General features: G+C 37.5%; 6 protein-coding genes, 1 non-coding gene and 1 pseudogene across 8 annotated transcripts; 4 read left to right on the forward strand and 4 right to left on the reverse strand.

The window, feature by feature from the left end:
• The first annotated feature begins 838 nt into the window (after positions 1-838).
• Positions 839-7,160, forward strand: si:cabz01074944.1 (SLAM family member 5). The gene is made up of 8 exons (XM_048185382.1): positions 839-857; positions 1,706-1,818; positions 2,801-3,115; positions 3,919-4,173; positions 6,132-6,251; positions 6,341-6,405; positions 6,609-6,683; positions 6,972-7,160. Exons 2-8 carry the CDS (start codon positions 1,755-1,757, stop codon positions 7,056-7,058), a joined length of 981 nt encoding a protein of 326 aa, XP_048041339.1. The 5' UTR covers positions 839-857; positions 1,706-1,754; the 3' UTR covers positions 7,059-7,160.
• Positions 7,161-24,954: 17,794 nt separating this feature from the next.
• Positions 24,955-30,678, reverse strand: si:cabz01074946.1. Of its 2 annotated transcripts, none has more exons than XM_048185385.1 (6): positions 30,409-30,678; positions 29,863-30,177; positions 29,290-29,562; positions 25,666-25,794; positions 25,526-25,573; positions 24,955-25,431 (listed from the first exon to the last, which is right to left on the reverse strand). In XM_048185385.1, exons 1-6 carry the CDS (start codon positions 30,455-30,457, stop codon positions 25,400-25,402), a joined length of 846 nt encoding a protein of 281 aa, XP_048041342.1. In that variant the 5' UTR covers positions 30,458-30,678; the 3' UTR covers positions 24,955-25,399. The 2 variants fall into 2 exon arrangements, with proteins under 2 accessions (XP_048041342.1, XP_048041341.1); XM_048185384.1 differs by having other exon boundaries at positions 25,526-25,577; positions 30,409-30,675.
• A 3,129-nt stretch (positions 30,679-33,807) lies between these two features.
• vangl2 (VANGL planar cell polarity protein 2) lies at positions 33,808-51,896 on the reverse strand. The gene is given in 9 exon segments (XM_048185383.1): positions 33,808-35,289; positions 37,587-37,830; positions 38,021-38,156; positions 40,380-40,516; positions 41,192-41,334; positions 41,336-41,800; positions 42,431-42,554; positions 46,047-46,301; positions 51,558-51,896. Coding segments are annotated over 8 exon segments (1,581 nt in total). The 5' UTR covers positions 46,118-46,301; positions 51,558-51,896; the 3' UTR covers positions 33,808-35,028.
• A 4,687-nt stretch (positions 51,897-56,583) lies between these two features.
• arhgef11 (Rho guanine nucleotide exchange factor (GEF) 11) lies at positions 56,584-92,704 on the reverse strand. The gene is given in 45 exon segments (XM_048185386.1): positions 56,584-57,998; positions 58,151-58,286; positions 59,754-59,957; positions 59,959-60,074; positions 61,424-61,498; positions 63,661-63,891; positions 64,467-64,637; positions 66,619-66,653; positions 66,745-66,822; positions 67,117-67,198; positions 67,343-67,525; positions 68,519-68,594; positions 68,693-68,848; positions 68,850-68,872; positions 69,002-69,119; positions 69,241-69,366; positions 69,460-69,536; positions 71,016-71,156; positions 73,636-73,672; positions 73,674-73,785; positions 73,875-73,922; positions 74,683-74,886; positions 76,390-76,513; positions 76,684-76,713; positions 76,905-76,998; positions 77,494-77,623; positions 77,747-77,770; positions 80,190-80,312; positions 80,554-80,650; positions 80,768-80,810; positions 80,896-80,994; positions 81,080-81,184; positions 82,261-82,329; positions 82,404-82,493; positions 82,592-82,629; positions 82,720-82,768; positions 84,354-84,461; positions 84,547-84,618; positions 84,814-85,007; positions 85,085-85,142; positions 85,242-85,291; positions 87,138-87,242; positions 87,346-87,437; positions 87,934-87,948; positions 91,247-92,704. Coding segments are annotated over 45 exon segments (4,332 nt in total). The 5' UTR covers positions 91,282-92,704; the 3' UTR covers positions 56,584-57,939.
• A 400-nt stretch (positions 92,705-93,104) lies between these two features.
• trnae-cuc lies at positions 93,105-93,176 on the reverse strand. Its single transcript has one exon. It is a non-coding gene; the product is annotated as a tRNA-Glu (tRNA).
• Positions 93,177-101,365: 8,189 nt separating this feature from the next.
• On the forward strand, positions 101,366-107,098 carry myadma (myeloid associated differentiation marker a). The gene is made up of 2 exons (XM_048185387.1): positions 101,366-101,523; positions 105,304-107,098. Exon 2 carries the CDS (start codon positions 105,377-105,379, stop codon positions 106,259-106,261), a length of 885 nt encoding a protein of 294 aa, XP_048041344.1. The 5' UTR covers positions 101,366-101,523; positions 105,304-105,376; the 3' UTR covers positions 106,262-107,098.
• A 2,466-nt stretch (positions 107,099-109,564) lies between these two features.
• LOC125265272 lies at positions 109,565-119,082 on the forward strand (annotated as a pseudogene).
• A 141-nt stretch (positions 119,083-119,223) lies between these two features.
• On the forward strand, positions 119,224-139,741 carry LOC125265271 (GTPase IMAP family member 7-like). The gene is made up of 2 exons (XM_048185388.1): positions 119,224-120,911; positions 137,560-139,741. Exons 1-2 carry the CDS (start codon positions 120,905-120,907, stop codon positions 138,756-138,758), a joined length of 1,206 nt encoding a protein of 401 aa, XP_048041345.1. The 5' UTR covers positions 119,224-120,904; the 3' UTR covers positions 138,759-139,741.
• Positions 139,742-144,179: the final 4,438 nt, after the last annotated feature.

Genomic DNA, 144,179 nt, shown 5'->3' on the forward strand with positions numbered 1-144,179 from the left:
GGGTTTTTATTTCTCATCTCCATAATTATATATCTAGTAGTAGAGCTAAGGACTAGAAATCATTTTTTCTTTTGCTGAAACTTCGTTATCGTGGAGAGCGCGGTTCATGGTTGCATAGCAACGACAGATGCTACGGAAAGGAGAAAGCGGCGCGGCCGCTTATGTGACGCGATATGTGAACGGCCCCTTAGAATTGAGAGTTTTTCTAGACAACTAGATAATAATAATAATAATAATTTAGCGGCCCGATTATGTTTTATTTTTGAGGTCAGTTGCGGGCCGGGGTGGAGGGGGTGCCAGGGCCATTAGTTTCAGACCCCTGCAGTAAAGCAATGAATTAATCGTTGCTGTTTCTCATTATTTGGCCTTGCATTGCAGTTTTTTGTTTGTTTTTTTAAATGTGATACACATCACGTAAGTTGATGTGTTGGGAAATTTGGCTATTATCATGTAACATTTTGATTATATTCTGCTGAAATTAACGAAATTACTTGAAAAAAAGATGCGTTCATTTGTATGAACGAGATTCAAAGTAAACAGTCAATAATCCGAACTTCCCATCACGGGCGTGGCTTCTGACGTTCTGTGGGCGGAGTTGGATGTCCACCTCATGCTGCAGCGAGTCCTAGGCCTACTTTGTACTTCTGTTAACTGCTGAATGATGTTGTACATTATCAAATCACAAGATGGCGCAGTGGCCACATCAGGTGCACGCTTCTTTCTTGAAGTAGGCCTATTGGTAGTTTAATTCTTTATGAACTAAAGCCTGAATGGACAGTTAGAATGAACTGCTCAGTGTGTTGTAATGTCTTCAATGTCTTGTAATTTTCAGGTTTTTGTGCTGAAACCTGTTTCCAGTAAGTAGCCTAAGTAAGTTTTCCTGACAGAGCCCAACTCTTCTGCTGTGACCATGATCTGAGTAATACTTTCCATTAGAACTAAAACCTCTGTCGATGTGAGTTTCACTTCCTCTGTTTAGCTGCTCTGTAATGTCCTGCACTACCTAAAATTATTTATTCTGATGTGTAAACAACAACGTTTGCGTCTTTGCTCATATGGATTGAACAAATGTACATTTTGTATGCCTTCTCGTTTGGGAAAGACGTGAGATGCTGCGAAATGACAAGACGATTATCTCTGGCATGTATCAATGGTGTGGTTAAGGTTACTTTGTGGTTCACCAGCTTGATGTATCTCGTCATGTGCAAACTAATATTCTTTCACTGACATAAGCAAGCTTTCTGTATACGCAAACAGATATACAGGGACGCTAAGCACTTAGAGAGTAGAGAGTCTCTTTTTTAAGTTGACTTCCTTATTCCGACTGGAATTTCACTTCACTTTCGCTCCCTGATGAGGTGCCAGTACTTTTGTTCACTTACGTTACAGTAACACGCATCTAAACTCTCCATCTCCATATCCATGTCCTGCAACAGTGCTGGATAATGAAACTGTTGTGCTCTTGCACTAAACATGGTGGGAGGTGCAAACCGAATTAGAGACCAGAAAGCCCCTTAACCTCAAGCGCATCTTTCAGGAGGCGTCTCTCAAAGGTCTGTTTGTGTGTTGGTTATTTGTGTTAGACACTTGTTAGTGTTAGACACTTGTTAGTGTCAGAAAGGCCACAGAAGAGTGGGCAAATGTACACAAACTGAGATACTCGAAGCAGTCGGTGAAAGGAAGTCGTCTTCTCTCTTCTGTTTAGCGATATCTGCGGTCTCAGATGCCTCAGTCTGTCGTCTAAACGTCCGGACATGAACATCTTTCAAAAGTCTTGGTGCTCCATTTTAGGAGTTCTACTGGTTTTCTTTCTTCAGGGTGAGTACCTTTAAAAACATCTTAGTTAAAGGTTGTAAGACCTTATTTGTATTTGGTATGTATCGGGAATTAATATAGGCTACATCTGAAAAACTGCTCTTGGTTCCATATATACAGGCACATCTTGGTTACATATATGTAGATGTATATTTATGAGTTTGTATACGTTCGTTCGTGTGTGTGTGTGACATAGTAACTTGAAGTAAATTACATTAAATGTTTATTAAATATGTAACTAAATATGTTTAATGCAGTGCATGTTTAAAATGGTTATATTTAAATTGAAATGTATTTTTACCTTTATTTTTGAGGCAAAAGATCATGCATGTTATGTTTAAGTCTTATCCATGTTTCATCTGTGAGAAAAGAGAAAAGTTCAGCTCAGGAAACCTCAAGCCTTATCTTTAGATAATGTGGCCAAATGTATCAGACCGTTATTCTGTTGCAACCAGTATTAATGATTTAAAAAAGTATGTTATTTCAGGGTTTTAATTTCACTTGTCATTCAGTGCTATGGAAGAAAAATAGTATTTCAAATGTGCAACATTTATTAAACAATAGGCTGCTGTTGTGGTGATGTGGTGCAGTGTAAATAAATAAAATAAAAGAGCAAGAGTGCAGTGTGGTGGGCAGAGAAGGAGGTGTGAAACACTTCCTTTGCAGAGCACGGATGGTCACGGGGTTGATGAGCTGAAAATACAGACACAGATCAGGAGTCATTGTGCAAATATGCATTGTAAACCATTATAGGGCATGCACTAGTCTGAAATTCAGATATCTGGTGGAAATAAAGTTATTCTTTAGCCTGACTGTGCTGTGGTGCCGTTCTCAAGAAGATAAGAGTGAATTAGTGAGAAGTGTGAGATGGTCTGTGCTGACAGAAAACTCTCAACTCAAATGCTGTGAAGTTCTTTTGGATGGTTTAAACATGACATGATTTTATAATAATTATGTAACCAAAGTTGTTTGTTGTGTATTCTAGGGTCATGTACTGATCCAGTACATCCACCTCAACAGGTGCACAAAGCTGTCGGAGACTCGCTGGATTTAATTGCTAATTTCTCAAAAGAAGATCTTGAAGTAAAGTGGAAATATAATGAGAATGACTTTGCTGAGTATGAAACAAATAAGATCAAAAAGCTGAAATCTCAATTTCATGAAAGGTTAAAGATGAATGAGGACAATATTGGTATAACAGTGAAAGACCTGGAACTTCAGGATTCTGGAACCTTCTCTATTGTTGCAAAAACAAGCTCTGTTCAATATCCAACAGAATTAATTCAGCTACATGTGCATGGTGAGTATAATTACTTTATATGTATCCAGTCAATGCTGTTAGGTTGTAAACATTCAAGAACTTAAGTTAAATAAGTACATAGCCATTCACCTTAATAAGTTAGTTAACCCAAAAATGACAAATCTGTCATTAATTACTCACCCTCATGTCGTTCCAAACCCTTAATACTTTCGTTCATCTTCTGAACACAAATGTAGATCTTTTTGATGAAGTCTGAGAGCTTTCTGTCCCTCCACAGACAGCCACGCAACTGACTTTGTTCGTAAAGTGTTTATAAAGAGATTGTAAAACTAATCCATATGAATTTGAGTGGTTAGTCCAAATTTTCTGAAGAGACATGATCACTTTATATGATGAACAGATTGAATTTAGGCTTTTATTCACATATAAATATTCATCAAATATCCATCAACTCACACATCAGTAGTCTTATGGTTAAGGGTGAGTAATTAATGACAGAATTTTCATTTTTGGGTGAACTAACCCTGTTAAATTGAAGTTAAATTGTTCCTTTATGAAGGAAACAGTATACCCTTAAAAATAATGATTCCAAAAGTGAATTTTCACAGTGATGTCATAGAAGAATCTTCCAGTGAACAGTTCTTAAAAGAAACTTTTTTTATTATTAGTGTAAAGAACATTTTAATAATTTGAAGATTTTTTTTCTATATATATATATATAAAATGTACAATGTAAAGTTCAATGGATGTAAAAAATTCATCGATGAACCAATGACGCCAAAAAAGAACCTTTGTTTTCAAAATGTAAATATAATTAACTTATGCATATTATTCTCCTACAGATCTAATCAGAGATGTACAGATTGAGCTCAGTGATTCCTGGCTGCTGTCAGGAAACATCTGCATGTTTCATCTTCGGTGTCAGGCATCCGGCGATCCGAATCCCTCCTACAGCTGGAGCGGCGATCCGGTCAACATTGGACCGAACCTGAATATCAGCCTCCCTCCAGCAGAGAGTGCTACACTCAACTGCACCGCCAACAACACCGTCAGCATCAAGCATACTACTGAGACTGTAGTGTGCAAAGAGCTATCTGGTACAGGACTGTTAAAATATTGAATAGCTTAAATTCTCAGTATAGTCGTAGTAACACTTCACAGTAAGGTTCCATTTGTTAACATTAGTTAACTACATTAGTAAACATGAAATAATAAATAAATAACTTTGAAAGCATTTATTAATCTTCCCAGCAGGCACTATGACGTGAACTCCAGCGTCGGACAGACATCAAATTTTGTTTGAAAATGAAAATCATGGTTGACGTCTAAATGCAGCATTTATTGATGTCAAGCTCCACTGTTGGGCAGATGTCAAATTTTGGTTGAAAATTCATATTGATTTAATGTAAAAACCTAACGTAGTCTTTACATCAAACTCCAGTGTTGGGCATTTTTGATTGAAGTAAATGCCACACTGTAAAAAAGACTATAAACTTGACTTTTGAACATTAGTTTTTCTCTGGCTGCTGTAACTGTTTGTTATGGTAAGAACAGCAAGAGAAAATGTGATCAGATGATGTTGGCTACTTGTTGATGTTTATGATATAATCATGTAGTGGTCTGTTTTCGTAACAGAGACATCAAGAATACTGAATCTCAGTAACTGTGACATGCTTCATGTTGCAATGCATTCTGGGTGTATCATACATAAACCATCTATTGCTCCCAGAACATGTTGCAGCATGAAGCATGTCACTGTTGAGATTCATACACTGATTCTTTTTCTCTAAATGACTCAGGAGTTAAACATGTTTAGTGTACAATGTCTTTTTTAAAAATTCTTCAGATCATCTGATTAAAACACTGCTGGATCTTATGCTGTTGAATCACAGACTTACAATCAATAGTGTGAAATGAATAACATCTTTAAATTAGACTCTGAAAGATATCAGTGAATCAGACCACTATATGATGATTATATATTTATCAAGTATCATTTGATCATATTTTCTCTTAATTTTGCCATAACAAACAAACAAACAGTTACAGCAGCCAGAGAAAAACTAACATTAAAAAGTCAAGGGTCAAGAGCCTGACTAAAGCAAACACTGATTGCCATAATGGTGATACCAAAACTATTATTTTCAATAAAACAACATCTTTTCTGAGTTATTGATTCTCAGTTACGTTTTGTGCATTTATGACAGAAATAAAGTCAAACTGGTTAGTAATAAGTGAAGCTGGTAATGCTGTTTGTGGAGATGTTTAATCCTCTGCTGAGATCTTGAGAGATTTAATCGTCTTTTATCTATAGTTGATTTCATTTCAGGCTGTGGCCGGAAGACTGTTGTAGTTCTTGTGTTTCTGCTCATCTCTTTTTCACACCCTAAACTTGTTACTTAAGTTGATGGTCTTTGTTATTTCAGTTTTTTTTGTTTTTGTTTTTTTTAACTACAGTGTGGTGTTTATTCCAACCAAGATTTTTACATCTGTCTGACATTGAAGCTTGACGTTAAACAAACATTGGGTTTAGATATCAACCTGATTTTCATTTTCAACCAAAATTTAACGTCAGACCGACATTGGAGTCCAAAGTCTTCCTGACATTACATTAATGTACTGTGCCTGTATTATTAAAATCAAAAGTTGTATCAGTTAACATTAATGGACTTACAATGAAGAGTTGTGTTTTTAACTAATGTTAACAAATATTAATGAACACTGTAACAAAAATGTATTTCTTGTTGACTGTTAGTTGACGGTAAATAATGGAACCGTAGTGTAAAGTGTTCCAATTATATGATTAAAATTTTAAACTTAAAAATAAATAAATAAATCAATCAAATAAAGACCACCAGGAAACATTCAACATTGAATCTGATATTTTAAAAGCATCAAAGCCAAAAGGAAAAATAGAAAGTGTTTACAGTGAGAACACTGCAGAAAATGCTGTCACAGATTATTTGCAGATTTTTTAAATAATTATCTGATGATCTCATCATGGATGTTTTGGAATAACTGTTATATCTTAATTTTGGTGGTATTGATTTTACAGTTTCAGGTAATGCCGGTTTTCCTCAGATGTATTTACTGATTGCAGTAGGCGTCAGTATCGTCGTTATTGTCATATTCAGTGGAACCGTTGCCGCGTGCTGCAGGTGGAGGAAGCAAACAGGTGTGTTGAACAATTGTGAAAATGCACACACAGAACAAGTTTTATAGCATTTTATTCATGGTCTCACAGATGTTTTCACACACTTTCAGGACAAGGAGAAAGTGAAGGGGGTATTACAGTCTATGAAGACGTGAACACTGATGGCATTGCAAAGGTGAGCATCTCATTTCTGCCCTTATGAATTAGATATCCGCCTTTTCAGGTTCCTGTGGATGTGCACGATGATTTTAAATGACTTTTTTAGGACACTACATGCTAGGCACATCTATTTTACATGCACACAAACCATAGAAATGGCATAGAAATGAGGATATACTTTCAGCAGCTAATAAGATTTAATCTAGGCCTATATTACAGAAACGACCTGGAAGTGTTGTAAACGGGATGTCCATTTATGAAACGGTGGACGACATGAAAGTCACACAAAACTTGGTGAGTGCTTGCATGCATCATGAATGCATCTAATATTGTTGTCATCTTTTTTGCTCATAAAATGGGTTCATAATATTTACTGGCAAAATAAAAAAAAATTGCTTTACAACATAATAGATTCATGTTGTTTTTTGAATTAGCTTAGAGCATCATGCAAAAACCAACAGTAGACAAAACAAATATGGTAATCACGAAGAGCTTCGCTGCATGTTTAGAGAAGTTGACTGCACTGTTGCAAAGCATTTCTTTGGAATCTGTTGTAATGTCACTCTCTTACTCCCTCTGCAGCCTCAAACCCTGTATGACAAAATCAACTATCAGCGTCACCCTGCGGTCAGCGCCAACACTTCCTCCCCTTACCAGGAAGTCCTGTGAGTGAGACAGACAGACAGACAGTTCATGTATTGTTTCGTCATCTCTGGATTTGGTTAACCATTCTCCCATATGTGTCTCACATTAAACGTACTGTGTTAAATATTTCATGTTGAAACACTTTTTGTATGAAGGATACTTGTCTCTGTAAAAAGCATAGTTCACAATGCACCCCCTGACAGCAACAGATCCGGCCCACATGTGTAATCCACATGTACCAGATGTGGACCGGATCTGGCCACACTATGTTGCTGTCTGGGCCACAATATTACATTATACATTGTACACACTACTATTCAAAAGTTTGGGGTCAGTATGATTTTTTTTTTTAATGTTTTTGAAAGAAGTCTCTCATGCTCAACAATACAGCAAAAACTGTAATTGTGAAATATTAAAATTTAAAATTTTTCTATTGTAATGATATATGTTAAAGTAATTTATTCTGTGATCAAAGCATCATTACTCCAGTCTTCAGTTTCCAACCACCTTTTTTTATGCACATAAACTACAATGGAAACACATTTACCAAATAAATCCCTTGATGCGCAACAAAAAACTCAGGTGACTTTGCCTAAACAGATGATGTGATTGGATAACTGGAATAACCAGCAGACCATTTGCATCACAGCATCTCAAATGCTGGTTTAGTTATTCTGAAACATCTGAGCCAAAATCTGTCATTAGAAATGATTTGGTTTAATTCCCTCCCGATTACATTCCAGCTGCATGACAGCATTAATTGCATTGCGTCTGCCACTCTGAGACGCAAGTCATTTATGATGGAGGAAAAAACAGCCATAATTTCTTCCCCGATTGCAGAAACTTTCATTACAGATATATTTTGACAGTTTCCCAGGAAGTGACACTTTTTGTTCGCTTGAACACCTGTGATGGAAACGCTGATTTATTCGAAAATGCTTTATGTGGTATTTCAATTTTGGAAACATAGAGCTAGTGTCGCATGACATGATCCTTCAAAAATCATTCGAAATAAATGCATTAATGCTGATTTGCTGCTCAAGAAACATGTCTGATTATTATCAATGTTGAAAACAATTGCGCTTCTTCCTATTTTTGTGAAAACTGCTACATTTTATTTTTCAGGATTCTTAAATGAACAAAAAGTTCAAAAGAACAGCTTTTATTTGAATTAGTACTCTTTTACAATATAAATGCCTTTTTACCCATTTAATATGTCCTTACTGAATAATACTATTCCTTTCAAAAAATATTTTTGATCCCAAACTTTTGAATGGTATGTGTTAGGGGTGTAATGGTACACAAACATGACGGTTCAGTACGTACCTCGGTATTGAAAGTCGCATTTTGGTACAGGTTCCATACAGCAAAGGGGAGACAACTAAACATAAAATTTCTTATTTTTTTTTCTTTTTTTACACAGTGGTTTATTGAACAAATTATGTCTCTCTCTTTAAATATATTCAGTTATAATTAACATTTCTTAAGGATAGAAGAAAAATCTCAGCTAATGCTCTAAAGTATATAAAGGGAGCACTTTCTTGCATCTTACTATACTATTAAAGGTTACAATTAACAACAGAGCCCAAACTATATTAAATTAATTTGCCATTTATTTTGAGATATAATAATAACTCAAATAAAAAAAAAATAAAAAAAAACATGTAAATTGCACACAAGGCAGGTTTTGTATTAACTTGTAAATATTGTAATTGTAAAATTATAACTCCAAAATATTTCTGAAATAAATAATTAAATTAAATTAAATTAAATTAAATAATTAAGACATTACTAACAGTTAAAGTAAATATAATGCATAAGCTAATATTGTGCATATATTTAGTGTAAGGCGTAAAGACCACAAGTGTGTAAAGAACTTTTGATTACCCGATGGGACACCGTTTACAGAGCTTTTTTATTTCCAATACTTTGCATTTTAAAATAAACTTCTAAATGTCTGTTCAGTAGTTGCTATGTAACTAACAGATGACACAATTTTAAAATTGTGGTGCTTCTAATTAAGTGATAAAGCAGTTGCAAATGTTGTACAAAATACATATACCCTACTCATATTTGCACCAATAAAATGTGCAACACTTTGTTTTACTACCAAATTATATGTAATATCTAATTAATTTAACTTACAGTGGAATTTCATTCACTTTTCTTTCATATAATAAAGTTGCAAGCTCACCATAAGCAAAGACTTTCTGCCTTTTCTAAATATGATAAATACTCTAATTTGGTTAGTTTTCAGCTATTGATAGGCATTACAATCATATGTAAAGCAATAATATTAAGATCAAAGACAAAACGGATTGAAATCATCAAACCTCACAGATGTGTGAATGATTTTTTTGACGTGACTCAGTAGTGCTTTATTTTTGAAGTTTTTTTTCCTTAAAATAACAGATCATATCTTCACACTCGACAGTTGTCATTTCTACAATTCTAGTATTGTTTGTTTCTGCATGTGTTGATGGTATTTCATGGCATTTGAAATATTGTAATTGATCCAGTTAGCTGCTCAGCAGGATCCTTTCTGTGTCCTTGGTTTAGGAGAAAGATTTAAATGTCATCATCTGGTTCAAGTATCAATCAGCTGCCTGCTCTCTTAAGATGCAAAGCAAAGAGTCAGGTTGAAGATACAATGTAGAATCATTGTAGAATTAACTGTCAGATATTTACAGAATGGTCACTTAATTGCTTAAAATGCAGTCTTAAAAATAAGGTTCCAAAAGGTTTTCATAGCGATGCCTTGGAAGAAGCAGTTTTGCTTCCTCAAATAACCTTCCATTGAACGGTTCTTAAAGGTGCTGTATGTAATTCTTACTAAGACATAAAAAAAATCCAATAATATCTTTGCAAATATTTAGGAAACATGCTAAGTTAACATACTTGTTTCTCCGAAAATCGGTGTTACGGACAGTTATTCTACTTTGAAATGTGTGTTCCGTGTCGGAATGTCTGTTTTTGTTTTGGTCGGTGTGATTCCACCCAGTTTACCCAATAGTATTTCGACACACGGGGTTGCCATTTGGCAGAAAACAATGCATAATGCATCCATGGAAATCAGCAAATAAATTGGGTCAGAGATCACAGATTCTACCCAACCTAAAAAGCCTTGGCATCCATCTAAATAGCTCTTAAAATGCAGATACATTAGCTGAACAACTTGCAGTGTAAGGTTCATCACTTTCCATTGTCAATTGCAGTTGTTCCTGTTGTGTGTCCTCAATCTGGTAACCCATGCTAGTGTCGAGTCCGTGGAGGCGGGGGACAGGGAAAATAACTCTTTTGAATTGGAATTCAGCACCCATTTCAACTGCTAGTACCTTTTTAAAAGAACCATTTTTTAAACATCAAAAAAATCTAAAGAACAGATTTCCACTGTAAAGCAGATTTTGAGGAATGGAAAGGGTTCCATCAATGCTAATAGAGTACAAAAGTCGGTTCCGGAAGTAAAAACTCATTACACCATTGAAAGACAGCCTTACTGTGGGCTACAAGGTTGTTAATCGATAGTATTTGCCTCTGTTGAAGGCGCTATAGGCTGCATTATTTCAGTGTATTTTTAAAATAATCATAATTACCCATGATGCTGCACAGAAAATTCCACCAATCAGACTCGAAACAAGTAAAATGCGGCAGAAGAGCTTAAGGCTGAATCCCTAATGGCACACTTCTTTGCACTTTCGGCCTTGTGGACTTAATGGCTGCCGTGTGCGCAAGTCCAGAGACCGTAGGGTGTCCCATTCATCATTTTAGGTTTCAGAAGGGTGCTTGCGTCATGAAAGTGCGGACTCAGAGGAAGACCATGAGGGTTTAGTGTGCCATTTGGGATTCAGCCTAACTCTGCCTGCTCCCCTGAAGCACCAGTTTTATAATTCTCCATTTTTCATTTGATTATGGTGTTTGCATTGCTTCATGGGATTGTAGTTCTTTCCCTCACTAAAGCCATTAAGATCATAGTCTTGTACCTTTTGTGTTTGTATCCAAAATAATATTGTTGTGATTCATTTCGCAAGTAGGTTTGGTTCATGGGTTAGAAAGTTTTAACCTTCCAGAACCAATACCACTGAAACAGTGGACATGCATTAATGCACTCTATAAAGAAACTTTATTTTTAATTGTGTAGGAGTATGTAGCCTTTGCTATCGGTCAGCAAAGAGTCACTTCCTCTCCATATATTAACGTCACTGTCAGACATTTACAGGTTAGTCACTTAATTGCTCAAAATAACATTGCTTTTTCCTTTGGCACCATTACTTCTCTTTCACAACTCGTTTCCTGCCTCCTACCTTGACTGTGCTCTATCACTCATATTCCACCTGATCACTTCTCTCATCTTTGACACCGTCACTCTAATGCTCATCTTCGCTAGATTTAGGGACTTTTCAGAAACAAACCTTATTTAGTTTCTGAGACAAGTGTGAGGTCTTGTTTTCCCGTCTCGATTATGAACCAGGATTTTAGCACAAAGCAGCAGCTTGGAAGCAATTGTTAGCTAAAAGTTGTCCAAATGGACTGCATTTCAGTCACTTTCATATTTGTTCCATTGTCTGGCAACAAAAATGTACTTGGAACTTGTTTTACTATAGCCAGTTATGTATGAGTTGCTGTTTGTGTATAAGTTGTGTATTTATTTATCTGTTATGCTCTTTCTGTAAAGCGACATTGAGGCACAATGTAAATAAATAAAATAAGTCAAGTCAAGTCACCTTTATTTATATAGCGCTTTTTAAAATGTAGATTGTGTCAAAGCAGCTTTACATTGATAACTGGTACATAATTTCGGCTGCACAGCAGCTCTTAAAGACTAGTGTCAATGCAGGCAGATCAAAGCACTGTTGATTATCAAATGTCAAGTCAAATGTCAAGTGTCCCCAACTAAGCAAGCCAAAGGCAACAGTGGCAAGGAACCCAAACTCCAACAGGTGACATCAGGTGGCAAACAGGTAGCAAATAGGTGTTAAAATGGAGAAAAAAACCTTGGGAGAAACCAGGCTTAGTCGGGGGGGCAGTTCTCCTCTGGCGAACAGTGCTTTGTTACGATTCAGGTTGCTATCATAAGTCTGATAGGATCGCAACATTCAAAGTATTTATTTCAATTCCATCCAGTTGAGGATCGTATTCATCATGCCAGTATGGACGGTTGTTGAGGAACTGTGCCACTGGTTGTCGTGTTGATGAGGCCTTCACGATGAATGATCTAGTTGACTCAATCTCTCCCGATACTTCAGGGCTGCGTTGTGGTCATGTCAAGGTGCAGGTCCTTGGTCTCACCTGGATATGGCCCGGATCTGGTTGACTACAGTAAACCTCGGGATAAACAGAAAGACTAATATTATCGTAGATGCCATTCTTCTTCTGATGTAACGAGTACATCTGGTGTTATAGGAAGTGTTCCCGGTTCTGGCTGACCTAATTTATGCAGCCTAATAATCCTTTAACGGGTTTGAAAATATAAATTGATAATTTGTTATGTGTATGCCAGGTTAAAGAGATGCGTTTTTAGTCTAGATTTAAACTGAAAGAGTGTGTCTGCTTCCCGAACAATGCTAGGAAGATTGTTCCAGAGTTTAGGTGCCAAATAGGAGAAGGATCTAGCGCCTGCGGTTGATTTTGATATTCTAGGTATTATCAGCTGGCCTGAATTCTGAGATCGCAATAGACATGAAGGACTATAATGCTTTAAGAGCTCGCTCAGGTACTGGGGAGCTAAACCATTTAGTGTTTTGTAAGTAATTAGCAAGATTTTAAAATCTATACGATGTTTAACAGGAAGCCAATGCAGTGTTGACAGAACTGGGCTAATATGGTCATACTTCCTAGTTCTAGTAAGAACTCTAGCTGCTGCATTTTGTACGAGCTGTAGTTTATTTATCAGGCGAGCAGAATAACCACCCAGTAAAGCGTTACAGTAATCTAGCCTTGAGGTCATGAACGCATGAACTTACTATTCTGCATTTTTCATTGAGAGCATATGCCGTACTTTAGATATATTTTTAAGATGGAAGAATGTGGTTTTACAGATGCTAGTAACATGGCCTTCAAATGAAAGATTGGTATCAAAGAGCACCCCCAGGTTCCTAACTGACGACAGAGCAGCCATCAAGTGTTAGACAGTATTCTAGGTTATTACGTGAGGAAGTTTATGGTCCAAAAATTAGAATCTCTGTTTTTTGAATTTAGTAGTAGGAAATTACTGGTCATCCAATTTTTATATATCAGCTATGCATTCCATTAATTTTGTGAATTGGTAAGTTTTGTCAGGGCGCGAAGAAATATAGAGCTGAGTATCATCAGCGTAACAATGAAAACTAACGCCATGCTTCCTAATGATATCTCCCAAGGGTAGCATGTACAGAGTGAAAATCAACAGTCCTAGTACTGAGCCTTGCGGTACTCCATATTGAACTTGTGATCGATATGACATCTCTTTGTTTACTACTACAAACTGATAACGGTCAGATAAGTATGATTTGAATCATGACAATGCAGTTCCACTAATGCCAACATAATTTTCGAGTCTATTTAAAAGAATATTGTGATCGATAGTGTCAAATGCAGCACTAAGATCCAGTAACACTAATAGAGAGATACAACCACGATCTGATGATAAGAGCAAATCATTAGTAACTCTAATGAGAGCAGTCTCAGTACTATGGTACGGTCTAAATCCTGACTGGAAATCCTCACAGATACTATTTCTTTCTAAAAAGGAACATAGTTATGATGATACTGCCTTTTCTAGTATTTTTGACAGAAAAGTGAGATTTGAGATCGGCCTGTAATTGACTAATTCTTTAGGATCAAGTTGTGGTTTTTTAATAAGAGGTTTAATAATAGCCAGCTTAAAAGTTTTTGGTACGTATCCTAGTGATAAAGATGAATTAACGATATTAAGAAGAGGATGTATGACCTCTGGCATCTCTTTCAATAGCTTAGTCGGTATAGGGTCTAACATACATGTTGTTGATTTTGATGATTTAACAAGTTTAGACAATTCTTCCTCTCCTAAAGCAGTAAATGAATTGAATTTTTCCTCAGGGACACTACAGTGCACTGTCTGACGCGATACTGTAGTAGACGGTTGCATGATTATAATTTTTTCTTTAATATTAATATTATCAATCTTGCAAGTAAAGAAGTTCATAAAGTCATTACTGCTGTGCTCTTTGGAAACATCAGAAGTTGAAGCTTTATTTCTTGTTAATTTAGCCACTGTATCAAATAAATACCTAGGGTTGTGTTTATTTTCTTCTAAAAGTTTTGAAAAATAGGCAGATCTAGCAGTTTTTAAGGCCTTTTTGTACTCAATCATTCTCTCTATCCACGAAATGCGAAATACTTCTAGTTTTGTTTTCTTCCAGCTGCGCTCCATTTTTCTGGCTGCTACCTTTAGGGCCCGAGTGTGCTCATTGTACCATGGCGTTGGATTAATTTCCTTAATCTTTTTTAAACGCAAAGGAGCAACTGAGTCTAATGTGCTGGAAAAGACAGAGGCAATAGTTTCTGTTGCAACATCGAGGTCTTCTAAGCTGTCTGGTATGCTAAAGAGATGAAACTGAAAAGTATAAAGTGATCTTTAGTGGTAGAAGTGATGGTTCTACCATATTTATGGCAGGGAGGCAGTTTAGCCACCTTGACTAAATATAGTATACAAAAGACTAGATAATGATCTGAGATGTTGTCACTCTGCTGCAGAATTTCAGCAGCATCAATATCGATTCCATGTGACAATATTAGATCTAAAGTATGATTACGACAATGGGTAGGTCCTGACACGTGTTGTCTAACAGCAATAGAGTTTAGAATGTCTGCAAATGCCAATCCTAATGAGTCTATTTTATTATCTATATGGATATTAAAATCACCAAAAACAAGGACTTTATCTGCAGCTAGTACTAACTCTGATAGAAAATCAGCAAATTCTTTGATAAAGTCTGTATGGTGTCCTGGTGGCCTGTATACGGTAGCCAGCACAAATGTCAACTTACATAATGTTACGTAAAGTACCATCACTTTGAAGGAATTATATTTGAAAGACTTTTGACTAATACTGTAAATATTACTATAAATTACAGCAACACCTCCCCCTTTTCCTTTCTGTTGAGGATTGTGTAATCATAACCTTGAGGGCTAGACTCATTTAAAGTAACATAATCGTCCAGTTTTAGCCAAGTTTCTGTCAAACACAGCACATCTAGATTATTGTCTGCGATAATATCATTTACAATAAGTGATTTTGAAGAAAGGGATCTAATATTTAACAACCCAAGATTTATCATTTGTTTATCATTATTATCTCTATTTTTTATTTGTTTAACATCAATTAAATTTTTACCATTAAATGGGTTTGGAAGTTTTTTGTTTTTACTAATTCGGGGTACAGACACAGTCTCTATGTGATAATATCTAGTTTTAAGAGTTTCTGTGTGTTGGGAATTATCTGACTTCTGTAACGTGAGGCAGCTAGCAGACGGTCGGTTTAGCCAGTCTGTCTGCTTCCTGACTTTGGCCCCAGTTTGTCATGTTTCAGTTCTAAGACTATGAGCCATATTACTAGAGAGAAGAGCAGCACCATCCCGGGAGGGATGAATACCATCTCTTTTCAACAGGTCAGGTCTGGCCCAAAAACATTTCCAATTGTCTATGAAACCTATATTATTCTGTGGACACCACTTAGACAGCCAGCCATTGAGTAATGATAATCTGCTAACTATCTCATCACTCCGACGAACAGGAAGGGGACCAGAGCAAATTACTTCTCACTTAGTTCACAAACCTCTTTAATGTTAATTTTAGTGATCTCCAACTGGCGAACTCGAACATCATTAGTGCCGACGTGAATAATAATTTTAGAGTATTTACGATTAGCATTAGCCAGCACTTTTAAATTTGCTTTGATGTCAGGTGCTCTGGCTCCAGGCAAACATGTGACTATGGTGGCTGGTGTCTCTATTTTCACGTTCCGTGTAATAACATCGCCAATAACTAGGGCACTTTCAACAGGATTCTCAGTGGGTGCGTCACTGAGTGGGGATAAAATAATGCTGAAATAACGTCACTGGGAAGTTTGTTGAAATATAAATGTTTCAGTGGAATGTCCTTTTTTAGGAGCCATATTTCTGAAGAATTTACTCATATGCAGATCTGCTGAGATAATGATGTCTCCATTTCTGGCCAAAGTTGACCACTTCCCATTTAGGAGACAGACAGCCCTCACAATGACCTAAAATAGACGTGTCAGTACTGAGAATACTGTGACACTGTGCACATTTACTCACTCTTACGGTTCTAGGGCTTAGTGGGGTTTTATAGAGTGTTTGGCTGTTTACTTTTTCAGAGGTGCTGGTTTCTGAAGTATTTTTTGTCTGATATGTCTGATCTGCTGTAAATAATTTTAAGCCATGAACCAAGCCAACCAGCTACGAGGTGAATAACATTACAAACTTTGTTTTGAAGCAAAAACGTATTTGAAAATCAGACAAAAACACAAAGGTACAAGACTGTGAACTTAACAGCTTTAGTGAGGGAAAGAACTACAATCCCACGAAGCACTGCAAACAGCATAATCAAATTAAAATCGATGGAGGAATTTCTCATTTCTCATTTAAAAATGTTGCTTCTGTAAATAAAGACAATATTTCATGTTTATTGTAAAATATGCATATATATTCAAATATATTAAAGTATTTTGATGGAGTATAGGGAAACCGACTCAGTTACATCATTTGTGATGCTTCATTGGAGTGGGTGGAGATAAAATTATGCTCTTTTGATGCTTTTTGCTTGTTTCGACTCTGATTGGTGGAATTTTCAGTACAGCATCATGGATAATGTCACCAGGAATTCTGCTGTTAAACATGATTATTTAAAAAAAATAAGCTGAAATAATGCAGGCTGGCGGCTTCAACAGAAGCAAATTCTATCGATCAACAACCTCGCAGCTCACAGTAAGTCTCTGTCTTTAAAGGAGAAAGTATGGAGAAAATGAGTTTTTACTTCAGGAACCTGACTGTTACAGTCTATATAGAAACCTGGGATTTTTACTCTATTTTTAAAGAACCTTTTATGCCAAAAGGGTTCTATATAAGGAGATGTCTTAAATGATTGCATAATACTTTCATATTGTTCATAATTGTTTCTAGTGATGTTTAATTCATAAAATTCCAAAATAAAAATGATTAAAACTAAATTAATTTAAACTGATGGGCCATTTACATAATACAGTTTTCAACTAAAAACTAGTGCTGTCAATCGAATAATCTTTTTTTTCTGTGATTAATCGTGATGTTTTTATACATTTTAATATAGTTTATAATATAATAATTTCAGTTAATCTCCAAATTAATGTAGAAACAACATAAAGACAGTATATTTTATGAATGAAGGCCTATTTTATGAATGAAGGTATCACTGATACTAATACAGCTACTGATGGATGAAATTTGTTTTCCCCCAATTTTAAGCATGAATTATAGCCATTCAGCATTACAGTGTAATTGAAAGCTATCAATTATTTAACATTTATTAGGCTTCAAAAATATAACATTTAATTTAAGTGAACTTAAAGTAATCCTCACATAAACCCATAATAAATGTCATATTTACCTGTGCATTTCCTACCTGTCTAACAGATAGGAAATATACAGAAATTGAATAAAGTTATCAAACAGTCTGCACTGCATAAGTTTTAGCCTAAATTATATATATATTAATCCTTATTTAAACTACAAAAGTTTTTTAGTCAAAAGCAGTGAGCAATTTTCTCTGGAACCTTGTTACCCTGTTCTTTGATTATCTTCAATGACAGACAGCATTGGCTGCTGCACGTGACGCGGATCTCATGCTGCATTCACACAGGGCGTCAGCGTTAACACTTGACCGACGTCTTGTGTCTTGTGTTGACGTGACCGTTATAGTGATAACAGCCAATCATATTACTTTCTGGTGTTGCATGAACGCAGTTGGCTAGCGACTGCTCTAGAGTGTTTGCATAAGGCAATCTGATTGGCTGACGCCTGCGTTGGTGCTTGAAAAGTTGAGAAATCTTCAACTTCTGCCGCGAGTGAAGCGACGCGACAGAACCCACAATTCAGTTCGGCAACGTATGACGTTACCCATTCAAAGTAAACAAGAAGCATTAACGCCGACGCCTCGTGTGAATGCAGTGTCACATGCGTCCCACTTTCTCACAGCTCTTTACTTTTGTTTAAGGCTTGATTTAACTTATTCAAGGCTGCTCTTATCGGGATACTTGACAATGTCGAGTATCCCAATAAGAGCAGCCTTGAATGAGTTAAACTGGCATTACTGTGTGTGTTAGTGTTTGTGCAAGTTCGAATTAAACTCGATTCTGGCGCGCGTCTTTCTGTACGTTGTGTTGGAAGACATTCACATACAGCGCGTTCTCTTTTGCCACGCTTGAATGGTTTAAAAGCATTTGCAAGAATAAGAGTATGTAATTGTGTAATATTTTTAACGTATTAAACTGGAAAAAAAATAATTGCATGTGTAACAGGTATAGAAATGACTGTTAAATATATATGTATTGAGTATAATTCACATAAAATTGTTCATTTATACGTCTTATGTGGTTACCTGATCAAAATGAGTGATTTTCCTTTAAGTGTTGTGTGATCACAAGATGACTTAACTTCCTGTTCTGTCTCCTCCTCTTCCCTTTTGTAATGTGATCTAATGGGAGAGGTATGTTTCTTTTGATTTCCTGATAATTTTATTTAATCCTTATCTTAATTATTGCTTTTATATCTATATTTTCACTCAAACTTGTGTATAATATTATTTTACTTATTTGTGTGATTATTTTTGTCATGTTACATTTTTTGAGTTAAATTTTTGTCTTATATGTGGAAGTGAACACATGGTGATGAATGTACAACACATTTGTTTTATAGAGCACAATAAGGGTCATTTAATCTAAGAGGCTGCTTATTTGTTCTGTGTCGATCAGGGGAGAGATTAAATGATCCAGCAAAACTGCTGCCTGCTGTCCCGTATCTGTGTGTCAAACTTCACAATGCAGAAAAGTACTTTAATAACTGGTGTTGCTGGCCGCGCATCGTGCTGGGCATCGTGAGCCACCAGTTACACATACGTTAACATTGACATCACTACTAAAAACGTAAAACTTTTTATGTGTTTTGACTGTTCATTTACAGGTCAATGGCATTTTGGGGTCCTAAAATTGGGGGCACATGTATTGTAGTGATACTGATGTATCCCTGTAAATTACAAAAACATGAATTTGTGAAAAAAATAATGTGTTCAGTCTATAGGTGGCACGTAGTGTTTCTTTACAAAGTAACATCATCAACTACTGGCCTGGCAGCAGAATACAGCATTTTAGTCGGGGGTTTTTTGTTTGTTTGTTTTTTTTGTCAATCCATGTGTGAATGGGAATCGTTTTGACAGCAATCTGTACTTGAAAAATGCAAAGTAAACACTTTTATGTTTTTATTACATTGTTGTTGCGTAAACGTACCCTAAATCCATAAAATTATCCCATAATGGGAACCCCTAAAATATTCTATGAAGCACCTGTGTAACTTGGGTAGTAGTAATTATGATGCATCATATGACAAAATGATTTATGACCCAACAAGTGTCACCATTGATCTTCTGTTTTTGAACTGTTTGTGTTTGTTTATGACGCCATATGTTTTTTTGATCGGGAAGTGAATGGCCTGGAACGTTTTTCCAGGCCAACTTTTGTCTCTAGCTGGATCACGCCCACAGGTCCTTGAGTTTCTGAGCAGAAGAGATGTCAGGGATTTGTTTTCAGAATGCACAGCACAATCCATAATGTCTGTGAATGAAACAATGCAAATGAGTTTAATAAATAAGAAGCGCCGATGATAAAGTAGATAAAATAGTGATTATTTGAAATAAGATTATTTGAACTCTTCTCAGAAACTCAAGGACCTGTGGCCATGAACCAGCTAGAGACAAAAGTTGGCCTGGAAAAACATTCCAGACCACTTCCTGATCAAAAAAACATATAGCGTCATATACACAAACAGTCCAGGGGTCTCATTTATAAAACTGTGCGTAGGATCCCTACTAAAAGTGTATGTATGCGCAAAAGCTAGATTCTGCGTACGCACAAAAAAAAATCAGATTTATAAAACCATGCGTACGCCAGAACCTGCGCACAAATCCCTTTATAAATCCCAGTCAGCGGAAGATTGTGCGTACGTGCATCTCCACCCTGTCTCCTCCCCGAAATCACCATATATGGAGCTTACGACGCCTAGTTTTACTATGCATAACCTCATCTGCATATCATTTCCATACACGTTCCCATCCACGTGACATTCACGGTTAACACCGTCAAAGGTACAAGACATTGGAAAATATTAGATATGGACTATAAATGCAATTTGTGCCACACATTATATTGATAAAGATCATCCAATATCCTCTTTATGTTTTAGAATAAATATAGGCATCAAAATATCCATAAAAACAAAATTGTATAAAATACTTCAGATAAAGGTTTTAGAATAGAGTTGATTCATTCATTTCCACTGGCCAGATAGTATTTTAATAGTTTTAAACAATTCAAATCAAATTTATGCAGTTTTGCCGATAAGGTGAACATATATTTTAGGAAGTTTATAGGCTATTTTTAGTGGAAACAGATCGGACTACTTATTTATTGCAGTGTAAATACAATTGTCTGAAACGGCGCGTCACTGACAAAGTATTTTAAAAAGAAAACATGCAAATTTTACCGTTTTCCTCAAATTATATCCTTCAAATAGTAATTGTTTGAAGATCCTTCACACGACATCAACACCTCCTGCAGCTGTGGTTGTACAGTAAGATATTATTGGACCTATTCAAACTGGACAACGGACCGTTCGACCACCGAATCCAGCAGTGTCTTCCATAATATCTAAGTTAAGTGTGCATCACTGATCGTCATTCTCGAAAAAATATTTTGTCATAACATCTGCAGTTTAGTTTAAAGAGGAATTATCGTGCTTCCAGCGCTCCTCGCTGTCATTAAAACAGCGTGTCACTGGAAAAGTGATCGAAAGTAGCACATCTACTATCTCAATTCATATCACTTTTGTCTCCAGAATGTGCGTACGCACAGCTCAAACTTTGCTTAAAGGTGCGCATTCACATTCGTTTTTATAGATCACAACCTTTGCGTGGGAACTGGCGTACGCACGTTTCCATCCCCGTTTTGTGCGTACGCACGCTTTATAAATGAGACCCCTGAAACGGAATTTAAAGGTGACACCTGTTGGGTCATAAATCTGGTGCATCATAATTACTGCTGTGGGTGTTTCAGAAAGACAGAGTAGGAACAAACTGCATCAAAAAAATGTATTAACAAACATAACGAGTAAATCCAGGTTAAGGGAGATGCAGGCAAAAACAGAATAAATCCAGACATTGGTCAAGGCGGAACTGAAAACAACAAGAGACCAAAGGAAACACTGGGGTATAAATACACAGGAAAAGAAGGGACTAACAAGGAACAGGCAGTGCCGCATTAAGCCTTCGTAGGGCCCTGGGCTAATGAACGATAAGTTTCAGAAACCCACTTTAAAAATGACGGTCAAATGCAATAGATCATCATTAAGACATGGTAATGGACCCTTTCTTTGTCCATTTATTCTGCTTCTTAATGATTTTAGTAGTAACATTTAACATAGATAGGCTTTAGCAAGTTTAGCAACAACATTATTTCAATTATACTTCATTTTTATGCAGGGACATGCACAGACATTTTGGGTGGCAGGGACTCAAGTGGAAAAAAGGGCACTTCTCATAATTATTTAGTTAAAAAAAATAAATAAACCCTTAAATATATTAAGACAACTCTGACTTCCTTTCCAATTTATTTTAATTCCCTTACACTCACACAATTGTTTTATACTCCACTGATTTCTACAAAATAATCAGTTCACAGACCATGTTCTTTAGTATTCACTAGGTTTATCACAAGAGCAGGCAACAGCAACTATTTTCAAGTAGCTATTCAGAGCTACTTCACTGCACCAAGGAGAGGGAAATGGTTTCACTAATAATTTGTTTATTTTGCACAAATCAATAAATCGTTTTAATTCTTTTGGTGTTATTGGAATACTTCTTTCATGTAGGGGACAATTTTAAGATTTTGGTTAATTTTTGCTGCCATGTCTTTTACTCTAATGGAAAGAAAACTTAACCCTAACTCTACACATTTAGATGGTGTTTGTTTTAAGCCTACTACAATCCGTCTGTTTGCATCTCTAGATTTCTTCTAAATTAACCAAAACAAGCTAATCTGTATATTTAAACACATCAAGAGTTCTTTCCCCTGAAATGTTATAAATACATTATATATATATATATATATATATATATATATATATATATATATATATATATATATATATATATATATATATATATATATATAACAAATGCCTGCAGAGGGCGCCAAAAGCCTGCTGATTTTTGTAGTTACACAGCACAGCACGATCAAATCCACGATCAAAGTCAACAACCATAATTAAAAAAAATATATTATAGTTAAATAATAATATTCGGCCACCTTTTTTTTGATAGAAATGCCACTGTAATTTCTTTAACAAGAATTACATCAAACATGCAAAGACAGAGTGAGGGTTTAAACTTTTATATGTATTATCATGTGTAAGCGTAGATTTAAGAATAGCATTATGTAATGCTGTATTATGATTTTTAGATAGTTTTAATAAATCGTGCATTCTTTTCTTTAGAAAACTGTCTAATAAAGCGGATCATGGATGCGTCTCCATGGAAAGCTCCTCTTCTGGTATTGACAGATATCTTTACCATGGTTCAAAACGCAATGCAAAGCACATTAAAATAATTAAAATTATAATATGATATAAATTGCATTGGTGTCAAATCGGGCAGATACGTTGATGGTGCTCAAACTATTAACGCGGCGTTAAACATATAAATAATCTCACCCTTAAATAACCAAAAATTTCACATGTTTGTGAACATATAGGCTACCTGAAAGAAATGCACAGGATGGATCAATCTAGGGCTTTTTTTCTTTTTCGCTTCTCATCGCCAGACAAAAGTTGTATTTTCCCTGGAATGGTTGTCACAATTTTTCAGCCAGCAACAAACATGAGGTGGGGCGGGGCGCCCGCGCGTTCGGGAATGAATGGCGTGTCGCGGAGGGAGGGCTGCTGAACTCGACAAAGCCGACTTGATATATAGTATTTTTTATTATTATTCAGCAAATATATTTGTTTAACAGGGAAGCTGTGCGTAAACAGGAATACATATTCATTTATTTAAAAAAAAAAAAAAAAAAAAAAAAAAAAAAAAGGGGGCACATTCTCTCAAGGAGGAAAAAGGGCAGTTGCTCAAGCCCCCTTTTATGTCTAAACACTCTAAACACTATCTAGTGCACTTTTGCACTTTTTTTTTCAAGCACTCAATTCACTTTCGCATGGGCTGTTGTACAGTACACACACGGTCCGTGACATCACAAAAATTGGGCTGCACGCAGACGGGGAGTGCGGACGTCTAAGAACCCTCCTGATGACGAAAATTACACTATGCGAACGCCTGGTGTTAAGCCCGTAATAGCGGGACACTAATCCACCTAGCCCCATATGCACGTGCATACCCAGACGCTACGCCACTGTCCTGGTTGTATGCGTGTCCGCTGCGCCTGTGACTCTTGATTCGGTGTGTGACGACGATGCATTTTAAAACGCAAAAGAGGATTGTCTCGGGGGGCCCCAGGTGTTCGGGGCCCTGGGCTGCAGCCCATGTTGCCCATATAACGCGGCCCTGGGAACAGGTGTGGTTAAAGGTGCCCTAGAACTTTTTTTAAAAAGATGTAATATAAGTCTAAGGTGTCCCCTGAATGTGTCTGTGAAGTTTCAGCTCAAAATACCCCATAGTTTTTTTTAATTCATTTTTTTAACTGCCTATTTTGGGGCATAATTAGAAATGAGCCGATTCAGGGTGTGTGGCCCTTTAAATCTGGTGCTCCACGCCCCAAGAGCTTGCGCTTGCCTTAAACAACATAAAAAAAGTTCAAACAGCTAATATAACCCTCAAAATGGATCTTTACAAAGTGTTCGTCATGCAGCATGTCTAATCGCGTAAGTACAGTGTTTATTTTGATGTTTACATTGATTCTGAATGAGTTTGATAGTGCTCCGTGGCTAACGGCTAATGCTACACTGTTGGAGAGATTTATAAAGAATGAAGTTGTGTTTATGCATTATACAGACTGCAAGTGTTTAAAAATGAAAATAACAACGGCTCTTTTCTCCGTGAATACAGTAAGAAACGATGGTAACTTTAACCACATTTAATAGTACATTAGAAACATGCTAACGAAACATTTTAGAAAGAAAGTTATTATTGCTCCATCTGCCATTTTTTGCTATTGTCCTTGCTTGCTTACCTAGTCTGTTGATTCAGCTCTGCACAGATCCAGACATTCTGCCCTTGTCTAATGCCTTTCATAATGTTGGGAACATGGGCTGGCATATGCAAATATTGGGGGCGTACACCCCGACTGTTACATAACAGTCGGTGTTATGTTGAGATTCGCCTGTTCTTCTGAGGTCTTTTAAACAAATGAGATTTATATAAGAAGGCGGAAACAGTGGAGTTTGAGACTCACTGTATGTCTTTTCCATGTACTGAACTCTTGTTATTTAACTAGGTAAATTCAATTTTTGAATCTAGGGCACCTTTAATGATCACTTTGGAAACTAACTAGGGAAACTATGGTGAAAAAAAAGTAAAACAGGAACTAAATAAAGGAAGTTTCACTGCTAAAATTCATCAGAACAGTCCTTGTTTCCAACTTACATAGAAAAACAACAACAACACACATTTTTGAACAAAGAAGCTTGACAATTTATTAAATAAAAAAGTTTTTTATTTTGTTTATTTCAAGTAAAGACAGAAAGGCAATAGTACCAGAAGCATCACGTCCATTTAAACTGAATGAGCACAAGCCTTCAGATATTTGTGTCAAATGGATTTTGAAGATATCCATTTTATCTTTGATAGTTTCATAATTACCGTGGGTGAAAAGGTTGTCTAAAGTACAGAAATCAGCGTTCACAGCAGTGCATTTCACTCACAGAATCCAATGAGGTCAAACCAACAGTCACGACTTCCGTACATCATTTGCTGAAACTGGAGCATCTGCTTCATGATGCTCTCTATAACTATTTTCTTGTGGAACACAATGTCAAATCTGCTCCTTTCTATGAATTAGCATGCTGGTCACTGTTTAGTTGAATCTTATGCAAAAGAAGTTTGTTTGTCCGTCTTCGTGTCCTGTCCCGTTTGGTCATGGCTCATTTTGCCTTCATCACCACAGGATTCAGGACTGTCACAGGTACCAGGAGAAAAATAAAAACCTTGGATAAGTATTGCTATAAACCACTGAGTCCATTACATGTGTGATCTCTGTGGTATATTACCATAGACTCCGGATGAAACTGAGGAAGGCAGTGAAGGCATCTTTAATGCTATCTAGGAAAGATAAATTATAGTTCATAAAGACAATATTAGTCATGCAAATGTTGTATTGTAAAGCTGATTATAAGATGTGTTTTGTTACCTCTATGTTTATATGCACATGCTAAAGCAAAAACCCCAGCTATAACCAAAACCACAGCCCATGTCACAGACGAAGCACATGAACTGCACGAACTGCAAATGGTGCAGACTTCACACCCCTGCTTCTCCTCTAGAAAGAAAAGAACAAAAGAATACTTCATTTACATTTATGTAGACTCTCTATTCACTGAACCTGCCCTGTGGAAACATCAGTGCTATGAAGTTAAAGGCTGTAAAACTGCTTCTGTCAGGAGCAATAATGTCTCTTTGTTTGCTGTAAAAAAAAAAAAAAACCTTTTCATATGATTCTTCAGTGCATTTAACTGTATTTACTACTTCACTGCACATATGTAATAGTCAGCATGAAATCAAAATAGAATTTTTTTAATGTAATATCGCAATATTTATTCTAATCGATTTATCCATGCACATCATTTTTTTTTATTCATGTGCCTTGTAATCTTTAATCAAAATAACTTCCCCTCCCTCTTGCAGCGACTTCTTTGAAGTGTTAACTGACGCCCTATATATATATATATATATATATATATATATATATATATATATATATATATATATATATATATATATATATATATATATTATATATATATTATATTATATACGCCCTACATTTGATCTTGTTCCAGAGGCCATTTCACTTAGATATGTGTCACAATAGGGAAGAAAAGACTGCAACTTGTGCTTAATGCTGGCTTTAAATGTTGTAATGTGATGCTCAACCTTTTAACTTTGACTTTTATCAATACATGGGTGAATATCAAGTAAAGATGGAAGAGGCTAAAATTCTGTGTGAATAATGTATGACAAAAAAGCATATCACTACATAGAAAATTAAAAATGTAAAGCCTAGCAACTGCTTTGAAATTGAATGTGTTTTAAAGTCAAACAGATGTCACCTCATTACATTCATTATTTTCACTGTTTACATCTGTACACCTTAAGTCCAAACTACACTTCAGTTTTGACAGGAACGCTTAGTGCATACAGCCGGAACTCACAGCCTTTCAAAGCACTCAACACACATGCACTAGAAACCTTTACCCGTGTCAAGTTTTTTTCACATACTGCTCTCCAGAAGTTATGACTATTAAAATTTCTTTGTACTTTTAAACGAAAGTTGTGTGTGCCTCTTAAAGGCGGTATGAAACAGCAGTTGTGATAGTTTTTCCCCCTGTTGTGATGTATATCTGTCTAAAACGAATTCTCAAACAAGAGAAAATGTAGGGAGGGGCTTGATTTTTGTCCACGGGGAACTGATTGGATAGTTTGCTATTGGCGGATCGCATGTGATTGACAGGTTGTCCCGCCCTCATATTAGTAAACTTTATGAGAGAAGACGAGATGTTGCTGCAAAACGGAAGGAAAGTTATTTTGAACAACATTATGGAGGAACATAAATAAAATCTGCAATATTCCATATAAAACAAGAATCAATTTTTATTTCATGGTGACTTTAACCTCTCACACAAGCACTTGTCAACATGGTGTCTGTTGTTTTTTTGTTTTGTTTTTTTCAGTCTCAAGTATTACTGATGACATTGCGTCTCTTCTGTTTCCTTTTTTTTTTTTATAATGAAACAAAGGCATGGGTCAGTGTTGCCATGTTGTGGACCAAAAAAAAAAATTGTCAAGATGTATATGTGAGCTGAGCATACAGTATGTGTACTGTGCTGATGATGACATTTACATCATGCACTTTAGATGCAGCCTTACGTTAGCATATGCATTAAAAACGAATGGTACGTTTACAAGACAATGATGTACTAAAAATGGAACCCCCCTGTATTACGCATGACAGACAAGTAGTTGGCGATATCACTTTGTAAAGAAAGACTACACGCCTGAGCACACCACACATCTGCTACGGAAGTCTCGCACGTTCACAGAAAACACGTTGAAAAATAAGACCTAATAAGTACCTAATATGCTTGTGCATGATGTCACGGTTTTCATTTGCATTTTTGCAGTTTACAGAGATGACAACGGTAGCATTTTCAAAACCTTGCACTTTGAAACGCGATTTCAAAAGTTTGCATTTTCAGGCCACCAAAACACCATTGTCATGTAAATGAATGGCCAAAACCCATAAAAAGTTTTCCATTTTTAGTTGAAAGCGGTGTCGTGTAAACAGCCTCTATACTTTGGCTTCAGAAAAATGTGTTTAATGCTGGTGATGATATGTGTCGCACACTCTTTACGTGCAAAAATCACAGCTGCGCACATAGCCTACTATGCTAATAATATTTACCTCATGCACATTGTAAGCGTACCCTAGCATACACGTAAAAACCAAAGTATACTTTGGTTAATAAAATTTTGAAACTTTCTTGCAACCTATCATGCCTTCTGTGATGGTATCTACAAATCAGTGTGTAAGTCAATTTGGCACATGTGCTTGCGTTTTGAAGGCCTGATGCTAAGTATACATAATGGCACACTTCTATGCACTTTCGGCCTTGTGGACTTAAAGGATTAGTCCACTTTTAAATAAACTTTTCCTGATAATTTACTCACCCCCCATGTCATCCAAGATTTTCATGTCTTTCTTTCGTCAGTCGAAAAGAAATTAAGGTTTTTGATGAAAACATTCCAGGATTTTTCTCCAGATTTTTTTTCTCAGGATTTAGTGGACTTCAATGGCCTCCAAATGGTTGAAGGTCAAAATGACAGTTTCAGTGCAGCTTCAAAGGGCATTAAACGATACCAGACAAGGAATAAGGGTCTTATCTAGCAAAACGATCTGTTATTTTCGAAAAAAATACAACTGTATATGCTTTATAAACACAAAATGTCACCTGGAACGTACTTCCGCTTTCAGCATTCTTCAAAATGCTTACGCTGTATGTCCTACGCCTTCCCTATTCTACTTACGGAAAAAAACGAAACTTGCGCCGCGTTCGTTCTGTAAGTAGAATAGGGAAGGCGTAGGACATACAGCGTAAGCTTTTTGAAGAATGCTGAAAGCGGAAGTACGTTCCAGGCGATATTTTGTGTTTATAAAGCATATACAGTTGTATTTTTTCGAAAATGACAGATCGTTTCGCCAGATAAGACCCTTATTCCTCGTCTGGTATCATTTAAAGCCCTTTGAAGCTGCACTGAAACTGTAATTTTGACCTTCAACCGTCTGGAGGCCATTGAAGTCCACTATAAGGAGAATAATCCTGGAATGTTTTCATCAAAAACCTTCATTTCTTTTCGACTGATGAAAGAAAGACATGAACATCTTGGATGACACGGAGGTGAGTAAAATATCAGGAAAAGTTTATTAAAAGTGGACTAATCCTTTAATGGCGGCCGTGTGCGCCTGTCCGTTAAGTCCACGAGACCGTAGAGTGTCCCATTCATCATTTTAGGTTTCAGAAGGGTGCTTGCGAACACCCCCTTTGCAGCCATTATGCGCCCTCGATGCGCACTTCAGCTGAGCCCGCAAGCTACGCAGAGGACTTTACCCGGCAGGCAAAGCGGCATTACGTCACGAAAGTGCAGACTCAGAGGAAGACCGTGAGGGTTTAGATTGCTATTTGGGATTCGGCCATAGTATGCAGCATCTTAAAGAAATTAAAACCTCACAGTGTTTCGTTCTGGTAATAAGACCCACCTGAACATCCCACTGTCATTTGTTCGGTCTCTGTCTGTTGACCACTGGAGGCAGTGCAGTTGAGTGTAACATTTCCGTTGCCACTGAATGACATGAAAAGAACCAACGAAGAGTCGACAGCATTTCCAGAAATATACGATCCACTGAACTCGCCATCAGGTGTGCAGGACAGATTCACATTTTGGCCAAATGCAGTGCAATTAAGGGCCACATGGCATTGGCCGTCTTTGTGGGAATCTAACATTTTCTGGATTGCTGGTTTCTTGAGTTTTTCTGGAGTTGGGACAAACATCATATCAGTTATTCAATCTGGCTGAAAGTCATTACACTCTTAAAAAGTTCTTCATTAGTATATATGGTTCCATGAAGAACATTTACCATCCATGGAACCTTTCCAATGCAAAAAAGGTTCTTTATAGTGGACAAAGGCTCTTTAGATTTTTAAAATGCACTACGAATAAATAAAGGTTCTTTGCAGAAGAAATGGTTCTTCTATCTCATCACTTTTTGGAACCTTTATTTTTAAGAGTGGGTTTACTACACTGAAGACTGTTCAAAATATCTTATCCTTACCTTGGACTATGAGATGAACTTTAACGTTTCGCCTAGTATCATCTGAGTTGACCAGGGCCACAGTGTATATCATGCTGTCGTCCATATTCACATGTTTGATTGTTAAATCTCCCGTTGTGGAGTTGAGGTCAAGTCGACCCTGATGTCTCCAAAACTTGAATATAGTCACTATGCCATCCTTCAGACTTGCAATGTATGTTGTGTTCTGATAAATGGACCATTGAACTTTACTGAGGTTCCAAGATCTGTCTGCTCCAGATTTTAGGACTACTGATTGGCCAAGGAAAGCTGTAATACGTACCTCACTACAGCACACTGCAAAAACAAACACAGATCAGTCAATTTGTGTGAACGCACATTTTTGTTGCTTAGCAGAAAAGGGAAACACCTTATTTCCAGTGAAGCAGAATTCAGACTCGCTTTATTTCTCAATCAATTTCTTTACAATAAATCTTCAACAATCTTGTCCAAAGGACCAAACTATATATCATAAACACAACAAACTCTACACGATACAACAATGAGAGTAAAATCCAGTAAACTTACCTTGATGAATACACATGATACAGAATAGCACAATTATACATCGACTCATTGCTACTTGGCTTGTCGACGTAAATCAACAGGTCCTTGACATCGAAGCTGTTGGCCTTCACGCCGCCCCTGAGAGTGGGAGAGTCCTCCAACAATGCATCACTTGAAGGAAATGGGGAAGTGAAGTGAGAAACACGTGTTTCCTAACTGCGTATCTTGTGATAACTGACGGAAAGTACAAAAAAGGAGTATTACGATGAAGCCAGTGTTTTGGAGGACATTCTTAGGGAAGAAAGCAGAGATCTTCTCTTCATGTGTAATGGCCATCACAGTATTTTGAAATCAGTCATGACTCTAGCATGTGAATTAGCATAAAAAAAGCAGGCCTAAAAAAATCCCCGAACCGAGACACTTCCTCTTCAACACCCACATTATTCACAACTTAAATGTTTTTGATGCACATTGGCAACTGAAACTTTGAACTTGACCTTTATCCATCGCAAACAACATCTTCATCTATTTTTAAAACAGCAGTTTAAAGGAATTGGCAGAATTTACTCACCCTCATGTCGTTCCAAACCTGTGGAGCAAAAAAGATGTTTGACAGAACATGTTTGCCATACATTGTTTGTAAATGATATCTAATGTGCTTATTAAAAACAAACAAAAACAACTCATATTTGTATGTTCATGCTACATGATGCCAGATTTGAGGCCAGTAAAGAAATCCAATGATATTTTTAAGGTCTTTGTCATCCAATGAGGCTCTGATTTGAGGCTCCATATTTGAATGCAGGCAAACAATAACTGTGGCAAAATGTAAGATTTTCAGTGAATAATGGCTTGTTCGAACACGGATATTTCTAAAAACATCAAACACTATTATATGACCTTTGTATTGGAATATAGAACATGAGTCATAGTTTTTAGCACCAACCCAACCCAACCACAACAGATTAGGAACAACACGAGGGCAAGTTAATGGCATTTTTAGTTGTTACTTTAAAGCAGACGGTTCTTAGACATTTTAAGAAAAGGTAACTTAAAATGATTTAAAATAAGACCAAACAAGCTGTACAACAGTGTTACAAATATATTTCTTATTTTTATTCAACCTAAACTTTTTTTTTTCTTCATCCATGATTCCTAAAATCTAAAAAAATATAAACCTGAATATATGAAGAAGCCTCATTTTAAAAGTGAGTTTTCTAGACCTGGAAAACTCACATCAATTAATATGATCTTAAAACGACGCATTTTGAAAATGAATTTTACAAGATATGCAAAGCTCTAAGAGTACGTTTACACAACTGCAATGTACAAAAAATGGAAACGTTTTTCCTTTCAATTTTTCACATACAGATGACTTTATTTAATATTCTGCTGCCTGGCCGGTAGTTGGCAATGTCACTTTGTACAAAAAACAAAACAAAACAAAACAAAAAACACTACCTAGATTGAACATGTAATACGTATGTGCATGATGTCGCCATTTTCACAGATTCGTGTTTTTGTTGTTTACACAGAGACGATAATGGTATTATTTTTTTTAAAAAAAGCTTTCATATTGAAATGCTTTCAGGCCACCAAAATGCCGTTGTCGTGTAAATCAACGGCCAAAACACAAAAAAAGTTAAAAGTTTTCTGTTTTAGTTGAAAATGGTGTCGTGTAAACGGCCCCTAAAATAACTTTTTCCCCGCCATTGATGGAAATTTCTTGCTTTTCGTGTTTTCACTGATATTATAGGTGACGTTATTACACATCTTCTGAAAGAGTACTGAATCTCCTGATCAAAACACAAGTGAAAAATAAGCAGAAACAAGCGATATCATATGTAAGCAGATGCAAATGTAAAAGAACGCGATCGTCAACATTAAACGCATATAAATCAAAACTGAATGAAATGTCGATCCAGGATGAATTATATCTTTCATTTGATATATTGCATGTTCAGATATTCATATAACAATATTCTGGGGGCCATGAAAATTTGTGAAAATGTTAAAAAATGTTGTCGGTGGCTGACAACTTTAAAAAAAACTGCCAGATAAGAAAAAATCCTTACCAAGTAAATAAACCACTGAAGTAAATTCATGGATTAGCTCCTAAATCTTCTGGAATCAAAGTTGTTTTGAATAATTGTTACTTTTTTAATAAAGAGAGAAAGTAGATATTAGGGATGTCACAGAGGGGAGAACTGTACACAAGTATGCTATATTTATCTGTAAACATCGAAATCACTTAAATTTGCCATCAGGTGTACTCTCTGTGTATAGCCTATAATTTGCAGGCATCAGGAAACAAAAACAAAAAAAAAACTCATATTTGTATGTTCATGCTACATGATGCCAGATTTGAGGCCAGTAAAGAAATCCAATGATATTTTTAAGGTCTTTGTCATCCAATGAGGCTCTGATTTGAGGCTCCATATTTGTATGTATTTTGTATCAATAACTGGAAAAATGTAAGATTTTCAGTGAATAATGGCTTGTTCGAATACGGATGTTTCTCAAAATATCAAACACAGCACCAACCCAACCACAACAGATTAGGAACAACACAAGGGCGAGTTAATGGCATTTTTAGTTGTTACTTTAAAGCAGACGGTTCTTAGACATTTTAAGAAAAGGTAACTTAAAATTATTTAAAATAAGACCAAACAAGCTGTACAACAGTATTAAAAATATATTTCTTATTTCAATTCAACCTAAACTTTTTTTTTCTTCCTTTTTTTTTTTCTCTTCCAATTATTATGATCTTAAAACGACATGCATTTTGAAAATGAATTTTCAAATGAAAATGAACGTATAATTTGCAGGCATCAGGAAACTGCTATTAATATGCAGGCCATTGAAATTGCTTTTGAATACACACTTTTTTTTCATTTTCACTTTCATATTCACTATAATGCGTATAAGAGAGCAGAGGTGTTGACCACACATTATGTGATGCTCAGAATCTGTTGTGAACCAAATCCTCCGCCATAGTCCAGTCAGTCATCTCTCCTTACTCTCATCGTGACATGTAATAAGTGAAATCTGACTCCTGCTGCAGCTCGTGCTGTATGGAGTAGAGCAGACGCTTTCAATTTATAGCTGTAGTGTCCATTTTCCAACTGAACTAAATGGTTTTTATTCTTATAAAAAAGCAAAAAGACAGTAGGGGCAGTTCCACGGTGGGCAAGTATAATCAATGTATGGCCAAACACCGCGTAACACTAGCAAGCCTAGGAGATATGGACTAAATTAAGCTTTGAAAGCAAAATTAGGGCTCGAGAACTTTCGAAAACCACTGCTGAAAATACACTTTAAATACAGATTCTGTAATCAGACATTAAGCTTCATATATAATCAAAACATGAGCCAAACTCCTTAAAGTAGAGTCGAGTTGATCTTTTATTTAAAAAAAAAAAAAAAAAAAAAAAAAAGCTGCAACATTTTTAGTTCTAAAATTATCAATTGCCAAAAAGGTTTTCACACAATAACCAAAAATCTACAAATCTCTTTACAACAAACCATTTTTTTTTTTAAAGGGAAAATGTTAAAAGATTAGCTTAACTTTCATACAAAATGATAAAAAGTAAAAAACCAAAGTACAAAACTGCATCGCCTATATCCATGCATCAGGCCTAATAATGAAACGGTCAGTTCTGAAAATCAGCCACCTACATCGAAGTCAAATTCCTCTTTCACTGATGTCCACACGTGTATAAAAAGAGAACGAGTTATGTACATGATGTGAAAGAGGGGGAAAAAACTACAAATGACCCAAAGCTGGCAAGAGCAGGGAGGTCGATTGGGTCACGGGTTGGACGAGATCATTTGTTTCCTCAAACCACTAGAAATCCAAGGCCGGTTCAGATACGGCCAGCTCTGTGTGTCTGCATAGCTCTGTAGTCACAGCACGAACCAGGCACAGTTATGACATTTGGCACACATTCATGTTTTTGCATTTCATGTAAAGGTCACATTTGATTGACAGACGTACATACCAAACAACAAAACCATGACTGTGTTTCGAAGAAAACCACGCTGTATGGACAATGAGTTTGCTGGTGTACAGAACAATGTAAACGAATGATATAAAAGGCCCCTCGATTATTTAGGATAAAGAATAAAGTACTGCAAACGTGACGCATACGACATTTTAAAAACATTCACAACAGATACAGAGCTCAAGGCCGAGTAGAGTTACAAACATGCTTCTCATGTGCTTTTGATCCACAATCATAAAATATTAAAGCACTTGATTGCTCTGCGTTGATCAGCTACAATCTTATAGTGTTTCTATCACTTCTCATGGGTTTTGAAGCATAAACGTGGGTGTAGAGTTGATAAGGGCAGCCATATTATGGTACCTGGAATTGCTGGAGAATGGTCTGGATTGTGCATCTCGCAGAGACCGTTTTGTGGAACTGTATTTGATCATGACACACATCATTATTCACAGCTGAAATGCGTAAGAGTTAGTCAGCCTAGAGTCATCCTGACAGTCTCTAGATCCAAGTAGTTCATGTAGTGTTTAAAAAAAAGACATACAAACAGTCGTGTAAAAGTGATATCTAAAAGAAAAACGAGTGGTTCTGTCCCTCTGTCCTGTTGTACTGCCCTTGTCTCAGTCTCACTTTCCTCTTACACAGAGGTTTCTGACTGAAGTCGCATCACAAACTTGTGGCTCTTGGGGTCGATAAACTCCTCTCCTAGGTTGAGGAAGGGGAGGGGCGTCACTGTGACGACCAGGGCAAAATCGAGGCGGCGCAGGGAGAACACCAGTCCCTGACGCAGTGCTGACGTCACAGGTTCCTCGCTCACCAGAGTCCACTGCCGCCCCCTGCCGTTCTCACGCTGGTACTGCATGGTGGGTCCCGGGGTCAGGTACCGCTCCAGAAAAGCCTGATGGACAGACAGAGAGATTAAAGATCAGTGGAACAAGAATATCACCAATCAAAATGCACGTTTATTCGCATGCTATACTTCATCTAAATGTACTTTAAACAGCATTTAGTAAATTCTTTATAGTGGAATACTTTTAAAATTGTTTTTAAAAATTAATTTCCCACACCACATTTAAAATAAACTAGTGATGGAAAAAGCTGAATAAAAAAAAAAAAAAAAATGGTGAAAACACTGACCATATTATACATATATTGTACATTCATATGTTAAAAACAGGACAGCGAATCCATTGACTACCCATAGACACAAGTATATTTAAAAAAAAAAAAAAAAAAAATTATATATATATATATATATATATATATATATATGACTACAAGAAATTAATTTAATTAGGAAAAGGACTATTTGTCTACGCAAGTACAATAGTTTGTGCACTATGCAGAAATAAGGCAAAACACTTTTATTAAAATAATAAATAGCTGATTCCTGTTGGTCGGAGCTATATAAATACCGGCTTGATAAATTATTTGGTGACTGAAAAATATGTCAATTACTGAGCCCCTCCACCACGCCCATTCATTCATTATAAAGATGTGTGTGTCGAGGTTAATTCAAGAATATTATTACCCTGTTGCCAAAAATATTTCAAATATCAAAAATCCTGTCATAGGTCTACATCTGCTGTGTATTGACATTACACTGATGAAGTTTGAAGCAAATCAGGTAAAAATAAGAGGGTGATCCAAAGCACAAAAAGTGATTTACTCACTCACAATAGTCCTCAAGTCTATCGTGAAGTTTCTAGGTGTATATGTTTCCTTTTTCTCGCCATAAATTCTTGCCTCACCACGGCCAAACCGTTCGAGATGCTGGCAATTTTTCATCAAGTTCTTTCAGACAAACAGGAGGAGTATATCAAATCAGAGATATATCTGAAAAATATCCTTAGTCCTCCAAGGTTTATAATGGTTGTGAATGGGAACCCAAATTTAAAAAAAAAAAAAAAAAAAAAAAAAAATGAATCCATACAACTCCAGGGGCTGTTTGGCCTCGAGGCCTTTTGAAGGGAAGGGATGCGTTTTTGTAAGCAAAATATCCATATTTAAAACTTTATAAATTGCGACCGTACACATACTGCACAAGTCGACTTGCGCCAAATGAGTAATCCTCTGACGCGATGTATGACGCAGGATGTAAGAGTATCATAAGCTTAGACGTCTCTTGCAGTCCAAACAAATGAGCTTGAGTTTGTTGCCCAGCACTCTCTTCTCTTATATCGAAATCCTCTGACATTTCCCTTTAAAATTTCTCATTTTAGACTTCTAATTCATAACCGGTGTTTTGTTTTGCTCTGTCCTCTGCGTTCGTCATTGCGTGGGGTCAAAGGTTGCTCTTCCGGCCAAATCAATGAGTGCAGTATGCATACGGTCTTTCGCTGGAAGCTCATTATTTGAATTTATAAAGTTTTAAATATGAATATTTTTCTCACAAAAATGCATCCCTTCGCTTCAAAAGGCCTTTATTAACCCCCTGGAGCCATATGGATTCATTGTTTTTATGGATGGATGCATTTTTTTTTTTATTTGGGTTCCCATTCACAACCATTATAAACCTTGGAGGACTAAGGATATTTTTAAAATATATCTCTGATTGTGTTTGTCTGAAAGAAGATAGTCATATACACCTAGGATGGCTTGAGGGTGCGTAAATCATGGGATAATTTTCATTTTTGGGTGAACTGTCCCTTTAAATTCAATCAAGATGATTAGTTTAAAAAAAATTAATTTGATTAAAAACATTTTTATTTTAATATTTTATATTTTCTTTAAATTTATTTTCAAAATTTTAAAATCATTTTACAGTGTTTTTGATAAAAACCCTTAAAACTGAATCTGTTGAAAATACTTTTTGACAAGGTTAATCAAATAAATCCATTTCCTACGCAATGCTGAACAATATATTAAAATTTAAAATAGTATTTTCTTTTTTTTTTTTTTCAGTATTATACTGCATACATAATTATCAGCTATTTCTCATTTTAATCCAATTTTGTGCAAAAATGTAGTTTAAATTAAAACTAAAATGAGTCAAGAAAAACATAGAGAAAATCATATTAATGTTACTTTCCGTTTCATTCTGCTTATATGTTGCAAATACTTGGGAAATGTAATAAGTTGTCTGGGTATTGCATGCATCCTCACTGCACATCATGCAGAAACAGTGAGTTATAGTGCAGTTGCAGTAAGGAAGTATCCAAGTAGCAGAAAGGTGTATTTGCTATGTTTAATCACCTTGGGCGTCATGTTGTGAGTGATGCAGAACTGCAGGTGAGCGATGATGCTCTCCATGCTGTGGTAGGGCTGCTGGCGCGTCGTACGCAGGTACTTTTGCATGGCTCGTGCCATTGGGGCGAAGATGGCCTGGGCCGCCTCTCGAGGGTCCATCACCTCACGGGGGTGCTTGGGCGACGTTGCGGCCTCATCGTCCTGAAGTCTTTTGATATGAGTGAACGCTTCCTCTACTGCCACCACCAGTCTGGGAGGAGAAAACGCAACTATGAGCAAATGTTCTCCACAGACAAAAGATTCAATTTAAGAGTCAGGAACCTCAGAATAGCATGCCGTTACATGAAGGAACGTATTTTTCTTTGTTATGTGAGATTCACTCAGATATTTGTGACTTTATCAAGAACTACGTCTTTTGAAGTGTTTTCCAGGACTCTGACCTGGCCTTGCGCTTTCGGATCCTTCGGTCCATCTCTGCCTCCTCATAGTAGTATTCGTTATGAGAGTTGTCTCTTCTGCGGGCGGCGGCAGCAATCATCGCACGAGACTGACCGGTCGAGTTATTGGTGCTGTTCTCTGGGTAGGAAAAACGAGTCAGAATCAATGGAAATACAAACGCAAATTAAATTTAGCACTTGATTGTTTCATCGACTTAGGGTGCGTTCACACTTGTAGTTCGGTTCGTTTGGTTCATTTGGTCCGGACCAAAGAAGAAAAAAAAAAACATTTAGTCCTGGTCCGATTAGCGTTCAGACTGGCATTTTTATCACCGAACCAAAAGATACCGAACCTTAAGGCATAGGGATACATTCACAACGTGATTGGTCGGATTTTATGACGTATTGCCTATTTTGAGACGGAACTTACTGAACATCCAAAACAATGCTGTGTGCTGAGGTAAATGCGCTCGTTGTGTGTGCGTAGCGGTGCGTAGCCTGCATGTGATGGTATTTTGGCCAGCTGGGAACTCGTGAAGAGCTTATAAAATGTGTAAGTAGTCAAAACAGCGGCGGGAATCCATCCTTCACACACACAAACAATCTGCTGCGTGAAGACATGCGTCTGATGCCTGTGATGGGCAAACTCGCGACTATGTCAAGAAAAACTGACATGCGTGAGGATTCTGTCCTTTTTAGGGTCTCGTCTTCCTGTTTTTGGTCCGTTTACATGTTTTTGGTCCATGTTGCGTTCATTTATCATTCGAACCAATGTTCCCTCTAATTTTTTTTCTCGCTGAGCAAAACTTTTCTCTGTTGAGCGCACATTTTGGCCACCTGAGCAAAAACATACTTTATATCAGACCTGTACAATGAACGTAAACACACACAAAACAATGGTTTTATCATGCAACTGTAACATTTAACTTTAATGTGCCGTTTCTATTTTATTTGACCCTTGATGTAACTTAGTGATTTATTAAATAATATGTTTGAAAACAAGCAGTTCAGTCACTAAATTAAGCACATTTTAGGTTACTTGAGATTTTTTCACATTGCTGTATTAACTGTACCAGTCTTTACCAAGAAATTCTATTAAAAAATAATTTCTGTCCTCCTGCAGGACAGTTCAATTCTTTATAATAATATAATATGAGCAGTTACAATGATGGTTTGGGACAACCATAATGTGTTTTTGTACAGTCAATTATTAGCAACAGACGGTGTTAAACCATCAAAATTACATGTTTATTGCTTATGAATTTCCCAGATTTTATATACAGGAGGTTAAGATTTTTCGTGACAAGGAGCCCTAAACAATCCCCTTGTGAGATCAATTTTTTATTAGGCTTACATTATAATATAATAAATATAATATAATATTTAAGTATTTAAACTGATATACAGTATTATATCAGTTTAAATGCTTCCATTTGTTTTCATATATTATATAGTGAAAACAAACTGAAGCATTTAAACTGATAGCTAAATATTTTTAAGAAAAGTGAACGTTAACTCGTTTATAGTTATCTAAACATCCCTGAAACCCACACCACCACCACATACAATAATCTGTTTAAACTGAGGTATATCACTGATGTATTTTGAGTTTGCAAGCTACACCTGTGGTGGGTGTGTGATTGTAAATGTCTCAGAGTTTTGTTAGCATTCTGTGCCCATCATCCGTTATTTCCACCACTTTTCATTAAAACATGACATTTTATTTCACATTTCTTTTCATTTAGCATTGCCTCTCGTATTGATGCATTTAGTCCGCAAACATGACAGTATTCTTACCGCGACTGATTTGGCTCAGGGTCAGCCAGCTCACACGCGCTCAATCGTTCTCTTTCTATGAAACCTGTAAACCGCATTCACCGGTTCCAACTCTATAGCGACAATAACTCTATAGCGGTTGTCCAGAGCACTGCAATTATTTCTCATTTAAACTACTACAATCATTTTCATGTCTGTTCTCTGTGCGGCAATTATTTCTTCTGCGCGGCCGCGGCTTCAGAAGTGCGCGGCCGCGCACGCGCGCAGCTTAGAGGGAACATTGATTCGAACCGCACCAGAGTTCGTTTGGAAGCGGACCGAGACCCATCTTTTCAGCGGTCTCGGTCCGCTTGTTTGGGTGCGCACCAGGGTTCGGATGGCAGCGTTCACATATGTTCAAATGAACCGCACTAACCGAGCAATCGCACCAGGGTTCGTTTTAATCGAACCAAACATGACAAGTGTGAACGCACCCTAAAAGTGGATTTGTGAAACAGACACTTTGGGAAGTAAAACAAAGGAAAAATGCCAGGATGAGAAAAATGCACACAAAATGGAGAAAAACTATTACAAAGGTGTTGTGTACCTTCTCCCAGGGAGTACACTTTAAATCCAGACATCTTTTTAGACAGGATGGACTTGGGTAGATTGAGTAAAGCAGGGTTGTACACTGGGAAATCGGTGTAGTAGTGATCCAGGACCCACACCGCTGCTCGCTGGATACTGAGAACAAACACACACACCCTTTACAACATGTTTCTTCACATTATTACTGCTATATTCTAGGGCTATATGATTAATTGGAATAAAACCAATACTGCGATATGGCTTAGTGTGATTATCAAACCACAAAGACTATGAATTAAATAAATGTGTCCATCTCTGTATCTGCTCTGAGTATGTGTCGCTTTAACATTTGGGAAAACGTGTCAACCACACGTTACATCAACAAAAGAGAAGCCTTAAGTGCTCCCTAAAGCTTTCCGGCAAAATATAATGATTTGCCATTTGAAAGTGAAAAAATTAAGACAGCCAGATATATTAGTATTGTAATTTTACTGTTTAATGGTAAAATTAAATTTAGAATGAAATATTAAAGAATTTCACTATTGTTATTATTATTATTATTATTATTATTATTATTATTATTATTATAATATAGTCATATTGATATATAAATCATAACTTTTTGGTTAAATTATGAAGTCCTACAAACTAGCACAGCAGACCTGGAGCTTTTTTTTTTTTTTTTTTTTTTTTTTTTAAACATCGCATTTTAAATAGCTGTCGAAATTTTTATCTAAATATAATTTAAGCCCTTTGCAATGAGCTACAACAGTAATCCTTCCCCTTAACCTGTTAATGTAGTTGTGAGCTGTACTCAGTTAGCGCTCTCACCTGAGGTGTCCCACGTTGTAGAAGCGACTGGCTCCGTCAGTGGTGCGAACCACTTTGAGGCAGAAGGCCGGCCTGAGGTGCCTCACCTCCAGGAGCACGAGCGCCAAATACTGAATGAACAGCAGTGCATCCACCAGCGAGACTGGCGTATCCCACGATGCCCCTGTAGTCGCGCTCTCTGGGCTCCAGCACCCTCACGCCGTAGAACAGCCAGTAGGATGCCACGAAGAGGAAGACCAGCGCCATCAGGAGGCAGCGAAAGACGAAGAAGCGTGGGAGCGTGGCACGCGGAGGGCGGAAGAACAGAGCCCAGGACGAGATGAGGAGGACGAGGAGCTTGAAGGCCAGAGAGACATAAAGGCCTTCGCACGGCGTGCCGCAGGGCTCCAGAGAGTCTCGCCACAGTAGCTGAGGGAGCAGGAGGAAGGCCAGAGGCGTCAGGAGGGCAAAAAGGCCCAAAATGCCGCTCAGGACGGGCCCAGCAAAACGACGGCACTCCAGGGGTGAGGAGTCCTCGAGCTCTTTAGATGCCCGCGTGAGGTCCTCATTAGAGACGCTGTGTTCGGACGTCCCGGTCACAACGGTGGTGGTCTCGCCCCAGTTATCATCCTGACAGGAAATCAAGAGAGAGTCTGTGAGTGACAATAAGACACTGAGAGGAGCAGGAACATCTTAAATATGAGTCTGTTACTTTTGTTTCAGAAGACTTGGAATAGAGCATTAAGTTTAGTTTAAGTCCTAAAATTACTAAAACTAACATAAAAAATAAAGCTAAAACAAATACTAGTAGTACTACTACTACTATAATAATAATAATAAAAAGAAGAAGAAGAAGAAGAAGAGCACATAAAATCACTAAAAATTAAAAGTCAAAGCTGAAAATAAAATACAAGAGCTAATTCAAAATATTAATTAATACTTGAATAGTATATAAATACAAAGATAAATAACACTAGTGACATGGACTGATGTTATGGTAGTTTATTGCACTTGCTACAAAATGACAAAAATGCTGTATAAAAATAAATATTAGCAAATTAAATAAAAATAAATAATAAATGAGAGCAGACATTAACATGTTAGAAAAAAAATGTAAACTCTATGGCTTGCCAAATCGAAACAAAGTTTTTAAATTTAGATTGGATGTGTCCTGATTTTTTTTTCCATTAATCTCAATGGTGATTCTCATTCCTGTAACTTTCCAAACAGTTTTTTCCCCCAGGTTTTGTATGTACTGACCCGGTCATCTCCGCGTGTGGACTCGGCATCCAGCAGTGGTTCTCCAGGTGCCTGGATGGTGACAGACTTGTCTCCTCGGCTGCTGCTGTCTCTGCTTTTAGAGCGATGTCTGTCTCTCCTGTCCCTAAACACCATGGGAAAGAAAAAAAAAAAAAAAGTTAGAGTTATAAAGTTGCATAATACAGCACTGTCCTTCACAATTAGCACAAAAAAAAAGAAAGAAAGAAAAAAAAAGTATTATAAAAATAATTATTGCTTTATTGTAGTCATTTTTGCTTTTTAAAATCATCAAAATTTTACATTTTATTTTAACATTTAAATTTCATAATGCATGTCATCATTTTCAATAATCACAAAAAAAAAAAAAAAAAAAAAAAAAAAAAGGCTAATTGCGAGTTTTTTCTTGCAATTGCAAGTTTATGGCCTGGTTTCACAGACAGGGCTTGGATTAAGTCAGGATTAGCCCTTAGTTTAATTAGGACATTAACTTTTAGAAATGTGCCTAAAGCCAGATGCACACTGTGCTATTTATAATAGTCCTTTACGATTGTTGCTTGTTAGACTGTAAAAACAGACGTGCGCATGAAAACTTGTCCGGAGATTTACATCAACCCATACACGTTCGGTGACTGTGAGCTGCATTACACAAGGGACTGAAATGGTGGCTAACAAAGAAATCTCTGCCATTAATTTTAATCATGGCTTGTCTTGAAAAACGAAGACAATTTGACGTTTGTCGTAGGAGAAGTCACACTGCAGGACTGTGTGCCAAATCTTCTGACACTGCCAGAATTTCATCAGAGGAAAATTTGATAGCAACGGTCATTAATCGGCTGTCTGTGAACATGTCAATCTAGCGATCAAAGACTAGAGATTTTAGCCTAGGATTACAGGAATCTTTTAGGATTCTCAAAATTTGTCTCAGACGACCAAATCATGGCCAAAATCGCACAGTGTGCACCCGGCTTTAGAAAAAAAAAAAAGAAAAAAAAAAAAAAAAAAAAAAATACTGGTGTGCATCTTGAAACAAAACAATGGCACTGACATATTTTAAGATCTGACAGTGCAAGTTGCTTTCAGTTAAGCTCAAATATACATTTTAGTCTAGGACTAGCTTAAGCCTTGTCTGTGAAACCAGGATCATATCTTGCAATATGTACTTCATTTCTCGCAATAACGAGTTTACTGGTTACATCTCGCAATTCTGATTTTTTTTTGGGGGGGGGGGGGGGGGGGGGGATTACGAGTTATAAACTTGCAATTGCGAGTTATAAAGTCCTAATCTGAGAAAAAAAAAGTCAGAACTTTGAGAAAATGTCACAATTATCTTTTACATTTTTTTATTTTGTGGCAAAAACAAACTTCCATAAAAACTAAAACTAGCCTATGTAAAAAACAAAAACAAAACTCAAGCTTACTGAAGTAAACAGTAAGCAAACAATAAAATAAAAAGTAAACAATAAAAGTAAGTAAACAATAAAATAAAAAAGAAACCAATTACAAGCAATAGGACAATCTACAATAAAACAAAGAATTTGAACTAACTGAAAAACTTCAAGCACTAGAAATAAAAAAAAAAACACTAGCTCAAATAAACTGTATAAAGTAGCTAATTATCAAATGTATAGAAAAAGTGGCTTCATGTCTGAGCAATTTGTTATTCAGTATATAATAAATAATTGTAGCAAAAGTATTATGAAGCAGTGAGAAATAATTATTACAAAGGTCAGATGCATTTGAGTCTCTGAGAAAGTCTTGTGGCCCACTGAGCAGTTTTTGCAAATTTCCATCAAACAAAAGATGGCTGTGAAAGACCAAGGGAGATATCAAAACCATTATTGAAGTCCCCCGTAGTCAATTTTATCCCTTAAAACTCATCTTTGATCACCAAAATTACATATTTAAAAATTTTCCTGTGAAAAAAAATTCTTAATGCCTTAAAATAGCTTTGAATGTAAACTCTAAACTTTTGCCTCATTTAATATACACTGGATATATGAATATGATAATTAGCCCCGCCTCCACTCACTCACACAAGCTCAGATGAGATCTACTCGGTCAACTTACTGAGGTAAATGCTGCACAATGGTATCGCTCTTTACAATGTCAGGACACATAATAGAAATTAATATGATTAGCATTTTGCTTGACTATGTTATCAAACAGCTAATAATGTGTTGCTAATGTTACACAAACCATGTTCACATTCACGAGTCAGACAGCTGCCTTCTAACAATCAGTACCCTTAGAAACACTTTGAACAACTCAGAACATCAATGGAGAAGGGCATATAGTTCATCATAACATTGTAATATGCGTCATACCGGCTCTATATTGTTAAATCTACATGATTTTACATATCAACAGAAAAATATAGGGCTGCACGATTAATCGCATGCTATTCTCACGCGCATTTCGTCAGTAAAGCCGGTTCCCTGAATACCGCAAAATCGCCATCACCTGTTTTTAAACGGAGCGCCTTTTAATAGACGGAGCCGTAGTTCACGGACAAGCCACGCAATATCGCGTTCATTATCGCAGGCGATTCATCTGCGATATGAACGCGATATTGCGTGGCTTTTCAGTGACCTACGGCTCTGTCTATTAAATGCCGCTTCATTTGAAAGCAGGTGATGGCGATTTAGCGGTAATCAGGGAACCGGCTTTACTGACGAAATGCGCGTGAGAATAGCATGCGATTAATCGTGCAGCCCTAGAAAAATATACCGGGATAACCTTCTTTTGAGACTCCCTTGGGCGGTCAGTTAATGCTAAAGCCTGCCGGCACGTTGACGTGATTGGTTACAAGGTAGTTTGTGACGTCAGAAACACCAGTGATTTCAAACCGTGGGTTTGAGACTGTCTTTGGTTTACTCCAGTTTTATAGAGAAAATATTCAGCAATGGTGTTGACTTATGAATTTGCACATGGTTTGTCTTAAAGCATGTTTAAAATCACCAGATAGACATATGAACAACATTAAAAACTTGATTTTCACCACAGGGGGACTTTAAGAGGTGTGACTGTGAAATAAATGTGTTACTTGGAGGCATCTTGCCTTTGAGAAAGAGTTGAATTGTACTTAGAAAATGTTAAATTAAAGATAATTTAGGCATTTTGCCTCTGAGAAAGGGTTGATTATCAACTGGCAGGATTCCACAATCAGAGAGAAAGGCAACAGATAAGAAAATCTTATAGCCACCCTGGCCAGAGACAAATTCAGATGTCCTGCAGGCATCTTGGCTTTGTTGCTTTGTCCAATAAAGTCTTATTTTGGCTTCTGGAACTCAGCCTCTTGAGCTTCATTGGCAAGAAAGGGAAGACTTTTCTCCACAACAATGTGCGAGCGTCTCTCAGACAGCGCTCAGAAACAGTCAGTGTGCACATATAGCAAAATGAGTTCCTTTTCACTGCTTATTGTGTTTCAACTATTTAAAATCACTTGTTTTTAAACTGCAATGCTAAAAAAAAAACGCATGCAAACGATAAGCTTTAGTGACCGCACCGCACAGCACAGCAACGTCACAAGTGTAACTGCGATAGAGATGATAGTCTCCGGTATATCGCCCACCCCTATTTGATGTACATTTGAAATGAATATGGGATTTGCATGTACCTGTGCTTGCGAGAGCTGCGTGAATGGGAAGACTTGTAGGAATATCCCGAGTACTGCGACTCGTTGTCCATGTCTGGGGCTGGTGGGCGGGGTTTGTGGGCCCCAGCTCCGCCCCTGGAGCGTTCTGTGGTTCCGCCCAGCTGAGTCTTGCGCTCCGAGATGGATTTGGACGACAGAGTCAATGGCAACTTCAGCAGTTCCACCTTACTCCTGAGAGAATCTATCTTGGAGGCTGACGGAAAGGAGAGGACAGACCTGCGAGGAAAACGGTAACAGATTACCATAAATTAACAATAAATGATTAACATACATCGCAACAGCTTGCATTGACCAAATTTTAATATGATTTTAATACTTAAGTTACAAAAAGCCAAAGTTTTGAGTTTACGCATTTTGTGTTGTGCATTTTGTGTTATTACATAAAAAAACAAAACAAAACAAGAATAAGAAAACATCCACATAATCTACAATAGAAGCACATTTACAGAATAAATCTCTCAATGCACAACAACAAAAAAAAAAACTCAGACTCAGAGGATTTGATTGGATAACTGGACTAACCAGTGGACCAATCCCATCACACAGCATCTCAAATGTTGTTTTGGTCTTTCTGAAATGCCTGAATCAAAGTCTGTCATCAAAATTATTTGATTTGATTCCTTCCCAGAAGCGTCTCACACAATTGCATTCCCAAACACCAAGAAGCGTTTATTGCATTTCATCTGCCGCTCTCAGGTGCAAGTCTTTTAAGAAGTAGGAAAAAAAGAGCCACAGTTTCTTCCCCAATTGGAGAATCTTCCATTTTTATGACAGATATTTTGTGCCAACTTCCCAGAAAGTGATGGTATTAAACAGTTAGTTGACAATTTACTGCCAAAACAATGAAGCACCTCAATTATATTTGTATTTTGGTTTCTAAAAGACTCAAGTTATACGTAAAACATGTAAATCATGATCGGCAAAGAGGAAACACTCTTACAAATATAATCTAAATTGATTTTACACACTTATATATTTTTTTAGTAAGTTATCGTATATTTTCATCAATGTCACAAAGCCCTAATTTACATATATTTAAATCCAAAACCCCACATTTGACCTTTATGTAAAAACACTTGGCCTCATTTGTCAAACAAGGGATGTGGAAATTGTTCTTAAATCATTCTCACCAAAATTGTCTCGTTCAATTAAACGCAACAATTTAAGCAACAACGATTTTACACAGAAATTCGTTCTGCTCATGTCATGAATAAAGCCCATTGTACTCAAACATCTCAGAGGAATATATATATACACACATATATATAATAGCATTCCTAATCATTTCAAAATGACTTCAAGTATGTTACTGAGATAAACAGGTGACATTAAAACACTCTGTAATGCTTTAAGAACAACAAAAACACTTTGTAACTAAGCTCCGCCAAGCGTCCTGCACAAGGAGCTCAGCATCACCATAAAAACCCCATTACTCAATAACACACACACACACATTCCCCAGCCATCGCCTGTCATCTCCACAGCAACTGAGCTTGGCTGTTACTATGGGAATGAATGTGGGGGTATGTGTGATGGGTCAGAAGAGGGGTGAAGGGCTCCGTTTCTATAGCCGCCTGACCTTTACACATACACCCATATATGAAAGTATGAAATTTAAACCAGTATTAGGAAATAACAGTCTATTTTTGCATGGTTGCAACAAACGAGTCAATGTGTTTTGCTCGTTCTAAAGTAACAGGCTCAATTCGATTATCTAAATAAGAGCCGGCACTGTGGCATCTATTTTCGCTCTTCTCGCTCACATTTCTGTCTCCTAACAAGACTCATGTGAGACAGAACGAGACAGACAGCGTTTCTTCAAGCACAAACACACATGCTGAGTGTGTGTGGGCCGTCAGGAGTTGTTTACAGAGCTGATAAGACACCATTTGTCCAGGACGGATTCAGAACATGTGTCACCCATCAGTCTGAGGAGGGACGCTGCTCTTCTTTAGACCACAGTCCTTCAGAACCAAACTGTGAATCAAGTAGATTTGGGAATTGGAAACTGAAACTAACTGCTTGTATTCCAAAAGCGAATTAATACCAAATATTCACACACAACATATCAGTTCTTGCATTGCTAACAGAAATCAAACTAATCTTTTTTTTGTTTTTCGAATTCAGTTAATGACGGTAAATATTGGTTAATGCAACAAGCCAATCATTGGCAAGTTAATTTACAGTATAAAGCGCATTTCTCACACACCAGTAATTTAATTTAAATTTAAGCTTGGTGTTGTATTATTAAATGTTGTTTACAAGGAAAACCACTATAATGTACGTTTATTTTATACTTGTATTTCTCATTTTCGTTCTGTAGCCTATATTGAATTTAAAGTATTTTTTGTTTGTTTTGTGGAGTGAGGGGAACTAAAATAAAATACTAATAAGACTTATCTGCGTTTCTTTTTTCTCTCAATAATGCAAATTTGACCCAGTACGACTTGTATTCAGATGCAACTTTTTTCCTATAAAGGCCCGGTTTCAGACAGGGCTTAGACTAAGCCAGGATTAGGTCTTAGTTCAATTAGGATATTTAAGTGTCTTTTATAAATGTACACTTTACTGGTGTTCATCTTGAGACAAAACAATGACACTGACATATTTTAAGATGTGTCAGTACAAGTTGCTTTCAGTTAAAACAACTCAAACATGCATTTTAATCTAGGACTAGCTTAAGCCTTGTCTGTGAAACCAGGGGAAAACACGGTAATTACTTGCCTGGCTTAAAAGTACTGAAAGAATAGGGGTGTAACGATACCCTCATGTCACGATTCGATACATATCATGCTACTAAACTCACGATATGATATTATTGCGATACTCCAAGAAATATGGTAAAAGGTTAACAAAAAACATACTGTTGATTAAAACGCTAAATTTAGTATTACACTGGGGGCTTTGACTTGGTGCTGGTAACCCAGTGCACACCAGAATAAAAATATCCATGATTCTGAAGCTGAAAATACAGAATTATTTTAAAAGAATAAGCCACTCCGTCACTGACTAGATATATTTTAAATAATGCAGGCCACTTTTTACTGGTGCCATAAGACATAAGCATTTTCAGGACCCACAAATATTCGCCCATTGAATTATTATACATTATATTCAACATTATATATAGTAGTTCAATGTAGTACTCACACTAACAGTCTGTAAACTTGATTTATTTCCCTTCACACAGTAATTTTCATTTTGGGTGAACTATAGCCTGCACAATACATATTGTCACTATCCACCAGACATATTGTTGCATTTTTGTATTGCGATATATTGTGACACCCCTATGAAATAATGGTTCATGAAATCATAAAAGTGGAATTGTGAATCAAACCATTAAATTCCTTAAGATTCCCACTATTAGACATTAACATACTTTTAGTCTTAAGTTGTGGTCACATTTACGTCATTCAGCAAATTTTTCACTGGCAAAATCGTCATTTCAATCGGAAACCACACAAATGGGAATTTTCGTGTGAGGGCAAAAGATCCCCTTGCAGATTTCGCAACGGTTCAAGTTGGTCGAGCGGATTCACCATATTAACCAACCAAAAAAGCTGCTTGGTTCAAGAGTGAATTTTGTGCAAGCTGTGCTTCATATATCCCTACACTATTGACTATAGACAATGGAGCATTTTTTTTTTTCCTCATTTAATTTCGCTAATGTGACCACACCTGGGACACAGCTGCAAACACTTTCGTGTTTATGTGGGAAATGCTCGTAAACACTTCAGCTACAGGTGTGATGAGTAAAAGAATCTGAAACAAACAAAACAAACAAAAAAAACTTATTGGCTGTATAAATAAATGTAGAAATGTTGGCTCAACTTGGCTGATATTAAGTAATATTTTAATGTCATGACCAATAGCCTAACTAAAAGGATTGACAATATAGTGAATATAGAAGAGAAAATGGACATCACAACAATATAATATACAAAAGTAAAGATTGATACCGGATAATGATTAAACTAAATAAAAACTAAATCTGCACAGCTACATGAGACTACATTAAAATAAGTAGACAGACCTCAAGACCAAGTCTATGATACCAACATAAGGGTCCACATCCTACAACATAACAACTGAATATAAATCCAGGACAGCATGACTAGGTTTTGCACCAAGTTCATCTGGTATTCAGTGCGTTCAGCAGCTGCAGTAATGTGTGTGAAGGTTAGGCGTGGCAGTTGTGATTTATGAACGAAGACACCGGTCCCAGGTGTGTATTCTGCCTGGATATACAGTTACCCATTATTCCAGGTCTCATCTGACCTATTTAAAACAACAACACAGTTGAACAAACACACATGCTCAAGTGTCACAAGACACATTACAGGTACTAATTGAAGCCTAAAATAAAAAAATCAACTACACTGCACTTTAGTTTATGAAGGTTCAAAAACATATTGTAAGGTCAAAATGTTTTAAATGTGCGTCTATTGAGTGTTTCAATCGCGTTCTCGGGTTACAATCTCCTAGGAGACGGCACAGGAGACATCTGAGCTCATTGAACCGGACGGGCCTCAAAGCCTCGGACTGGCGGCGTCAATCACCGCCGCGTGATATGCGCGACACCTACGCCGCCCGTGCCTACGAGAGTCCGAGGCTTTCGGGCCTTCACGCAACCGCACTCGACGTGATACAGTAACCTCAATACTACGTGAACGAACAAAATGAAGAAAAAATATCGTTTTTTTTACGTTCTGCATGCAAGTAGAAAAGGTTTACATAACAAAAAATTAAAAAAAGAGTATCTAATACGACCATTACTCAGTGAGGTCTTGCTGTGCTTGAGAGCGAAATAAAAAACAATGACAAATCACTTTTAAAACGTGCATGGAATGAAAAATACGAGTTTGAATTAAATTTATGCAAGTATAATGTTGAAATCACCAAGCTCAGATGCAAAAAGGTATGCATTTAGAGTTCAGTTTCGAGGAAAGCGCAGACAATTAAAAATAAACTAAATATTTCTCAAAGTTACATTTATGGATATTTTTATATCACTTTTACATTACTTGCATTGTCTTAAAATCAAATGTAACAGCATCGAGTGAATAAGTATCACTAGCGATGCTCGATTGGCCAACGAATCGTTCTTTTAAACCGGATCCTTTTAAATCAATCAGTCGAAATGATTCGCTCCATATCAGTAAATAGCTCGACTGTGAGGCGGGTGACATGTTGGATTCATAGACACGAAAGCATGTCAAAACAACAAATAAAAAGAGTTAAATGGAAGTTTAAAAAAGACAATGCTTCTGGGAGGGAATTCTAACGATGACTCAAACGAAGCGGTTTATGAAGCGAATCGATTCGCTAAAATGAATCATAACGCTAAATATCACTACATCGAGATAAGACTAAACAGAAAAACCAACACTTTCTTTCAGTTTAAAACTATTAATTGTTCTTACAAAAAGATTCAAAACATACATCGTCTTGGGCTATAATTGGGCGTACCTTTTCTTCCGATCGTGCGCTTTTGTGGATCTCTGAACACAAAGAAGAGTCCGAAAGAAGCTCTGAAACAAACCTTCATTCAAATGCCCAGTTTACAGAAAACAACGAAAGCGAATCTTGAGGTTCCTTTCCAGTGTATTTAATTGCAAAGTCCACGATAGATTCACGGCCAAGTGTTTTACTTTAAATGTATCATGCAACACCAGACTGAATATAATAGACTGTCCGGGTAGGAAACCATCCAAATTAGACATTAATGAGAAACTGTTTCAAAAACGGAAGTATGATACTCTCTGCATCCCCAATAAGATACATGCAGCAACCACTTTCACTCGTGTCTTTGTACCTCTTCTCACCAGAACAATAATCCACACGATACAAAAAAGAAAACCAAATCCTCTTTTCTTGATAAACTCACAGTTTGCAGATGAGTAAAATCCTCTTCTTGTTGTTTAAGAGCTCCGGATAAATGAAGGTGATATGTTCTCTGGCCTGCGGCTCTACTTTGCGTCCGTGTTTTTTTTTTTTTTTTTTTTCTTCACAGAAACTCACATATTTCCGTCTCCATTCAAACCTGAGCTGATACACGCCCCGAATGGAAGCCCGACTCGACCCGACCTCCCCCACGTTCCTGCTCCGCCTTCCATCATCACACCCTCCACACAATACACGAGTCATGAGGATGCCATTAGATTAAATAGTTTATATATATATGAAACTGCAGGAATGATGACCTAATTTTTGTTTATTATTTTGTTTTGTTTATTATTATATGTTTATTTGAATCTGCAGGAATGACCTTATATTTAATTATTTATTTTATTAATTTATTCGAAGCTGCAGAGATGACCTAATTTTTGTTACATGTTTGTTTATTTATTTATTTGACACTGCAGGAATGACCTAATGTTTGGAACATGTTTGTTTTGTTTTAATTTGAAACTACATGAATGACCTCATTTTTGAAAGATGTTTGTTTGCTTGTTTGTTTGAAACTGCATTAATGACCTCTTTAAAAAAATTAAAAAAAAAGTTATGACCCAAATGAATGACCCAATTTTTTGAACATGTTTATTTATTTATGTATGTATTGGAAACTGCAGGAAGGATCTAATTTTTAACTATTTTTATTATTTATTTATTTGAGGTTTATTTTTTATTGAATTGAGATTATACCTTTTAATATCTTTCCAATTTGCATATACACATATAGTATATATACCTATACCTACACACACACACACACTATATTGCCAAAAGTTTTGGGATGCCTGCCTTTACATGCACATGAACTTTAATGACATCTCATTATTAATCCGTAGGGTTTAATATAGAGTTGGCACCCTTTGCAGCTATAACAGTCAACTCTTCTGGGAAGGCTTTCCACAAGGTTTAGGAGTGTGTTTATGGGAATTTTTGACCATTCTTCTATAAGCGCATTTGTGAGGTCAGGCAGTGATGTTGGCGAGAAGGCCTGGCTCGCAGTCTCCGCTCTAATTCATCCCAAAGGTGTTCTATTGGTTTGAGGTCAGTCAAGTTCCTTCACACCAAACTCACTCATCCTTGTCTTTATGGACCTTGCTTTGTGCACTGGTGCACAGTCATGTTGGAACAGGAAGCGGCCATCCCCAAACTGTTCCTACAAAGTTGGGATCATGAAATTGTCCAAAATGTCTTGGTATGCTGAAGCATTAAGAGTTCCTTTCACTGGAACTAAGGGTTCAAGCCCAACCCCTGAAAAACAACCCCACACCATAATCCCCCCTCCACCAGACTTTACACTTGGCACAATGCAATCAGGCAAGTACCATTCTCCTGAAAACCGCCTAACCCAGACTCATCCTTTGGATTGCCAGACAGAGAAGCGTGATTCATCACTCCAGAGAACACGTCTCACTGCTCTAGAGTCCAGTTGATGGCGTGCTTTACACCACTGTATCCGACGCTTTGCATTGTACTTGGTGATGTAAGGCTTGGATGCAGCTGCTCAGCCATGGAAACCCATTCCATGAAGCTCTCTACGCACTGTTCTTGAGCTAATCTGAAGGCCACACAAAGTTTGGAGGTCTGTAGCTATTGACTCTGCAGAAAGTTGGCGACTTCTGCGCACTGTGCACCTCAGCATGCGCTGACCCCGCTCTGTGATTTTACGTGGCCTACCACTTCGTGGCTGAGTTGCTGTTGTTCCCAATTGCTTCCACTTTGTTATGATACCACTAACAGTTGACCGTGGAATATTTAGCAGTGAGGAAATTTCACGAATGGACTTATTGCACAGGTGGCAACCTATCACGGTACCACGCTTGAATTCACTGAGCTCCTGTGAGCGACCCATTCTTTCACAAATGTTTGTAGAAGCAGTCTGCATGCCTAGGTGCTTGATTTTATACACCTGTGGCCATGGAAGTGATTGGAACACCTCAATTCAATGATTTGGAGGGGTGTCCCAATACTTTTGGCAATATAGTATGTGTATGTTATATTAGATTATATGGTTAATATAAGGTAACTACAAGGGTTAGGCTTAGGGGTAGGTTCAAGTCTAGTACCTGGTTATTACCTAGTTATTGTAATTACTATAATTACATGGGGAACAGGACTGTAAAATAAATTAAGTGCTAATGAAATGTGTATATATGTATATATACATATGGATTTGTATATAAATGCATTTTAGATTTTGTTGTATCAGTTTTACCATTTATTTGTATTTAAAATAATAAAATTTTCGATATGCAAGTTTGTATTCAATTTTGCCTCATTTATTGTATATTGATACATTTTGCAATGTTAAAAAAGTGTCATGTGCATTTACGCTATACATTTACATCATTTATACTTTTTAATTATTTACTATATATCAAATGTCAATTGCTTGATTTTTTCTATATTGACGCCATATGCAAACTATCCTAAACTGATAAACGTAACAATTTCCAATTTTTTTTTTTTTTACATTTATTTTTCTCATGCTCAACTTAATAGACAAATGTATCTGAAATGCCAAACAATGTTTTCAATCTACAATGGGTACGGAAAGTATTCAGACCCCCTTAAATTTTTAACTTTGTTATATTGCAGCCATTTGCTAAAATAATTTAAGTTCATTTTTTTCCCTCAATGTACACACAGCACCCCATATTGACAGAAAAACACAGAATTGTTGACATTTTTGCAGATTTATTAAAAAAGAAAAACTGAAATATCACATGGTCCTAAGTATTCAGACCCTTTGCTGTGACACTCATATATTTAACTCAGGTGCTGTCCATTTCTTCTGATCATCCTTGAGATGGTTCTACACCTTCATTTGAGTCCAGCTGTGTTTGATTATGCTGATTGGACTTGATTAGGAAAGCCACACACCTGTCTATATAATACCTTACACAGTGCATGTCAGAGCAAATGAGAATCATGAGGTCAAAGGACTGCCTGAAGAGCTCAGAGACAGAATTGTGGCAAGGCACAGATCTGGCCAAGGTTACAAAAAATAATAATTCTGCTGCACTTAAGGTTCCTAAGAGCACAGTGACCTCCATAATCCTTAAATGGAAGATGTTTGGGACGACCAGAACCCTTCCTAGAGCTGGCCGTCCGGCCAAACTGAGCTATCGGGGGAGAAGAGCCTTGGTGAGAGAGGTAAAGAAGAACCCAAAGATCACAGTGGCTGAGCTTCAGAGATGCAGTCGGGAGATGGGAGAAAGTTGTAGAAAGTCAACCATCACTGCAGCCCTCCACCAGTCTGGGCTTTATGGCAGAGTGGCCCGACGGAAGCCTCTCCTCAGTGCAAGACACATGAAAGCCCGCATAGAGTTTGCTAAAAAAAAACACCTGAAGGACTCCAAGATGGTGAGAAATAAGATTCTCTGGTCTGATGAGACCAAGATAGAACTTTTTGGCCTTAATGCTAAGCGGTATGTGTGGAGAAAACCAGGCACTACTCATCACCTGTCCAATACAGTCTCAACAGTGAAGCATGGTGGTGGCAGCATCATGCTGTGGGGGTGTTTTTCAGCTGCAGGGACAGGACGACTGGTTACAATCGAGGAAAAGATGAATGCGGCCAAGTACAGGGATATCCTGGATGAAAACCTTCTCCAGAGACCTCAGACTGGGTCGAAAGTTTACCTTCCAACAAGACAATGACCCTAAGCACACAACTAAAATAACAAAGGAGTGGCTTCACAACAACTATGTGACTGTTCTTGAATGGCCCAGCCAGAGCCCTGACTTAAACCCAATTGGGCATCTCTGGAGAGACCTAAAAATGGCTGTCCACCAACGTTTACCATCCAACCTGACATTACTGGAGAGGATCTGCAAGGAGGAATGGCAGAGGATCCCCAAATCCAGGTGTGAAAAACTTGTTGCATCTTTCCCAAAATGACTCATGGCTGTATTAGATCAAAAGGGTGCTTCTACTAAATACTGAGCAAAGGGTCTGAATACTTAGGACCATGTGATATTTCAGTTTTTCTTTTTTAATAAATCTGCATAAATTTCAACAATTCTGTGTTTTTCTGTCAATATGGGGTGCTGTGTGTACATTGAGAAAAATGAACTTAAATGATTTTAGCTGGCTGCAATATAACAAAGAGTGAAAATATTGAAAGATATCAATTCCACCACTTGAATCTGTTTTCAAAGGTCGTATCCAATTCCAAAGCAGTTTTCATTCATTATCAGAGATAAAGTTACTGGAATGCGAGAAGTAAATCAGTTCAGACAGGTTTTGAACAGCAGAAATGTTTCTTAAATTCACCACCAAAAACACACTGCAGGTTTTTTTAAACATTTTTAATTTCACAAAACAAATGGGTTTCTTTTAACATGAGTTTTCATTTTCCTTCTGTGCATCTAACAATCTCGCCATTTTTAAAAAGAGGGAGAGAAAATAATTTACACATCTTTTGTTTGTCATATCTACAAAAATAAAATTAAAGAAACGACTAGAGCTTTACAGAAAATGAACATATAAAACAGGCCGTGAACTATATTACATGAGTGAATGCCAATAAAAATAAAACAAACATTTACGTACAGTAGTTCGCACGAGTACGGTTTCTTCGTTGTGCAGCATACTTTTACAAATCGTTGACGAGTATGAATGAACATGGAACGATGGAGGAATGAGGCAAGAAACGAAAGAGGAGAAGAGAAGAAAATGTATGGAAAAAAAAGAGTTAAAGCTAACGAGAGAAATCACGTCTACATTTCTCCACCTGAGTTAACAGTAGTTATCCATACAAGCAACGTCTCTGAATTCAATCCACGTTAGAAACTTTCTGCAGTCGCACATAAACTCGCAAAAACAATTATTAAAATACAAAATAAGAATAATAAACAAAACAAACTTAAAAGGAGGTGAGGTAACAATCCTCCTTTGGCAGGTTAGGCGGACACGTTAAACACTTATAAAGACGCTTGCTTATCGAAACGTAAAAGTTACGTTGTTTTTATTTATTAGAGTTCCCGATCCCTTCATTTGTGTTTCAAGCACCCGTTGAGCTACGAATGAACTACCGCAAACGGTGAGGGACAAACGTTCACAGTATTTACACGTAATACAAATGTCAGCTTGCAGGTCACATGACATGATGTCAGAATTCATAAACACGCCCCTTTTTTTTCTGTGCGATATAAACAGGAGTCCAGTCACGCGCTGTGCGATAGTGTGCGTAGAAACAGAACAAATGTTTGTTGGATATTTTATTTCTTCCATAGCACATGGAAAAATTTAAAACAAAACCTTCACCTTTTGTTGTTTTCCTTCTTTCGCATAGTGTTACATAATCAAATACAAGCTACTATATTAACGAACAACGATATTCGTGAAACATCCTTATTCGCCCCCATGTTTATGTCCACAGGGGTCCCAGTGCAAAAGAACCTGAATTTGTCAACGCCGGAAACGGCTCAGGTTGATGCGGCTCACGATGGAAAACGTCGCCCGTTTGGATTGACGACTTTCCTGACGAGCTGAATGGAGGAGAAACAGACGTACAGCAGGTAAAGTGCTGGGGTTTCCTTCGAAGGACAGAGTCATGTCTTCAGCCGCGCTACTTCACTTGCGTTTCACTTCCTGTTCTTCACGCATCACTTACGTTCTTCAATCAACCAATAACATTTCATTTTCTCTCTTGAATGCGCTACTCGAATCACCACTTTCCTTCTTCCGTCCTTTCTTTCTCAGCGCAGGCCGAAGGGTCGTCCGTCCCTTCTCAAGTCACGAATTGACACAAACAACACATAATTCAACCTGGATGGTGCTTCCAGGAGCAAGGCATGCTGGGAAGGGGCTACATCATAGAGTGCAGAGTGTGTGTTTGCGTGAGTCTGTGTGTGCGAGATGAAAGTTCTCGAGTAGGTCCAGTGTAAACCGTCAGAAACCAGTGGACTGGATTTCTGGCTGGGCTGGTTCTGTCGAGACGCCCTCCTTACCTGTAAGAACAACAAAGATATACTTTGTCAACTTGGGAATTGCGGACTTTACACACATTTTCTGCACTTGAAATTGGATTTACACGTGTTCAAAACAGCGGTGAGAGCGTTAAACTCATTAGAAGCAGTTTTTGAGATCGAAATGTCCGCACCATCTCCTGCTCCTCGGTCCAGTGATGGTATTCGGACCGCTGCGGGAGACTTGTCGACGAGATCACTTGACATTTTACCAGCAGGAAGTGGTTTTCTTAATTTCTTCAGAAGTTTGTAGTGATCTGCTTCAATGTCCTACAAAAACAGGTGAAAAGAAACAATCAACATTGTTTTACAACAACATGTTTATATACCAGGTTGAATCTCACAAAAATAAATACAAGTCACAATTAGTCCACAAAAATCACCCCCAAAAATGTTTATATGGGTCACTAACACTTTTTTGCATTGATAATATAAATATAAATAAATGTAAAAAAAATATCGAAGTCAGCATAAATTAAGAGCTGTACTTTTTTTAGCGCAATTTAAATGTTTAATATAGTTTGCAACTACATCACTAAAAACAAGCCACATTTTTACTGCAAAATCACCAGAAATAAGATAAAATAAAACAAAATAAAATACGATTTTAAAAGCCAAAAAAAACAACCCTTATTTTATTTTGCATTAATAAAAATTTTTGTTTACATTAAATAAATTAAATTAATATAATGTATAAATACTTCATTTTTGAAATAATACAGTTTGACATTACTACATTTTTTTTTTTTTTGGCATGAAACCTGCTTAAAGGATTAGTTCACTTCAAATTTTAAAATTTCCTGATAATTTACTCACACCCATGTCATCCAAGATGTTTATGTCATTTGAAATGTCCTTCTTCAGTCGAAAAGAAATTAAGGTTTTTGAGGAAAACATTTCAGGATTTTTCTCCATATAGTGGACGTCAACAGTTACCAATGGGTTGAAGGTCCAAATTGCAATTTCAATGCACCTTTAAAGGGCTCTACACAATCCCAGCCGAGGAATACTTGCACTGCTCTGCGCCACGCATTACGTAAATCACATTGGAAAGGTCACACGTGACATACGCGTGGACATGCAAAGACTTAGTCGAACGGCATTTAAAAAAAATAAAATAAATAAAGGTAAAACAACGATGTCGGACAATTTTGAAGTTGGAGGAGAAGATGACAGTTTTTTTTGCCTACGTCACACGTGACCTTTCCAACATGATTACGTAATGCGTGGCGCAGAGCAGTGCAAGATGAGCATTTGTGGTTAAAAAGTATATAAATTTTAATTTTTTTTTTAGAAAATGACAGATCGTTTTGCTAGATAAGACCCTTATTCCTCATCTGGGATCGTGTAGAGCCCTTTAAAAGTGCATTAAAACTGCAATTTGGACCTTCAACCCGTTGGTAACAGTTGAAGTCCACTATATAGAGAAAAATCTTGAAATGTTTTCCTCAAAAACCTTAATTTCTTTTCGACTGAAAAAAGAAAGACAAACATCTTGGATGACATGGGGGTGGGTAAATTATCATGAAATTGTAAAATTTGAAGTTAACTAATCCTTTAATTGTCAAATATAATTTACATTTACAATAAAAATATAATAACAATGCCAAAAATAAAACGACTAACAAAAACTTCAAACGTGCTTAATTCAGGATTCAATTTCTTTTTTTAATTTGGGTCAAATATGGCCTGGGCATGCATGGACATGTTTGTAATGTGTGTGTGTTTGTGTTTTACCCTCAGGTGCTGCAGTTTCCTCATAAGCTCCTCCATGGTGTTAAAGATCTCGTCCACGTTCCTGATCACATGCCGCTGGATGCTCATTTGAGAATGGCCGAGCCCTTCCCTTCGTCTCAGAGTCTCAGTCAGCGACTGGTCAGTTGGAGAGAGGCAGGGCGTCTCTTGCTCCTCTTCCTCGTTGATGAAGGACGATGAGAACACATTGCTCGTCTGATGGCTTGTTCTCAGACGCGTCCGAGTCTTTGAGCTCATCTGTGCTGCTCTCGTCTGTGAGAGAACTGGATTGCTCTTTGGGCATGACCAGATAAAACATGTTTCCTGGAAGTAGCGCAGCAGAATCGTTAACAAACAAATAAATAAATAAATTTAAAAAAATAAGTAAAATGAACCATTTTCTAATAGTTTTCAACTAAAAACTGAAAACAGTTTTATGTGTTTTGACCGTTCATTTACACGACAACGGCATTTGGGGGCCTGCAAATGCAAACTTTTGAAAATGGGCTTCAAAGTGCAAGTTTTTGAAATCTATACCATTATCGTCTTCGTGTAACTTACAAAAACATGACTTGTTCAGTCTATAGGCACGTAGTGTTTCCTTACAAAGTGACCTACCAGTTAGACCTACCTGAAATCTTAAAGCATTGTTTACAAGGTTACATGGGTCAAAAACAATGAAAACAATAACTTTGAGCATTTTGTCAGGGAAGCTAAAAATCGGAACCAGTTTGTCTGGGACAGTAGAAAAAAGCCTTAGCGTTGAGCCATGATATAGTAAAGGAAAGTAAATGTGCTATTTATGACAATAAGGTTTATGTGAAGATTTTTTAAAGCCTATTAAATATTAAAATTGATAGCTTTCAATTATACTGTAATGTTGAATGGCTATAATTAATGGACGAAATCAATTTAATAGAGACATTAGCATCACTGAAACTGGCCTTCATTCATAAAAAGATGCCATTAAAGAAATATTTTAAATGTAGTCTATGTTGTTTCTACATTAATTTGGAGATTCAATGTTAAAGTATTACAAAAAAAAAAAAAAAAAAAAAAAAAACAACTTTAAAATGTTAGGTGCAATTAGTCGCAATTACAGAAAAATGTGTGATTAATTAATTTTCTTAAATCGATTGACAGCACTAATAAAAACTATAAAGAAATATGTAAAGCAAAAACTAATAAAAATGAGAAAACAAAATTATTAAAAACAAATTGAAATGAAAACTGAAAATATAAAAATGAAAATTGATTATATGCTATAATAGTACATTATTAATACTAAAATAATATAATTAATATATCAAATATACCTTAAATAACTAACACATTTATTTAGTTAAAACAAACAAAAAAATAAATTAATTTCAATTCTTTTTGAATGCCTTTGTAACTTCCTGACTATTAATTCTCATTCTTATAATCACACTGTTGATTACAAAAGTAAATGTTCTGAAATGATGAATCGTTAAAGCTCACAAGAAGAACAAAAGAAAGAGATGGACTGATTCTAGATCATTCAGGACCGGTTTCCAAAACTGAAACCAAATCTCATCCTAGATTATATTTCACAGCCAACCGATGAGGTTTGAGACGAGTCACAACTGTTCGCAGGAAACCGGCCCAGAATGCATCTGCCAAAAGGTATTGTACTTTAAATTAAGCCCCACCTCTGTCCTGAGAGGATTGGCTGGCGGTGACATCATCGGTGATGTCGTCAGGAAGAGAACAGCCCGCACCCACGACTGTGTGTGAAAGACAGGTAGAAGGTGTGTGTGTGTGTGTGTGTGTGATTATGTGTGCATGTGTGTGTGTGTGTGAGTGTGAGAGAGGGAGAGAGAGAGTGTGAGTGTGTGTGACAGAAGTGTGCAGAACAATGGTGTGAGGTGCATTTATGTAGTGTGTGTAGTTAGACACAGACAAATACAAGAAGCCAGAGCACCATACATGTGAGAGCGAGAGAGAGAGAGAGAGAGAGAGAGAGAGAGAGAGAGAGAGAGAGAGAGAGAGAGAAGGTGTGTGTTGTGGAAAAGTAGCAAAAAGAGAGAACGAGAAAAGTGTGTTAAATCACATAAGCTTCATCACAGTGAGATCTGAATACATGCAGAAAGACAGAGACAGACAGAGGGGAAAGAGAGACAAACTCTTCAATTCTTTGAAAATACAGAGTTAAATTAAGTACAGCTTAAAGAATTTTACAGCCACAACATCTAAGTTCCCTTTTTAACTAAACTATTAAAAATCATTTTGGTTCATTGAAATTAAGCTAACATAGAGTGAAATATAAATATTAGATTAAAACCTTGAAAATGAGAAAAGTTACGATACTAAAACTGAAATAAAAATAAAATAAATAGAAATATATATTTAAAAATCTGAATCAGTTGCTCTGTGGTTGCTAGGTGCTATAGGAGCAGTTATGATTATATAAAAATTAGAATAGAAAATATTTATAAATAATAAAAATGTCCCTCAGTTTGTAAAAACAAACTAAAAGTACAGTAATGCACTTATATAATAAAAGTAGGCAGCGTTCTTGAAGGTTCCAGAGCATTTTGTCAGGAGTTGAAATACTGGTTATAACTTTGCTTTGATTTAATCCCACTAGTCTAATAACGTTGACATGTATAGTCTTGTGACTAGTATAAGTGCAGTATAATTTAGCCAGTATTTTAATGTTTACTTGGTGCATGGCCTTGCTCAAAAACTTTTATTTTAAGTGCATTTCTGTAAACTTTTGTGATTTTTGCTTTTAAAGGTGCCATAGAATTGAAAATTGAATTTACCTTGGCATAGTTGAATAACAAGAGTTCAGTACATGGAAATGACATACAGTGAGTCTCAAACTCCATTGTTTCCTCCTTCTTATATAAATCTCATTTGTTTAAAAGACCTCCGAAGAACAGGCGATTCTCAACATAACACTGACTGTGACCCAACAGTCAGGATCATTAATACATATGCCCCCAACTTTTGCCTATGCCAGCCCATGTTCAAGGCATTAAACAAGCCAGTATTAACGTCTGGAGCAGCACACAGACTTTATGCAGGTAAGAAAGCAAGGAACAATAGCGAAAAAATAGCAGATGGGGCAATAATAACTGACATGATCCATGATAACATGATATTTTTAGTGATATTTGTTAACTATCTTTCTAAATGTTTCATTAGCATGTTGCTAATGTACTGTTAAATGTGGTTAAAGTTACCATCGTTTCTTACCGTATTCACAGAGATCAGAGTCATGTGGTTATTTTCATTATTAAACACTTGCAGTCTGTATAATTCATAAACACAACTTCATTCTTTATAAATTTCTCCAACAGTGTACCATTAGCCGTTAGCCACGGATCACTATCAAACTCATTCAGAATTAAATGTACACATCCAAATAAATACCATACTTACATAATCAGGTATGCTGCATGACGAACACTTTGTAAAGATCCATTTTGAGTGTTATATTAGCTGTGCGAACTTTGTTTATGCAATGTATTATAGAGTCGCGAGCTTGGGGGCGGGGAGCGTGAGCATTTAAAGGGGAAGCACGCTGAATCAGCGCATATTTAATAATGCCCCAAAATAGGCAGTAAAAAAAAAAAAAAAAAAAAATCTATGGGGTATTTTGAGCTGAAACTTTACAGACACATTCAGGGAACACCTTAGACTTATATTACATCTTGTGAAAAAGCGTTCTAGGGCACCTTTAATAAACTGAGGGACGAGTTGAAATGATCCTTTGTGGTGATCGACAGCATGCAGTACATCGAGCTTTAGCTGTACTGAATTAAGAATATTACTTTAATCACTATATTATATGTTGTTCTAGAGAACTATAAATGTTAAGTTGCTGATCATCATATAATATTGTGGCAACTTATGATTAGCATCACCACTGAGTGTTTACCTTTCCTCACAACCTGAACAGCAGGCTGCAGCACCTCCAGAGGCGGAGCTTCTACAGGCTCCTCCCCCCATTGACTGGGAGTCTCACTAGGGGCAGGCTCAGACAACTCCGCCCCCGGTCTGTCTGTAAAAGAGCTTCTTTCATTGGCCGTCTCATTTGTGGGCGTGTCATCTGAATCTTGACTCCATCCGTCCTCCAGGTCTCTGAAGATCAGCTGTCGGAGGGTTTCCACTGAGAAAGCAAGAGAAAAATCCACCTTTTAGAGTTTTGTTTCAGTCACTTAGTAGCAAGTTCACAACACAATTCTGCTTATATGTTCTGTTTTATGAGTTATATGTGCAAAAAAAGTACTTATGTGCAAAACTAGTACTTAATTTTAGACAGTTCTATTTCATAAAGAAATTTTTTTTTTTTTTAAAGTTCCAATCAGAGTTATTGAAGTATTATTTATATATTATTATAGTATTTATTTTATATTTTGAATCAGGTTTTATTTTCATATTTTCAGTTTGTCATTTTTTTATGTTAGTATTTTTTATTAGTTTTATTAGATTTCTATTTAGCTTTCTTTTTCAGTTTTAGTAATTTTAGTAATTAAAGAAGCTTATTACATTTAAGTTTGATGCCAAGGCAACTTTTCAAATTTCCTTTAAGTTTTTTTTTTTTAAAGTACAAGTTTTTCATGTAGTATTTTTATTTTATTTTTAGCTTCTTTTTTCAATCAGAAAGTCCCTTCCTGTCTAAGGGCCAGAGTTCATGCTGTACTGTGCCTCTGTGAGCCCAAGCAAACACTAGGGATCGCTCACCATCTTGAAGAGCAGCTTCTGCGACACCAGCTTTAGTTTGGAGGTAACCGTCCCCATCCTCGCGACAGCTCGCTTCTGATTGGTCTGTGGGTGTGGTGGGCCTCAGAGCACATTCATCATCACTGGCAGAGTCCCTCTCCAGAGACACGGACGACTCCGACAGAGACACATCTAGAGGAGAGCAGGAAAATATGATGACACACTCTTTAAAACTCCATAATGTGACATTTCTGAGTACAACAGTACACTGAAAAACGCATTGTTTGATATATTGTTTAATTTATACTGTCTTTTGTTGCTTTTATTTTACTAGTTATTTATTATTTACTGTTTTGGGTGTGTTTTAGAGTTGCGAACTTCAATTTCGTTGTTGTGTACAATTGTACGCATACAATGACAATAAAGATTCTTATTCTTGAAATGGAAATGCCAGGCCTTAGTTTTGCAAGTTATTTCATTTTGATCACAAAAACATATTTCTTCCTCAGTATAATGTGTACTGATGAAATACTCACAATATGAACTTTTATTAAGAAAATCCTATTTCCCAAAATCTACAGACAGCCTTGTTAATAATAACACAACTTATTGGAGTAAATATTGTGTAAAATGACAAATATTCATATTCATGTGCTGTTATTAAATTATAAACACTACCTTTCAAAAGTCTGGGGTCATGAAGGTTTAATTTTTTTTTTAAGAAGTCTCTTCTGCTCACCAGAGCTGCATTTAATTAATTTGAAAAAACAAAAACAAAAAACAAAACAAAAAAAACAGTAAAAATTGTCAAATATTTTTACAATTTAAAATAACTGTTTTCTATGCGAATATATGTTCAAATGTAATTTATTCCTGTGATTCCAGCATCATTATTCCAGTCTTTACGGTCACAATTATCCTTCAAAAATAATTTTATTTTTGATGTTTAAGAAACATATTATCAATGTTGAAAACAGTTGCGCCGCTTCATATTATATATTATATATTTTTGTGGAAACTGTGATACTTTTCATTTTTCAGGATTCTTTGTTAAATAGAACAGCATTTACAGTACAGTCCAAAAGTTTGGAACCACTAAGATTTTTAATGTTTTTAAAAGAAGTTTCGTCTGCTCACCAAGGCTACATTTATTTAATTAAAAATACACTAAAAAACAGTAATATTGTGAAATATTATTACAATTTAAAATAACTGTTTTCTATTTGAATATATTTCACAAAGTAATTTATTCCTGTGATGGCAAAGCTGAATTTTCAGCATCATTACTCCAGTCTTCAGTGTCACATGATCCTTCAGAAATCATTCTAATATGCTGATCTGCTGCTCAAGAAACATTTAATGTGTACAATTGTACAAAATATTTGTGTACAATATTTTTTTTCAGGATTATTTGATGAATAGAAAGTTCAAAAGAACAGTGTTTATCTGAAATCTAATCTTTTGTAACATTATAAATGTCTTTACTGCCACTTTTGATTGATTTAATGCATCCTTGCTGAATAAAAGTATTAATTTCTTTAATTTCTTTTCAAAAAAATAAAAATAAAAATTCTTACTGACCCCAAACTTTTGAACGGTAGTGTATAATGCTACAGAAGCTTTGTATTTCAGATAAATGCGGTTCTTTTGAACTTTCTATTCATCAAGGAATCCTGAAAAAAAAAGTACACAACTGTTTTCAACATTGAAAATAATCATAAATGTTTATTGAGCAGCAAATCAGCATATTAGAATGATTTCTGAAGGATCATGTGACACTGAAGACTGGAGTAACAATGCTGAAAATTCAGCTTTGCATCACAGGAATAAATTACTTTGTCAAATATATTTAAATAGTACACAGTTATTTTAAATTGTAATAATATTTCACAATATTACTGTTTTTTACTGTATTTTTAATTAAATAAATGTAGCCTTGGTGAGCAGATGAAACTTCTTTTAAAAACATTAAAAATCTTAGTGGTTCCAAACTTTTGGACTGTACTGTATTTGAAATATCAATCTTTTGTAACATTATAAAATGTCTTTCCTTTCACTTTTGATCAATTAAATGTATACCTGCTGAATAGATCCCAAACTTTTGAACTGTCATGTATGTACTGAATATAATCTCCAAACATCGATATATAAATCCCTCATCGGTCAATCTTACCTAACTGATTGGCAGATGGCGGCACACCTGAGGACCTGAAACAGAGCAGACACAGTTTCATCAGAGAGAGAGAGAAGCCGTGGCTGTAGTTTTCATTGTTTCTGTGCTGATGCTGTGCTGACGTACCGTGCTGGTGATCCTAGTTTGGTTGATCCTGATGCTTGAGTGGCTGAAGCGATTGTCTTTTCCAGCTGGTCTTTCCAACTGACATACGACAGCAATGAAACATTGATTTGAGCACACACTATTTTGAACACTTATTTGAACATTTTTGTACCATTATTGTAACCACTATTAATTCATAAAAGCTGCATGCAAATTTTTGATAAAATAACACTGAAAAGAACTAGAAAAGCATTGTCTAAAATGGTTTTAGATGCAGTATAGACTGCTAATATAAACTGCCCATTTCACCCATAATAATGACAGCAGGAATAAATTGGCTGCAATCCTGTCAATCAAACAAAAGTAGCCAATGAGGAATCAGCTGAGACTCACGTATTCTTCTCTGATGACGTCCCGGCCACCAGCTCATAGATCTGTCTCTCTGATGTGCTGATAACATACAGCGCTTTATTGTCTGCAAGATAAAAGTTCATGAAATGTTTGAAAGCATCTCTATATCCTTTAGTGTTTTATTTAAAGAATGCTCCGGAATGAACTTGATTTAAATGTTGAATATGTCTATATGTGCAAGTATAAATGCATGGTTTTGAACTCTCACCTGTCGCGACTGATCGGACGAGGGAGGAGTCGAGGCGAACGACAGGGCAGAATGGTGTTTTGAGGTCTGTAGCTCCACCCCCGACTCCACCCAGCGAGCGTGACGGACAGCGCAGGATGAGCCGCTCGTCTGGACCCTTCTGAAGCAGCACCAGCAGATCTGAGAGCAACAGCGCCTGGATCTCTGGAACAATTACCCACAAAACACAATTTAAAATAAAAAAAAATAGTGTTCAGTCAGCGTCTTTAAGATTTGATTTTTTTTTTTTTTTTCCCCACTCAATATGACCATATAATAATAATAAAAATAATAATCACCATAATCATAATAATTCTAAATAATATTATTATTTCAATTATAAAAATTATATTGTAAAAATTAATAGTATCGTACAGTAAAATAAAAACAGAAAATGGAAAAATGGAAATATATTTTTGCATATTTTTTTACAGATCATTTGCTTTAAAATGTATTCAAATGTACAATTTCAAAAAATATATTATTTTCTATTAAAATAAAATAATCAATATAATAATAATAATAATAATAATAATAATAATAATAATAACATTTAAAGTTTTCCCTATTGAATATGATTATATAAGCAATAATAATTTAATATATTTTTAAAAAAATTTATATTATTTAAATTATGAAAATGAAACAAATTTTCATATTATACACACACACATACATATATATATATATATATATATATATATATATATATATATATATATATATAGCAAAAGTAATATTTTTTTACAGATCATTTGCTTTAAAATGTATTCAAATATACAATTTCAAAAATATATACTAATTTATTTTATATTAAAGTAAACAACATCATAATAAATATAATAATCAATAATAATATTAAAGAAATTTCCCCATTGAATAATAATAATAATAATAATAATAATCATTATTATTTTATTTAAATTCTATAAATTAAATGAATAAATAAATATTACTATTGCAATAACATTATTGTATTGTAAAAAAAAAAAAAAAAAAAAAAAAAAAAAAAAAAAAACACATCCCTGAATATTTATTTTTTATATAAACGGTACATTTGAAGTCAACTTTGAACACTATGGTTAACATGGTGATTTTTAGTTAATTTTAGCAGTATGATTCTGTTCTGATACGTCCATCTGCACTGAACATTTTTACCGATGGCTTTGTCTTTGCTGACTTTCCACGTGAGCGGCCCCTCATGGATCATCCTCTTAGTGGTGAGATCCAGATTCTGTGAGAAGACGAGAGAGAAGCGACAGCATGAAGAACGATATTACAGTCCTTAATGAGGCGTACGGGACATGTGAAGGACACAGAACAGGCTCGTACCTTGAACTGTGCTGCGGCGGGATTGGCCTGTCTCTCCAGAGGCGTGAGGTCCAGCCTGCGCTGGTATTGGCTGAGCCTATGCCGGTGCTCTGTCTCCCTGACGTCCTCGTTAACAGCCTGCAGAATCCCGCGGCAACAGGCCTGTGCTCTCTGCAGCAGCTGCAAGGTCAGGAGAGGAAACTACACACACACACACACACAAACAAATAAGAAAACGATGCTTTCTAAGATACCTTGTTTTAGCCTAAATCTAAGGCAGAATTGCATGTACACAACACATCATAATTGATTTGTGTGCGTTTCACTCACTCTCTGTGTATTTGATGATGTTGTCCAGCAGCAGTGGATATTTAGTCAAGCGCTGCATCTCAGACACCAGCAGATCTTTTAGTTGTAACCTGCGGCAGTGAGGACTGGCCTCACATTCCTGTCAAACATCACAGCGTCAGATGCCACAGCACATCATACAGTCAAAATAATTGCACTGCTTGATCATTATCCATGTATGATCAGGGAGAAGCGCGGCAGGGATGCGATGCATGCGTTACCTGTATGAGGTGGGAGAATCGAGGGTCTTTGCGCTGCTTGTTCTTGATGAGCTCCAGCGCTTGACTCTGCTGACTGCACAGATGGGACACCTGCTCCTCAAACTGATCTCCAGCCTCTCCCTCGAACTAACACACACACACAAATACAGCATGTGTATATGCTTCATGCTCATATGCTTCACAAACAAAAGGAGAAGTGTTAAGGAAGGAGTCACTCACTTGAGCCAGCATGATGTCACCGATTCCCTGAACGATTGGCGTTTCCCTGCGCTTCTTCATGGACTCGCATAAGTTCGCTGGGATAGAAAAACAACAATAGTACATCAGTACTTAAGATCAAAATTGACAATTCTTGTTTTTTATTTAAAGCTGCTGTCCGCAACTTTTTTTGTGTTCAAAATTTACAAAAATTATATAATGAGAATGTACAACATGAATCTATTTTCCAAACCGTGTTTTTGTCTTAACCCTGAATCATTATGGTACACTTATAATAAGTGTTTATATTCTGGACTATTTCAGACCGGACTGGTAGGACCCGCCGCAGAGTATCAAAGTAACTGTGTGACTCGGCATAGACATACAGGGAGAAAAGTAGCTCCAGGCTACAATGTTCTTCCAGCAAGAAGGCGTGCAGTTCTGTTTATTAACCACTAGAGGGCCAAAAATCGCGGACTGCAGCTTTAAAGAAATATTGCAGTATTTATTATAAATGATTCATCTGTGCCTTAAAGGTGCTAAAGAGGATGTTTTGTTTTGTTTTGTTTTATACATTTTTGCAATATTACTTGAAACTGTCTTTACTAACTGATAAAAGACTATTTATTAGGTGCACTGAAAGGAATAATATTAATATACATCATCTGTGCATGAGGTAGGGCCTTAAAAACATCAGCCAATCGTTTACGCGATGATCGGCCCTCTGGCTTGTCAATCACTGCCGTGACGTTCCTTGTGAGAGACGAGCGCGGCTGCGCGCTCCAGTAACTTTCCACACTCCACAGGCGCCGCATGCAGTGTTTTTGTCAGGAGACAGGAGTAACAACTGCAGATTATGAGTAACCTGCGGTGAGTCCGACATAATGAATCCAAAAAACACGACACAGCGAATGCCGGTGGTAATCACTCATGTTCCAATACTCGTGCACGAGTTTTGGGAGGCGTTCCTTTGAAGTGAGCTGTGAAGGAGGGGGGTTGTTCTTACGCATGCGCTCATTTCAAATACTCAGTAACAGTCTTTGGATTCTCAGTCGACGAAAAAATCCTCTCTATCACCTTTAAGGATACTTGTCTTACACAAACGCATCAATTTGCTTCAAAGGCCTTTATTAACCCCCTGGAGTCATATGGATAAATTTTATGGATGGATTTTTTTTGTGTCTTCAGAATTTGGGCAGCCATTATAATCCTTGGAGGACTAAGGATATATCTCCAAATGAATCCGTCTGAAAGAAGATAGTCATATAAACCCAGGATGGCTTGAGGGTGAGTAAATCATGGGATAATTTTAATTTTTGGGTGAACTAACCCTATAGAAATATATTTTGCATGTTTTCTTTCCACCAGTCTGAAGCGACACGTTATGTAAAGCCCAAAATTTAAAATTGATCAGTGCATGAAAAAACAGTTTTTGCCTATAGTGTCTCATCTTAAGTTTTGAAGAAAATCACATCCAAAGTCGATATTCTGCTTTAAATTGAGCTGATTTGCCATTAAAATGACTCAAACTGCAAAAATGTCACCGCAAGCAGAGGTAGAAATGCGTGACCACTGACCGTGTAGTTCATAGACCTGACGCAGGTTCAGGAAGATACAGGACAGCTCCTCCGGACTGAGGACGCTCTGCATCTTCTGATAAAACACCTGATCCAGAACCCTCAGCGTCCGCAGGTGAGAAGCCTCCGTGGTGTACAGCTCTACAGGACAAACAACACAGCCGAGAAATTAAAGCATGTCAGCCAGGTGCAAACGTCTTGATATGAAACCATCTGAGGCTAAAATAATACAATCCAAACTATTCATGTAATGGAAAGGTTTTTATGTTTATGTGTAGAGTGTGCATGCTTAAATCATTTGATTTGATCTGTAATGTAATTTATCTCTGTTTGTTTTAAAATTTAGGGTATTTTTACCATAACAGGACGGAACAGTAGCCGTTTCCATTTAAAGTTGCAAATTTAACTTAAAAATTTGAATATCACATAAAACATTTGCAAATAAAGCACTGGTTTCAATCCTAAGTGTAACAAAATCACTATTTAATGGAAAACTAGCACAAAGCTGGACTCTTCTTTTCCCCCCTGTATGATAAATGACTTTCAAGTGTGCAGATGAAACACAATAACAAAATGTTGTCATGTTTTTCTTGCCATCGGATTAGGACAGTTTTTATCAGATTAAAAAATTATCCGCTTCAATTGAGAACATGCGTTTTTTATGTGCACTTTAGGATTTCATTTGCATAATGGTGTTCCGATCCAGTGTTTTTTAACATCCCAAAATTCACAGAAAAATACATCAATGGAAACATAGCTAGTGTAAAGCATTAATAACACCAATAACTGATATTTCATTCTGGTTAAGACTGGTTACACTAAACAAGCAATATTTTTAGTGATACTTTAAGTAGATGCCATATAAAATACACCAAGACAGTTAATCTTTAAAGGATCTGACAGTGTAATTTCTTCAATTCTGTCTTGATTCTGTTAACACAGTCAGTATTGAGTTTTGTCATGACATGTACGTCTCAAAACAGTCTCAGAATTTGGGTTACAATTTCCTAAAAACATTCAAATTAAAACATGCTGCTTCCATTTTACCCATAAACACACTGTAGTCTGAGACTTAAGGTCATCTGAGATCATAAATGACTTTGATTGGCATCGTTTTCATACACATATCATCTTAAAACACAGATGGTTACATCTCAGCTTCAGAATGATGAGACGGGCATGTCTGGGACTGTCAGAAAGCTCATTTCTCCTGCCTGAGGAGAACCGCTTCTCATTACAGAGTCACAGAGCCACACCTGACAGACGCCTTATGGATCTGTTACAAACAATTTTAGACAATCCGAGTGAAAGGTAACCCCGGGTTATCTAGCATTTCCCACAGTTTATGCTTCACCCTGGGCTGGTAATTAATACTAGGAAGTCAGGTATTGAGATTTCACACCGTACATTTGGAAACACACTGTAAACATACTTATTGACATTTGAAGGCTTAATATCATTTATTAAAGAAGTTCAGAAAACTATGTTTTGTCAGACTGTTTGGTGATTGGATTACTTTATTCAGATGCCGACAACAAAATGGGTGAAAATTTACATGAGGCACAAATCTGGTTTACTCCACGAACAGTTGCTTGTTATTAAAAAGTAAATGTCACATTTTAGTAATTCAGGGTCAGCACCGCTTCTGCTGACTGCATTTTAAACATACACGCGTAAAATGAAGCTGAACACAGGCTCAGTACAAGTTCAGCTCTATAATATCCATTAGCATAATATCCATTAGCAAAGAGAATAATTGCGATGTTTTCCTCATTTTTTTAAAAGAAATAATTAAAGTAAAACAATGTAGTTTCAGCAATGTATTTGCAATGCAAATAAACAATTACAAATGAAAGCCAAGGGTTTAAAAGCAGAAATGTGTCTAGCAGCATGCTAAATCATGATCACAACATGCTAAAACATGCTAGCAAACTCCTAAATCATGCTAGCAGCTTGCTAAAGCGTGCTAAAAATGTGTTAAAACATGCTAGCAGCAGGCTAAATCATGCTAGCAACATGTTAAATTACACTAGCAATGTGCTAAAACATGTTAACAACATACTAAATTGCCCAAGCAATGGGTTAAAAATGCTAACAATGTGCTCATTCATGCTAGAGCTAGACGACAAAACTACAGCTCGCACTTATAATGAACAGAACAGATTGTGCGCTGGTGTCGATGCTAATAGTTATCGTTATAGTTATGTTTAAAGTTAGCATTCTTGGTGTGAACGGGGCGGGCCTTAAGACTTGTTGATATACTACATTGTATGCTTACTACATTTACATTTACTAATTTAGTAGATGCTTTTATCCAAAGCTTACTAAAATTACCCATTTCCTGCCTAAAAATTGAGTTATTAAAATCACTGTCAGTGCTAATTAACATCATGTCACAGATGCTGTACCATAGAGCTTAAGTTGTATTGAACCTGGAAAAATGAATGCTTTGCTAAGTGTGTTCATTTATGCACCAAAACAGCAACAAACATAACTGGAAAATTTCTGTTTTCAAACAGGTTTCCAACCAGACTGCCTTTAGCCAGTCAAACACCTCTCATGCATCAGTGCATGTGGCATAAAACTCTTGATTTTTGTGTGCGCATGTGCAAGCGTGTACCGTAAATGACGGCTTGTCTGTCGATTTCTCGTGAAGTGAAGTGACATCAGTACATGCGGCTCCACCGTCTCCTGCCAGTTCTGAGAGTCGATCACGTCCTCTTCTAAAGCCGGAGCATCCGGTAACAGAGCCACTGGAGTGTCCACAACCCTACAGACAGACCATAGAGAATGAGATTAGAGAAACAGAGGAACCAGTGCATATACTGCAGGCCGAGAATATGTGCTGCGGGACGTCACCTTCGCTGAGAACGAGGCGTGTACGGTGGTGTCGGGTTCTCAAACGATCTGAAATAATAAAATAAAGTTAGAAACTGATTATATTTATATAGGCTTGAGAGGGTTACTATAAAAATGTATTCCGTTACAGTTACAAATTACTTCATAAAAAAGTATTCAGTAACATAATCCACAATATGAAAGTAATGTAATCTGATTACTTTTGGATTACTTCAAGGTCACACGCACACATATGAGCAACGAACAAAACGTAATGAGCAAACGTAACGCCATTACATGTATTTCGTTACTCCCCAACCCTGCATATATATATATTATATATATATTATATATATATATATATATATATATATATATATATATATATATATATATATATATATATATATATATATATATATATATATATATATATATATACACACACACACACACACACACACTCTCTCTATTCAACCCAGGCATGCTTCTGTTTCTAAATGCATGATGTATTTCTGCCATTTGTCTGTGTTTAACCTTTTAGCATTGTGTGTGTTATAGTTATTGTCCTTGAGACTTGTGTTTAACTGTGAGCAATTAACCTCATCATAAAATTTAAAAAAAAAAAAAAAATCATCTATGCTTTCACTTCCTTTAATCCCTCCCTATCCTAGCTTATGCTACTCTAAGCAATGTCTGAGACTTTGTATTGTGAGCACTTCTTGTGCTTATTTGCCTCTTCACGATGAATTGCTTGCTGTATTCCTCACTTGTCATTTTGTATTAAAAAAGCATCTGCAAAACCAGCAAACGTAAATGTATTTCGTACCGTGCGGAGCTGCTGGAAGCTGAAGACGAGGCACTGTGATGTAACGGTCTCAGTCCCGGCCCCTCCCTCTCCTCACAGTCCTCCATGTCAACGTCGCTACGGGAACGCGGGACAGACTCCACCCCCGTCCCGCCTCCTCGTCGACGCCCCTCCCCCTGAGCTTTCAAAGACTCGCTGCGAGCCAAACGCACCGATATGGTTGGACTGAGAAAGAGAATAAATAAATGCAAATTTAAAACACTCCATTCTGCATATTCTGAAGATTTCACACACGCTCATATTAATTGTTTTTCATTTATTTTAATTAGGAATTTTAATCTAAAATGTTGATGTTGTTAAAAGTTCATGAACATATTAAGCAACAACTACCCAACATAATGAAAATTATGTTAAGTGTCACAATGTAACAATATAATAAAATATTAATTCTTGAATGGTAACATTTTTCAGTAAGTTTCCATTTGTTAACATTAGTTACCATAAACTAACAATGAAAAATTAGCATTTATTAATCACAGTTTATGTTTAAAAATGTAAAATAATTTACGTTGTATCTGTTAATACTGTTTAATGGACCAGAGCAAGCATTTTTATTAATTAATGTTAAAGGTCCCGTTTTTCGTGTTTTTTTGAAGCTTTGATTGTGTTTATAGTGTGCAATATAACATGTTCATGTTTCGCGTGTAAAAAAAAACAGTATTTTTCACATAATTTACTTATCTGTATACCGCTGTTTCCACTGTCATAAAAACGGGCTGATGACTTCCTTGTTCTATGAAGTCCCTCCTTCAGAAATACGTAACGAGTTCTGATTGTGCCAGCGGTTCCTGTGTTGTGATTCGACAGCATTCGACAGCAGCTTAGCGAACCTTGCCCGGAAAGGTCACGCCTCTTACCATAACGTGGAGATGCACGCGCTCAGTGTTCTTGTAAACATGTCTTTAATTTTACCCTATCAATGTGAGCCGGAATCAGACCCGGTGATTGGACTGCGGGATGAAAATAACAGCGTTTCGATGACATGGCGACAAACACACTCTACAAACGCAACTCTTGTGTATTCCTGTGGGCGGAGGTTAGTCAAAAAACTCTTTTAGTGACGTCATTAAAGAAGGAAGTAGAGGGATGTAGTCCAAACTGGCCGTTCGATGTAGGCGACTTCTGTTAAATAAAATATCTCGCTTGGCATTGAACTTTGAGCTTTAAAATTTTACAGATTTTATTTATACTCTAACAACAACATTACACACTAACTAAAGTTTGAAACATGGGATCACGAAGAACGGGACCTTTAATGAAGATTAATAATACTGTAACAAATGTATTAGTAATAAGTTAATATTAGTTATTACTAAACTAATTCCAACAAATGGGACCTTACTGAAAAATATTACTAATTAAACACTCTAATAACTTGTTATAATTTAAATTCTATATGAAGGTTATTTCCATGCTTGAAGACTGAATTGACGCAAATCATCTACATTAATAGAGTTAAACAAATACATTAAAAATGTATATACAAATTTATATTTATATGAGAAATGTTGAAATCTATTGAAATCTGTTGAAAGAAGTCTGTTATTATTAACAACTTTGCAAATGTACAGTATTTGCAAATATAATATTTACATACTGTGGTTACAGTCGCAATTTGAGAATGATCACATAATTGTAACCTTTCTCAGTGTAGATAAAAACACAAACCTTTCCATGCTGTCCTCTCCAAAGCTGCTTGAAGACAATCGCTGTCCCTCAACATCTCCGTCCTCAACGGAGTCTGAATTACTCTCAAACTGCTGGATGATGTTTCGCACGCTGCCTGGACGAACTACGGACGAAAACCAAGACATGTCGTCAATATTCCTGCTCCAACAGGAATGTTTTACATAACAAATGTGTTTATCTGTTACACAACATACTAAAAAATACCAAAAGTGATTTCACCGGGTTTGTAACTCAAACGAAATAAATGAAAATGGAAAAGAAAAGGGCGTCTACCTTCAGCGGGGGACAACGGAACATGGAACGCTGGAGAAATAAACAAACCAACATGAACAAACAAACAATGAAAAAAAACAAACTGAAAATAATATAAAGTACAGCATTTACAACTAAAGTGTCAAAGAAAATGTGGTTCAAAATAAACACACTGAATGACTGACAGGCTCAAACAAAAGGTGAAACAACTGAAACAACTGTGTGTGTGCGTGTTTGTTTACTGGACTGAGATGTGCTCCTGGGTTTCCCGATGTACTTCAGTATGGGATTTCGTTTCTTGTCTTCTCCATCCTTCTCTCTTTTTGCGCTGCTCAGCTGTGCATTGAACATATTGCCAATACAGTAAGAACTCTAAGTACTATAATTATAGGACGTCATTTAAAGGGATAGTTGATCCAAAAATTACAATTCTGTCATTTACTCTCCTTCAAGTAGTTCCAAACCTGTATGAATTTCTTTCTTCTGTTGAACACTAAAGATATTTTGAAGAATGCAAACAGTTGATGGACCCCATTGACTTCCATAGTATTTATTTTTTTTTTTTTTTTTTTTTTTTTTTTTTCATACTATGGAAGTCAATGGGGCCCATCAACTGTTTTGTTACCGGCATTCTTCAAAATATCTTCTTTTCTGTTCAGCAGAAGAAAGAAATACATACAGGTTTGGAACAACTTGAGGGTGAGTAAATGATGACAGAATTTTGATTTTTTTGGGTGAACTATCCCTTTAATATAAACATTACAATTCATTTGACCTAATTATCACATTTTTCAGAAATACTTGAATACAGAAATACTTGACTCATTTTACCTTTTTAGCTTTGGGAAAGAATGGAAGCCACTTTTCCTTCTCGGACATCAAGCCAGGAAACACTTTAGAGTCTCTGAGTTTAATGCCCGAGTGTCTGAGATACAGAAGAACCGCAGATGCTAGCGGAGAACTGACAGACACACACACGGGAACATAACTGTAAATATAATAGAATATAATATAATATAATACTGATTTATATTTCACATCTTTACACATAAATCACTGCAAGCCATATAAGTAAGCTTCATACCTTCTGTCCTCCTCATGTTTTGATCTGTAAGGGAAGAAAACACAATTTTAGCATAATTATATTTACACTCACACACACCTGAACTGTAAAACAAAGCTCTATTTATAAAAGCGAAGCAGTTGCGCGTCTTAAATTGAGATTTGCGAGGGTCCCGTGACACGTCCATGAGGGACGCCTCATGTTGTGTGTACAGCTGTCATGTGACCTTTTGCTCTATGTCTGTCTGGGTCATGTGAGCAGGTCTACTTCGAGGCGTGTCATTTGTTTGCGGGACCTTTGTAACTCCTGCTTGCTCATTTTAATTATATTTCCGTATCATCTGACCTGACTGCTGTACTTGAGGCTGGTTCTTCAGATATGGAGCATGTTGAATTGTGTGGGCTTCAATATAAGTTTTGCTGCTGCTCTAAAGTACATTTCTCTTACAGATTCTAGTGCCTATTAACCAGATGTAAAAAGGTGACAAAAAGGTGTCCCTTTTCTTTATGTCCCCCAGGAATATAATGTTACCTTGTGTTTTGTGTGGACTTTTATTGTGTTTCATGCCTTAGTTTCCTGTGTCTGTTTGTAGTCCCTTTGTAGTTCTTTTGCTCATCGGTTCCCCTTGATCACATCCCCAGGTGTGTCCTGTTACTCTAGTTAGTCTGAGTATATATATATATATATATATATATATATATATATATATATATATATATATATATATATATATATATATATATCTCCCTGTTTTTCAGTAGTATGTGGTCAGTCGTTGTCTTTAAATGTTTTTGGTAAAGTTGTCGTGTTTCTGTTCCCTGTTTGGATTACCATCATCTTCCCTGTTTGGATTTACATTTCTTGTTTTGTTCACGTCTTCCCTGTTTGGATTATCTTTGTGCATTTCTTCAACAAAACTGCTTCGAGTAGATCCTCGCCTCTCCTCTTCCCTGCTTAACTATAACAGATACATTTTAAAATATTGATTTAAAATATGCTTCTGCTGTCTCAGACTACATTCACAAATGTGCTTTATAATCATTGAATAGGTTCCATAAAAACAAGAAAAATAATAATAATTATAATTATTATTATTATTAAAGTACAAAAATTAAACCAACAAATAAATGTATTATTATAGTAATATACTATTGTACTGTTAAATTTGTAAAAAATAAAAGTACATTGTTAATTTTATAGTACAGCATTACAGTAATATTAATAAAGTGATACTATTGTACAATAAAAATTGAGTATTTAATAATATAAATATTACTATTATTAAGTTATAAAATTAAATTAAAATAGAAATTACTATAATAATAATAATAATAAAAATACATAATACTATTGTACTGTTGTACTATTAAAAAGTTATGGAGGCAAAAAGAGACACTATTGTTGACAAGCGTTATTAGGAGGATTAATAAATAGAAGAAGGTTCAGAACTGTCCGAATAATTACTATTATTTTTGTAAATTATAAGTTTTGAATTTCCTAGACAACATATGAATTACTTTCAGGTGTTCGGGGATTTTGTCAAGGCTTATTGTCTAATGTATAACGCTGGGCTAAAATTATGGCTAAATGTGGATATTTTAAGAGCCCATAAAGGATGGCACACACATCTATCGCTGTAGTTTGTTTAACTTTAAGCATAGTGCTAAAGTTGCTATAAAAACAGAAACTGAGCAGATAAAACCAACACACCATTATAATAATTATTATAATTGCACTAAACACAAGCATTATTTATGATCGTCTCCGTCCATCTGTACGCCGTATTGCTTTCAACCACAATTATCTTTTTGATTTCTGTGAAAGCTGCCGGGATCTGGTAAAACTAAAGTCCTGTTCCTTCTATTCTGGCAAAAAACACAACACGACATTTTAAAGTATTACTATAGTAATAATACTATTGTGCTGTTATTATTATTATTATTAATAAATACTAATAATACTATTATTAAATTATAAAAATAGACCAATAAAAATGTATTAAAATTATTAAAATAATACTATACAAATAAAAATGTTATAATAATTATTATAATTTAATCATAAAAGTAAAGCAATAAAGAAATTTATTAATAATAATTGTGCTGTTGTAATAATAATAATAATAATAATAATAATAATAATAATAACAACTACTATAATAAAACACTTTTTTTTTATTATTATTTTTTTTATTTTTTTTATTTTTTTTATTTTTTTTTTTTTTTTTTGTTTTGTTTTTTTTACACAGAGCAATTGTAAAATTACAATAAAATTACAACAAAATTACTAATTTTGATGGCTGTTTATACCCACAAGTAAGTTTTTTTTTTTTCAGAGAGCAGATATCTGATTAAATATTTTGTCTTTAGGATAACCTGCAGTGATGAATGATCTATTAGCACAAGTAAAACACTGCAGTGTTGAGCTCATGTGGTCTTTGAGGTCATTTTCAAGTGTAACTCACAGGATCTCCCAAAGCGCCACCACCTGTTTGTCCACCACCTGTCTCTCTTTCACAGGGTCTCCGTCTAACTGCTGCAGGTCGCTCTCTCCAAACAGAGAACCCAGACCCATCGTCTGCTTATTCCTGAATCATAACAGAACATGGTACATTTTACATCCCATAAAGACCAAAACACAGTTTGTGTGTGTGTGTGTTACTTCTTTAACTGATGTGAAATAACTACAAGCAATGGCTTCTACAACACTATGAAAAGATTATTGTTTGTTTCAGCTGGACATTTCAGACTTAAAATAACCTGTAATTTTTGAAAGATCAAATGAAATGAGAGAAGCAGTCATTAGAGAACAAACATTAGGAGACACACCTGTAGTCTTGAAGCTGGTCTTGAATGTCTGGAAGCACCTGCTGCTGGAGTTCAGAGAGCGGCCCTCGAATGTCCTCCTGCACGTGGAGGCGATTCTCTAGATGAACCCAAACAAAAACCTCTTTAACTGAAGCTCCATCACATTAACATCAGTCTGCAGGCGGTCTAGTTGAGGTTTTTGTTCAAGAGCTCTAAAAATTGCACTTAATCTCACCTATATCAGTCAAAAACTCCTCACGCACTTTAATCTTCAGAGGCTGAAAAGAATCAGAAATTGACAGTCATACAGAAAAGTTCAAAATCAGTATCAGCATCTGAATCTGCTGTAAATCAGATACTCACAGCATCATGGTCCAGGAAGTGTGAGCAGATCTGAGGGGCGAGCGAACGGGCGTCTTTCGGGCTCGAGCCCAGATATGCCTCCACACACAGGTAAAACAGCTAGACGCGCATCAACATAAACACGCACATGAGAATTTATGTTTTATTCATACAACACGATTAATATTTTTTAAGCAGCACTGACCAGTGGGTTGGGATCCAGTAGTTGACTGAACACGTATCTCATGAACACCGTCATGTGTGCCGGACGACTTTTCAGCAGCTCTATGTCCTGAAACGGCCCGTCCATCTTATAATAAACAGTGGGAAAGAGTTCAAGATTAATCTAATGTCAATGGCTACATGTAAACTACAATCCCAGTGAAGCAAAAAAAAAGGTATTATACATTTGATTATATTACTAAAATTTTTAATTAGCCTTTATTTTTAAATAGTTGAAGTTTTAGTAATTTTGTTATACTTTTTTTTTTGTAATTTTTATTAGTTTTTGGTGGGGGGGGGTTTAATATTTTTATTTCACTTTTGGTCATTTTAGCACTTCAACTTAACAACATTTCACATTTAAGTGTTTTAAGTTTTTAATCTAATATTTAATTTTATTTCAGCTTTATTTCAATTAATGAAAAAATTGTACTAGTTTTAGTTAAGAATGACAATTTTTTTTTCCAAGACATTTTGACTCATTTGATTAAACTGCCAAAATGGTTTTAGAACTTTACTTTTGAGTTCTATATTCCAGCGTAAGTCTGAAATTTGACTAAATAAACTTTAATATATAAATTTAAAATGAAAATGAAAATCAAATGCTGAATTCGGACTCTTACTATGTCTGTAATATAAAGTTAGTCAGTTAATTGATCACAATAAGAATTGCAAAGATTTTTTTGTATTCCAAGTTTTCTGAAAGGTTTGGTTTAAATATGCAAAAGTATATGTTTTTAGTAATAAAATGTCTTAAATCAGGGTAAGTAAATTTGAACAAACCCCTGAGTAAAACACTTCAGAATATAGATAAGAATAATACTATTTGAAAAAAAGTTTGGTGTATGTAAAGCTGCTGAAGTGAAGAAAAACAATTATTTTTCAAAAAATGGCCTTTAAAGATATGCTGTAATTGAAACCTACAAATAGACAAAGTGCAATAAAATAAACATTTAAAAAGGTATATTTTTGATGTTTTCTTTCCACTAGTCTGAAGCGACACGTTATCAAAAACCAAAAATCTCAAAATTGAGCAGTGCATGAAAAAAAACAATGTTTCTCACCTTAATTACTACCCTTTCATCAACGTACAAACCCCAATTTGGGAAACCCGGCTGTATACTGTGAAGTATGCAATAAGTACACTAGTACTGACTCTCTCACCTCATTGATCGTATAACCATCATCCTCCTCTTCTTCTTCTTCTGGACCAATGATCTGCATCTTTCCTCCCTGAAGAGACACAAGATGGTCAGACTCAAGGCTCAACACCAAATGCGCTACGGAAAAACAAGCGTGCGTCTCACCGAGTCTGAGGGGTGCGTGTCGGATCCCTGCCGGCGGAGCAGGGGATTCCTGAGGAAGGTGGAGGGGGAAGAGAAGGGACTCTCACACGCCTAAACAGGGAGATGGAGGATGGGAAACGGTTGGGCAAATGGATGGGGACGTTTGCTTCCGAGGCAAATAAAATTCAAAAGAAGCTAATTAAACTCACCTCGACATCTCCTTCACTGGAGTCCATCGATAACCGACCTGCTCAAACAGGAAAGACAACAGGTACAACATCAAAAATGAGAATAATTCATATTAGCTCAGTCTTACAACATACTGAACTCCACTGACCTTCTCCAGCTGTGAGATAGTTAGCAACAGCTTCAGATCGAGTGCCATCCTAGAAAAGAGAAGAAGTGGTTTAAACAAATTAACTGACCATGAGCAAAACTATGTATTTTCAAAACCAGCTAATCAACTAATTTATCTTAAAGAAGCCCTGAATAATTAGGCTGGATTTAGGTTCACATGAACATAAGTGTGTTTCGTACTGAGCATTTACATTGCGCTCCAAAAGCGCATCAGAACTGACCAGAAACGTGCCATTTTATCCAGTCTTAAAATACAACACGCATGACACAAAATGCTAAAAAACTGTAAGCGCCATGATAATATAGCCAAAACAGTCACATGCACTGTACATAAAAAAGGGTACATGTAAAAAGAAGTATTTAGGCTTAACTAAAGCAAAGCATGCTAATTAAAATTGTGGAAAACATCAGATGCGACCAACTTCAGTATTTATATACAACTTCATATAACTTCAAACCAACTGTCGTATTTGTGAGTAAAAAGAATAGCTTGGGGGGGAAGAAAAAGAAAGGAAAAAAAAATAAAAAATACAGGGCGGTGACTGATTTTAACCGCCTTCACGCCATCTCTGTTTTTTTTCCACATGCTATCAAAGATTGAAATTAAGGAATTTAATTCCAGAGAAGTTTTTAATTTAAAATCTACATTTTTCAAATTTTAAATTAACATTCCAAAGACACACACTTTTTGTGGATTAAAATTCTGTCATTAATTACTGACCCTCATGTCGTTCTACACCCGTAAGACCTTTGTACATCTTCAGAACACAAATTAAGATATTTTAAAACAGTTCATGTGACTACAGTAGTTCAACCTTAATGTTAAGAAGCGACGAGAATACTTTTTGTGCAGCAAAAAACAAAATAGAGACTTTATTCAACAATATCTAGTGATGGGTGATTTAAAAAAACTGCTTCATGAAGCTTCGAAGCTTTACGAATCTTTTGTTTCGAATCAGTGGTTTGGAGCGTGTATCAAACTGCCAAAGTCACATGATTTCAGTAAACGAGGCTTCGCTGTGTCATAAGCGTTTCGAAATTTCAATGGTTCACCACTGGGGGGCGTGACTTTGGCAGTTTGATATGCGCTCCAAACCACTGATTCAAAACAAAAGATTCATTAAGCTTCGAAGCTTCAAGAAGCAGTGTTTTAAAATCGCCCATCACTAGATATTGTTGAATAAAGTCGTTATTTTGTTTGTTGGTGGACAAAAATTATTCTCGTCGCTTCATAACATTACCGTTGAACCACTGTAGTCACATGAACTGTTTTAAATATGTCTTTAGTAGCTTTCTGGCCATCTGAAAGTGTTAATTATCTTGCAGGCAATGGAGGCCTCACTGAGCCATCAGATTTTATCAAAAATTTCTGTTCCAAAGATGAACAAAGGTCTTACGGGTGTGGAATGACATGACCACAAGACTAGTAAAAGTGCACTACCAAATACACAGTAAAAACATAGCCAATTTTGATTTATTGTGGACTAAACCACTAAATACACATACACACACACTAGCTGACCTAGTCCATTGTGGCTTATCACTTAAATAAGCAAAATAAGAGAAATGAAAAATAAACAAGGAACAATGAAATAAGTTAAGCACAAATCTCACCACATCCTGCTGGAACTTCACTCTGACTTGATTGGCTCTTCGTTTGGCACTTTCTATTCGTTCCTCAAGTGAAGGAGATGGGTTTCGAGACTGTTCCTCCAGAAGGTTCTGCACAGTGAGGGCAGCAAAGGTCTTATGATGGGTTTAAATGTGTCATGACAGCACACACGTGACAGGAACACTGAACTCATACCTGTAGCTCTGCCTCCTCCTGCTCCAACATCTTTCTGAGGATTTCTGTGGCGTGTTTCTGCACCTCGGGGTCCTGAGAATGATGGAGAACAAGATTAAAGTGATGATCTCTATTCACATAGAGACACACAGAACATGCAAACTTCATATTTCAATTGTCTATTTGCATTTTAATATTCACAGAGTGGCAAATGTACAGCCCTGTTCAAGTTTTCCCACATTTACATCAAAAAAATTCTAGCCTTCAAATGTCTTAGTCATGGTGCACCTGTAATGGTTTGGGTCCTGTGATTCTCTGAGTTGGGGTACTGCTTCCTGTGGGTGGGGTAAGAGGAGGAGGTGGGGCTTCGCCACCCAGTGCTGTCCTGTGATTGGGCAAGAGGTCAGTAGGGAGGGGCTGAAGCGGGACGGACGCGGCTGAAGGAGGCGGGCCCTGAAGAGTTAACGCCACATATGTCCCAGCTATCCGAGGGAAAGAACACGTCAGCAATGAAACGCTTCACGACTTCAAAAACAAGATGCCCAACTAACAGACTCACATTTGATCATCTTTACTACTTCCTGATGAGACATGGATGAAACCACCGAACCATTGACCTGAAAAGCAAAAAGACACAACAAATATGAGGTTAGTTATTAGTTCAAATATTATCACTTATGTTTTACAATGCCAAAGTGTGCTGTAGTTGAGAATACCTTAATGATTCGGTCTCCTTCCTGAACCCCAGCTTTGACCGCTGCTCCACCTGTGAGGCCAAAGGAAGCAGGTTTGACTGTCATAATTGTTTACTGTCTGATAGGGTTGATCTAGGTGCATTACTGTTCAAAAGTTTGAGGTCAGTGAGATTTGAAAAGAAGTCCCTTGTGTTCACTAATGCCGAATTTACTTAAAAAAATACAGCAAAAACAGTGAAATATTATTATAATTTAATTTAACTGTTATGTTTCTAATATATTTTAAAATGTCATTTATTCCTTGATGCAAAGCTGACTTTTCAACATCATTACTCCAGTGTTACGTGATCCTTCAGAAATCATTCTAATATGCTGCTCAAGAAACATTTCTTATTATCATCATCAATCTTGAAAACAGTTGTGCTGCTTCATATTTTTGTGAAAACTGATACATTTTATATATTTTTTTAGGATTCAATGAATAGAAAGTTCAAGACAACAGCATTTTTTAGAAACAGAAACCTTTTGTAACACTATATGTCTTTAATTTAAAGTGCTCCTATTATGCTTTTTTGAATATTACCTTTCATATAGTGTATAATATAGCGGTTTGTGAATGTAAAAGTCTCCAAAGTTTCAACGATCAAAGTGCACGACAAATAAAGTTATCGTCTTCTAAAAGAAATAATCGATTCTGAACTGCCTGAAATGAGTCGTCAACAATCCCACTCTGACTTCCTGTTACATACCTACATAACAATGTAACAAATTTGCATAATGGCAGCCTATGGTCTTCATTGGCTGCCCTTGAATGATGTCTACTTTGACCCACAAACACTGTAGTTGTAGCTAAGTCTGGAAGAGTTTGGTTTGTGTTGTCAACATGTCAAGAAGATGCTGTTTTGGATGAGACTTCAAAATCGACGCCATTGTTACTGTACCTATCACTGTGTATCAAGTGCTGAGGAAGAGCTGAATTTCAGATACGTTAATGGTGTTTGGGTACCGACCAATCACAGACTGGACCATCTGATCAATCAGAGCAGAGTAGACTGCCGGAAAGGAGGGGTTTAGAGAGACTAAGGTTGAGTCCGAAATCGCCCCCTACACCCTTAAATAGGGCACTATTTGAGGGGACAGCATTTGTAGTGGTGTCCGAAACCATAGTGGATATATTAAGTGCATTCATTCAATCCCACAATGCACCATAATAACGAAACTGATGTACGCTCAACGGCTAGAGAATACCCATAATACACTATGAGAGCCGCGTGTTATACTTGAATGAATTCCCTCGTCTCGCCTGAAGATGGCGCCCGCAGCTGAATCATCCATCCATCCATTTACCAAACTGCTGATTCAATGTGGTTACAGAGTGAAGTCCATACAGGTATAAATTCTTTTTTAACTGATAAATTGTTTAATTACGGTTTATGCACGCTAGTTTCCATGACAGAGTTCAAGAGGAATCTTTTAATTCCTACTAAATTTGCTAAAATGTTAAACAGCAAGCACAAACTATGCAAAGCGGCAGCCCTTCCGGTGAACTCAGTGTCTAAATTCACTCACTCGCATTCATTCACTCCTTCAGTGGACTATTTAAGTGGAGTAATGTAGGGAATAGTGAATGAGGGTATGGGGGCGATTTCAAACACAGTATGACTCTTCGAACCGATTTCACTCTTTAAAAAAATGAGGTGAGGTGCAATGTATATTATGAGAAAACTAAAGCGTTTCAGCAACCTTTAATGCATGTAAACCTATTGTAGAAGACTCCAAAACCACATTAGGAACCTTTAAAATAGCATAATAGAGGCACTTTAATGCATCCTTGCTGAATAAAAGCATTAATTAGAAAAAAAAATAAAATCTTACTGGCTACAAACTTTTATATGTTAGTGTACATGTATGTGTTACCTGGCCGAACATTTTGCACTAGTTTGATTCTCTCGCCACACACGGTGAAGCCAAACCCCAGATTGTCCCTCTGCACAACCACACATCTTTGGACTAAACCCGTCCCTATGAAACAAACAGGAATTTAAAAAAAAAAAAAAGAAAAAAAAAAGTAATGTCATATAATTATGCCTAGCTTTTGCATATGTAAATGCTCCTCTTGCATTACCTGTGTTGTCCGAGGGGAGATCAGACAGTGCCTCCCTCTGCTGGCCAGGAGAAGATCTGCGCTCCGAGTCTCCTAGTGTCAAACTGCTCAACCTAAGAAACATTTACAATGAGATTTCAAAATTAATACAACAAGCTTGAGGGGAAACAAATAACTTGGGCACCAGAGAGCAGGAGAAAGGGACAACTTGAAAAAAAGCAAGGAAATACGAAGCAGTGAAGGAAGTGCATTGGACATTATCGATGAACAATGCAAGATAAAACTGAAAGTTGGTGAACTTAAAGAGAACTACATCAAACCAAAAGTGAAAGGACCTTAGACATATTCCTGAGTTTCACACCATCACTGGCATTATAAAGAAAGGGTAACCGATACTGTATTTTCAATGTGCAATGCAAATATTGATGTCTTGAGAGCATACTGATTGATGAATGATAAAAAAAAGGATGTAACAACTACCAAAATATTTACTCAAAATTAACAGAAAAATGTCAAGCAAAAAACAAACACAAAACATGCATCTTTCATTGACAGGCATATTTAGCCTGGCCTGCCACTAATTATGGAACATAAAATCAGAAAACTCACCAAGCAGCAAAAGGACTTAAAGTACGCATGAAAGAGAAAAGGAAGGTATTACAGAAGAGAAAGAGAGAAATGCAAAGAAAGAGTAAATACACAGCATGAGACAGACAGCAAAACTGAGCGAGAAAGTGAAAGACGTGTGAACGCTACGAGCAGACGTTTTACGGCCCATGAAACTCCTCCTAATAATGGAAGAGGCTCAATAACATGTTTCAGCACTAAAGTGTCTTGACACGGTTAAATAATGATCATTACTCAACCGCATAACACCGGAAATCTGTGGTTTATGACTGACATGTGTTTGGTTTCACTTTGGTTCATCATACCTGGGCAGGTGTGTTTGTTTCTTAATGGCTGCCCTGCAGTCACATGACACAAACAGGACGTGGACGCACAGGAAAAACAAGTGAATGGGAAAGAGAAATCAAGAGCTTGAGACAGAGAACAAGACACACAGACAAACATCAAAACAGAAGCACAGAAAGGCAGATATACACAGAGACAATGTGTGGACGTGGTCATAATCACATGAAGCGAAATGTCTGATGAATAATCTGCTAAAGAGCAACTCCATCATTCAGTCAACAAACAACGCTGTAGTAGAAAATTAAGTGCCAAGAGGATAAAAATAGCAACAAGGAAACTAAGGCACACTGGATGGAAAAACCTGTACTGTTACACAGAACATGTGAGACACTGATCTGGAGGAAGCATAGACTTGAACTTAATGTTACCTTCTGAGTGCACGAAAACCAGTGAATTTAGCCAGTGTTTTCACTGTAAACAATGATTTCGCTTGTGTGCTAGTCCAGGTACAATCTAATGCAAATAGGAAATAGAATTTGGAGGTTCGCTAACTGTTTATCGATAATCAGACTTTTCTTATTATTTTTTACTTTTATATCAGGTTTACCAATACCTTTTACTTAGTCAAGCATACTTAATGTTCTCAGATCAACACAAGTTCACTCAGTATACCACATATGCTTGCATGAGATTACATTCTGGTTTGAAAAAAGGGGTTATTTTGCACGAAACGGGTCGCTTCATGAGGGCCATCATGTTGAGATCACATGATCAGCTGAATACTATTAACTTATTACAACCCACCTGTTATTGAACACTTTCACTTAGTGGAATAAAAAAAATGACAGCGAATAGAGCATTTCTACAATTGGAAACCTAAAACAGTTTACTTTCACACATGACATTGCATCCACGCTGCTGGTCATCTTAAAGCAGGGATGGGCAACTTCAGTCCTGGAGGGCCACTGCCCAGCAGAGTTTAGCTCCAACCCTAATCAAACACACCTGAACCAGCTAATCAAGGTCTTTAGGATTAGTAGAAAGTTATAGGCAAGTTAGTTTTTATCAGGGATGGAGATAAACTCTGCAGGACACTGGCCCTCCAGGACCGGAGTTGCCCATCCCTGTCTTAAAGGGTTAGTTCACCCAAAAATAAATTCTGTCATTAATTACTCACCCTCATGTCGTTCCACACCCATAAGACCTTCGTTCATCTTCGGAACAAAAATTAAGATATTTTTGATAAAATTTGATGGCTCAGTGAGGCCTCCATTGACAGCAAGATAATTAACACTTTCAATGCCCAGAAAGCTAAAGACATATTTAAAACAGTTCATGTGACTACAGTGATTCAACCTTAATGTTATGAAGCAACAAGAATACCTTTTGTGCGCCAGAAAAAAAAAAAAAAGATAACTACTTTATTCAACAATATCTTGTGATGGGCAATTTCAAAACACTGCTTCATGAAGCCTCAAAGTTTTACAAATCTCGTTTCGAATCAGTAGTTCAGAGCGTGTATCAAACTGCCAAAGTCACGCGCCCCAGTGGTGAACCATTGAAAATTCGAAACACTTATGACACAACGAAGCCTCGTTTACTGAAATCACATGACTTTGGCAGTTTGATACACGCTCTGAACCACTGATCGCCCATCACTAGATATTGTTGAATAAAGTCGTTATTTTGGCGAACAAAAAGTATTCTCATCGCTTCATAACATTAAGGTTGAATCGCTGTAGTCACATGAACTGTTTTAAATATGTCTTTAGTACTTTTCCGGGCATTGAAAGTGTTAATTGTCTTGCTGTCAATGCAGGCCTCAATGTGCCATCGGATTTTATCAAAAACATCTTAATTTGAACAAAGATGAACAAAGGTCTTACAGGTGTGGAAAGACATGAGGGTAAGTATTAATGACAGAATTTTCATTTTTTGGGTGAACGAACCCTTTAACCTTAATATAATGAAGTGACGAGAATACTTATGTGTGCCAAAACAAAACAAAAATTACTTTATTCAACAATTTCCTCTCTACCCTGTCAGTCTCCTACACAGTTAACATTAAAGACACATGGCAAAACTTTGTGTTTACGTTCGAACGCCGACTCTGTATTGGCGGCTCCTGCGTCAGCATCACATGCATGCATCGTGGTGCTCACGTGAACAGCGTTGGCCAATACTGAGCAAGCATTTGGGCGTAAAACGCGGAAGCGTTTGACTGCGTCAATTGCATAGGAGACTGACAGGGTAGAGAAGAAATTGTTGAATAAAGTCATTATTGTTATTGCTATTGTTTTGTTTTTGCGCACAAAAAGTATTCTCATCGCTTCAATGAGGTTGAGTAATTAATGACAGAAATTTAATTTTTGGGTGAACTAACCCATTACGCTATTAATGCTCCATTCAACTGCATTTGTGAAATGTCAGTTTTCACTGAAAATAATTTTAACAGATCTGTCAGGTTTTAAAAAAAGAATAAAAATTGCAATTGCAAAGTGAGATGTTGAAGTTGGTGGCCAAACCAATAAGTTTAAATGCCCAGGATTTAAGACGACCAACCAAAATAAAGCAATATATTCATACCTAACAATTGAATGAGCAAATGTAAACGAAACTGATTAAATGGAAACACTTACATAACAGAATATTTACTCAGATTTGAAATTATTAACTGTCACAAATCTGATTTTGAGAACAGACACACACGTTACCAGCTAATCAGACAGTTACTGGCCAATTAGCTTTTGTTGAACTGTTTGTTAGCACGGGAAACGCCGCTCGACCAATCATATTCGAGGACCTAGTTGTATAAAGAAGTACAGAGCTGAGATCATGAATGGAACAGGTAAACATTACTCACTAATGCATGTTGTGTTACTGCAAGCGTATGATAGTATAGTTGTGTCTCATGAAGCGGAAATAAAACAATGATTTAAAACGTCACACCAAGATAAAAACAATCAGTATCGGTCTAAATTAAGGTCGTTAAAAAAAAAAATTAACTCACCTGTCCAGCGTGGAGGTCGGATGTCGAACACTCATGGCTGCAAACCGTCAGAGGTTTGTCCGTTTGTTTGTGTAGTGATTTGTGTCAGTTTGTGATCATGTCATTAGTGTGGGTTAGTTGTATTTCCTCTTTCCACTCCTTAAAGTGAGTTTTGTCCTTTCGCCACTTCAAGGGTCAAAGTTCTTTTGGGGAAAACACAGTGGCCCTCCTCAACAGCATCGTCCCGTTTAAGAAATAAGCCCAGTCAAAACCTATGAAAGAACTTCAGTACTTCGTATTTGGTAGTGTCAAAACAACAAGACTCTTTGAAGAAAACACGCAGGATCAATACGCCACATTTCTGTATTATCTCTGAAGCTTCCAGTTGGTGTCCGGAACAAAGATTCCTGAGGACTGAATCATCTTTCTACTTTAGGATCGCATTAAAAACATTAATTAACAGAGTGCGGAGATCACCAGCTTTGCACACAATCAGTCTTCAACCCCAAATGAGAAGAAGCAGCCAAGACTCCTTGCTGTTTGTATTGTGTGTGTTCGAGTACAGTGTTTAAAGGGTCGGTGTGATTCACAGTCAGTTGGTCCTACGGCTCTCAGTGTTTTTAGCAAGGTTATTCTGGTCTTTGGAGCGAATGATCTCAATGCAGTGCAAGTGGAGCTTATCAAAACCAAAGGCTTGAGAGCAGGATGCATGCAGCCACATAACCCACAGTGATAGGAGAAAAATAAAGTGCATTAAACTAAACTAATACATAAGCAGCAAGGTTCACAGTGGTGACAGTCAGATTACTGCAGCTGCTTGCACATGCACCATCTGCAGCTCAACGCACTCAACTAAACACCTACTACAAAGATGTGCAATGCGCAAACCCATAGAATCCCGTGTTTTTTTCGATAATCACCGCGGACGCGCGCTCGGCTCGATCCAATTCGCTAGCGACCCGCTGCTTCCAGTGAACGCGAGGCCGCACGGCGAGCATCCCCGCCGCCGCGTACGGACGGGCGCCGCACGCGAGCGCGACTACGACGGCCTCTGCCGTTCACCTTCACGCGCGTGCAATAGAACGCTAGCGCGCGTTGTGCAATAACCCGATCCAGACGCGACCTTCTGCACTGGTGATGCGATAAACCCGCCTCGGATGGCTTTCGTTTTAGGGTGCAATTATTGCCCGAATTTTGGCAACATACACACGCTCGTTTGGTGGCCAGCGAGATTCATTTGATCAGTAGACGGCTCCGTAACGTCTTGAATCTTGGCCAGTCACGTCTTTTGCATCTGTCTCTTGCTGTATGGCGATTTAAAGTTGATATCCTCTCATTGTTTCCCAAAAATGTGTGATCTGCATATCTTTAAATGTAGTGTTATCCCAATGATCGAGCGTTCGCCATTCCGGAATAATACCATCATCCTTGGGTTTATGTTTGGCCACTGGGAAGGCAAACAGACTCGCGCTCGTCCTCTATTGGTTGGATTCTGGTACTGCGCGGAGAAAAAAAAAATGTCGGCGAGTCACATTTCTCCATTTACTGGAAAAACAAGGAAGGTTTAACACTGGAAAAATGGCGTGGAAAGAATTTTCACGCAGATATTTTTAGTAAATTTCACAAAGAGACAGCACGTTGAAATTAAGTAGAATAAATGAATTATTTTCTTGTACAATGTTCTCCACCAATCTGTTTTATTTAGTCTAAATTTCTCATTTAAACACTGACACATGGGCTATGTATTTGTAATTCTCACAATAAAAACGATTACCTGCATGTAATAATATATATTACGCCACTCAAATGAAATCATTCAGTAACCTGTGATTAAGAAGATGTGGAGATTTTTATGAACATTTACGAAATAAAAGAGCTGTTCCCTGACCGGGAATCGAACCCGGGCCGCGGCGGTGAGAGCGCCGAATCCTAACCACTAGACCACCAGGGAGATATGAATCCAAGGCCTGTTATATTTGATTTTGGTTTTAAGTTATGGTCTTTAAATCCACGAGCAACGTTCTGTATTTAAAAGTAAGATAAACTCACTAGGCTACGACTGACGAAAGAAAGGCCCCTTTTCATACAGAACGCAACAATGGCTTGCGCCGGCTGCGTCGACAAAAGCACATGAGCAGCGGAGCCCACCTTTTGGCTTTTTTTTTTTTTTTTTTTAAAGCAAATTTATTTGTTGTTTATTTTTTCAAACAATGTGCGTAGCTCTGATATTAGAGGCGAACACTGCATTTTTATCTCAATCCCAAAGATATGCACATTAGCATGCAGTTGTTTTTAATTTACATTATATAATTTCAAGATTAACAGCAAAAACAGCATGGTCTGACTTCAGCTTTGTGAAATTATGCTAAGACACTTGCACAATCAAGATGGACTGAATGAAAATGCAAATTCTCTATGACCTAGGTCAGTGTTGCCAAGTCCGCGGTTTTCCGCGGAATTGGGCTACTTTTACACTGTCGCAGCGAGTTGTTTTTCATGTCCGCGGGTTGAATCGACCCAAAATAACGTGATATTTAGCCCCTGGAATGCGAATTTTACCAGGGGAGCCCCGCCAAAAACCGTGGGACCCCCCTTGAAACCTAAAGGGACGTGGTGAAAAAAAATTGGGATGGGAGGGATTTTATTTATTTATTTATTTATTTTTTAAATCTTTTGCGTTCCCTCACAATATTTGCATTCCCTCGCAAAGATATTTGCGTTCCCTCGCAAAGATATTTGCGTTCCCTCGCAAAACTGTTGCGTTCCCACGCAAAGATTTGCGTTCCTTGCTGGGAGTTCGGGCAAACACTTAAAGGTGCCGTAGAATGGAAAATTGAATTTACCTTGACATAGTTGAATAACAAGAGTTCAGTACATGGAAATGACATACAGTGAGTCTCAAACATCATTGTTTCCTCCTTCTTGTGTAAATCTCCTTTGTTTAAAAGACCTCCAAAAAACAGGCGAATCTCAACATAACACCGACTGTTACATAACAGTCAGGATCATTAATATGTATGCCCCCAAAATTTGCGTATGCCAGCCCATGTTCAAGGCATTACACAAGCCAGTATTAACATCTGGATGTGCACAGCAGAATCATCAGACTAGGTAAGCAAGCAAGAACAACAGCAAAAAATGGCAGATGGAGCAATAATAACTGACATGATAACATGATATTTTTAGTGATATTTGTAAATTGTCTTTCTAAATGTTTTGTTAGCATGTTGCTAATGTACTGTTAAATGTGGTTAAAGTTACCATCGTTTATTACTGTATTCACGGAGACAAGAGCCGTTGCTATTTTCATTTTTAAACACTTGCAGTGTGTATAATGCATAAACACAACTTCATTCTTTATAAATCTCTCCAACAGTGTAGCATTAGCCCGTTAGCCACGGAGCACTATCAAACTCATTCAGAATCAAATGTAAACATCCAAATAAATAGTATACTCACATGATCCGATGCATGCATGCAGTATGCATGACGATCATTTTGTAAAGATCCATTTTGAGGGTTATATTAGCTGTGTGAACTGTGTCGCGAGCTCGGGGGCGGGGAGCGCGAGGATTTAAAGGGGCCGCGCGCTGAATTGGTGCATAGTTAATGATGCCCCAAAATAGGCAGTTTAAAAAAATCATTTAAAAAAATCTATGGTGTATTTTGAGCTGAAACTTCACAGACACATTCAGGGGACACCTTAGACTTATATTACATCTTGTGAAAGAACGTTCTAGGGCACCTTTAATGTCCCGCTGGCTGGCAGTGTTTCAGTTAGTTCCATACGTTAATACACAAATAATGCGCAGCTCATAGAATTGGACTCTTGTTGAAACTTGTTGGACTCAAATATAAAGAAATGCAGTCAGTGCTTAAGTGTATTGAATTTGGTGACAGTGTGTTACAGTGAAGTTATTGAGTATTTTTCATAATATAAAATGAGCAAAAGGGTTTTGCACTTTTCAGACGGTCCCTTCAGACTCTCTAAGTCTCTCTGCCTCCTGCTCATAGGGATTAATTTACATATTATAAAGCACATTTGTGGAAAATTAGGTTGTTGTAGCCAGTGATGGAGTACTCGAGTCCTGGACTCGGACTCGAGTCCGACTTGAGTCACTATCGTGAAATTCGCCTACACGAATTTTGCATCTAATGCTGGAAAGAGCAGCGCTAAATGTTGTATGTGTAATCGCACAATTGAGGAAAAGACTGGGACAACTTCAAACTTTAACAGACACCTGTCACGGATGCACCCAGAAAAGTAAGTAAAATGCTTTCCATTGGCTAACGTTAGCTTTTAAAAAAAAACTATTATTGACTAATGCATATGATAATAAACAGAAGAAGCTAGGGTTGGGCGATGTTTGACAATTTGGCATCAGACGTCGACGATGTCTAATGTCTGGTTCAGATTACACAATTTTTTTGTCTGTTGATAATTTACTAGTCACTGTGTCAGATCAGATTACATGATTTTTTTTTTGTCTGTTGCGATAGTCACTGTGTCAGATTACACAATTTTTTTGGTCTGTTGCAATGGTCACTGTGTCAGATGGATGACGCAATTTTGACTCCTAAAATCCTGTGGTGTCATGGACAAGAAACATGTCAGACTAACGTTACACGTTGCTTTCTGACCAGTCGCGTGCCATCACACACACACATTCACTTCATACAAACATACAAACGCATTCACGCTAAATCACTCGGTCACTCACTCACAAACGCTCTCTCTCTCTCTCTCTCTCACACACACGCACACACACACACACACACACACACACACACACAAGTGTGTGCAGTGTATGGTTGTCATTTTCCTTTTGTAAGTTTTTTTCTAGATGTTTTCCATGTTTTATGTCTCAATGACATGCACGCAAACAACCAAATAAAGGATTTCAAAAACAACAAAAAAAGGTATTTACTTCCTTCCTGTGACATGAGGCTGTCAACTTCCTACCCCTACTTCCAGGAAGCATAGCGAAGGCAAACCCTCCCAAAGAAAAGTAATTTTCATGTTAATATTAAGAATGTTTTGTTGACATATATATATCTACATAATCGTGAAGATCTCTAGAATCATCCGAACAAAACAAATCTCACAAGAGATCTATAGTTTTTTGTATACTTGGTCAAAAGTCCAAGTTTGCCCACCGGCAATATAGTTGACTTGTAGTACATATAATGAGGAAATGGGGTATACTGTGTTTAATGGGTTAATAAATCAAGGTTCTTGGTCTTGTTTAGTGCTTTTTGCTTTCATAATACTTTATATTGTTATATATTATATATTGTTATTTGTTAATTTATTTTTTGTTTGTTTGTTATGGACTACAAAACCAGTCATAAGGGTCATTTTTTTAAATTGAGATATACATCATCTGAAAGGTGAATATATATAAGATTTCCATTGATGTACAGTTTGTTAGGATAGGACATTTGGCCGAGATACAGCTATTTGAAAATCTGGAATCTGAAGGTGTAAAAAAAAAAAAAAAAAAATCTAAATATTGAGAAAATTGAAAGTCCTTAACAATGAAAATCCACTCACAAAAAGATTTTTTTATATGTTTACAGTAGAAGATTTACAAAATATCTTCATTGTGCATGATCTTTACTTAATATCCTAATGATTTTTGGCATTAAAGAAAAAAAAATCAATAATTTTGACCCATACAATGTATTGTTGGCTATTGCTACAAATATACCCATGCAACTTCTGACTGGGTTTGTGGTCCAGGGTCACATACAGGAGTAATTTTTTCTATAAACAATGTAATTTACCATTTTGATTAACAATGCTCTGTTGGAGCAACTTAATGGCTGCACTTTGTTCTGCACTATGTTCCACCACTTTAAAAGAAACGGATTTGTTGTTTGTTGTGTTTTCGTATTCAAGAGATTATAAGCTAGATGCAGCTTTTTTGTGTTCACATCGAATGTTCTTCGACCATGCTTCAAAACGTACCTAATATGCCGTTTTTTTTAGGGGCCAAGCCCCAAAGGGGCTGTAGCCCCTATTGTAATTGTACGTTTTCCCTTTTATTAGGGGCCAAGCCCCGAAGGGGCTGTAGCCCCTATTGTAATTGTACGTTTTCCCTTTTATTATTATTATTCTTCCTCCCGAATGGGAGTCTATGGCAGCCCTATCAACGGAACATGAGAAAATGATGAAATTTGGCACACTTGTAGTGATGGTCATGTCTAGAAATCTGACCAATTTTGGAGTCTCTAGGACCAACTCTATAGCGCCACCACCAGTTCAAATATTCAACATTCTAAAGTTTATAACTTTTGAACCATTTGCTCTAGAAAAATACAATTTAGTACATCTGATTCGTCTCTTCATGCTGATTCTATTCAAATTCTTACATTAAGTCTCCGCCCATTACAGTAGCGGCCATTTTGAAAAGTACAGTATTCCGTTTTTTCGCTACTTCTCCTTCAAAATTTGTCCAATTTTGTCCAAACTTTGATCAGGTGATCTTTGGTCTGAGCCGCACAGAAATGACTGAACAGATTTTTTTTATTCATCTTTGTTCAAAAGTTATGATGTCACGAAGTTAACGAGGTTGACCCAAAATTGCTATAGAGGCTGTATCTCGGCCAAACTTTGAGCAATCAAAACTAAAATTGGTACACTTGATCAAGACCATGATCTGAGGTTCCATGCCAAATTTGGGAACAGCGCCACCTACAGGTCATGAGATCTGAAAAATGGCTATTTTGGCCAATAACTTTTGAACACTTTATTAGAAAATCAAGATCTTGGTGTCTATGGATTCCCTGTGCCATGCCGAATCCGAGGATATCGAATTCGTCAACATCGGATGAACCACGTGTCCGCCATTTTGAATTTTGTCATAAATTGCAATAACTTTTAAACAATTTGACATATCTTCACACAAATTGGTATGTATGACCTTTAGAAGGTCCTGAAGGTACCTGAGAAGTTTCAACACAGCGCCACCTACTGTTCCACAGATGTAATGATTATTGCAAAACCACTTATAACTTTTGAAAACACTTTCCAAAATGTGTATGCTTTATGTCATTTTATTCCCTGGCTTATGCCGATTCCGACGATGTGTCATTTGTCATTTTCCTTAAATGTACCTGTCCGCCATATTGAAATAAATGGAAAACAGTTTTTTCGCTACTCCTCCTACAATTTTTGTCCAATTTTGTCCAAAATCAGCTCAGGTGATCTTTGGACCGAGCCGCACAGAAATGACTGAATGGATTTTTGATATTCGCTACCATTCCCAAGATATTCATCTCTGAATGTGACCTTGCTTGTGTTTGTTGTCTTATGCTAGTTAGCTTAGCATGCTAATTGCTTAGCATGCTAACCAGTTGTCATTCTCTTTAATGTGGCTCTTCAGTTATCAAGTTAACCATGAGCTTCATTAGCATTAAGTTAGCTTAGCATGCCAATATGGTTAGCATGCTAAGTAATGCTTTTTTTGTGAATTCTTTGTTAGACTAAAAGGTTTCTTCCACAGTCTGTTGAATGTGCATCCTCAAGTAGCTCAATGTGTAAAGCCAGTTATCTGAAGAGCCCTGTATCCGAAGTTAGTGGGTTCGAATCCCAGGTGGAGCGGTTTTATAAATAGTGTGTTTTGATTCCTTTACTGCCTCTTGGATTAGAAATAAATGCTTTTTGTTTCATGCTGTGTTCATTTTCATCTAAGCTTATGTACATTCTGAGTTCATTCTTGCCCGTAATTCTGAACCAGCTGTTTCATGTTTGTTCATTTTCTGCTGTTTTTCCTCTTCCTGCTCTGTATTGCACTACAGCATGATGAGCTGCAGAATGATCTAAAGTGCAGCTTTATAAGAATTCTTCATTTTGAGTTCATTTTCACATGAACTAATAAACTTCGGCAGGTGTGGAAACATTCACTTGCACAGTGGTGCAATGAGATGAGAAATGGACCTTGGACCCGGAGGTCGTGGATTCGAATCTCGTGTGGGGTTCCTTTATACAATTGTGTGTAATGAGTCATTTTGATACCTTTTTTATCCAAATAAGGATTGTGCTAATCTTTATTCCTCTTCAATGAGATACAAGTATTTTAGTTCATTCCGTGTTCGTTCTCTGAACTTCTATTGATTTTCATTTCATTTCCACCTGTCCTTCTGAACCAGATGTTTTGCATGTACATTCAATTTTCTGCTGTTTTTGCTCTTCCTGCTCCGTATTGCGCTACTGCCCCTACTGGGGCTTGGCCCCGAATTGCTGCTTGCAGCTATATTTGTTTTTGTTTTTTTGGGGTTTTTTTTGTGGGCTGTATGTCCCTGGACTGCTTTGCTCTGGCCCTGGCTTCTGCTGCAGTGATGCAATGACTTTATCAATCAGCGATTGGCTCTTTTACTTAGAAGGCGGGACGTATTCCGCCATATTGTAGTTTCTCCAGTTCGTAACTAATAGTGAACCGTCTTTCTAGCAGCCAGCGCAGCACATTCCGCGTCCTGTCTGAATATGGAATCCCAAGTCTGCCAAAATTAAAAATAAATAAATACATAAATAAATATACAAAGAAATATAAAATAGCAAAAATAAATAAATAAATATATAAATAAATATAACGTTAAATGTTTTTCACATTAGAATGTCCCCACGAGGGGAGACGTGATGCGACAACATGTTCTACTGTAACTGATGCCTCGTTCTATTTTGGATCTTTGAAATATGAGTAATATTTTAAGCTTTTGTCACATGTTGTGCATGTAAAAGTAGGAAATATGAATGTGAAGTGAATTTGTGGTCTCATTTCAAATGCATTGATCAATATGCTTGCGTCGACTTCACTGTAACCTATGTGCGGTGGTTCCTTTCCATGTTATGACTGGCGTCCGAGTCTCAATACAACACAAGCTTATTCATTCAAATGATTAACAATGGGAAATTACAAGGGCTTCCATTTCAGAGTCCCTGTTATCAGATCTGCTGAAGATGTTGCTGTTCATGTTTGCTAGCCCAGGACATTTTGCAAATCCAGACCAGACGAAGTTCTACGGCCATGTCCGGAATAAAGAGTAGCCTATATCCATGTCACACAGTACAGTTAGGGTGATATTACTTAACCCATGATATAAGATTTTGACCATTATACCTATCCAAATAATTCATCCCAGTATCAACGTCAGCAGGCTACACTTGTATTTCGGCACACCACAAGGTGTGTGGCCTCAACGCTTCGCTCTCGCCTACTCTGAGCTCGATTGCTATGTCTGAGGTAAACCACACCCTCCTCATTACCTACGGACAAAGAAATGTAAAAATACATAAATGTAAAAATAAAGAAATTTAGAAATATAGAAATGCAGAAATGAATAAATGTGGAAATGAACAAATATGGAAATAAATAAGTAAATGTGGAAATAAATAAAAATCGAAATGAATAAATGTATAAAAGAAAAAAATAAATAAATGTGGAAAAAATATATACATATAAATATAAATATATAAATAATTATTTTTGTTTGTTGCTTTTATTTGTATATTTATTTATTTATATATTTATATATTTTTGCTTTTTTTTTTTTAACATGTCTTTGTATATTTATTTATGTATTTATTTTTAATTTTGACAGACTTGGGATTCCATATTATGAAAGGGCCATTACTCTGACCACATTTTATGCGTGCGAACTGGTGCGAACTCGCTATCATGTTGGGAACACGTGATCATTTGTAATTTAGGTTTGATGTCACGTTTAACCACAGACAGACTGCAACGAAATGAATACATATCCAGATTCACTGTTGTAAATCTAATCATTAGATCGTCTAATTGAACTTTTTTTTCTCATTCTCACTGTACAATCTATCATTGCAACTGTCTTGTCTGAAATATTTTCTTCAGATTATGTAGCGCTCAGCCTCAGTAACGGGTTTCGATCATTCATCACAGAGATAGTGAATGAGTTCCATTCGAAACATAAGGCATGATGCACATACAAAATAGTATGAAAAATACGAAAATACGATTTTTCTGTTTGTTTTTTCTGTTTGTAAAGAAAATAATGGTAAATATGACTTAATGGAATGCTAAAACCAACAGATATCTAATTTTAGCATATGATTCCCCTCTCTAGTCTGCATGGAGAGGTCAAACGGTTAGAGCTAGAAAGGCAGTAACGTTACCTAATTTGGAAGGAAATGGGCGTGGAGTCTGAATCTGAGTCCCGTTAAGGAAGAGAACATCTGTGCAGCGTCACCGAAGAGGGACTCGCTTCTCCTTTGTGATACTGGAATAAAGGGAAAAATCGGTCTATATAAGTACAAGGTATGACTATATAATTAGTTTTATTTCTGTTGGGATTTGCGTTCGCATCGGTCTTGATTCAGTAATGTTTCTTACGGAAACCTGGTGTGTTTTTTGTTTTTTTAAGCCAGAGGAATGCGCCTCAGTTACACACATACGCCTTTTTGAAATTTACTCAAGTGCTTTATGTCTGCGTTGGATTGATATTGTGCGTGCGTACTTTTTAAACATTTAGTATCTTTTAAGCGTTTATTAACGCATTAGTTTCTGCGAGAAATCTGTTTATCGATCTCTCCCACGAACCCCGTTCACTATTGCCAAAATCTCAACCTCATCCGAACTATAAAACGCAACAACCACACCCCTCACCACATCCGCTAGCTGCTAGAAAGATGGAGAGAAAAAGAAAGTAAAAAAAAATCGCTCAATATATAGACTAGCCTACGTCAGTAAATAACTATCAGAGATGTAGGCTAATACATGGTTTAAGTCAATATCAACGGCTTTGAAAACTCTAGTAGAAATGTTTAATTTATTTTTGTTTGTTGGCTTCACATAAGGCGTCTAAATGGGTAGTAAACTGTGGAGGAAGTGGCCAGTAGCTGAGTCACGTCTGCTGATAAGCGGTTTGTTAACTCGTCGTTAGATATGTCTTTACTTTGAGTTTATATAGTCTGGTAAACACAAAAGTGAATTTTGGACATAATGCATGAAGTGTGGTAAAACACTAGCTCTAAACCTGAGCTCTTAAAGGAACACTCAAAAATGAATAAAATATGTCATCATTCCAAACCCATGACTTTATTTCTTAAACAAAAGGAGATCTTACGCAGTGTCCTGAATAGGGTTGCAAAGGGGAGGAAAGTTTCCGGTAAATTTCCGGAAACTTTCCACCTTGGGAAGTTTGGAAGTATTCCGGTTTGGAAACTTAACAGGAATTTAATGGGAATTTTGGAAAATGTATACAGATTTATACTATTTATATAAAATGTATCATATAAAAACAAATATAAACATTTTGTTTGGTCATAACATGAAATAAAAGTTATTTTTCGCATTTAATTCATTCGAATTTAGTAAATATGTAAATTAAATATATTTGTATTGCAGCAGTTGTTATGTGTTATTTATTTCAGTGTCACATGATCCTTCAGAAATCAGACTTGCTGATTTGATACTTATTTGTTATTATCATTATTGGAAACAGTTGTGTTAGCATGTTAGAATGATATCTGAAGGAACATGCGACACTGAAGACTGGTGAAATGATGCTGAAAATTCAGCTTTGATCACAGAAATAAATTATATTTTTATGTTTATCAATTATTATACCATCATTTTAAATAGTTATGTTTCACAATATTAGTTGTTTCTGTATTTTTGATCAAATATGCATGTTATGGACTGGGAGAATACACAGTGCATGCAGGGGGTGTGGCCTCAATAGCCCTGCAGTGTGTGCTGTGTGAGGAATGTGCAGGGTAAAAAATTAACTAAAGTTGCATTAAATATGGTTGTTTTAACCAAAAATATGTTGCAAGATGTTTTTTTCAACTACATTTAAGTACCCTGTTGTAGGCTAACCTGCAATTTTGCAAATTCCCTGTTTATTCCCATTAATTCCCATGGAAAGTTTCCAGCTTTGAAAATTCCTGTAATTTTGCAACCCTAGTCCTGAGTGCTTGCTCTTTTGTAGACCCAAATATAAATAGTTATTTCCTGAACTTGGTGTTACACAGTTTAGTGTGAATGAGGTTTGAAAGCTGTGGCAGAGATTAATATTTTTGCGATCTGTTCAAAAATCTGTTGTCTTCAGAAGACTTATAACACACAAGTCATATAGACAACTTGTACAATGCTTTTTTGGTGCTGTACAGCCCAGTTACACTTACTGTCATTGTGTGTAAGAGAGCAGGTTGGAGATTTGCACAATATTTCCTTTTGTGTTAAGTCATTAGGTGCATTTACATGGAGCATTGTAATCGGTTTAAAAGTCCAATCTGAATGAAAATGCTCCATATAAACACCTCAATTGGAATAAAAATGCCCAAACCGAATGAAATTGTAATCAGTTTGTGAGGGGTGGGATAAACCTTTTTATAAACTGAACAAAATAAAAGTTCTGCCATGTAAACGCATTAAACCTATTACTTTGCATCTATGGCATCACGTCAAGAGGTCATGTAAACAGTCCACCAAATCTTTCAATCGGAACAATTTGAATCGGAATGACAAAAAAGTGTGCATGTAAACGTGGCTATTGATGACAGAATTTTTATTTTTGTTTGAACTATTGCTTTAAGAGTGTTCATGTACAATAAATCAGAGATTTCAAAAGTATGTTAAATATTTTGAGACACACAGGTTTCTTGTGTTGTTTCCCTGAGCTACATTTAAACCACTCTGTGCAGTGAGAGAATATCTGTATTGTTTTTTTTAGATCAGTACTTACTAAACGCTTATGTAACCAAGGGGTCACCATGATTTCGCCAAGTACAACATGTTCCTGGATCAACATCTTTGTTGATCCTGGAACAACATTCCAATCAACCAATCAGATTTGAGGGACAGGTTTACCATTTATGTCAAGTTTAGGCTTGCAACCAGGGTTAAAGGGTTAGTTCACCCAAAAATGAAAATTCAGTCATTTATTACTTACCCTCATGCCGTTCCACACCCGTAAGACCTTCGTTAATCTTCGGAACACAAATTAAGATATTTTAGTTGAAATCCGATGGCTCAGTGAGGCCTTCATAAATGTACTAAAAACATATTTAAATCAGTTCATGTGAGTACAGTGGCTCAATATTAATATTATAAAGCGACAAGAATATTTTTGGTGCGCCAAAAAAAAACAAAATTACGACTTATAAAGTGATGGCCAATTTCAAAACACTGCTTCAGGAAGCATCGGAGCACAAATGAATCAGCGTGTCGAATCTGCTGTTCGGAGCGCCAGAGTCACGTGATTTCAGCTGTTGGCAGTTTGACACGCGATCTGAATCACGATTCGATACACTGATTCATTGTGGTCCGATGCTTCCTGAAGCATTGTTTTGAAATCGGCCATCACTAATTAAGTCATTATTTTGTTTTTTTGGCGCACCAAAAATATTCTCGTCGCTTTATAATATTAATATTGAACCACTGTACTCACATGAACTGATTTAAATATGTTTTTAGTACCTTTATGGATCTTGAGAGAGGAAATGTCATTGCTCCCTATGAAGGCCTCATGGAGCCATCAGATTTCAACTAAAATATCTTAATTTGTGTTCTGATGATGAACGAAGGTCTTACGGGTGTGGAACAGCATGAGGGAAAGTAATAAATGACAGAATTTTCATTTTTGGGAGAACTAACCCTTTAAGTGCTTCTACATCAATGTTATTCACCTATCTTTCCCCTCTGGTTTTAGGGATAAGTTATTGGTAGGATTAGGATTAGCGATAGGAATAGGGTTAAGACAAAATTTTCAGACTGGAATGTTGTTCCATGATCAACAAAATATGTTGATCCAGGAACATGTCTTACTTGGCAAAATCATGGTGACCGTAACCAAGGCATGAAAGCAATTCAATGCACACTTCAGTAAAGCCAATGCAGGGAAGAAAACAGGCCACACAGCTCCCCTTAATAGTGTTGATCCTCCCCCCCCCCCCCCCCCCCCCAAATGGGCCACATGTTCACACAACCAGGCCTTAAGTGAGCATGTGGTCTTGGAGCATGTCAAATCTGTCAGCCAATTGCTTGCTTTGTTGATTCAGATGCTCCATCTGCCTCTCTTTTTGTCCTTTGCAGAGTCACCAGAAGGACACACCTCATACACCTTCATCCAACTTCTAAAAAGTTCTCCGATCGCTCAGCACACATCATGGCTTTGGTAACCTTGAATCCTTCCCGTTTAATGTGGGCGCGTTTGGCAGCTCTAGTGTTCACTTGTGTGGCATTTAGTGTGGCGTCCCATGGAGGAGGAATCAGTGGCGGCATGGCCGACTGGAGTGTGTTCTGCTGGGCTTTTAGCTTTGCAGGAACCTTGCTTGTTCTGCTGGTGGAGCTCTTGGGTCTACAGTCTCGTGCCCCTGTGTCCTGGAGCAACTTCCCCATTACTTTCGCCTGTTACGCCACACTTCTTTGCCTGTCCGCATCCATCATCTTCCCTCTCTACTTTCTGAAGGGTGATCGGAGCCGCGGCGAGGCCCGGGACCACCGAATCGCCGCCACTGTGTTCTCCTGCCTGGCCACCGTGGCTTACTTCGTGGAGGTGAGTCTGGCACGGGCACGACCGGGAGAAGTTGCCGGATACATGGCGACAGTTCCAGGATTGCTGAAGGTTTGCGAGACCTTCGTGGCCTGCGTCATATTTGTGTTCATCAGCGATCCCATTTCTTATGATAATCATTCCGCTCTGAAGTGGTGCATGGCCGTCTACTGCATCTGTTTCGTGATATCGGCGGCTATCGTGGTGTTGTGTGTCGGCGAATGCACCGGGTGCCTGCCTTTCCCATTTGCGCGCTTCCTTTCTGCCTACGCTCTATTGGCAGTTGTAATGTACCTCACTGCCACTATCATTTGGCCGGTCTTCAAGTTTGACAGCCGATATTCTGGAAGCTCAAGCCGACCGGATTACTGCCGAAACAGTCACGGTTTGTGCCCGTGGGATAAATTGGTCGCTGTGGCTGTTCTCACCGCTCTCAACTTCCTGATCTACCTGGCAGATCTGGCGTATTCTGCCCGACTGGTGTTTGTCACTGTGTGAGAGAGCAAATAATCATCTTTTCCTTGACGCTGATCTTTAAAAGCCAAAGATTTTGCATACAGTGCTTCAATGAGTTCAGGTTTCTGAAGCAGGAGGAAAGTAGTGACTAATGGCATGTTCAAGTCATTTTAGAAAGAACATATTTACGAGTTAAATTCATATAAATGCCACAACAAAGTTGTATGAGTGGGAAACAGTGTTATTTTATTATAATTGATATACTTTGGGAAATTCAGTATTATCTTTGAGCCCAGAGTTTCTGAGTTGGGGGTGTTTCAAAAAATATGCAATGGATGCAGCGTGTTGCAAATTTGTTTAAATTAATTACTTTTTTTACTTTTTTTAAAACTAGCTAATTTGTATGTACAAAATAACAATTACAATATAATACATAATGATTCAGTTTACAGCACCTTCATAGATTGGAGAAAATCGCCAAAAAAAAAAAAAAAAAAAAAAAATGCACCTTACAACTTCCTAACTCGTAAATATGAACTTCCCAGGAGGACTTGAACACACCATAAACTTGTATTTTTTAATGTTATGTATAGTGCATTTTCTGATTGTACCAAGACTGCCTTGTTATGAGTGTATTGTGTTAAAGTTGCTGTGTTGAGCTACTGTACATTTTTGTGCTGTTTTATGTGACTTGAAGCATATGTTTGTCACTTTTAAGTGTTATCATTGACACATGGCATCACAATAGCGTTTCAGCAGGTCAAAGTTCATGTGTTATAATGAAAGCGAATAATTCCAGAGCAAACAATTTTTATATATTTTTTTTTTTATTCTCAAATGCATCGTGAACACAAATAAATTTTCATTGTGATATGTAAACAAGTATGTATTCTATTTTTCATTTTGTTTATTGGTTTTGAGGTTTTCAAGTTTACATTCGTGAACATGTTTCTGTTAAGGCATCAGATATTTATCAGACAATAAACTATTTATTTATTTTCATACTGTCTTTCAGCTTACGATCTTCCAAAGAAATACATTAATATAACTTAACTGTTCACAAGCTTCCAGAATGAAAAATCAGTTATGGGTTTAATTGATATAGCATTTATATAAATGAAATTATGTTATATGTTCAATATAAGAGGATAACCGACTTTTATTCTGTAACTTTTTCAGATTTGCTTTTTTAACTCTTATTTTTATTTTTAACCCTACTACGCTTTTGACTCGTCCACTTGTCTTCTCATTGAATGAAGTCCATTTTTTGTTTGTTTAAATGACGTATCTAAAAAAAAGACAGCAAGTTTTGAACCACTCAGAGAAAAAAAAAAGAAAAAAAAAAAAAAAGAAAATTGACTGGTCAAAAATGACTGAAAAGCTTATAGGGGATAAAGAGTTGCAATGCTCATTTGACTCAGGATCAGGCTTATTTCACAAGATTAAACAAGATTTGATTGCATCTTTTTAAAGGTGAAAGTCTGTCTCAGCCATTGCTACTTTTATACAAGAGCACTCTATTGAACCAGGGAAATTAATAAGTAATATATAAATGTAAATATGTACAAAAAGTCTGTACAAATACTAGAAACTGAAAAAAAAAAAATGGAAATATCTATTTATGTTATGTTATGTTATTTTATGTAGAACTGTTATGTTATTTTGCCTGCTTGGCTGTTTCCTTATTTATGTATATAATGTCGTTGCTATCTTGATGCCAGCCAATCACTGCATTCAATTTTGCCAAGTCCTTCGAATTTCTTTCAACTGCAGCCTACAAATGTGTTCTTCTTTCCCTGGGCCATGAAGAATAGAGTGGCCTTCGCAGCCCAGGATTCATGGTATGTAAGGTTACCATTCTTTCAAAGAAAATGTCAGGTTGTGCTTTGGCGGAGGCTGATGGTTCATGTTTAAATGTAAGTATTTTAATACATTTTTGTTTATATGTGTATTTTACAAGCGAAGCTTCTTGGAGGTGGCGTAAGTAGATGGCAATGAATATGTGATTGGAGAAAATAACGTATATTATTAAAGGCAGATATAAGGCTTTAGAAGATGCTTGGAATCCCTTTATAATTTTCTTAGATAAATAAAACAATGGGGACATATTTGACAGCATATTAGATGATACTTAAGAAAAGAAATATGTAACCAAGGGCCTTAATTAAAAACTTAAAATGTCATTAAAATAATCATTTTGTTTTAGCGAGAAAAGATCAGATGCTCATTTAAAGGTGCCCTAGAATTGAAAATTGAATTTACTTCGGCATAGTTAAATAATTAGAGTTCTTTACATGGAAATGACATACAGTGAGTCTCAAACACCATTGTTTCCTATGTAAATTTGATTTGTGCAAAAGACCTCTGAAGAACAGGCGAAGCTCAACATAACAATGACTGTGACGCAACAGTCGGGATCATTAATATGTACGCCCCCAACTTTTGCATATGCCAGCCCATGTTCAAGGCATTAAACAAGCCGGTATTAACGTCTGGAGCAGCACACAGACTTTATGCAGATAAGCAAGTAAGGACAATAGCGAAAAATGGTAGATGGGGCAATAATAACTGACATGATCCATGATATCATATTTTCAGTGATATTTGTAAATGGTCTTTCTAAATGTTTTGTTAGCATGTTGCTAATGTACTGTTAAATGTGGTTAAAGTTACCATTGTTTCTTACTGTATTCACAGAGACTGGAGCGGTCATTATTTTCATTATTAAACACTTGCAGTCTGTATAATTCATAAACAACTTCATTCTTTATAAATCTCTCCAACAGTGTAGCATTAGCCGTTAGCCACGGAGCTAACGCTGTACAGACACATTCACAGACACATTCAGGGGACACCTTAGACTTATAATACATCTTGTGAAAAAGCGTTCTAGGGCACCTTTAAAACTGATTAAAATGTAATTTATTCACTGATTCCAGAAATTCAGTCAATGTCATTTTGAAGGTAAGGCAACAGCCCATTATCTCCATTTAACCATCTTGTACATAAGGTTACAGTTTGTCTGATCATGTTCCCAGCAGGCATTGTTTGTCAATGTCAGGAAAAAGTCGGACTCCAAATGCTCTAACGTCGGATGTCAAATTTCGTTTGGAATAAACACCACACTGTGGAAAAAAAAGCAACAACACTGAGGTAAAATGTTTAGAGTAAAAAAAGAGAAGAGATGAGCAGAAACACAAAAACTACAACTGACTTCCAGCCATAGCCTGAAGATAAAAGAAGACATTAAATCTCTCAAGATCTCAGCAAAGGATGATTAAATAACTCCACAAACAGCATTACCAGCTTCACTTATTACTAACCAGATTGACATTATGTCTGTCAGACGTCTACAGAAGTTCTTATTGAGAATTAACTGAGGTTTAGATGTTGATTTTTTTTATTGAAAATGATGGTTTGGTTTGATGTTACCATTATGGTGATCAGTATTTTATTTAATTAGGAAGTTTGACTCTTCACTTCTTACGACTATTTTTTCTCTGCCGCTGTATACTGTGTTTATGATGGCAAAAACAGAAAAAAATGTGATAAGATGATGTTGGCTGCTTATTGATGATAAAGATATAATCAGCATATTATAGTGACTTAAGATTGACCGTTATTTCCATTAATGGTAAATGTTTGGCACTGCCATGCACTTCACCATGCATTTTTTATACAGTGTGGTAGCCTATATTTATTCCAATCAAAATGGCCAACATTAGGTTTTGACATCAAATCAATATTAATTTTCAACCAAAATTTGATGTCTGCCTAACATTGGAGCTTGACTTCAAACAAATGTTGGGTTTAGACGTCAACCCAAATTTTCATTTTCAACCAAAAAATTTACATCTGTTTCATATTGGATCACATGGTCACAGTTATATAAAATGAGAAATAATCTAGTTAACTAAATTGTTGCTAACTAGGTAAAATTAACATTACACAGTTTAACCACACTTCTTTTAACTGTCTACGGTCTTGTCTCAGCCTGAGATACATCACCTCATGGCACTGGCTTCTGAAAAAAAAAAAAATAGACATATTTCTGGTTCCATATTTGTATTTAAAAGTCTGTCAAGAAATGTTTCTGCTGTTTACCAGTGACATCTGTCTGTCACAGTTGCTAGGCGACATGAGCGGTGGGTGGAAACAGCTGGTGACGCAAACAGGAAATCCTCCGAAGGTTAGAGCCTTTCTCATTTAACAACATTCGCTTCGACATTTGTGGACTTCACAAGGATCCAGACTTTGAAATTTAATGAAATATGACTAGAACAACAACACTCACTGTTTATTCTTCTGTTTCACGTCAGAGATGTAAATATTGTCCATCCTGAACTTCGAAATGCCGTGTGGACATAAGCAAATAAATGATGAGGATGTGTTTACGCACGTGTCTTAATGTTTTATAAACAAACAAAAAACAAACAGTAAACAGCAGGAGTATGAAATGAAATAAAATATGATTTTTCACAAAGAGACATATTATGTTATTTTCTCCCTCTTTTTCTCAAAATCCCAGAAGAAAAAATGGAAATGTCTTTCCTTTCTCTTTGTCTTTTTAAATCTTTTTTATTTATTTATTTATTTTTTATCCCATTCACATGGATCCACAAAAACGACTAAAATCGAGGTATTATGCTGCCAGGCCAGTAGTTGGTGGTGTCTCTTTGTAAAGAAAAACTATGCACTTAAACACTGAACCTATGATGTCAACAAATTTGTGTTTATAATGGGGATATAAACACAAATATGGGGAAAATAACGGTATTGTTTTCAAAAACTTGGACTTTGAAACCCGTGTTCAAAAATGTGCATTTTCAGCCCCCCAAAACGCAGCTGTCGTGTAAATGAGCTGCCAAAACACATAAACAATTTTCTGTTTTTAGTTAAAAATAGTGTTGTGTAAATAACTCCTTTGTCTCTGGAGCCTCAAACGGAGGGTTTTTAAAGGCTCTCAGTAACATTATCACCTTCACTAATTAACTCAACCCTCACCAATCAGCTCATTAATGGGTTGTTTGGTTCAAACAGAACCAGATAAAAAGTAGAGAACCAAAACAGAGAAACACAAACATACATGTCAAATTGAACAGGGATGTAATACGAGTTATATCCATCAAACATTAAAGCAGCTGTTTAGTTATTAAAGTTAAAGGATTAGTCCACTTTCAAATGAAAATTACCCCAAGCTTTACTCACCCTCAAGCCATCCTAGGTGTATTTGACTTTCTTCTTTCTGTTGAACACAATCGGATATATTTTGATATTTGAAATTATGAAAAAAAAAAAAAAACAGCACTGGCGTCGCATCAGTTAAGCTTTCTCCATAAAGCCGGGTTCACACTGTAATACTATAATACTATAATAGTCCTTTACGATGGTTACTTGTCAGACTGTATGAACATGATCCTCATGTCACACTGTGGGATCTCAGCTGTCATTAATGTCAGACTGTATCACAGTCAAGACGCGTTAAAAACGGATGCGGGCGTGAAAACTTGTCCGGAGTTTTACATCATCAAAACATACACATTCGATGACAGTGAGCTGCGTTACACACGGGACTGAAATGGTGGATAACAACGACATCTCTATCATTAATTTTGATCACGGCTTGTCTTGAAAAACGAAGAAATTTTGACGTTCGTCGTAGAAGTCACACTGGAGGTCAAATCTTGTGCGCCAAATCTTCTGACATTGCCAGAATTTCGTCTGAGGTAAAATTTGATCGCAACGGTCATTAATCGGCTGTCGGTGAACATGTCAAACTAGTGATCAAAGACTACAGATTTTAGGTTAGGATTATAGGAATCTTTTAGGATTTGCAAAATTTGTCTCAGACGACCAAATCGTGGCCAAAATCGCACAGTGTGAACCAGCCTTAAGTTGAATATGGAAGGTGTAGGACGTAGTGTAAGCTTTTTGAACTGTGAGAGTTTTACACTTTCTTCGTAAGTAGAATACGGAAGCCGATTTGGTGGAAGCTAGATATTTTACTTCGTAACTTGTTAAATATGGATTTTTTTTTTTTACACAAATGCATCGCTTCGCTTCAGAAGGACTTTATTAACCCCCCGGAGCCATGTGGAATATGTTTACGATGGATGGCTGGATGTGGATGGAAGAACTTTCTTCAGCTCATACTTGTTGATCCCGCTCACTGCCATTATAAAGCTCGGATGCGTCAGGATATTTATTAATATTTCTATGATTGTGTTCATCAGAAAGAAGAAAGTCATATACACCTAGAATGGCTTGAGGGTGAGTAAAGCTTGGGCTAATTTTCATTTGAAAGTGAACTAATCCTTTAAGAAGAACTTTCTTCAGCTCATACTTGTTGATCCCGCTCACTGCCATTATAAAGCTCAGATGCGTCAGGATATTTATTAATATTTCTGCGGTTATGTTCATCAGAAAGAAGAAAGTCATATACACCTAGAATGGCTTGAGGGTGAGTAAAGCTTGGGCTAATTTTCATTTGAAAGTGAACTAATCCTTTAACATATAAATTATGAATGTTCATATGTATATAATGTTCTGATTAAGGTCCATTTTAATGTAGAGTGATTCTGACTGACACAGATGTCAATATGCAAATAAGGGGAAAAAAGTGGACAAATACAAACATAGAGGAAGTAAAATATGAAATGGGGTTTTTAGAGTAATAAACAAATGATGTGATGTGATGTGATGTGCTGAATGAAGGATGAGAGCAGATAATAATCACATAGTTTATTGCAAACATTGCAATTGTTGCAAACATGGAAAATATACTGTGATGCAAGAAAAATAAAGTATTATTTCTTATCATATCATTAAAGCTGCAGACAGAAACATCAGACTCAGGACAGAAACACACAACCTCTAAAGTAAGAACAACTTCACATGTTCATTCTTCAGCTACAGTTAGATTTTGAGATGTTGATATTGTCTGAATGATTATGTACAGTGTATTTATGTTGCTGTCAATTGTGATATTTTAATCCAAAAAGAATCTGCGAAAAATGTTAATGAGTTTTTTAATGTGTTTTTTTTTTTTTTTTTTTTTTTCTGCAGAAATGGACCAAACCCTGTATTTCATTCTTCTTCTCATTGGTGAGTGTGTTTGTTATTTTATTTATGGTTTATAGTTTCATCAGGTTTGACCCTGTAATGCAAAGCATTAAAGCAAGCCCCTCTCTTTCACAGCTCTCTGCTCCGTATCTGAATGTGTTCAGCGTCAGTATCACTTTATAAACGTGAAGAAGACCTGGACTGAAGCTCAGAAATACTGCAGAGAGAATTACACAGATCCAGCCACCGTTGAACATGAATGACATGAACGAGCTGAAGGAGATTAGGGTGAATGAAGGTGTTCAGTATGTCTGGATTGGGCTGAAGAAGACGGTTGATAAATGGCAGTGGTCTTCAGGAGAACCTACGCTCTATCTGAACTGGGCTACTGGACCGCCTGAAGGCAGACACAATTGTTCTATGATGAAAAATGGACAATGGCATGATCATTCTTGTAGTAACAACCTGACTTTCATCTGCAATTCATCTAACAACAGTAAGTGCAGCTCCTTACATTGACAACAAACCTTTAAAAAAGGTGCACCATATACTGTACAAAATTTTAATGCAATACTAATTGCTTCTATTGTTTAATGTAGTCATAAATATAGGGGAAACAATTTGTTTATAAAGTCAATTTCTGTATAAAGACAAACCGATATTGGACTGTAATTAATATTTTAATTGAACGCATGATGATCTTTTGTTGTTACATGGGATAACAGTAGGAATCTTCCATTAGAAATAATAGAGAAATAGCAAAATTTATACGGTAAATTATAAATTCATATCAAACCATTATTTTGGCCAACATAAATTGTAATGAATATATATATGAGGGAATCATGTAAGGAAACATAATGGAGAAATAAAAGTTTGAAAATCATTGCAATATTCACCAATGTTATAATGTTATATCAGCAAAAACTTTATGAATATACTCTGAATATTTAATGCATCATCAGCTGTAGAAACAGTCTTTGAATGACACATGTTTCTGATGTTTCCACCGCTGCTCTTATTCATATCCAAACCGCAAAGCAGCATAATAATAATGAACTGATTCATGAATCTGTTTCCATGTTTTTCTTGAAGCAAACACAGGACTCGTCTTTGTCAATCAGATGAAGAACTGGACAGACGCTCAGAGTTACTGCAGACAGAATCACACTGATCTGGTCAGTGTGAGGAACCAGAATGAGAATCAACAGGTTGAGAAGATCATTAATGATAGTCACATATCTAATGATGTCTGGATCCATCTGTTCAGAGACTCATGGCAGTGGTCAAATCAGAGCGACTCCTCATTCTGATACTGGAATACTGATGAACCTAATAATATCGTAGGTGATGAAAACTGTGCAGTGGTCGAACAGAAAGAGAACACTCTGAGAAAATAGATAGACATCTCTTGCAACTGAGAATTTTCTTTTATGTGTCATGAAGGTGAGCAGATTCTCACAAAACACACACAATCCATCCATCACCTCCCGATATCTTAAAGTTCACGCTACATGTCTGACATGACAAATTCATCCATTGTTTTTTCTGTATGTTGTTTTTGATCAGTCTCTCTCTAGTTTTTGTTTGTGGTTTGTTTTGTGTCCAGATAAACTGATTCTGATCAACATGAATCTGACGTGGTCTGAAGCTCTAAGATACTGCAGACAGAATCATGTGGATCTGGTCTCGGTTCATTCAGATGAGATGCAGCGTCACGTGATAAATGTGTTTAAACGGGCGCCTACTGCGGTGATGTGATTGGGTTTACGTCACTCCTGCACTGTGGGCCTCTGGTTCTGGGTGAGTGGAGATCTGGTGCTATCACAACTGGGCTCCAGGGAATGGCACAGACGAGGAGGACTGTGCGTCTGCAGTGAGATCTGAAGCAGTTCAGTCTGGAGGAGATCAGCACTGGATCAGCCTTCCTGAAAACAACAAACTCAACTTCATCTGCAGAAATTCTGAAGAGTGAAGGGTTCTTCTTTCATAACTATGTTTCCCACCAGTCACTATTTTGAAAGAGTATAAAACCTTATATTTCACTAAATTAAAGGTGCAATGTGTAAAATTTGAGAGGATCTATTGACAGAAATGCAATATAATATACAGAACTATGTTTTCAGTGGTGTATAAAGACCTTACATAATGAACCGTTATGTTTTTATTACCTTAGAATGAGCCATTTCTATCTCATACACCGCAGGTCCCCTTACATGTCAAGTCGCCATTATGCACCGGCATGTTTCTACAGTAACCCTAAACGGACAAAATGCTCTACAGATCGCATTCCATCACTATGTTCATTGGTGTTTTTAGAGGCAGCTTGCATCGTCACTGTTGAATGCGCACAAGGTAGTAGTAGTAGTCGTCGTCTGGTTTATTAGAAGCAGAGACCGTTCTTTGTTAGAAGTAAGAAGAAACCTCATTGCTTCACACAGGTTACTCTCTGCTGTCTCAGACGACTATGACTTTGTCATGTCAGCCAGACGGCCACTGTAGCTTCTCCAAAAGGGAGGGGTGCAAGGGGTGTGCACAGTTAGCTGCAGAAAATTGTCGAGGTAACAGGTGAGTTGGCTGTGTATATGCCTCCTCTCAAGCTGATTAGATAGACCATTTGAACGTGCTCCTCCTGAACTTTGTTTATAAATTTATCTGCCCTTGAAACGCAAAGATACCTGCTCTTTAGCACCTCTATTGCAGTGTTTTGAAGAAATTAAGACCTGGATGGCTCTAAATTTCCTTAATTTTAATGAAAAGAAAACAGAAGTGGTGTTGTTTATACCAGGGAGAACCCATGAGACAGTAGACCTAAACCTCGGTGAGCTGAATCCATATGTGAAGCCCTATGTAAAAAATGTGGGTGTTGTTATGGTTAACAAACATAATTTGTCACTCGAGATGCAAAAGATGGCGCCTCCGTTGCTGAAAGACTCAACCCCAGTGAGGTTTTCCTTGGTGAATGCTAGATCACTAGCCAACAAGTCTTTTATTTTTAATGACTTTTTCACTTCCAAGGACCTGGACATGTTGTGTGTGACAGAGACATGGATCGGTGTTGGTGAGTCAAGTGTGTTTTCAGAAGTCGTACCTCTGAATTGTACTTATTTTAATTCTCCACGGCTTACGGGTCGAGGAGGTGGAGTAGCAGCTATTTTTAAAGAACACTTAAACTGTCATCGTCTGTCAGCTTATTCCAGCTTCGAACTCAGTATTTTTGAACTAAGCTCTATCGCCCACCCAAATATAACAAAGACTTTATTGAGGAGTTTTCTGATTTTTTGGCTGAAATTATGCCAAAATATGATCGGGTCTTAATAGTTGGGGATTTTAACATCCATGTGTGTTGTCCTGTCAAACCCTTGGCTAAAACCTTTCTTAATCTGGTGGAGTTTTTAATTTAACTCAATTTGTGGATAGTCCCACACATTTGTGGTCATGACTTGGTTTTATCATATGGCTTGCCAGTTGGTAATATTAAAGTCGGTGATGCTGTTTTCTATTACCTGTAATCCTAAAGTGACTGCTCCAACTCGTCGCCATAAAACGATTAATTCTTCAACCGTTCAATCATTCTCAGAGGCTTTTAATGCTATTGACGATGACTATTCAAGGTCTTCATAAGACCTTAACACTGATGATCTGACTTCACTGTTCTCTTCAACTTGTCTTAGTATCTTGGATACTGTGGCTCCTTTTAAAATAGTTTGAGTAAAACCTAGAACTCAACCATGGCTGAACGCTACTACTCGAACTGTAAGGCTCGAGTTTAGTAGGGCTGAACGCCGCTGGAAGAAGGATAAATTGCAGATTTCCTTTGATATTTTGAAGGAGAATCTGCTTAAATATCAAAAAACATTTAGATCTGAGAAATCAAAGTATCTTTCTATTGTCATCTGTAATAACTCACACAAGCCAGCTGTGCTATTTAGTACTATTAACTCGGTTTTAAACACTCCCCAAGCAACCTGTCTAGAGCATTCAGCCGAGATGTGTGAGAAATTTTTAGACTTTTTCATTGACAAGATTGAGGCTGTTAGCTAATATTTTGCTTCCTTCAACTTTTTTCATCCATTTCCACTGAGTGCTCTGCTGTTTTTGATCTGTTTGAGTTGGTGTCTCTTGATTCATTGAAAGAGACCTTTGTTAAAATGAAACCATCCTCATGTGGTATGGATGTTGTTCCTCTCCATCTTCTTAAAGATTCATTTGAAACCATTGGTCCTAAAATTCTTGCAGTTATTAATAGCAGCCTGGCTTCGGGGGTTGTACTTAAGTCTTTTAAACATGCAGCTGTGGAACCAGTAATCAAGAAATCTAATTTGGATCCATCAGTTTTTGCTCATTATAGACCTATCTCAAAACTCCCATTTCTATCCAGACTACTGGAGAAGGCTGTATTTGGACAATTGAATTCATTTTTAGATTTACATGGTATTCATGAATTGTTTCAGTCTGGTTTTAAAGCACTACACAGTACAGAAACTGTACTGTTGAAGGTTTTTAATGACTTACTTCTTGTCACTGACTCTGGTGACTGCGTTATCTTAATTTTACTAGACCTTTCGGCTGCATTTGATACAGTTGACCATAATATCTTGATTTCACAGCTATACAATGTGTTGGTATTAAGGGTACATGGAATGGTTTAAATCCTATTTGGCTGAAAGAACTTTTTCGGTTCATCTTGGAGACTATATGTCTTCAACTGCTGCACTCACATGTGGGGTCCCCCAGGGCTCCATTTTGGGGCCTATATTCTGTTCTCCCTGTATATGCTCCCTTTGGGTAATATTTTTTAAGAAATTTGGTATTTCTTTTCATTGTTATGCAGATGACCTGCAAATTTATCTGCCCTTGAAACGTAAAGATGCCTGCATTTTAGCGCCTCTATTGCAGTGTTTTGAAGAAATTAATACCTGGATGGCACTAAATTTCCTTAATTTTAATAAAAAAAGAAAACAGAAGTGGTGTTGTTTACGCCAGGGGGAACCCGTGAGACAGTAAACCTAAACCTCGGTGAGCTGAATCCATATGTGAAGCCCTATGTAAAAAATTTGGGTGTTGTTATGGATTGTGATTTTAAATTGGATAAACAGATTCATTTAGTAGTAATCTCGTTTTTTCCAATTGAGACAACTCACCTAGGTGAAACCTTTCTTGTCCTCTAAAGACTTTCAAAGAGTTGTGCATATATTAATTATAAGTCACCTTGATTATTGTAATAGCCTTTATTTAGGTATTAGTCAGGCCTCTCTCTCCAGACTGCAAATGGTCCAGAATGCGGCAGCACACGAAAGCGGGAACATATCACTCCCATTCTCGCGTCTCTTCACTGGCTACCTGTCCATTATAGGATTCATTTTAAAATTTTGGTGCTTGTTTTTAAATCTCTTAATGGTTCAGCGCCAAGTTATTTATCGGATTTGATTAATCTGTATGCTCCGTCAAGAGCACTAAGGTCTGCTGACCATTTGCTTTTAGCTGTTCCAAGGGTAAAACTGAAGAGCAGGGGGGACCGAGCCTTGGCAGGGGCGGCCCCAAAGCTCTGGAACAGTCTGCCACTCTACATCAGACAGGCTCAAACACTTGAGGTCTTTAAATCTGGCCTAAAAACTTATTTTTACAGTCTGGCGTTCGATGCTATGTGAGAGCTGCTTTCTTTTACTGTGTCTTAAGTGCTTTTCTTTTATGGTGCTGACTGTATTATTGAATATGTTTTCTTTTTGTATGTACAGCACTTTGATAAACACTTGTTGTTTTAAAAAAGTGATTTATAAATAAACTTTGACTTTGATGCAGACATGTAAGAGGCTGACAATTAGCTGTACATATACTTGTTTATCATTTTTATTTTAAAATCTTTATTTGAATATGGCAACATGATACCTCATTCTACAATATTTCTATGAATAAGTCACTGACAGAGACCTATCCCCTATCAGCCAATCACTGTGTGCATAGTTAGTAAGCATGTTGACATCATCCATAGCAACGAGGTCAACCCCACCCTTATTCTTAGCTTAACACTTCTCTCTATGCCTTAGTAAAAGTTGGTCTCAGCAGCTTTGCAAATAGGTTTTAAGAGAAAACTCTTAGCTAAGAACTTTTACTGCTACTTAGGAGAACTCTTAGGGGTAAGATAAAATGTTTCATAAATACATTATCCTGGTGTCACTAATATCAGTTAATTATGTATGAAGGGCATAACTGTGACTTACCAGACTTATTTATCTGGCATTATAATGCCTTCACACTTAAAATGTGAGGTTCTTTATTAGCATCTATGGTTACATTAAGAACTTTTAACATCCATGGAACTTTTCCATTGTACAAAAAGTTCTTTATCGTGAAAAGAAGTTTCTTTAGATTATTCAAATATTGTTCAAAGAAAAAACAATATAAGATCCCAAAAATGGTTCTTGTATTGCATTGCTGTAAATATTGGGAAAAATAAATAAAAAAAGTTTGCTTGTGAAAAAGCCAACTATTCAATTAAATCACTTTAAATGCACACAGATATAATGGTTTTTCTGTCACTCATATGTGCTTCTTTTGAAGCTCATGTCAGTTCCCTCTTTTGAAAACTAGGTTTGTAACTATATTTTTACATTTAATTTTATATTAATTTGTGATCATCCTTAAAAAAAGCTTTATAGGCTAAATGTAGAGACGTCAGTTGAGCGTGTTAATCAGAAAGAGCAACATTCACTCCACCCTATTTATGAAGTCTCCAGAGAAACCAATGATGAATGTGTGACATGTAAGAAACATCCAGACCGGTCATGGAAAGTATGTTCATAAAGCATGAGATTTTGAACAATAGCAAATGTTGCTATATGTTGTCTTTAACATGAGAAGCTATTGGTTTTTAACCTTTAGCCATTCAGATCATACTACCTCTTTTAAAGACTTTGCTTAGGCCTTGAACTCCCACCAGTTCAAGGCTAGATCTTCTAGATAATTCCTGACCAATGGAAAACAGAAGATTACTGATTTTATACATTGAAGACATAATATAAGCCAGAGTTTATTATTTAAAAAGTGAAATATGTTCATAAAGCTATGTTGTTGAATAAAAAACACATGCTGAATAACAACAAATAGACGTTACAAGTTTAGTGTTGGTGCCTGTGAAAACTACATCTTCTATATGATTCCTGCTTCCAAAGAATGAAAACACAAAGTAAAGGTAAAGTGAATCATTTATACTTCCGTCTTTTGTATTGTTTTACTGCTAATAACTCGACATTGTGTTTACCATGTGTTTATCTCACAGGAGGAGTTTTGTGGCTTTAATTTTGAAGGAATTTGCTGTGAAAATGAGGGTGTGACGTTCAGAAGTAGGAGGTGCGGGAAAACATACAGAGAACTTGTCACTCTGGTAATTCCTGTAGCTCATCTGTAGTGTCAAATGAATCATTTAAGGGTGTTTTGAGAGAGCGAAATTCTTCAAGCTGTTCACTGATAGACAACAAATGGCATTTGTGTTCATAGTAGATTTTGTTAATTGATCAGATAGATCACCAGGAACCATGACTGGATAAGATTTTAGATGAAAACATCATTAATACAACATAATTTTATACATTAAAGCACATCAGTTGAAGACAGGACAACAACATGGGAGGTAAGAAATTACACCTTTAAAAAATATATGCTTTTAATCGAATCCTTATTATAAAACATGGTTTTGAATTTTTTTTTTATTATTATTATTTAAATTTCGACTTTGAACAATTCCATATTTAACATATTTAGCTAGATTTTTTAACCTTTTGAAATTCAGATCACACTACCTTTCTTAAAGGGACAGTTCACCCAAAAATGAAAATTCTGCTATTATTTATTCACCGTACGTTGTTTTGAAACTGTATGACTTTAGTTCAGCTGTTGAACATAGACAATATTTTGACAAAAATCTCAAAGAAATTTCCCTGCAATGAAAATCAATAGGGTTCAATGTTGTTCTGCTTTAAAAACACAATATGACTCTTTAATGTCTTTAAAGACATAATATAACATATAACATTGTTATTAAAGGAAATTACTATTTTAATAAATTATACAGACTTATATTGTCTTTATTCAACATATTATTCATAGCTGAGTCTCATAATTATGACTTTTTGACAATTTAAACTTTTTAACTTTTCTTCAACTTTTTTTCAATTTGTCATCATTTCAACTTTTTGTCTCATAATTATGACTTAGTGGGCCCTATTTTAACGATCTAAACGCAAAGTGTAAAGCGCACGGCGCAGGTGCACTCAGGGCGTGTCCAAATCCACTTTTGCTATTTTAACGACGGAAAAAAGGTCCGAAATGGGTTGAAATGGGTTGTCCCTATTCTCTTAATGAGTAATGGGCGTAACGTTCAATAAACCAATCAGAGTGTCATCTCCCATTCCCTTTAAGAGCGAGATGCGCTCGCGCCATGGCGGGTTGCTATTTACATGGCGGAATTTGTTGGCGGAAAAGCTGAAAGCTTTTTAAGCGAAGAAACCGATCTGCTCGTGCGCGAAGTTAAAGCGCGCGAGCAGATCATCTACGGGACAAGCAGGATATAACATTATATATATTATATAATTATATATTATATAACATATAACATTATAAAATACACTGACTTATTAAACACACCGATTCAACTGAGGAGTTCAACGAGTGATGTTTTGCTGAAATTACCTGTTAAGTGGCCAGTCAATCTTTCAGTCGTCTGCGTTGGATGCAGGCTTTCAAATAGCTCCGCGCGATGAGTCCGTTAATATATATGTGTTCATTTTGTTTTTAATATTTGGCATGTTTGTGTGATGCGCATCCCTGTGTGTAATAAGCAAAGTCAACGCGCACTGTGGACGCGCCCAGAGGCGCAGTTTCTACCAACGCGCTCTAACAAAAAAATATTGCGCCATTGACTTTAGACTTTAGACCAGGTTTGAGTTGGTCTATGGCGCAGTCTATTTTCAGCTCCTTAAAATAGCAATGCGCCGGCAATGCGCCTGAACACACCTCTTTTTTAGACCAGCACGCCCATGGGCGCACTAACTGGCGCAAATGCATTTACTAATTTAAGGACGTGGCGCTGAACGGGAAAACGCGAACGGCGCCGGACGCAAACTAGCAAACACACTTGCGCTGCGCCTTGCGTCGCATTGCGCCGGGTGTATTATAGGGCCCAGTATGTCATAAATACAACTTTTTATAAGATATGAGATATCATAATTTAGATTTTACTACATATTTCATGTCATAGCATTATTATACCTTAGTATCTCTTATATGGTGTAGTTCTAACTTTTTATGCAATTATGACATTTAAATTTTTATCTGTTTCACTTTTTTTTCTCATAATTATGACTGTCATAATTTTGACTATTTGTGTCAATCGTGATATGTCATAATTTTGATATTTTATGGCATAATTATAGATTTTTTTTTCACAATTATGACCTAGTATATGTTATTATTTTGACTTTTATCTGATAATTATGACACTAGGCCTATATAAAAAAAAAAAATCATAAAAAAAATGTTCATTAAATGTTTCATTAAATGTTTCACAGAAAACACAATGTTTTCTGGTCCATCCTGGACTGAAGAACACTGTAAACTTTGCAGTGTAAATTTGCAGTATTAACTGGCAGCAGCTTCACCTGCAAAGTACTGTTGTTTTTACAGTTTTTCACTGTAACATAATTGTCCTGTAATTTATCTGTAAAATGCAGGCAGCACAGTGGCACTAAATTAAAACTCAGGCTAATTCATTTCATTTGCTGAAAATGACTGCCTTGACTGCAAAGTTTATTAAGTAACATAGTGTGCTAAAAATGTGAACATAATAATGTAAACTTCATTTCAGTTGTCTAAGAAAAATGAACTTTCCTGATCAATCATTGAGTGCACACAATATTTTTCAATTAAGTGCATGTGATTTCATAGTAATTTTACAATAACCTGCTTTTAGCATTACCAGCTTCACTTATTACTAACCAGGGGTGTTTTAATGTTTTGCTTCAATTTTATTTTTTAAATTGAGAAATTGCAATTTTGAATAAAAAAATGTTAGCAAGCGTTACAATTAGACATGTTGACAATACAGCAATGATAAGGAGAAGAAAATGATCCGACCTCATGATGGCGCCAGTGCGTCCGATTAACCGCTCTCATGTGACGCTCTATGAACACAGAACACATCACTATTCTTAAGCAGCTGTTCATTCAGAAATGCGTTATAAAAATGAGACGCAGGCAGTGGAATGAGAAAAAAAAGGCAAAGTTATTAAAAGTGAGTTGAACTTTTTAAATCTTGACCGCTGTGTTTTTTGAATGCTGTTTCATGGGTGAGACGCTGCAAAAGACGCAATACATGAGTGCAACCAAGTGAAACATGTCCGCCAAACATAAAAACAATAAGACAAATAGTGCAATGGAACACAAAAACCTGTAAAGGTCTAGGCTACTACTGTATATTTGATATTTCATGTTTGCATGATGGTGCATGATGGTGATCTGTTTTTACAAAGGATTTGCTGTTAATAATAGCCTATTACTGGTGTTATTTATTGCTATTACTTTTTGGCTAAGAAATATTTAGCATTTTTCTTATTATATTTTATTTCTGAGTATATAGGATGTTTAAGGTAAGTTTGTACAACATTTGCCTTCATATTTAATGCATATTTTCTGCAAAGATATTTAACAAATTGTTTTACATTCACACCATGTTGATCACTTCATGTGTGGTGCACTTGGAATGGATTTTTTTTTTTAACCAGATTGTTAATAAAGAGAATGTTATTTGAATCATACTGTAGTTAAGTTTTTAAATAATTAATAATAATTAATTAAATAGTTAAACAGATTTAAATTTTTTGCCATATCACCCAGCCCTACAGGGTACTAGTATAGGGTGTGATTTGGAACAAGGCCTCTGTGTGTGTCGATTCTAAACACTGATAATTCACAGTTCCCATTCAGTCGAATAGGAATAGGAATCTCGCTAGAGAGGCCAATCTACTTCGAGTGTAACTAAAACGAGCCAATGCACATTGGCATGCAATCATATGCATCAGCTGCTCGCCTCGCAGCGCGGGTATATAATGAGCAGCAGGTGCGTTGCATCTTCAGCTTTTCGCTTCGGAGCCGAACCTTCATGGTGTTCTACGAAGTGTGTAACGACAACGAGTCAGCCCTTTTTGGAAGACTGCTCTTGGTTTGGTGCAGGCGGACAGCACTGCAGCGGGGTCGATCTCTCTATTTGTTTTGGTTTCGTTTTTGTTTGCTTTCATTGAGCAAGTGTAAGTTTCCAGCTGAAAAGCTGTTCTCATGGCTGGTAAACGGTGCGCTATTGAGCGCTTAAAAAGCTGTTTTCACAGCTGGTAAGAGAGCGGCTTCAAGGAGAGAGTGCACACGACAGGCTGCACTGTTCCCTGTCTGTGCTGCAGCGGCCATTCCCCTGCGTGCTTCGGCACTTAAAAGAGTTCAGTCCCTAAAAGAGCTTACACAAGTAGATTCGCATCTTTTTAAATATGTCGTTCTACTTGTGTGTTTCTGGATGCGGTCGTTATCTGTCACCGCGGGATGGTCAGCAATGCTGTATCGCGTGTCTGGGCTTAAAGCACGCTGAGGCGGCGTTTGTGGATGAGTCATGTACCCATTGTGGGAAGATGACCATCTCAGTGTTGCGATCTAGACTCCAGTTCCTTTGGGAGTGACAACTGTGCCCGATTCAGACCCGGAAATGATGGCTATGCTTTCCCGGGCCGCCAACAGGGTCGGGCTCGTGTGGAATCCTCCACCGTGTCCCGAACCCCTCGAGGTTGGATGATTGGTATCTCGGGGTGGCAAGGGCTGGTTCTCAGCCCCTCACTCCAGTGCCCTTCTTCCCAGAGGTGCATGAAGAACTCACTGGCTCGTGGACAGCACCTTTTACTGCCCGAAACCGTGTCGGTGGGTCCTCCTCCCTCACCACCCTCGACGGCGGAGCGGCGAAGGGTTATACGCGCATACCCCCTGTGGAACGGGCCGTTGCTATGCAACCATGCCCTAAATCCACCTGGCGGGGGGAGCCGTCTCTCCCTTCCCGGGCCTGTAAGTACTCGTCGGATCTTACCGGCAAGGCTTACCAGGCCTGTGGGGAAGCCGCTTCTGCCCTGCATGCTTTGGGCCGCCTCACAAAGAGAGCCCCCCGAGTCGCATCCCTGTGTTCCACCTCACTGCGGGTACACCGGTGGTCCCTTTGGTCCCGCTTGTACGGTCTCTGCGAGCCTGGTTAGCGCTCCCCAGCCCGTCTCACTGGCTCATTCGGACCATCAGCCTCGGCTATGCGATTCAGTTCGCCCGGTGTCCCCCCCAAGTTCAGGGGCGTCCACTTCACTACAGTGAAAGATGTCGATGCCCCTGTCTTGCATGCAGAGATCGCAGTCCTACTGGTGAAGGACGCGATAGAGCTGGTCCCTCCAGCTGATATGAGGTCAGGCTTCTACAGTCCCTACTTCATTGTACCCAAGAAGAGTGGTGGGTTACGACCTATCCTGGATCTACGAGTGTTGAATCGGAGCCTTCACAAGCTACCGTTCAAAATGCTCACGCAGAAACGCATTTTCGAATGCATCCATCCCCAGGATTGGTTTGCAGTGATCAACCTGAAGGATGCGTACTTTCATGTCTCGATTCTTCCGCGACACAGGCCATTCCTGTGTTTCGCATTCAAAGGACGAGCATATCAGTACAGAGTCCTACCCTTCGGGCTGGCCCTGTCTCCCTGCGTCTTCATGAAAGTCATGGAGGGAGCCCTTGTTCCCATGAGAGAACAGGGTGTTCGCATTCTCAACTATCTCGATGACTGGCTCATTCTAGCACAGTCTCGGGATCAGTTGTGCGAACACAGGGATTTGGTGCTCAGACACCTCAGCCAGTTGGGTCTTCAGGTCAACTGGGAAAAGAGCAAACTCTCCCCTGTGATCTCTTTTCTCAGTATGGAGTTGGATTCGGTCGAACAGATAGCACACCTCACAGAGTAACGTGCGCAGTCGTTGTTGAACTGCCTGAATACGTTCAACGGCAGGACAGCGGTCCCACTGAAATTCTTTCAGAGACTCCTGGGGCATATGTCGGCTGCAGCGGCAGTAACCCCGCTCGGTCTGCTTCATATGAGACCACTTCAACACTGGCTCCACGGCCGAGTCCCGAGATGGGCGTGGCAACACGGCACATTCCAGGTGGCAATCACTCAGGAGTGTCGCCAAGCCTTCAGCCCGTGGTCGGACCCTTTGTTTCTTCGGGCAGGAGTGCCCCTAGAACAAGTGTCCCGGCATGCTGTAGTATTCACAGATGCCTCTGCCACCGGCTGGGGTGCCACGTACAACGGGCTTGCAGTTTCAGAGGTTTGGATGGGACCCCATCTGCAGTGGCACATCAACTGCCTCGAGTTGCTGGCAGTACGCCTTGCTCTGAGCCGCCTCAAAGGGCCGCTACGGGGCAAGCATGTACTGATCCGTACGGACAACACTGTGACCGTTGCGTACATCAACCGTCAAGGTGGTCTACGCTCCCGTCGCATGTCACAATTCGCAACTCGCCCGCCATCTCCTCCTGTGGAGTCGGAAGCATCTGAGATCGCTTCGCGCCATTCATGTTCCCGGTGTGCTCAACCGTGCGGCCGATGAGGAGAGTGGCGACTCCACCCCCAGGTGGTCCAGCTGATCTGGAGAGTGTTCGGAGAGGCCCAAGTAAACCTGTTTGCCTCACCAGAAACCTCCCACTGCCAGTTGTTCTACTCCCTGTCCGAACACTCGGGACAGACTCACTGGCACACAGCTGGCCCCGGGGCCTTCGCAAATATGCGTTTCCCCCAGTGAGTCTACTAGCACAGACCCTGTGCAAAGTCAGGGAGGACGAGGAGCAGGTCTTGTTAGTTGCGCCTTATTGGCCCAACCAGACCTGGTTCCCAGAACTCTCACTCCTCGCGACAGCCCCTCCCTGGCCCATTCCTCTGAGGAAGGACCTTCTTTCTCAGAGACGGGGCACTCTTTGGCACCCCATGTCTGGTCCCTGGACGGGACGCGGAGGTTCTAGGTGACTTACCCCCCGAGGTACTTAACACCATCACTTCGGCTCGTGCACTGTCTACGAGACGTGCTTACGCCTCGAAGTGGAACCTGTTCGTCGAGTGGTGCTCTTCTCGCCGAGAAGACCCCCGAAGATGCTCGATCAGAGTCGTGCTTTCCTTCTTGCAGTAAGGGTTGGAGCGTAGGCTGTCCCCCTGCACCCTCAAAGTCCATACTGCTGCTATCTCCGCTTACCACAACCACATAGATGGCAAAACTGTTGGTCAGCACAACCTGGTCGTCGGGTTCCTTGGGGGGGTGAGACAGTTAAATCCTCCTCGACCCCCCTCCATACCCTCTTGGGACCTTGCTCTGGTGCTTCGAGCACTTCAGATTGCTCCCTTTGAGCCTTTGCAGTCAGCAGACTTAAAGATTCTGTCTCTGAAGACTTTGCTGCTGGTTGCATTGGCCTCCATCAAGAGGGTAGGGGACCTGCAGTCATTTTCGGTCGATGAATCGTTCGGTCGATGCCTTGAGTTCGGGCTGGGTGACAGCCACGTGGTACTGAGACCCCAGCCTGGCTATGTGCCCAAGGTTCCTACAACTCCCTTCAGGGACCAGGTAGTGAGCCTGCAAGCGCTGCCCTTGGAGGAGGCAGACCCAGCCCTGGCTTTGCTCTGTCCAGTTCGCACCTTGCGACTGTACATAGACAGAACTCAAAGCTTTAGGACCTCAGACCAGCTCTTTGTCTGTTACGGAGGCCAGCAGAAGGGAAAGGCTGTCTCCAAGCAGAGGATGGCCCACTGGATAGTGGATGCCATCGCCCTGGCTTACCATGCTCAGGGCATGCCCTGCCCGCTCAGGTTGCATGCTCACTCCACAAGAGGTGTAGCATCCTCCTGAGCACTGGCTCATGGTGCCTCGCTAACAGACATTTGTAGAGCTGCGGGCTGGGCGACACCTAACACGTTTGCTAGATATTATAGCCTTTGTGTCGAGCCGGTCTCCTCCCGTGTTCTCGCCTCAGGTCAGAGGCATGGAGAGGCCCCGGCTTAGTGTCGGCTTGCTGCCCTACATGTGCTCTTTTGCTCCAGAGAGTCCCTACGGGCAGACCCCGTTGAGTCCTCCGATTCCCCTTCGGCAGCCGACGTGGCGGAGTTTCCTATTCGTCGGTCTGTCCGACGTACGTCTCCGTTCCCTCCTTCAGGGAACGAGGGTTACCTTTGTAACCGAGACGTTATATTGCAGCAGGCTACTTTATTGAAAACAACAAATGCTATCCAGAATGCTTTGTTTTCTATACTGGTTTAACACTCTGAGGTCTAAAAACGCGCCGGCGCGTTTTGCAGGTTTTTTTTCACATTGCAGCAAAACAGACTTAAAATACTCTGTCATTTTTTGTCATAAAGACATAAGTAATATATCAATTGAAACTATAGAATATCTCCTTTTATTTGTGTACACTCAGAGTAAAAACAAAATGTTGTGCTTTTTGTAAAATAAAGAAAACTAACATGATGCGTGATCTCTCATCTCCCTCTGAACGAAGTCCAATCTGATAGTTCTCAGAAAATGAAGTGTAACTTAGTGAATACTAATCACAAAAAATTCATACTTATGTCTAACAAAACGTTGAAATGTCAGGTTTTAAATCGTGCAAGTCAAATCGAAAACAAACATTCTGTGTTTATGTAATCTGTATGAAAAGAGAGCCATGTCAGAAGTCCGTGATTCAGCTCATTACCCACTAATGCGGCCACACCCACGGAGCCAGCGCTATTCACAGGCAAATTCAGAGACAACACATGCATTCATCGTCTCAATCGTGTATTTATTGCCTTGAAAATTGTTTATCTGGATGAAAAAGCCATGGTTAGCGATCTCTGGAAGACATTCAGTAAATTCCTGTTTGTTTTCTTCTATTGATAAGTTTTAAGTGAGTTTTTGTTTCTTTAGCGCCCTCCGGCTGTAGTATGAATTGGTAAACACCATTCATGGAATATCGTCTTCTTCTTAGGTGAATTTGTGGACTAAAAATGCACAGAGAGCGCCCTCCGACTTCAAGGATGAATTGCAAACACCAGTGCTCATAGAGATAACAATGAATATTAAATAAAAAATAACTCCTCTGTATAGAAAATTGACATAAACATATGAGAATCCTATATTTCTCCAAATGTGCATGCTTTTAAACTAAAAGCCTATATTCAGACTCTTTGCATCACAGAAATACATTATATTTTAAAGTATAATATAAAACCATTATTTTATATTGTAATAAAATTTTTCTGTATGTTTCATATACCATGATGAGCTTGAGACATCACAGAAGTTTTTTTCACAGCCTACCTGACTGAAATGCCTCATTAATATGCAAGTCTTTTCAGCTCATTACTATTCAATTCTTTTGTCTTCACAGGTGAGAATGAGCCATTATTCATGGAGATTCACGCCTCCTCGCATACCGTGTTTCTTGGCAAAAAGTGTCTTACAAAAACTAAATCAGTATATTGTTATAAATGAAAGAGTAGTCAGCATAATTTTTACATAATTTTGAAGCAAAAACTCTAGTCTACAACCTTCAATACCCAAAAGTCTTGTGAACACAGATTTAATATACTTTTATTGGCCTTATATCAGTGACTTAAGTTTTTTGTTTTTTCAGTAACCACGCATAAACATTATTCCTTCAAAAACACAAACATGTACACACATGTTCCTCACATATTATGGTAGCCTAGTTTGTGCTGAATACAGTGTAATGACACTTGTGTCATTAATATGTTTATGAACAACTGAAAAAAGCACAAATGTCAGGGCATGTCAAAACTTCTCCAGGCCCCAAATCAGCCTCAGACTCCAGAGGGTTAATAGAAAACAGTATGTTATTGATAGAGTTTGGCAGGGGTTTTATTTACATCAGTTTTACAGTGCAGGCTCGACTCTTCAGCACAATGGTAACCCACAAAACAGACAATATAGTTAACCACTAACACGGCATCTTCACTTATTACAATGCAGACTTTATTTCTTTCATACAAAAGTTCTTATTGAGAATTAACAGATGTTTAGATGTTAATGTTTTAATGAAAATAATGTTTGATATCACCATTATGGTGACCGGTGTTTGCTTTAGTTAATCTCTTGACCCTTGACTTTTTAACAGTAGCTTTTCTCTGGTTGCTTTAATTGTCTCTCTGATACACATTTGTTATGGCAAAAATGTTGATGATGTTGGTTACTTATTAGTGATGGTGTAGTAGCCTGATTCACAGTTCTGTTACTGTTTTGTTACAGATTATTTTTATATTATAAAAACATTATACATACAAAAAACATAATTTTACATACATTTGAGTAATTTAAGAAAACAGAAAAAAATACTGTATAAAAATACAGTAAGTTTTCTGTATTAAAATGTGAATTTCTGTAATTTGTCATTAATGTCAAAAAACTGCCGAGTTGTTAATTTACAGATATTGATTGTAATTTTTGAGTTTTGAGTACAATTTAAAAGAAAAGAAAATGACCTTAAAAAGTTATTTTCCATAAATTAGATTTTTTTACAGTGTAGTATTTCATAATTTTGACTTTTCATGTCATCATTATGATGTAGTATGTCATCATTTTTACTTTTTATGCACAATCATGACATTTTATGTCATCAGTATGATTTGTCAGAATTGTTACTTTTTATCTCATCATTTCTATTTCTTATTTTAATTATGAGAATAATCAAAAGCATGATCTTTCTTTCTTTCTTTCTTTCTTTCTTTCTTTCTTTCTTTCTTTCTTTTGTATTGAAAATGGGTTTCCATACTATAGTTATATGTTCAATATGTTCAATAAAATAGATCTGTATACCTCATAGTTTATTACTAAATATATTACTGTATATATATATATATATATATATATATATATATATATATATATTGTTACGAATTCCACAAACACAGCCTTCGGTCGTAACATAGAGAGCGACACATTATAACATGTGTCGCCCGGAGTCCCGTCTCCTGCTCCCACAAACACCACAATGTCACCAGTTGAGTCAGAGAGGAAATTTGTTTATTTCTTAAAGAAAGTTAAAGAATGGCTTTAAGTCCGTGGGTCGGCCAAAACAACAAACAAAAGATGGGGATACCTACTTTTAAAGATCTTCCCTGGAAAAAAGATAACAAAAGAAAAACACAAGTCTTACCTCCCTGCTAACAGAATAAACAGGAGAAAAATAGTAATTAAACAAAAAAGGGCCTCCCACTAACAAACGGTCTGCATGGGAAAGGGCATTTGAACATTTACCGGCCTATACCGCTAACAATTTGTTCTCTACACCAGGATTTACTTTAAAGGCTAGTCCAGCAGCGTCACACACACACTCGGCTGGTACAACAACAGGAAGCAGGAGAGGGAACTCAACCAGCAGTCTTCCCTCCAAGCTTTTATCCACTGAACGATTCCCGGCTCCACCCACATAAACAGCTGCACCTGTGTTCACAATTAGCACGAAGCAACAGGGGGAGAGCGAGAGAGAGACAGAGAGAGCACTTCACACACAACTTTTGCTCCACACAACAATGTTACACAACACAAGTGAACACAGCGACGTTCAGACACGTAACACTCTTCCCCACCCCAAAAGATTAAGACCTTAATCTCAAAAACACTTAACCTGTATTTTCAGCACTATGAGCTCTGGACAGCGCATCGGCGATTACGTTCTCGGTGCCGCGCTTATGAACAATCTCTATATTAAATTCTTGAAGCGCAAGAGACCAACGCATTAAGCGCTGATTTGTGTTGTACATACGGTTGAGAAAAATCAAGGGATTATGGTCTGTATAAACTTTGATTGGGATCGTAGAACCACCCAGGTAAACCTCGAAATGTTTCAATGCCATCAACAAGGCTAGGGCCTCTTTTTCAATTGTGCTATATCTGCATTGGCTGCGACTGAACTTTTTCGAAAAGTAACACACTGGCTTTTTCACTCCCATCTCTGAAGCTTGTAGAAGGACAGCTCCAGCGCCAATAGCACTTGCGTCAACTTCAAGTTGGAAAGGGCGTTCGAAATTAGGAGCTGACAGAATTGGAGCATTACATAAAAGATCTTTTGCTCCCGAAAAAGCTCGTTGACACGCAGGAGACCACATAAAACTTTGTGTTGGCCGGAGAAGGTCGGTTAAGGGCGCAACAAGAGTAGCAAAGTTGCGACAAAACCCTCGATAATAACCGGCCATTCCTATAAAGCGGCGCAACTCGCGTTTATTCGTGGGGACTGGAAACTCGGATATAGCAATCACCTTGGCATCCACTGGGCAAACTTCACCCTGACCAACACGCTTGCCAAGGTAGGTGACGTATGCTTTAGCAAATTCACATTTCGTTAAATTTACCGTTAGGGATGCAACAGCTAAACGAGAAAACACATCATGTAATGTTTCAACATGTTCTTCCCATGTGGAGGAATATACAACAATATCGTCAAGATTGGCGTCACATTTCTGTACCCCGTTGAGTACCAGCTGCATTAGCCGTTGGAAAGTGGACGGTGCGTTCCGCATTCCGAACGCCATTACAGAGTATTGACAGAAGTAGTCTGGAGTAACAAATGCTGAAATGTCGGCAGCGCGTGCAGTAAGGGGCACCTGCCAGTAACCCTTTAATAGGTCAAGCTTTGAGACAAATTTGGCAGGACCGACCCTATCGATGAGGTCATCTATTCTTGGTAAAGGGAAACAGTCAGGCTTAGTCACAGCGTTAACTTTCCGAAAATCTGTACAGAACCGGAACGTTGAATTAGCTTTTGGTACTAGAAGGCAGGGAGAGCTCCAGGCGCTCTGGCTAGGTGCTGCCAAACCATTACGTAACATGTACTCCACCTCCGTTTTCATAATATCACGTTTACGAGGATTAACCCTGTAAGGGTGTTGTTTAATTGGAGCCACATCTCCAACGTCGATATCATGGAATAACACATTAGTGCGAGACGGGACATCTGAGAAAATACTAGGGAAGCTGTCAATCAATTTTATAATATCTTCCCTTTGACAGTTTGGCAGATGAGCCAGGAAAGCATGTACGTTTTTGAGAACGTTAGAGTTCTGTAAACTTTCTCCCAAAACAGGAAATTTCTCCCCACTCTCATCCTCGACTTCGATGTGCGAAACAGATGGAACCACGGTAACAACGGGTTTAACTGACGCTTCACTTCTGTCTCTTGCATGATAAGGCTTTAACATATTAACGTGGCAAAGCCGCGTTTTCTTTCTGCGATCTGGCGTTCTCAGTATGTAATTTGTGTCATTTACTTTTCTTTCTACAATGTAAGGACCAGTAAATCGGGTTTGGAGAGATGAACCAGGCACTGTTAACAAGGCCAGCACCGACTGCCCCGGTTCGAACGAACGAGCAACGCTCTTGCGATCATAACACCTCTTCATTACTGCTTGCGAGCTTTGAAGATTCATCTTCGCAAGTTCACAGACGCGTCTCAACCGCTTACGGAGTGTATGAACATACTCGGTCACTGGCACAAACGCAGGTTCGCTCGCAAGTAACTGTTCACTCAGAAGTTTAAGGGGGCCACGAACTGAATGTCCGAATACCAACTGCGCTGGGCTGAAGCCAAGGGAATCTTGTACGGTCTCTCGTACAGCGAAAAGTAGTAGAGGCAGACTATCAGCCCAGTCTTTCCCTTCTTCCACACAATGAATGCGCAACAATGTTTTAAGCGTTTGGTGGAAGCGTTCCAAAGCGCCTTGGGTCTGGGGCCGATAAGCGCTGGACATCTGATGTGACACCGAAATTCTAGACAGCACCTGTTTAAACAGTTTTGACGTAAAGTTAGTTCCGCGGTCTGTTTGGACTATTCGCGGCAGACCAAAAAGAGAGCAGAATTTGATGAGTTCTTTGACAACAGTTTTCGCTTTTAAGTTACGCAGAGGGACAGCCTCAGGAAATCGTGTGGCTGCGCACATCAGCGTAAGAATATACTGGTGTCCACCTTTAGATTTCGGAAGTGGCCCTACACAGTCTAAAATTAAACGTTCGAAAGGCTCCCCCACCACGGGAATTGGGTGTAAAGGCGCTGGTTGTATGACTTGGTTGGGCTTCCCCGCAATCTGACACGCGTGACAAGAACGGCAGTATTGCGCTACACTCGTTCTCAAGCCGGGCCAATAGAAATACCTTATAACACGCTGAAAGGTTTTATTCACTCCGAAATGTCCTGCCATTACGTGATCATGGGCCAGTTCAAGCACTACTGAACGATAACACGTAGGCAACACAATTTGATAAACGGGGCCTAATTCGGTCCCGTTTGCAGACATCGGAAGCCATTTGCGCATTAAAACATCCTCGTCCCAATAATAACCTATTCTTACACGAGCAAGGTCACTTTTCGTTTTCACGGCAGTTTCAATACAGCGAGATAAGGTTGGATCAGATTTTTGCGCAATACTGAGCTGCTTTCGACCAATATTAACTGTTTGATTGCCTTTAGTAGGTACATCAGAGCCAATCTCTAACACACGGTCATCCACCGACAGAGACAGCTCCGTGGGGCCTGAACGCAACAAGAAAGAATCAGACAGATCAACTGTGTCAGCAAATTTTTGTGACTGTGAGCGCGTAACCGCACACGCTGGAAACAAAGGAGGAGAGAGAGACGGTGGAACGGAGTCCCGTGTAGGGAACTCTGACACTAAAGGGAAAGGGAACACATTACCCCCTGCCAAATCGTTCCCAAGAATGAAGTTTACGCCCTCGACAGGCAGTTTCGCGCATACTCCTACATCTACCAGGCCTGTAACCAAATCTGACTTCAGGTACACGGAGTGAACGGGAACTTTAATACATCCCAGCTCAATCCCGCGAACTAAAATATCAGTCCCTGTATACGTCTCCGCTGACAAGGGAAGCGCGTCTTCGCGAATAAACGAGTGAGCAGCGCCAGTGTCCCGCAAAATGGATACAATTTTCGGCCTGTCGTCCGGAGAAATAGAAACTGAGCCACTCATAAGAAAAGGCTTAAACATCTCCGTTCTAGGTGAGAACGACTCAGCGTTTTCTGTTAGCGGCTCGAATACCACATGTGCAACACCTTTTGCTTTAGAAGCTGCATTCTTTTGTTTCCACGCCTTGCAGTCAGCAATGAGATGACTGGGATCAAGGCAGTAGAAACATACGCGTTTAGATTCTGCACGCTTAAACACATTTCCCGCAGACGCGTTCGTACGTGTGTCTGTTTTCGAGGAGCGTACAACTGCAGAACCCCTTTCAGCATATGCTTTTACATTTTGACTCTGACGTGCCGTATAAAAAACAGTTCGGTGAGTTAGTACGTATTCATCAGCAAACACTGCTGCTTCAGACAAAGAGGCAACTTTTTGTTCGTTTAAATGTAAAACCAAGTTCTCAGGGAGACAATTTTTGAAATCCTCCAACAATATTAATTCCTGGAGGCGCTCAAACGTTGTCGCTTCAGACGCAACACACCACTTCTCTAACATAGCCTTTTTCTCATGCGCAAACTCCACGAAAGTTTGTTTAGATGCCTTAGTGTGATTTCTAAATTTCTGCCTGTACGCCTCTGGCACAAGTTCGTATGCTCTTAGGACTGCGGCTTTCACTAAATCATAGTCCAGAGAGTCTTCAATTGGCAAGGCAGAGCAAACCTCTTGTGCCTTGCCCACGAAGCTACTCTGCAACATTACCGCCCACATATCTTTCGGCCAGCATAATTTACCTGCTACCCTCTCAAAAGCAGTGAAGTAGGCATCTACTTCCGATTCACGAAATTGAGGAACAAGTTTCATGTAGCGGGTAGGATCAAACTGACTTGGTCTATCAGCTCCCTGCGGCTCACTAGCGGCAGAATGTGTTCGTTCCTCCTGTTTAGTTAAACGAACCAGTTCTAATTCACGCAGATGGAGCACACGCGTTTCGTGTTCTTGCCGTTTAATCTGTAACTCTAGTTCTTTCAATTTCAGTGCCACATCAGGATCAAACTCGTGCACGGGAGTAATTACTGACTCCTCTGGCAGAAGAGCAAGAGAAAGCAGCTCGGAAAAAATTTCCGCTTTAATATCCGCCTTTACTGCGGTGGGCGGAACGGATATTTTAAAATGTTTAGCTATTTGCAGTAATTCTTTTTTTCTAAAGCGATGTAATTGCTCAACAGTCGGAGACTCAACGAAAGCTTTGACCTCAGCCTCCATAATACTCCCCCCCCCCACCTAAAATTCGTCTTATGTAAAATTGAATACGAGAAAAATTAAAATTTACTCACCAAGTCTTTGAATCTTTGTAACTGAAGTTACAGACTTTGATGACGAGCCCCCATTATGTTACGAATTCCACAAACACAGCCTTCGGTCGTAACATAGAGAGCGACACATTATAACATGTGTCGCCCGGAGTCCCGTCTCCTGCTCCCACAAACACCACAATGTCACCAGTTGAGTCAGAGAGGAAATTTGTTTATTTCTTAAAGAAAGTTAAAGAATGGCTTTAAGTCCGTGGGTCGGCCAAAACAACAAACAAAAGATGGGGATACCTACTTTTAAAGATCTTCCCTGGAAAAAAGATAACAAAAGAAAAACACAAGTCTTACCTCCCTGCTAACAGAATAAACAGGAGAAAAATAGTAATTAAACAAAAAAGGGCCTCCCACTAACAAACGGTCTGCATGGGAAAGGGCAATTGAACATTTACCGGCCTATACCGCTAACAATTTGTTCTCTACACCAGGATTTACTTTAAAGGCTAGTCCAGCAGCGTCACACACACACTCGGCTGGTACAACAACAGGAAGCAGGAGAGGGAACTCATCGAGCAGTCTTCCCTCCAAGCTTTTATCCACTGAACGATTCCCGGCTCCACCCACATAAACAGCTGCACCTGTGTTCACAATTAGCACGAAGCAACAGGGGGAGAGCGAGAGAGAGACAGAGAGAGCACTTCACACACAACTTTTGCTCCACACAACAATGTTACACAACACAAGTGAACACAGCGACGTTCAGACACGTAACACTATATATATATATATATATATATATTAGTAATAAACAATGAGGTATTAAAATATATTACTAATATATTACTATGAAGTAATATATTAGTACTAATATATTACTATGAGGTATTAAAATATATTACTAAAATATATTAATAAAAGTCAATTCCTTTACTAACAACAGCATATTTTTCAAATAGCTTCCGAGTCTCAACCTGAGAAAAGGATTGTGCTTCTCGGGAAAACTGGAGATGGTAAGAGCAGCGCTGGGAATACGATTCTCAAACAGCAAGTCTTCAAGAGTAAAGCTTCACCTGAGTCTGTGACGGCTGAATGTGTCAGTGGAGATCGGAAGGTCGATGGCAAAAAGATCACAGTTATTGACACGCCTGGACTCTTTGACACAGGACTGGATGAAGAGACCATCAAATCTGAGATCATTAGATCCGTGATCGAAAGCTCTCCGGGTCCAGACATGTTCACCATCGTCCTGAAGGTCGGGAGATACACAGGACAAGAAATGGAGATTGTAGATAAAATCGTTGAGTATTGTGGAGAAGATACTTTTAATCATTCAGTGGTGTTATTCACTCATGGAGAACAGCTAGAAGGTCAAACCATCGAGGAATTTGTGAAGATGAGTCCAAAGCTACAGGAGCTTGTTGATAAATGTGGAGGCCGCTGTCATGTCATCGACAGTAAATACTGGAAAAAGCGGCAAATGGGATACAGGAGCAACAGGGTTCAGGTGAAAAATCTGCTGGAGACCATCGAGCAGAAGCTGAAGGACAATAAGAACAGCTGCTACACCAATGAACTGCTTCAGATAGTGGAGGAAGAGATTCAAGAGGAGATGAAGAATGTAAACGAGGTCAATTTGTTGCCAGAAGAGAAACGAGAAGTAGTAAAAAAAATTGTTCACAAAAGACTTCTCGTTCGGCTTGCGGGAGTGACCACAGGGACACTGACCGGTGCTTTTCTGGGTATTGGTGTCGCAGTGGCGTCTGTTGTGACTTTACTGAAAGCCACCAAGGTTCCCGGATTGGTAGAAGCAGGAACTGTAGCAGGAGCAGCTGGAGTCACGGGAATTGCTGCAGGAGCAGCAGCAGTGAAGGCAGGGATTGTTGCCGCAGGGGCTGGTGTTGGATTAGCTGGTTCAGGTATCGCTGCAGCTACAGGTGTCACTCTTGGAGTTGCAGCTCTTGCCGGAGCGATCGGAGGAGGAATTACTGGATACAAAGCAGCAGATGAAGGCGATTCGGTGTGTGACGCAATAAAGAACACAGCCAAACTCAACTATGAGAATGCCAAAGGTGCAGTGAAAAAGGCAAAGAAACATCAACACAAACTGTTAAAAAAGGAGAACAACAGTACTGTCGAGGGAACAGAGCAGTTGTAGTGATATATGTATTACTCTTGAATTTTAAGATTAAAGATTATATTGAAGATTAGATTGTTGTATGTTCTTTATTTTTTTTTTTTTATCTAAATAATGCACGGTGGTTTTTAACTCTCTTCTCTTTAATTATATGAACATGCAGACATATTATTTATTATGAAGTATATATTTTTTGTTGCTGTGTTTAATTATAATTCTAATAATAAAATTAATAATAATAAAATATTTTTCTCTTTTCTATTTGTGAAGGTCTCGTTTTATTCTTACAGTATAATCTTGGCCTGCATGACAACGGCTGAATCTCTCATCACATTTTAGTTATTTTAAACTCTTCATTTATCTTTTTATACATGTTGCGGTCTATCCAGCAGATGGCGCTCGTGCAACTCGTACATTAAAGGGTCATGAAACCCCTCTGTTTTACCCTGGTCGTTCACATCCTCTGAGTTTCAAAAAGTCTGTGAAAATGGGCGTGTAAAGCTCTGGAAAAGTGGGAGTGTAGAGGGGTGGAAGAGGGGAGAGAACAACCAATGAAGCACAGACATACAACACACTCATTATACAGAATAATGAATATTAATATATGAGCACGGAGAGAATGACAACAAACTCCCAAGCACAAGGGAGAGATGCGAAAGAATATTTAATAGGGCTAATAATAGGCTACTTTGATTATGTTTACGAGCACTGCAGTCTCAAAATCAGTCTGTTAGAATAATTGTGTCGTCGCGTTCAGATAGGCTACACCATTTTATCAGTGTCCAGTTTGCACATATAATTCATTTGAAGAAGACTTGATGACATATTTGTGCATAACTACACTGTGCTGGTTAATGTTTGGTGCAGGAGAATGTGTGAAATAAAAACTTTAAACACGGATACTTTATTCTGTATTAGCTATGTGTCACATGGCTAGTGTTATTAAACTCATCGTGGAGCTCCACGCTGAAACCGAGCATATGCGCGCTCCGCCTGCATATCATAAAAACAATCGTATTTTTCATGTGTTCGTATTCAAACTCCAGTTCTGACCTCATCGCAAGCAAAATACAAACAACACACGTGCTGTGCTGAGGTAAACAGCCTACGGCTTGCGTATTTGAACGCAGCTAGAGCAGGCAGAGGTGAATGAGCAGCACTTTTGTGACATTTGAATTCTCCGCTGTAATTCGATCTCACGTGAACATATTTTCCATTTGTGCTGGTAGATTACAGCAAAACAATCCACATGCACACAAACCTCTGCTCTGGTCGCGTCGCAGGAAAACACATTGTGTTGTAGCACTGAGGAAACTGACAACAGACCGAGGCGAGAGAAGTGATACTTCCTCATGCATAATACCGCAATTATAATCGTATGCATACTACAGTGCAGTGATTGGATTGAATGAGCTTTATGTCATGAAAATATATATCGAGAATCTACGTCAGCATGTTCGAAAGTACACGATGCAGCTGATTTTGTGACATTGCTCCAACTCAGCTTTTCAAACAGGAAGACAGAAATCGCTCTGAAAAATGCAAAAATAACTATTTTTCACTTATGAATAACATTATCGATGCAGGTCCTTCATCTCATCTGGTTACAGCCTGGATCTGGATCTTTTTTTTTTTTTTTTTAAATTTTTCCATCCCTGAACGAAAAATGAAAAATCGAGTTGAATTCTTTTCTTTATTTTTTCTTAAAAAAAAAAAAAAAAAAACGAAAAATGAGACATTTTCTAATTTAAAAAAGTGCAAACTAGGACTATCTTATAAACTATTTTATAGGACTATTGCTTATAAAATTATTTTATTTTATTAATTTTCTCACAGCCTGGATGGAGGAGAGTTCATTGAAGCTTAATATAAACAAAACTAAAGAAATCTGTTGTGGGGATAAAAATTGCCACACACTTTTTAAGCCTTTGTTACTTAATGGAGAGGAAGATGAGCAGGTGGGATCTTTTAAATACTTGGGTACAGCGATTGACTCCCAGTTTACATTTGATACGCTTTTAGACAGTGTTTTAAAAAAGCTTACCAAGGCTTAACATTGAAAAAGACATTCTGATAGTTGTGTATAAATCACTCATTGAATCCATGATTTTTTTTAAAAAACAAATAATTTTGATCTCCTATGCAAATGCAAGACGTGGAGTTTAACTCTTTGAGCATTATCTCGTTAAACACTCATGGCTTGAGAGATCTCACTAAAAGAAAAGCCTTATTCTTATACTGTAGATGAATGAATGCTAACTTAATACTGTTACGAAACTCATTCCTGTGAGAGTGATGTTCGTTTTTGGAAATCACAGTGGGGTGATAAAGTGTATTAATGATGTATTAAGCCGAGTTCAGACTGCACGATTTTCAAAGCAGTCGGGTCACTGTTCTTTTCACACTGCATGACTATCTTGGCCAGCATTCAGTCGCTGCTGTGTTCAAACTGCACGATGGATCGGCGACAGAAGGTTTCACACTGCATGACTTTACAATAGGAAGAATCGCCGACAACTGTCTGGCACGCAAACTACATTTCACAACCAAACACACGCGAGACATGACAAGGAAACAACGCGATATCACGCGTGCAAGACCGGAGTTATTATTATTATTAAAAACGGTAGCCAGCAAGAAGCTTGCAATACGAATTGCCTGTGCGCTGATTTGCAGCGAAAACAAGAAAAAGAAAAGAAGAATATGGAGGAGGAAATGGTTGGGAGACGCAAGGAAGACATCCCAGCCAACATAGCATGGTGGGGCCCAGATGGGTGTCACCTGGGCAGCCTAACTGGGGCCCAGACATTTTTGTCCACGGTTTCCATGGAGGCCCCACATGGGTTAGCCCAGATGAAATAAACACTGCTCAGTGTGCACACTACAGGCTGTTAAATGTAACACAGAAACATGCTGGAGTTAATGAGATAATTAGGTGATAATGAGCAGAATCACAGAAGGACAGAGAAACAACAAGAACTACGACTTCAGCCACAGCCTTCGATGAAATCAACTGAAGATAAAAGACATTAAATCATTCAAGATCTGATTAAACATCTCCACAAACAGCATTTCCAGCTTCACTTATCACTAACCAGACTGACTTTATTTCTGACATTCATCTACAAAAGTTGTTATTGAGAATTACCAGAGGTTTAGATGTTGATGATTTGTTGAAAATAAGTTTGGTTTGATGTCACCGTGATCGAGGTCAGCGCTTACTTCAGTTAGGCAGTTTGACTCTTGGCTGTTTTAGTGTTTCTCTGGCTGTTCATTATGCAAGAAAAACAAGAGACAATGTGGTCAGCTGTTAAATGATAAAATTGTAGTGGCTTAATTCACTGATCTAATGACTGAGCTTTTTATAAGCAAAATGTGATTAACTTTGTGCTGGATCTTTTCTTGAATTACAACAATAAAAATGTTTTAATCAGAAAATTTGAAAAACACATTGTTCACTTAACACTTCAAACCTCCTGCACATTTCACTTACACAGAGATCAAGAATCAGCATATAAATCTCAACAATGGTGACATGCTTCATGCTGCAATGCATTCTGGGAGCCATGGATGAGTTTTGTATGAGGCACCCAGAATGCATTGCAGCATGAAGCATGTCACCATTGTTGAGAATCATACGCTGATTCTTGATGTCTGTGTGTGAATAAATATTGCAGATGTTTTAAAGGATTTAATGTACATTGTATTTTTCAGATTTATTATTCTGATCTGATTTTTGTAACTTTATTTTTAGTTGTTCTGGAGAAGATCCAGCACAAAATTAATAACATTTTTTTCATATAAAGCTCAGTCATTAGATCAGTGAACAAAACCATAACATGATGACAATTAGATTCATAGCATTGAACAGCTGACAACAACTAAACATATTGGCTCTTGCTTTTCTTGCCATAACAAACAGCAAAAGCAGCCTAAGAAACATTATTACTAAAACAGTCGAGTATCAAACTGCCTAACTGAAGTAAGCGCTGACCTCGATCACGGTGACATCAAACCAAACTTATTTTCAACAAATCATCAACATCTAAATCTCTGGTGATTCTCAATAACAACTTTTGTAGATGTATGTCAGAAATAAAGTCAGTCTGGTTAGTAATAAGCGAAGCTGGTAATGCTGTTTGTGGAGATGTTTAATCAGATCTTAAGAGATTTAATGTCTTTTATCTTCAGTTGATTTCATTGAAGGCTGTGGCTGAAGTTGTAGTTCTTGTTGTTTCTCTGTCTTTCAGTGATTCTGCTCGTTATCACCTAATTATCTCATTAACTCCAGCATGTTTCTGTGTTTCATTTAACAGCCTGTAGTGTGCACACTGAGCAGTGTTCAGTTCATCTGGGCTAACCCATGTGGGGCCTCAATGGAAACCGTGGACAAAAATGTCTGGGCCCCAGTTAGGCTGCCCAGGTGACACCCATCTGGGCCCCACCATGCTTTGTTGGGATTGTGTGTTCTGCAACGAGAGTTGGAGGTAAATACATAACTTTTCAATGTGCTGCTGTTGCGGATGGGCAAGCAAATATTTGTGCTTTGTTTCTGTTTGATAGAATTGTGATGTTTATGTGTACGAAGCTATAACTCCTCCCCGAACTCCCCGCTGCTCTGTATCTTGCTCTCTCATTGGCTGTCGGTCATCGCCAATGTAGTTTTCAGTCAGAACACTTTTCACATAGCAGGATTCTGAATCGCCGACAGGTCCAGATATTTAGCATGCCAAATATCTCACGGGCGTCAGCGATTCTCTCAGATCGCGTCTTTGCTCATTCACACTGCGTGACTGTCACTCGCGTGAACGAGCACCGATTTGCCTGTGATTTCGGGCATTTGTCGGCGATTTTTCAAAACCTGTCGGCGAGCCAAAATCGGGGCTAAAATCGTGCAGTCTGAACTCAGCTTTAGATAATTCAGCTGACAGATTTCCTCCTGTGTTTGATGTGAGTCACCAGTATGCTCCATTCTCTGACCACTTAGTAGGCCTAATCAAGCTGATTTTGCAGACTAAACACAGGGAGGGTTCTATGGAAGTAAATTAATGCCTAATGTTTTTGAAATAAAAAGCTTGTTGAATTGCACTAATTGAAAAAAAAAATACGCATTACATTAGTGTGCTTGAATTTTGATGCATTGTATTTTTAAGGTTTGCATTTTTATGGGCTGAAATTCAACATGGTTGTATATTTAAGCTGTGAATATTTCAATTAAAAAAATTTCACACACATTTTCATTATTAAAAATTCAATAATTTATATTCACCTTTCAGATTTCACTTCCAAAATATTCATTCTGTTTAAAAATACAACCTATAAAATTCGACTAGCAATTTTCAGTCCATTTTATTTCGCTTTACAAATTCGCTTCCACAAATTCAGTGGTTCAAATTCGGCAGAAAATTCAACATTTCACATCCGGGAACTGCAGGAAGAGCA

Source organism: Megalobrama amblycephala, linkage group LG3 (genome assembly GCF_018812025.1).
Source record: "Megalobrama amblycephala isolate DHTTF-2021 linkage group LG3, ASM1881202v1, whole genome shotgun sequence".
In the NCBI taxonomy this organism is placed as follows: Eukaryota; Metazoa; Chordata; class Actinopteri; order Cypriniformes; family Xenocyprididae; genus Megalobrama; species Megalobrama amblycephala.

Excerpts from the sequence above, each read along its gene's own strand:
- si:cabz01074944.1 (XM_048185382.1), top strand. The coding sequence starts at position 1,755 with ATGAACATCTTTCAAAAGTCTTGGTGCTCCATTTTAGGAGTTCTACTG. Across the intron at positions 3,116-3,918 it reads AATTCAGCTACATGTGCATG|ATCTAATCAGAGATGTACAG; the intron begins GTGAGTATAATT and ends ATTCTCCTACAG. Across the intron at positions 6,684-6,971 it reads TGAAAGTCACACAAAACTTG|CCTCAAACCCTGTATGACAA; the intron begins GTGAGTGCTTGC and ends CTCCCTCTGCAG.
- si:cabz01074946.1 (XM_048185384.1), bottom strand. The coding sequence starts at position 30,457 with ATGAGTCGATGTATAATTGTGCTATTCTGTATCATGTGTATTCATCAA. Across the intron at positions 29,563-29,862 it reads AGTTCATCTCATAGTCCAAG|AAAAACTCAAGAAACCAGCA; the intron begins GTAAGGATAAGA and ends TCCCAACTCCAG. Across the intron at positions 25,795-29,289 it reads AATGACAGTGGGATGTTCAG|AGGAGAAGCAGGGGTGTGAA; the intron begins GTGGGTCTTATT and ends TTTTCTTTCTAG.
- myadma (XM_048185387.1), top strand. The coding sequence starts at position 105,377 with ATGGCTTTGGTAACCTTGAATCCTTCCCGTTTAATGTGGGCGCGTTTG.